Source organism: Dromaius novaehollandiae, chromosome 2 (assembly GCF_036370855.1).
Source record: "Dromaius novaehollandiae isolate bDroNov1 chromosome 2, bDroNov1.hap1, whole genome shotgun sequence".
In the NCBI taxonomy this organism is placed as follows: Eukaryota; Metazoa; Chordata; class Aves; order Casuariiformes; family Dromaiidae; genus Dromaius; species Dromaius novaehollandiae.
In genome coordinates, this window is record NC_088099.1 from 77,392,087 (window position 1) to 77,532,369 (window position 140,283).

General features: G+C 40.2%; 1 long non-coding RNA gene across 9 annotated transcripts; it reads right to left on the reverse strand.

The window, feature by feature from the left end:
- Positions 1–50,969: 50,969 nt before the first annotated feature.
- LOC112988245 (uncharacterized) lies at positions 50,970–102,582 on the reverse strand. Of its 9 annotated transcripts, none has more exons than XR_010387752.1 (9): positions 98,785–102,582; positions 98,139–98,349; positions 87,308–97,302; positions 81,472–81,654; positions 80,885–80,979; positions 79,004–79,117; positions 73,644–73,709; positions 68,364–68,579; positions 50,970–53,175 (listed from the first exon to the last, which is right to left on the reverse strand). It is a non-coding gene; the product is annotated as an uncharacterized LOC112988245 (long non-coding RNA). The 9 variants fall into 9 exon arrangements; XR_003260482.2 differs by having other exon boundaries at positions 80,885–81,654; positions 98,785–98,923; positions 102,096–102,581; XR_010387749.1 differs by having other exon boundaries at positions 80,885–81,654; positions 98,785–98,952; positions 102,096–102,581.
- Between the last annotated feature and the right edge of the window lie 37,701 nt (positions 102,583–140,283).

Consider the following 140,283-nt stretch of genomic DNA (forward strand, 5'->3'; position numbering starts at 1 on the left):
TTGATTTGAAGATCATGTCTGAATGGACTTGCTATTTTGTAGCATTGGTGAAGACAGGACTGGAAGATGTTATGAGCAGGTATTTATGAGAGTACATATGAAATCTCAGTCAAGGTGGAGGATCTGTTTCAAACAGCAACAAATAAAAAAAATCTAAAAGGCCTTTAAATAGGAAGTATTGTATAGAAAATCACCTTATTTTCTGGTGACATACCTGTGTCATTTCAACAAGAATGCTGCAGTGCAATTTGCGGTCTTCAGTTTCTGCTTAGTACATGGAGCAAAAAATGATACAACTGCATGAATTTACTGTCTGCAGGAATCCAGCTGTGGAATTCTGTGTCTCATTCTACTTTTGACCTCGAAGATCTTCAAGGAACATTAAAGGAGAAACGAAGGGAAAGCCTGGAGAAAGCCTAGCAGCCGTAAAACATTATGATTTTGCATATCAAAGTGATATTAAAGATCGGCTAGATTTTCATAACTGAATTTGCCAGTGAGGGAAAAGAAAGAAGAAAGACCGAGCTCCAGAGAGCTGGGCTGAGGCTGGATGCAAGCTCAGTTCACAGTAAAACTCTAGCCACAGGGAAAACTGGGTGCCAGTGTCTGAGGGGAATGCTAGCAACAGTGCTGTCTGTGACACACTATAATTACCGACCATCTGGGAGGTGGGGGGGAGCGCAAAGAGCTTCAGCAGAATGCTTGCAAATGAAAAGAAAGTGGTTGGCAGAGAACTTCCCCTCTCTCCCTTTGTCATCCATGGTGGTTTATGAACCTCTCTGCTGCTCTGTCTTGGTCTTTTAAGTGAAAAGAATCCAGTTAGCTTTTTCATAATGGCAGAAGTAATTAAAAGGTGATCAACTTCAGAGGAACATAAAACACACAAAAAAAATCTGTGTCTTTAATGATATCCCCTACATACTTTACTGGCAGGGATTCTGCTAATTTAATACCTGTTAATTTTCTTTCTAATTAAGGCTATAGCTCACCAGAGGCTGTTTTATATTCAATGTAGATATGGTTAAAGGGCCTAATCCTTGATCAGTGAAAGAATCTGGAGCTATGGACTGAGATTTTAGAAGAAGGGAGTGAAAGACTGTAGGCATGATAGAAAAGACACAGGAAGATCCATAGTTCTTTTGATCTTGGCTCAAAACCGCCATGAAATATGCATGGAACTTATACTACTTTGAATAGAAGGTGCTTTTATAGGGAGAAATCTCAACATAGCCATAAATGTATAAACATTCATCACAGCCATGTTTTTTCTCAATGTGGTATAAAAAATCCCAGGCCCTTTGAAAACTGTGACTCAGAAAATTAGGGCCACTATCGTATTAGCAGAATGGAATTATGAATACTTGACTTTCTCCTCTTCTGCCTGTATTGTCCCTCTAGCTCTAAAGTGAGGCAGAGAGAACACTGGGCTGCTGGGGAAAGACCACTTCTGTAAAGGAAATGTATATGTACATACTGCCTCTTTTGAGGTCAAATGTTAGTCTGAAATTTGTCAGTAAAATAGGCTTTGGTCAATTCAGTTTTTGTTGATCCTGAGCACTTTTTCCAAGTATTTTTCATTATTTTAAAAGGCAGGTGTTCTGTAGAATTCTGTCTGAGACGATGGCTGGATGGAGAAGCAGGTACTTCATATGTCTGCTGTTTCAGGGGAGATGCAAGAGGCACGCTGCCAAGCTCTGGGTTCCCAAACATTGGGACTGGGTTCCTCCAGTCTGAGGCTTCCCAAAGCTGTAAGTCTGAAAGACCTGGGAGGGAGAGGCTTTGAAAGCTACAAGTCTCACCATCACAGGATGGGATTTAGATTTAGATTTAAGAAATCCTGGAATAGGCTTCCAGGATCTGTGGCTGTAGCACGTTCTTTTTGATGAAGTTCACAGAACTGCGAATCATAGAAGCTACCAAGATCTTTTAGAAAGTGTCCTGCAAACATAGATTTTGTTTTGGAGCAAGATTAGCAAGTATTTGGTGGTGACTGTACCAATATATTTTTTTGAAAACTAGCCCATCTTTGGATGCACTGATATGATTTAATATGCATTATAATGAATTTTTGCTAACAGGAAATCTTCTATTGTTAGCTCCACTTTGTATAGCTGGTCAGAATTCTCATCTGCAGTTCTTTATGGGTAGTAACTTGCAGCTAGGTTGAACAATAATGTGAATAATCAGAATTTCAGGAATCATGGATATACTGTGGAATCTCATTCCATCTAGAACGTCCCCAACTTTTATTGAATTAAAATAGGTTGCTGTCCTGTCAAGAAGTAATCATTTTCCATAAATTTTCGGAGACTCACTGAAATATCATTTGTGAAAACCAATGAATGCATTCAGTCTTTATCCTCTTCTTTGCACAGATAGTTATTTGCTGCACAATATCTACAGTTGATCCAGTTGATATAGAGGGATAGTATATACGGATTTCACAATTGTTCTGCTGTTTAAGAGGTTGTGCTGGGCTGGCTTGCAAAGCATGAGGAACAAACTTCAGAGATTCACTTTTGCAAGAATATTTGCAAGAAAATTTGCAAGTATTTTCACACTGGGATGGAGGATTGGCTTCTGCAGGGAATTGGATGCAATGAATGGATGGCTGGAAAGTCTTGCAAATTTTAAAGGAACTCATGGACATCTACAATGCTTGCTGTATTGTAGGGTGCCAATCAAGAGGAAATGAGGAGTTATATTTTTGTTTTCTAAACTTCTAGTTATTCCTAGTAATAACCCTTTATACCAGTGTAATTGAGTTCTGACAGATTGCATCTCACAATCTCTCATAACAAATTTTACTCCTTCGGTTTTGTAATTTGCTGCCGTTTTTTTCAAATAAGTATGTCTTTATATACTGACAGAGCTTGCACAGGACTAAAACAAACCCAAAGCAATCATCTGGAGATGCCAAAATGTGTGTTTGGATGAATGGATGATGGCAAGGTCTCAGCTGGAGTGCTCCATATAGTTTTGGGCACCATACTTTAGAAAAGGTGTGGGCCAGTTGCAGGTACTCTGCAGAGATTAAGAAGAATAACTAAAGACCTTGAAACTCTGATCAATAAGGAAAAAAAAAAAAAAAAGAATTAGGTTTGTTTAGCCTAAAGAAGAGATAGAAGAGAACTCCGAATAAAGACAGGAGAAACATTCCTCAGGCATGCAAATGGTTGCTGCAGATAGGAACAGTCAGTTCTCAGAGCATTCAAAATGGACAGGACAATAAGTAATGGGCCTAAACTGCAGTAAAGGAGACTCAGGTCCCAAATCAAGAGAGAAAATGTTAAAGGGTACTCTAATATTGAACACTGAAGCCTGGGAAAGCTGCTAGATCTCCCTCATTAAAAGAAACATTTGTCATTGTTTTAGGCCAGTATCTCTGAGGAATGGCTGGATGTGGGTTAAAAGGAGGAACTATGTTGCTTTTTGAGACCATTTCTAGACATATTTTCTATAATATGCTTCACAAAAGGGCTGCAGGAGAGGACTATTACAGTTTTGAGATGAAACATGAAGAAATGCTCAATGATGATATATTCCATGATTCTTTTATTACTAGATACCATGTAAATTGTAAGAAAAGTCAGGCAATTACTTGTATCTTCCATAATCCATAAAGATTTCAAAAATTGCTGGCCACTCTTTTGTTTTGTGAAATGTGATGAAGCAATACCCCCATTCTTTTCTCTGTCTTTTCTCTGTTATTGACAGAGCAATAGAATAAAAATGTAATTATTTTCACTTTGTAATAGTTTTAGGCATTAAAGTTCAGGTATTCTCAACTCTACATTAGACTGACTGATTGATCTTTTACAAGTCGCTAAACCTTTATAATAATCCCTTTTATAAATGTTACTACTCTTCTACTTCACAGATGAGGCATGAGCTGTAAAGCAGCTTGATCTTTGTATTAAATGGAAATACAACATGATGGTATCTTATTTATTATTATTTATTTATTTATTTATTTTTCTTGCAGAGCTTTTACAACCTGCCTGTGAAAGTGAATCAAAGCGTGATTATCATGTGATTGACATTTTTTCCTTTTAGCTTGGATTCCTAAGGAATGAGATTCATGCAGTTCTGCTCTCTGTTTCTTTCCCTTTCTCTGTATGTGCATCTGTCTTTTGTACATGTTGGCCAGTTTCAGTGAGATCTGATAGAGGGCCAGAGATCTTGAACATATTGTGTTCCTAGATATTCCATGAAATTAGGCACAGAGTAGAAAAGAGTGATCCTCTTAATCCTCATGAAGGGAACATAGCTGCTTATTATCTGTCAGAGAAACCACATGGAAAAGAGCTGTTATGAAAGCCCAACCACAGGAAATGCTTCATTCAGAGCTTATGGCTGACTATGCAATGGAGATTCTACTGCTCAGCTGTTTTCTGTGTAGATTCTCTTTCTCTGGTCTTTAATAATGGGTTAAGAAGTTAAAAACTCAGTTACCACAAGCCCAAAAGCCATTCAAAATTAGGCAGCATTAGTTCCAGTGCTCACCCAGCTACTTGTTTTCTTGTAAAGAAATTCAATAAAAAAAAGTCATGATCAGAATCCTAAGGATGAATTTGGAAACAACAAAAGCTGAAAATTCAAAGGTAAGGGTCTGTGCTCTTGCATATAAACCATGTATTATGAAAAAACTGTATTAAGACAGTACTTTGCACTAAATTTTACAGTTTTTAAATCCAGCACAATCCAAAGTCTTTAATTTTCCTTTAAGTTCCCTTAAGAATTTCTTTGCTGCTGGCTTTTCTGGGTGTGAGGAAAGCAAATGTCATGTTGGCTGGCTGCCTCTTCTCTTGGGCATGGTCACTGCAGAGTGTCTCTAACCATTATTTGTTTGTTTTTTAAATGTTCTGGGGCAAAACTATGGGACGGGAAATGGCTGAGCCTGTCTGACACTCCTGTGGTATTAGCCCTGATGAAACATCTGGGGCTCATTAGTTCTTTGGGTATTCCTTGACTCAAGCCAAAGTTTCTTGGCACTTTTTCACCTCTTCTGACATATAACTCCAAGAAAAATTGTGTCAGGGTCCTAAGTGCACTAATAAGCCTTAATTGCCCTGACCAGCCTCACCTGGGACCTCCATTCACACCCACTGCCCATGGTCCCAGTGGGTCCATTTCAGCCCAATCTCTGCCCAAGCTATGTTGTAGTTGTGCTCATCTCCAGCTCCAGCTGTGTTGCAGTCATGCTGGCCCATGGACTCTGCTGAACAGGATCCTGACCTGCAGATTGAGTTCCTGGCTCAATGTTGGACCTACCTCATCACTATGGACCTGCCAAGTTATCCCTTGACTGTTTCTGACCCTGATTATCAGCATCAGACCTGACCGTGACTTGCTGGCTTGCTTTCCCAGCTTGATCTCAGACCTGCCTTGTCACCACAAACTTGTCTGGTGGTCTGGACTCTTGGCTGAACCTGGGTGACATCTCCTGCCCCTGCCTTGCCAGCCATGTTATCATGCTCAGCTGGCCTGCCCACCATCCAGTAAGAAGCAGCCAGCCCTTGCTGCTCCCTGACAAATTGGAGGTTACAGCCAAAGAGTAAAGACCAGATTGGACCACTGAGGACTTCTCTGTGTTTGAGCAAAGTATGGGGCAGGCTGCTTGGGATCCCCGGAGACCTCACACCTCAGAAGTGCAAGGCTGCAGATCCTCTTTAAAGGGTAGAGGACCTTCTACTACCTGGCCTTCCTCTGTATCTCTTAGAGAGGAAGATTAGCCCATGATAACTCCTGAAATAGTGGGAGCAAAGTATTGTAATTTCAACCAGCACATGTACATGAACTGAAATCTATCCTTCTCGCTAATTCTTGCGCACCCAGAAGGTTCTGGCTACAACCAGCCATTTACATGCATACATCAGTATTTGCATGTGTGGTATGAACACATTTATGCAAGGTGTGCCACTATGGCATGGCTTGCCCTTGCTAGTCCCTTCGCCAAGGAACGGAAATATCCTTCTGACAGGGGATAGTGGGACTGGCATTCCTTCACTTTTGGTTACAAGTGGAGGAAGGGAGACTGGGAAGGAGAGCTGGGTATTGTTGTTGTCTACTTTCCTGTGCCCTGCACACGTTTCTGCATGGATTTCCAGCAGCAGTCATTGGTGATTGCATCAACAGTAATGTCCCTTCATGCTTGCAGTCTCTCTTAAGGAGGCCAGGGACTGGAGTATTGTGTGGAAACAGAGCTGAAAGGGAGAGGCAATACCAGTGACAGGTGTGTACAGAGCAGAACTGTGTTCTGGGCAGAAGCAAAGTTCCTTCCAGCTCAGCATCTTGTCTCTTAGTGGTGCCAACAGGTGCCCATCTAAAGTGATTCCTCCCTTGTTACATCCTTCTTCCATATTTGTCAGCAGTCTCTGAGTTAGTGATCCCTGGTCAAGAATCTGAGCAGTTCTATTTAAAGATTACCAGTAGATATGACCTTCATCAATATGTTCATGGTCTTTCAGAAAAGTTTGTATGTTAGGCCTATCTAGCAGTGGGTGGCATTGAGACGCATAATTTAATTGTGCACTGTGCGAACTCCACCCTCTATTTTTCATATTGTGCAAGGCCTCCCTTCTAGAGAACCAGCTAGACTTGCAATTGCATAATCAGAAAAATATGGTTATGAGATCACGTCTCCAATGTAACTTACTCCTCCCACCACCTGAAGCTTCTTCATTTTTGTGAGGTTTTTGCTAGTAGAGTTTGGGTTGCCCATTTTGCTATGGTTTTGGTTATTCCATAGAAAGGTAGCATAGAACCTTTTCAGCTAAGTATGTATAATTTCTTTTGTGGGGTGGAAAAGAGGCAACAGATTACCTGGTGCCCTAGTTTATTTGTTTCTGTAACAAGGCTAGTAGTCTTCCATGGCAGATGGAGTATAAATCATTCGTTCCTCTGCATTGTCAGCTGCATCTCATATGTTTACACAGAGTACACAGAGGGCTGGCTTTCTTGCTGATACTTTGCTATGAATTTCCTAATCTAGGAATTCTAATTCCTTTGTTTTTTCCGGCCAAATACCACTGAAGATTGTCTTGCTGAAAGCTATTAGATGCATGGCTAGATGTATGGCATTAGTTTACTTACATGTAAGAATGAATTTATAATGATTTTTGAAGGTTTTTTATTTTTGAAGATTATTTTGAAGGTTTTCAACAACCATTATCTTGACCTTGCACCCTCCCTTTCTTTCAATAAAATCCTAGCAGACAGCAGTGGGGAGGGCAGGACTTTCCTGATGTTTATTTCCACTGCAGAAGCGGGCAAGAGTTTCCATTATCCTGTTTCTGTAAGAATTGCACTGACAAAGTCCTGAGAATTGCTGGCAACAGAATTAAGGCATTCATGGACTTGGATAGGCAGAACAACAGACCTCTGGAATTCCTGTGTTCAGAATGACATAACTAAACAAGTGATCTCATCATTCTCGGTGTGTGACTGAATAAATTTTAGAGCACATCCTTCCCGGTATCCACAGAGGTAGAGGATGAGGTTTTCTTTTTAACAGCTATTGGTGAACTTCTAGCTATCAATTTGGAGCCAATGCTATACTAATAGTTTTGTTTACCTGGAAGCTGAGATCTTGGAGACAAAACAAAAATTTGTCCATCCCCTGGGCTGGTATACAGGGGCTTAATGAAATGTTCTTTTATTGGCAGAGAGTTCAGGTCACTAAAGCACCACTGACTTTGCTTATCTGTGATCTACTGCCTGATTCTTCTCCTTTTAATTTCCCAGCTAATTGCTTAACTGGTGTATAATTTGGTTACAAACTTTTTTGGCAAAAAAAGAATCAATAAAGATCTCAGTTATTTCAGACAGTAAACATCTGCCTCAGCCATCATCTTAATTTTAAAGTCTTGAAAGTAAATATATAAAAAAGAGAGAAAGATGAGGAAAACAGTTAAGAAAAAGAACAGTTTTAATGCATTTCTTTCCCTTTGTACAGCAGTCTTCCTCAGCTTTGGAAGATGGTTGAACTGAGGATATTTCTTGTCAATCAAAAGATGTTTTTGAGTTGGATTTGATCAGCACTTAGAATTCCACCTTAAATTCTCAAAAGATGGCACTTGCTTAAGGTTCTGAGGATGGGAATATGATCTGCTAAAAATCAGACAAGTGAGCAGAAACAAACTATGACTTCTGCCCCAGGGGTAATGGAGATGGAGATGAATCCTGACAAGCACACACATGACAAGACCTAGGCAGAACAAGAACGGGTGACTCACAAATTGTAGTGGCACGTTCTCTCCAAGGGCCTTGGTGTGCAGTAATGCCTGAAAGATCTTAACCAGGATCACATGATGCATATAGTGCTTGGCTGACAGTTGAGCCATATAATAAAACCCCAACAAATTAAGTATAAAACAGCCTCTGGTGGGTTATAGCCTTAATTAGAAAGAAAATTAACAGGTATTAAATTAGCAGAATCCCTGCCAGTAAAGTATGTAGGGGATATCATTAAAGAGACAGGCTTTTTTGTGTGTTTTATGTTCCTCTGAAGTTGATCACCTTTTTAATTACTTCTGCCATTATGAAAAAGCTAACTGGATTCTTTTCACTTAAAAGACCAAGACAGAGCAGCAGAGAGGTCCATAAACCACCATGGATGACAAAGGGAGAGAGGGGAAGTTCTCTGCCAACCACTTTCTTTTCACTTGCAAGCATTCTGCTGAAGGTTTTTGCACTCCCCCCACCTCCCAGATGGTCGGTAATTATAGTGTGTCACAGACAGCACTGTTGCTAGCATTCCCCTCAGACACTGGCACCCAGTTTTCCCTGTGGCTAGAGTTTTACTGTGAACTGAGCTTGCATCCAGCCTCAGCCCAGCTCTCTGGAGCTCGGTCTTCTTTCTTTTCCCTCACTGGCAAATTCAGTTATGAAAATCTAGCCGATCTTTAATATCACTTTGATATGCAAAATCATAATGTTTTATGGCTGCCAGGCACCTGGGCTGCTTTTGCATGCCTTTCCTTCTTTTTTCAGGTTCTTACCTATTACTCCACTCTGATCCTTCTTTTCTCTTTCCAGTCACTTCCAGACACTTCCCGTCACTTTCCAGACACACTGATGTTGCATACAAATCTCTATTGAAGCACAGATCTTGGCAAATTCTCAGAGAAAAACAAAAGACAGTAGCAGTGGGGAAAATCATAATTTGCCTCATTTTTGAGTTCGTAAGTGACCTCCTTCTACCCCATCTTCCTTCGACTCTGAATTTGCGCAAGAGACCCAAGAACTGTATTTGGAAAGTCCACTACAGTGGATTCTGGAGCAGACCAGCTCTCATGATGTCTCCTACATCTATGAGCCTACTGCTAGTTTATATTCCTGTCAGCTGTCTTCGTTAAAATGAAGGAGAGCTAGTTGCAGATCTAAAAGTAGGTGGCTTCTTGTCTCCCACACACTTACTGCAATGCAGCTGTGCCTGCACAATACAGATGTCCTGTCCTAGATGCAGTGGGCTCACTGTACTTGCAGTGTAGAGTTTTTCTGTTCACATGCAGTAGCAATCTGATCGTGATTTATGATCAAATTACTATCAGGTCTTTGATTTTCAAAGTCTGTAATGCTTGCCCAGGTCCTTGCCTAGAACGAGGTCTGGATGGTGTTGTTCAGAAAAGGGGCAGCTTTCACTATGTGTTTATAAATGTCCTTTGAGAAACTCAGGTACAGATTTTAGTTAACTGTCTGAGCAGCCAGAAATAGTAGTTGGCTCCCAGGTGTCCAGGTAGGTGTAATATACAAAAGGGTTTTTAAAAGTGTTTTGCAATATGTAATTATCCATCCCAGTCTGAGTAGTTACATTATGCCAATAAAAAGTGCTCTCATTCAGGGGCTAAAAACATTCTTCACCTTCTCTTCTTAGGTGTGCTCTGTGCTGATGGCTGTTGTGTATTTCTTTCCTGCTAGATGTGACTACATTTCATGAATGATCAAGAGCATTCTGGCTGAAAAGAGGGAGAAAATTTGGCAAATCCAGTGTACTTTAAAAGCCACTACCCTACAAGGCGCACATGGTATGAGTTGGCGGACAGTATTCTGGCTGGATCTGTAGATAGCCATTGAAGTCAATTTTTGGCAAGGCTTTAGGTAGCTGAGTTGTTGCCACATTTATTTTATAGGTACTGTGGTTTACTTTGACATGGAAGGGGCCATGTGACACATTTGTTTTTCTTCAGATACAGTTTCTGAAATGAAGACTGCACTTTGACTGTGTCTCAGCCAGGAAATGCATTAGAGAATTCCTTGTTCTGCCTATGCTCCATATATGCTTCTATGAGAGCTCCAAGAAATATTCCTAGTCCAAAGCTAATGCCGCATTTGCCTTTCACTGAATTAAAATGCTAGATTGGGTCATAAATGTGAAAATGAGTTTAATTTTATCAGGTATGATAGTATCTGTCCATCTCTTTGTTCCCTTTTGCCCAGAGTGCACATGCATATGCATACACACACACACACACACACACACACACACACACACGCACACATGCATACTCTGTTTGTCACAATTCAGTACAGCTGGTAATTTTCAGTTCACCAGAAGCTCAGAATAGCAGAGAAATTGTTCAGTCAGGCTTGATGTGGAGAACAAGTGTTTGCACACACGCCTCGCTTTCTTTCGAGGGGGAAGCTAACAAAAGAGGTTTGAAAAAGGAATGTTAAAGAGAAGAAAGTCAACATATTTGCCTGTTCCTTTTAATAGTTATTGGTGATATACAGGTGCAGGTCTGCCATGGCTTGGCTGAGCTGTGAAGCAAGAGTGTAGGTGCCGTATTCCTTTAACTGGGAAGGAGCAGAGTAGGTAGCATTTCACTGTTGGGACTCTTCTGCTTAATGGGTAACACCAGCAGAAAGTGCTTGAGAGGTCTTTCCTGAGAAATAACTTCTTTCCCTCTTCTTTCCTGACCTAAAAGATTGGAAAACCAAACATCTCCCTTAGTACTCTAAACAGGCAGAGACTACACACACTACACACACACCCAGAAAAGTGTTTGTTAGCTTGAGAAACACAGCAAAACAAGATAAATACATACTGAGGATAAAATGATTCTCTTCCACCCGTCCAGCTAGCAGACTATGTATACCATAAGACAAAGTCTTTCGACCCTACCATTTCAGTCATCTGTCAAGTGCTACTTCTCTCTGTGTTGCGCCTCTCAGCCAAAGGTATTTTTGAAGCTACATATTCAGTGCCAGAAAAGCTAGCTTCTGCCAAGAATCACTGGTAGATTCATCTGTATTAAGAAAACAAGTTGGAGTTACACAGCTACTCAAATACAAATGCACCTATTTTCCTCCTTTCTTTCTCTCAGGGTCAAAACATTTCCTCAGAAATACATCTGAACTGAATAACCAGCTCTGAGGTATTCAGTTGCTAACAAAGCGTGACACTGAGTTCCTGGTGGTATTAGTATTAATGGTGAAGGAGGAGTAAATGAAATCTTGATGGGGCTAAAAGGGAGGGACACTCCCATGTGCCTCCCCCATGTTCACCTTATATGCTTCTCGGTGGTTTTGTTGCTTATGAATTACACCCTCTGGTGCCTCCAGTTACCAGAATATACAATTTTATGCTTCTTGTTCCTTACATTTCACTATAATAGACAGTGGAATGTCAAAATCCAAATAGTACCTTTCACACCTTGGGGGCAGGCAGACTGTCTGTGCAGAGTTTTAAGCTAGAATTTTTTCTTTCGTGCTTTAGACAATGCAAAAATGTACCATTCAAACTAGGCAGTATTTTGACTGCAGGAATGACTTTATGGCTATCTTGCTTTTACTGTGTGACTTGTGTACGTCCTCAGATCTCCAAAAACTTTTCTAGAGATTCCACCTTTGTTGCATTGTTTCTGTGTAGCATACACCTTGACCACTTCAAGCAGAAGGCAATTTTGCTTGAGCAAATTATTCACCATGAAATATATTCCATTAAGTAGTGTCATTCTGGCTGAATGCGGGTTGTTCTAAACTAACTTGGTCTGTACTAAAAATAGGGGGGGTTGGTTCAGTTATTCATTTGCATAAAACTCCCTCCTTTTTTATTCTTTGACAATCAATCATGAACACTCACCTACAACATATAAATGAATAATATTCATGTTGTGTTGCACTGTTTGCTACAGGTTGTTGTCTGAGTAGTTCATGGAGCTACTCATGAAACATTTGCTTTGCCTGTTGGAGAATCATTTATAGTCTGCCTTTCTATGTGACTGTTTTACAAATAATTTAAACCAGAATGAAGCTTTTAAATGAGGAAAATATTAAATAATGAATGAAAAAATTCAGAAAGTAAGAAATCATTCTGTTTCCTTTGTTCACACAAGAAATTAAGTGTGAACTGTGTGTGTCACTTCATCCTCAGAAAAAGAGGAATAGATGTGTGGTTCTATAAGAGATTTTTTGGACTACTGTAAATTTAGATTTTTTTTTTAGATTTTTTTTAGATGTTTTTGAGTGCAGTAACTGCTACCCAGCTGCTGCACAGATACACATGAATGCTGTTCTATCCTCATCCTAATACTCTTAATGGGTAATCAGCATCACTAAGGAACACTGAATGGTTCACACAGTGAACCATTGGGAACTGTCTCAAGTAGTTCCAGTGCATTCATCTGGACAAAATATGCGAGTGTGGTGTTAGTCTATTCTGCTGATACAGATTGGAAAATAATAGGAGCAGAGATTGACTAGTTATCTGGAACAATGTACAGCATTGCCAAGCTCTCTGTAAAGAGCAGTGCTTTCAAGTAACAATAGGAAGATGGTACTTGGAGGAATCTGCCACTAAAATCCTACCCAGTCTCTACACACCAAACAATTTGGCATTAGGAAAGAATTCAGAAAAGAGACACAAGTCTGTAAGTGTGAGGGATGCTATATGCTATTGAATCTTTATAAAAAGGAGCTTAAAAGATGACTCACTCATGGCATACAAGAGACATCTTGAACACTGAAGAAAATGGCAGAAATTAAATTCATAGAAAGTGAATGTAAACAAAGCCAGGCTAGAAATGATGTGCTTATTTTTTGGTGTGGTTGGTTAACCCCTGGAAACTATTTACCTAGACAAGAATCTGCCTTCTGTTACTTGAAATCTGTAAGTCACCAGTGGGTGTGTCACAAACACTGTATTACATCTCCACCAGGAATTATTCAGTTGCAAGCATTTTCAGCTTTTGGCCCAAATATGCTGGAAAGCAAGGAAGCTCAAAGACCCAGTTATAGGATAGAAAAGTATTTCAAATAACTGATTTGAAAAACACATAATTGAAAATATTAGTCATGGACCAGAGCAAGCAGATTTTCTAAGGTGAAGTTAGTTCCTTCTATAGTCTATTACCAACGCCCATCTCCTTTGATTGTTCCTTCCTTTACAATCATCCCTCCTTTCTTTCTCTTCCTCTCTTCCTCCCTCCCTTCCTTTCCTTCTTCCTTCCACTCAGGACTTTTGACATTAGCACAAATGAAAGCAAGATTGTAGTTATTTCTGTATTTTATATTCCTAAGAAAATTTATGTAACAGAAAGAAAAAGAGCTATTCTTTAGTTTAATTCGTAAAAAAGCCAGGAGAGAAAAGATGCACTGAAAGCATAGTCATATTCATTGTATTTTGGAAGTACAAATGACTGATACACAAATCATAAGGAAGCAGGCATGGGCTTGAGGTCTGCAAAGGTAAAAAAAGTATGCCCAAACCTAGATGGCCCAGGAAGCTAACATGATTATGGCATGACTGTGTCTATAGCTGATGGCACCCCAAGCTGACTCCTCCCTCTGCTTCAAATGGCCAGATACCCCTTCAGGACTGAATCAGTTGAAAGCAACTTTGGTGCAAGGCTAAGGAGAGCCTTGAATTCACACCTCTGGACCCCTGTAACTGCTCTGCTGCTTAACTTAGAATATGCATATAGAATCCATTGGTGTATGATAAATCCCTTTGCCCTTTCAGCTGATGGTTGGTACACTGACTGCCCGCCTTCCCACCAGTACGATGCTGCAGCACCCAATTTCCCTGCAGAAGCAGAAAATTAAGTCAGTTATCAGTAAGCAGGAACATAGCTTGTTTTCATAGCCTCTATACCACAAAAAGAACAAAGATCTGACCCATGGAGTTCAGAGAGACAATTTAACGTACCAGCATAAGTATGCATTTCCTCAGGCACTCAGATGTATTAATATACTTTTATGACATGTAAGCTATAAATGCAGTAGATAAACTTTTGGCAATGGGAGTTTCTATAGCTTCCGTCTGGACTTCTGACTCCATTGCTGCTGAAATAAAGCAATGTATAGTACAGTGATCCAGTAAAAAAGGACTTAAAAACTGTTGCATGTGTCTCATGCTTAAGGAATCACAGAATCACAGAATAATTGGGGTTGGAAGGGACCTCTGGAGATGGTTAACTCCCTGCTCAAGCAGGATCAGCTAGAGCAGGCTGCCCAGGACTGTGTCCGTCTCCAAGGATGGAGACTCCACAACCTCCCTGGGCAAACTGTCCCATTGCTCAGTCACCCTCACAGTGAAAAAGAGTTTTCTTATGTTAAGACAGAATAATTTGACAAACCCAAATAAAGACAGTTTCGGGACAGAATAGTGTATCAACCAGCTTACATCTATTGGAATGACAATAATATTTGATCATGCTTTTTCCAGCTTCTCACTGAAAAAATACAGTGCATTCACATAATTTCTCCTCATTACATTCTTACAGTTAATTTCTATCTTTCCTGTTTTACAGTACTTAGCATTGTTTGCTTGTTTTATTTAGTTCACACTAACAGAGACTTCAACGTTATTGAAGAGTAGTGTTTAGCAACAAGGGTTTTGGATATCATAAAAAAACTCCAAAAGCCCAAACGATTATTATATCTAGAAGTGAGATGAGGGAAGCACTGCTGCATTGTAAATTAAGTTAATTAATAATCTTCTACAGACTTCACTGTGAATATTGCAAGACTCTTCAGGACATAAACTCTTCCTTATGACTTTGCAGTTCTGCAGGGATTTTATTAAATTTTCCATGTTCAGATTTTTAAAGGTTAATTACATGTATGATCAGTTTCTGCAGGTAATTAGCTAATCCTCCATTTCTTTTAGAAAAAAGGAAAGAAAAGAAAAAATATAGCTAGTTTTACTCATTACTACTCTTGGTTACTACTGTAGTATTTCTGGTTTTATCCAATTAATGTTATATAACATGTGTTAACAAATGCTATAATATTTCCATTGTATTTTTTTGAAAGAAATGAAGACATTTAACATATCTAGTAACTATCATCATAATATTTTATCATTCCCTCATTTGGTTATAAAGCAAACACAGAAATGAAAAGATGTATCTCCATATTCTCATGCTGTACAAGCAACATCAATTAATTCAACATGACATGCTATATGAAGTATCTGGGTAAGTCAATCTAGTATCACTCTGTTTATGAAGCCCAAAATATAGACTGACAAAGCACAAATATGAAATGCATTTCAATCAGTTTAATCAGACAGAGTCAATGCAAAGAAAATGGGCATTGTCAAGATGTGTCAGTGAACATTTGACCTGCCTTGCAGGAATAATGTTTTGTGAAGAGATTTCTCTTAGGGGATACCCTCTCTGTTCTGCATTCAGTTCCAAAAAATGAAAGTTCTATTTTTGATCGGGTGAGAGTCAATCTGTAGTAGGAATAGACATAGGAAAGACATCACTTGAAAATCATTGTCCATACAGAAAATGAACATGTGAAATCAGATCCTTTAAGGAAATTAGACCTTTCAGCGTGACTTTTGTCTGCATTGCAGAAAATTTTGCTTTCTTTGAGTGAGATTTTGGCTGGTCCTTGCACGGATGCAGAAGATGGGGATTATAGGGGACCAGGGCAGATTTGCACTGTGGAGCTTAGTCTGCACTAAGTCTTCTCTAAGGCACAAGAAGACTTGGGCAGGAGAGAGGTGTGGCGGCAGAATGGGACTATAGCAGAACTGAGTGGCCACAGATCTGGGTGAACTCTGCGCCTTTTTAAGGACAGTGGAAGAGGTTGCCAAGGATTGCTACAAGGGTACTTCAAGAAGGATTCACCAGTAGGCACCATTCAGGATTTTTCCCAGGAGTTCCCAATGCTGCATTAATTGTCTGCTTCCCAGCTCTCCCCTATCACTGTCCAACAGTCTTGGTGACAAGCAAAGCAGGATTCAGGTCTCTGCTAATTTCTGAAAATCTCTCCCCAGACCTGTTTTTTTCCAGTGCTTGATCTAATCCTGTCATCCCTGATCCTGGCTGCACTCAGCAAGCAGAATAATGTTAATTACATGGTTGAATCATAATGCATAGTTCTGAGTTGCCTTTAAGACTACTCCTTTGCCAATGGATAATGTGAAAGTATTAAAGGCTTTAAACCTGTCTGTTACTCAGTCTGAAAACTACAAATTGACGAGGATTTAAATTCTGTGTGTGTGAATGCGTAGACACAAGCACAACACAAATTACAAACTTTTTAAACTTTTGTTTCTTAAGTGATAATAAGGCTATGGTGACCAGGATTTGGATTAAAGTTTTAAAAGCCTGGTTGTCATAGTGGTGTTTGTTTGAAGGTCATATTTCATTTTCTAGAATCTCAGCTTTTATTGTGTGAAAAAAGCCATCACTGTTTAACTGCTGTGGTCAATTAAACCTCAGAAATGTGAACCAAGCACATCCAGGTATGGGGAGATCTGTGAAAATCCTTAATCAATTCCTAAGTTAGCTGCTCCATCCACCTCCATAGTGTTGAATGTTACAGTCAGTGATGAAGACTGGATTGTCAGTGTTGCTTCCTGCCTTTCCTGAGAGACAAAAAGAGAAGGAAACCCACAGTTTTTTCTAGATTTTAGCCCCACTGATGGCTGGCACTTGAAAAAAATTATCATTTGCTCTACTCCCCACCACTTCCTGCTCCCTTCCCCTCCCCAAATCCTGATGGAGTCATATCTGGAGCCCAGCAGGTCCCATTGACACACTGCAAGCATGCCAGAGGATAGTCAAGTTCTGGAAACACTGTGAACCAAGTCATATTTTCAGTATGTGCACACTTGGATCTGAGCAGAGTCCATTTTAGCAATTCATCTGAAGGGCATGATTTTCAGGCCGTGCTCCAAAGACCACCACTACACATTTTCCCCAAATTGATCCCTGCTGGTGGGTGAACTACAAAAGGTTCACAAATCTGGAGAGCTCTCCATACAGTTCAGGGTTTTGCCCAGATCTCTGGGGACTGCAAAACTATGCTGAAGTATTGCAAGTTCTCGTATGTGATTTTGAACGCTCCATACTTCGAACTTTGCTGAAATGGGTTTAGAGCTACATGAAAAGAGTGTTTAGTTGCAGTTTAACAAATCGAAGAAGTTTGTGCCTGGTTCCAGCTCTGGAGAAGCATCTATATCAGTGCAGTATTATCTGAACTGGTTTACCCTTTTGTTTTACAACTAACAAACTAGGATAACCAGAATGGGCTGAAGTGTTTTATTTTGATATTTACAGCATTTCCACCCCAGTATTTTATTTAAACCTTCCTGTTTTTCATGAATATATGCTGTTTAGTCCTTGACTAAGACGTCTCACAACATGAGAGTTTTTTGTTGCTACAAACTTAGACCTTTAGAAGAGCCTAATCAAAACCAGACTTTTTTTCCTTTAATTGGAAAAGAAATGAGTGTTTTGCACTATACACTAGCTAGTTAGCGCTATCATAAGCAACTCCCTATTAATCACGTACCATTTTTTGCAGCTGTGTACAGTAACTGACCTGCCAGGATACACTATAACTGAAGCAATTAAGGATCTTTTGTATTTTTATGTAATTACCACTTCTGAGCCAGGTTGCTAAATACGTGGGACATTTGGGGGTATAATTTCAAGGTCATTATCTTTTTGTTCATCTCATTTCCTAGGAAACCTATTTGCAGACTTGCCTCAAGCATCCCAGATACTGTAGACTAAAGTATGGCAAATTAATTTTATCCTACCTCCTTCCACTCAGTAGGTGCATGTCCATTTTCCCAACGTATAATACCTAGTATATTTTTAAATTGTAAACTATTCCTGTTTTTAATGATGCAAACAATAGAGAGACCAAATAAGCTAAAGGAGCTAACACATTTATCTCCACATTCTGCCATCTGTTTGAAATCGCTGATGTAATTCCAGTTTTAAATTACATTAGATCCTGCCTTCTGGACCCCTTTCCCTATTTACTTACTTTTTATTTAAGGCTTTAGAGAAAACAGTGCCTTCAGGTTGTTGACTACTTAATAAGAAACTGTGTCTTTGACTGTTTTCAGTTTGGACTTAAATGTAAGTTTCCTGGACAAAGAGGTAGAATGGTAGTGATATTTTTATTTCCAGATGACAAAACTTATTCTCCATGTAGAATTTGATGAGATCTGTTTTCAGCAATAATGCTAGCAATGAGCAGATTTGTTTATACTGAAGAAATGACAGAGATTAAGGGTTGTGTTCTTGCATACTCTGTTGTCTAATGATGGAATTTCCAATTTTATCTCTCAGTTTATGCTTCAGGATTAATTTAATTTCTTTTATGTAACCTTTCCCTCTTATTTTATTAGTTGTTAACCTCTCCCCCTCATTTTATTAGTTGAATTAACAACCTTATATTTATTTTTCTCAGCACTTCCTTTGCCTTTTGAGTCTACATTGGTAATTCTCCATTCTCTTTCCTCCTGGTATCTCATGGCTGGAAACACTTCTTTGTCTGGATCTGATACTAATGTTGATCTTTTAAGGATTTGCTCAAAGGGATTGGTCAAGGGCTGTCTTCAGCAAATCTATCAAACTCATAGCCTGATTTTTGCACAGTCACATTAAAGTGCTGAAATCCTGATTCAGACTTCAAATACTTTGCCAATACTTGCTACCATTTGCAACACAGAAATTAAATGAATGTATTCTCTTTTACTTTTGTAATTATTTTTTTTTTTACTTTGGTTACATTCATTATGTGCCCATAGAATAATCAGAGATGTAAGAATTTTGGAGGAAAGAGCTCTGTACTGAAAACTTTGCAGACTAAGAGTAACTTGTCATTTGTATTGATTTTAAAAAGACAGAACACTTAATTAAAAGCAAAGAAATATGCACTTCATGCTACATTTTACACACCATGGTAAGAAGAAAAGAAAAAGAAGGATTTTTTCACTTGCATATTTTCAAAAGTCAGGATTAGAGATGATAATTTGGAATACAAAAGTACAGATTTAAGATGACACTATGAGTATTTCTGAATCATATCAGCCAAAAGTCTTAAAAAATTTGGAAGCAGAGTAGTTTGATTCTGATCTTTTATACCAAATTGAGATTTTTTCATGAAAAGTAGTTTCATTGCAGTATTTGCCTAAATTTAATATGGAAAATTCTTAGAACTTAAAATGAAAACCCACAGAACTAAATCTTTTCTGTTTGTTTTGGTAAAAATTTGCAAATTGGGTTCATTTTGGATTGAAACAGTTGATTTTCTCTTTCACTGTCTGAGCTATAATATAGAGCATTTAAGTAATTAATAAAATTTAATTAATGAAATATACAAATTATAATTCATACAAAACTCTAGTTCTCTTCCTGAGCAGAGAACTAGGAGTTATGTCTATTGTAGAAGACACATCTTAAATTCTGTAGCTGATTCATCTCCCATAATGGAAGCAGTTGATAGGTCAGTTGCTGATCCATGCTCGATCCTGGGGAAGAAACTTGATCAATGTTTCAAAGTTTGATCTTTCTAAATCAGTCCTACCAAAAACAAAATGCATAATAAGTCACTGTGGCTTTAACTATCATTATGTTTAATCACACCAGAAGTGGGGTGGTTAAAATGTGACAGACTTATTGCAAGCTTTCTGCATTTCTTCCCCAACCACTGAGATCAATGGTTAAATTAAGGTGGAGGCAGATTGCTGTGAATGTTGATGATTCTTTTCTGTTTGTTTGTTCATGTCCAGCATTTCCACTGCCAGTGACAAAATTCTGAAATAGGGAGGTGTAATATTCCCTATATACCTTATCCTTACCAACCCTAGCTGGATGGATATGGAAAAAGTCAGCAGCTTCTCATGATCAGTACTCTTGAAGACTAAGCTAAGTGGAACGATACACAACATTGACCTTCTGTATTTACAGGGGCTGGTAAACAACCATGTAAACCATGTATGGATTTTATTCCCTCCTTTCATGTAAGGCTATATTCTATGGTGATTCATCTTGCTATGAAAAGATATCTACAGAAGAGTTAAATTAGAGGTATCCAGGTAAGAAACAGTACATATTTTAAATAGGTCTGGAGCTAATGAACATGCCAAAATACTGACAGTTAAAACTTGTTATGAAACTTCATAGCAGCTTTTCATGGATGCAGCCAGTGGTGCAGAGCAAGGAGTTTTAATTTTCTGCTTACAAAAATATAGTTAACTTCTAGATTCTGAGAAATGTTTCACAAACAAAGAATTTACAGCTCCACCCCAGCCTATGAGGGAAAGATCATTAAAATCACATTATTCTTCAAATGCTCAGATTCCAAATGTTTGGTAACCAGCTTCCTGTGGTGGTAATACTCCTATTTCTGCACAGAATTTGTATTCTAGAGCTACATCAAATTAGTATATAGAATGAACTGAATGAATGATTTGTTAGAAGGACTTGTTGTCAAAATTCAATGAATATTTCATGATTCAAATTCAAAGCAACTATAAATTTAAAATACCAAGTTTTGCTGTGATACATAAAAACTATTCATCATAACTGTTAAATAAAAAGCATATTCACTCCTGGTAAGAACCATAAATATGACAAGAAGTCCCAGAAAGAAAGTTGTAGTTACGGTTAAGAAGTAGTATATGGAATGAATACAACAAAATTTCTTCTGAGTGTTTCAAATAATGCTATCTTCCCTGCATTTCGTTGGCATCAAGATTTGCAAATCAGTCAGGGATGCCAAAACTCAAACATTGTCATTGCATCCCTAGGCCAGTATAATATTAAACTATAATAAAAAAGTCATCAGAAAGCAAAGAATGTGTTGTACAAAGTCCTGTGCCAGTTTATCTGCAAGAATCTCCAAACATTTTCTCCAGCCACGGTGGAGAAATGCCTTTCAACACAGTTCCTGGTCTTAAAGAGACACTTGGTAGGACAGATCTCTTACTTTCCAAAGGAATCTTTGATAGATTGAAATACAAAACTAGTACCATGGACTATATTTCCACTGGAGTAAAGTATATGTTATTGTACTTGAGATCTATGCTGATGAGAATACTCTAGTGCTACCTAAGCACAGTGGTGGGTTAGTTCATATGATGGCAAGACTGATTTTTAAACTGATTGGATAAGTTCGATTTGATTAGTTTATTTAGTGATGCTGAGATCCTACATTTTCCTCTACTTCTTTTCTAACTATTGATTTATAGAACTGTATTTCTTGAAAGCATTCCTATCCAGTAGCTTTTGGTGCTTGTCTGAGGTCCTTTTAAGACACACATTTCAAGATAAACTCCATCCGAGTGAATTGGATCACTTGCATCAAAAAAGAATATGCATAAATTACTATGCATACATTACATTAAATTACATTAATAACTCAAGAAAAGTCACCATCCCTGATCTACTGCCATGCTGGAGCCCATCCCACCTCAAAGAGAAGCTTTGTAAGGAGGACAGGTGGCAGCATGCTATAGGCTGTATAGAACAGTGTCACACTCTGGGTTGTTTTTACAGAAGAGTATCTGACTGTTGCATTCTTCTCTTTTGAGAAGGGATGGTGCTTGATCTGAGAAAACAAGAGGTGTAGAATTAGGGACAAAGGGAGGCAATACTGTTGCTGCCATAGTGGTTCAGGGATATAAAAGAAGTGAGGCATATAGAACAGTCCTTCACATAAGTGATACCCCCAACCTAAAACTCCACTTACAAACCTATTAAAAGAATCAGCAGAGATAATGAAGCATGCGTGTGATACATTTTTTTATTACTGAATAAACAAACTAATTCTCAAAATATATATGCCTTAACACAATTTGCAATGAGCTAGCTAATCAGCTTCTGATTCTGAACAACTTGACTTTATTTTCAAAAGATCAGACCCTTTGAGAACCACATTGTTCTTAGTTTTGTAAAGTTTTTGAATCTAGCTACTGGAAGATTGCAGAACACCACAGAACAGTTAGATTCATTTAATCCATAATAAAATGTCATTGTATGCCACATAGCAGTACTTCCTTCATCCCTCATTGCATGGTTGGCTTATTTCATTAGAATCTGTCCTGGCCCATCTCCAAAGATGCATAACTAATGCTATGTGGAATGACCAGATCCTGTTAAACACAGAGAATTTGACACATATAGTGTTAATGATAGAAGAATAGGAAAGCAAGATGCTAATGTATTGTTCATTGTTTAAAAAACTAGGACCCAGCCCTATCGTACTTATTTAGTTATAATATGACTCAGATCAGCAAAGTAAATAGCTCTGCAGCTATTCTCCCTGTGTAGTAAATGTAATGCATTGCTTGCTATTTTGCAAACGATGTACTCTTCACTGAGAAATCCTTTCCTGAGAAATAAGTAAAATGTAAACTCATTTCTAACAAGCAGAGATATTATATCATTGTATCGTTATCATAGTCCTACCTGTTGGAAAAAAGGATATTGATAGAAAAAAGAGAACATAGTCAAGTCTAACTGTCAGTAGAAATACCAGTGCATTTTAATTAGCCCTCAGCAATCATAAGTCATCATGGTGTGTATTGTACTGTGTTGATAAAGCTGTGAGGAGAAAAGCTGCAACTAATAACTTGCTCTAAATTCAGAATTACAGCATGTTCAGTAAAGCTTCCAGATGTTGACACTTTCCATCAACAAGGTGGGTCCATTGGCAGGAAGAAAGAGGTGAGTTTGGATGCCACTTAATCTTCAAAAAGGATTTAAGCATCCAAAGAAAAAGAACTGAAAACTTTCTGTTCTAGAGGATACAGGGCTGGTAGATAAAAATTGAAATATTTTGAGAAACTAAGAACTCCTACAGGGTATATTTTCATTACCTAGATACCCTCCCTCTTAATTGAACATTTGATACAATTCTTGATCAATACACTTTAAAAACTTTTTTTATTGCCAATCACATCATCATCACTAATTTTGATAGTGACAGCTAAGTTCAGAATTCTATTGAAGTCACCCAGTAATAAAAATACAACTGAAAAACAGCATATATATTCTTAATTTTTTTCCCATATCTGAAGTCCATCAGTCCAAATTAGTGAGTTATTCTTCCACTAACACATTAAAAGGAGCAGCAGATGCCAGTATCAAAACTGAACATTTTGATTACTTTTCTTCTCCTGTGGTTTGGACTTCACCTTGCTGTTTATCTACTAATAAAGAACATTTTAGTAGAAACTATCAAACATCCACCTCAGGAGAAAAAGGTCAGTGGAACATAGATATAGCCATAAAGAGCCATGAACTGGTGCCTACAATTGAGAAAAGGGTCCTCAGTCCTTCCATTTCCTTCTGTAGCAGATGTGAGTATCTGAAGTTCAGTTGCATGTTCTCCAAAATGCCTGGCATGGCAATGCTCATCATCGAGGCTCTGAGGGCACTATTAGGCCTTCCTGACCCTGGCCAGCCTCACCTAGGGCCTCCCCCACAACCTCTGCCCTGGGCCCAGGGCAGGGCCTTCACTCTTAGCCTGAGCTGCTTCCTGAGGGCTGGGGAGCTGAGTGCAGTAACATGGCTGGCAGAGCAGGGGCCTTGCCAGCCAGGGCCCTATCCCACTGCCCCCAGAGATGTCCAGGGTGGGCAGGGGTGTGAGGTGGAGGCTGCAGGTGAGGCTGGCCAGGGCCATTAAGGCCTACCAGTGCCCTCAGGGCCCTGACAGCAGCCTCCCCTCCCAGCAAGGTGTGTCCTCACACCTTGCAGAGGTCTGGGGTCAGCAGCGACTTGATGTGGAGTGATTTAATTGCTGTGGGATGTCAGTGGGCTACTGCAGGGGAAGCAGAGTCAGGGCAAGGACAGAAAACTGGAAAGGGACAGAGAGGCTGGACACTCTTGTGGGGGAATGGAAGGTCCCCAGCTGCCTCTCTGGACATGCTTGAGTGCGGCAAGGCTCCCAGCTGACCTGGTGGGTCCCAGAGCCTGGGAGAGTTTGAGGAGAGGAAGGGTCCCAGTTGCCTCTGGCTGGCCTTGGAGCCTGGGCAGCACTTGGGGGCCATGTGATGGACCAATAAACCCCTACAATGGAAGAAGACTCAGAGAAGATGGGCAAGGGTGAGGTGCCCATGAAGCTCAGGGACGAATGCAGGGAATGACAGACCACAGCTGTTGCGTGGAAAGCTGACTTTATCTCAGCACAAAGGGGACCCGAGGATGGCCTTTGTTTTAGATAAACAGCTATTTCAGTTGAGTGCATCAACTGGTGTAAATGTTTCTCCCTGAGCTCATCGAAAGAGTCTCCAAGTTAGCCAGACCAGCATGGGGGGGAAGTGTATACATGGCTCAGCCCAACATAAAGTATAAAACCTGAACAACTAACAGAAGAATTTTGAAGAGAGCAACAGGCTTCAACGGGCTTCAACCCACATATTCCTTCCCCGTGACTGGGGACACCTAGCATTGTGATGGTGAGTATATTATAGAGACCAGTAACAGGAATCACTTTGGTATTGTGATTGAACTGTATATTGCAATTGCTATATTTTGCTAAGTGTATACACTTGTATTGTGATTTCAATATATTGCTATATCACTCTGCTGAATCAAAAATCCTGTGTAACATTGAATATCTTCAAAGAAGTACATTTTGATATTAAACATTACACCTGCCATGTGTGAAATATCTAAAAGAACCTAGTCAGAATACTGGACTCTGACAGACCATTCGCTCAGGAGCCTCGGGTTGAGTAGGTGTAGGAAGTTGTGGGGCAGATCACAGCCCGAGGCCAGGCCAGTCACTCAGGAGGAGTGTAGGGACAAGATGCTGTACAGCTGCAGGCCAGGCTCCATGGTGCTTGGCTTTGGGATGGAGATAGCCTGAGCAAACTTAGTGAGGGCTGACTGTTACCTATGCGATGGGGGGCCAAGTGTAATAACACAGCAAGCATGGCAGTGGACTCACCAGCCAGGAGGAGTCTAGGGACAAGACGCTGTACAGCTGCAGGCCAGGCTCCATGGTGCTTGGCTTTGGGATGGAGATGGCCTGAGCAAACTTAGTGAGGGCTGACTGTTACCTATGCGATGGGGGGCCAAGTGTAATAACACAGCAAGCATGGCAGTGGACTCACCAGCCAGGGTCCAGTCATGCAGTAGCCAAGCAAGGCAAGCAGGGCAGGCCTGGGAATGGTGCCCAGGGTCTACAGAGAGTCCAGATCACCAGCAAGTTTGTGGGGACAAGGCAGGTCTGAGATCAAGCCGGGAATGCAAGTCGGCAAGTCAGGGTCAGGCCTGATGTTGGTAACCAGGGTCAGACACAGTTCAGTGATCACCAGATGAGTCCAGAGTGACAAAGCGGGTCCAAGGTCAAGCCAAGAAATCAGTCTGCATGTCAGGGTCAGAATCAACAGGGCCCTTGGTCAGACACAAGCATAGTTGTGGCAGAGCTGGAGACAGGTACATAGCTCAGGCATGGACTGAAGGCCTAGGCCTGAGCTTAAATGGAAGTGGGGACACAGTCTTGAACTTGGCTGAAACCTGCCCTATTCAAGGCAGAAAGTCAGAAAGCAGGCTTTGCTTTAAGCAAGAGGGCTGAAATCTGTGCTGGAAGTCCAGACAAGAACGGTGCTATGCTTCATGGGCCAAAGTAATTTTTTGACCTTTAGTGAAAACGGCGACACCAAACTGATGTTTTTGTGGGAATGGTAATTACAAATACAATTGGGTCCCAGAATAATGCTTTTGTCTCCTTTTACCTTTCTCCTCCTTGTGCCTCTCCAATAAAGCAAAAACATGGGACTGATAGAGTTGGGCTATCTTTTCAGCTGACTGCAGAAAATAATAGAAGATACAAAGCAGTTTAACACGAAGTCTCCACTGCTATAAGAATATTGACTCTTTCTTGAAAACTTGTATATTAAACCATTTATATCATTACTTAATACACACCTTAGCACTTAGGATACTTCCTTCCATGGTGGAAGAGCAAGAACTGCGATTTAGTTCCTGTGACTATTTAATGATAGGTTTTCCTAGAGCTTCTAAATGGTGATCAGACCTTTGCCACTCCAGTAGCGACTTCACATGAGACATGACTCAGGGTCTATGGGTGAAGATGCTTAGAGGAGAAAAAAATGCACAGACCTTGTATTTGTTAGCTCTTTGCATGGCTTCACCTATTAGTAGAGAAGAAATGTTTTATTAAGTTACCTAAATATGTGCAAATCTTTATATAGAGGGAATACGTCTGTCCAGAAAGGTTGCAGTTTGTGCTTAGAGGAGAAGAGATATGAAAATAAGATAATTTCTTTGGAGGTAGAACCTATGAAATAGGACAGTGCCATCTCTCTTCTACAGATGAGGAGCTGACAAAGGGCAAGAATAAATGATCAGATCAAGGTCAAGCCAGAAAGACCTGTAGCTCAGCTAGGAACTGACCTAAAGTTGATTATGTCTCAGTCTGGTGCCCTTTTCATCTTGCCACCTTTTGAACCGTTTCACTTTTAGGAGCTGTTAGTATCTGGCAAGGAATCAGTGATAAATTCATTTCTGTGGAGTCCTGGAGGTTGTGCCTTGTTAAAGTGCTGCTGAAATGAGAGAGCTGACAGTGGCTTTGTGGGGATGAAAAGCACTGGGACTGACATCCAGGTTTCAGTTTGAGCTACTTTTAAGGGGACATCTTTGGTTTATTGGTGTAGATGATTTTTTTCAGAGCAAGGTAAGCCTTCCCCATACCTATAAACTAGAAAGAAGAATCAGTAAAATTTTGTTGAGAAGCCTTGGGAGGGCCAAAATAGGATGGACAGCAATTTAGTGAGTAGGGGCATTGTATGGGAAAGTTAAAATTAAAGTTTTCTTGTAGATTTTCATAGAAATTGATACAATGTCACAGAGGAAGCTGAGAGCTCTCTGATCATAGCCCAACTTTGGGACTCAAATGAACTTCTGCTTTTTGTTGCATTACAACCACATAGATTCCTCTCATTCATGGTGTAGCATTAGACAATTGACATGAAAGACAACGAACGAAAGGGAGCATCCCAGATTTTTCTGGGCTGAGAGTGTTAATCAGACTCTATAAATGTAATACCAAACAAGAACTCTCCTGACATACGTTTTGACTTTTGGGGGCATGTGGGGGCATAAGTAATCCAAAACAGTAGTTGCCTTTTCCCCATTAGCTAGCTCATTAACACACAGATACAGGGTGATGGCAGTCTTGCAGTAGTTAACAGCTTTAGCTAGTAGAATGATTCAGGTACACTGTTAAAAAGGCCAAAGCATAAGGGAGGTAACCTGACTCCTTCCTCTTTAATTTTCTCAAAACTCTGAGAATTGGGAAGAACAAATTCTTTTTTAAAGAGAAGCCACTTGGTAAAATGTTAATATCCATTTTGAATACTGATCTGATTTAGTGTTCTTGGCCTTCCTGTGCACTTTTAGAATTGGACTATCTAGGTTTCTGATACAGGGATTGCTTGTTCTTTTGTTCTGAAGATGTGAGAATGCATAGAGGTTAGTTAGAAGTAGTTAGTTACCCAGTTGAGGGTAAATGCAGACAAGTGGATTTACATTCTCTTAACTTGGAATCTAGACTTTACCTGTGCTGCATTACACAGCCTGGACCATCAAAATTTACTTAAACTAAAGAGTTTACTACTACTTTTCAAACAAAAAAAATACTACCACACCCCTAAGTATTTTTTTATGTAAAACTAAATATCAGAAAATAAAAAATCAACCTAAGCTGGAAAAGTCCTATTACATTTTCTAACTATTGATTTCCAAACAATTCTTCCTGATGAATTACCATAAAGCAGCAGAGCCTGACAGAGGGTCAGACACACACTGGAAGGTGTCAGCTATGCTGGGTCTTGTAACAAGGGTGAACTATGGTGGTGTTTGCCATTTGCTAGGACCCCACAAGCTAACATGTTCTCAGGTAATGCTTGCTGGCCATTGAGTCTCCCTGAAATTGTGTGACTGGCCAAGTCAAAGGTAACTGTTGCGATGTTGTAGCAATAAACTCCAAATCTACGACTGAATAGCAGGGCTGGTTTGAGCAGACCACTTACAAAGTCTCATAGACAACTGGACCGTGCTGTGGAAACTACTGTATTTCTCTGCAGGCTCAACACATTTTCTGGTACACAGTTTTTCACATTTTTAACCTTATTAGAATGAGAAGTGCTATGGTCTTCCTTTCTAAAATGTTAAGACAGGTTTTCCTAATACCACACAAATAAGACACACTTGATTTTTCAGCCTTCAGATATATTGTTATCTATTTCTATGGTCCCAGAGATTAGTTGTTATTTAACAATATTTTATATCTTATTAGAAATACAGATTATTTGCATTTTAGGTCATTGCAATTATTTATACTTGAATTCATTCTATTCTTTCAGGGTTCTTCTAGTAAATTAGGATAGAATTTTTATAGATATTTAGATACTTCAAGATACATAGTATAGAACATTCAAATGCATCTATCTATTTGCATGCTAAAATACCTGAACACTTAAGTAAATCTGGCTTCTTGATTTCAGGAAATCATTCCTTCAGGATACACCCTTCTACAGCTTAATCATGTCAACCACTCAGGCCTCAGTACTCAGCTATGAATGCAGTCTTTCAGGATCAGTTGCTCTGCAGCTGCATATAGAAAGAGAAAGATTGCCCCCACATTTTTAGAGATAGTGGAAAGCTGTGCAGACATGAATTTGCCATACATGTTGGTGCAGATGATCTTAAAAGACAACATCAGAAAGACTACAAAATCATTCACTCTAAGCAAATTACAGTTTTTTCCCTTCTGCATATTGCAACTGTTATGACTATTTTCTTCCACGTTAGCTTTTAAGAAAAGTATTATTATTCTGTTTTTCCCCATTGCTCTGACTTGCTTTATCTATTTCTATCCTGACATATACTTTTACCATTTTCTAAATTAGGAAAAATTATTGAATGATCAAAATACTTCAGTGAAAATGTTACTCAGATTTGTGTTCGTGCTGCTTTGTTCTTACTGAGCAATTCGCTGATGAGGTATTCACAAATGTTACACAAACATGGAAGAATATTAATGGAAATACTTCACAGGAATTCAATAAGGCAATTGCACCCTGGACACATTAGTTAGTGACGTGTTAACCTAGGTATCACAGAGAAACATATCGTTTCCTTGCACCCGGAGCAGCTCAAATTTTTACTGTCAAGAATAGTGTATCCACAGTATGCATATCAACAAATATGTCCAGAAATCTATAGGAACCGGTCAGTGCCTTTGAAAAAATCTCAGCCTTGCTGAGGTATCTGTGATATAGACCACACTTCTTTATTATGGATACTTAACCACTTATGGACACCATTCTAAATTATACATGTTATGAATCTATGGTCTATCTCCTTTTCCAAGTTATTGATGCTTAAGAAAGATCTGATCTAAAATAGCTGAATTCCAAGCCTATAAATGCACTTTCTTGGAGTTTCTTAAAGGATTTTCATCTTGCATGACAGTGCTGCAGTTCCAGTTGTAGTTTTTCATATAAAGATTTCATAAAATGGTATCAATTGTGCTCCAGTAGCTGGAGCCCATAAACCCACTAAGTCTCTGTCTGGACTATGGCCCCAAAAGCAGTTCTTCAACAACATAGAAAATATTTTTCCATAAAAGCTATTTCATTCTTCTACTTTTGGCTTGCACCAAGAACATCAATCTTCTTTGTGCAATGCAGATCATCATCTGAAAGAGCATTTTACAGGTAGCCAGTTGAGAAAGTTTTTTGTCTGTGTATCCTACTCAAAATGCAAAACAGCTGGACATACAGACTGTATTAAGATCACTTGTTATGTTCTAACTTAGTAGCACCTCTATGTCAGCTTTACTAGGAGAAAACATTCAGGTCAGTTCTCACACCACTCAAACATAAATGAGCAAAAGCAGAATGCATCAGTGTAGAAAAAGCAGCAATGTTAGAACTCTGCATTTGACTTTCTGTAAAAACTTGTAGACATCTTATTATAAATTCTGTTCTTGATAAAGCTGGGACAGCTTGCATTTAAAGTAATTAGTGTTCTATCTACAAAATAAGTGAATCAAATAAGAGGAAGTAGATCATTAAATATGCAAAATTGTGCCAGAATAAAAATGGCACCTACATTTTAGAGGCTGAAGATTCTAAATACTTCACTTTATTTATTTCAACTCCACAACTAAAGCAGTCAGGCTGATGACCTCCATACATATTTGGGCAACCAAAGACACTGGACTTTCACAGAAGTATATAAAAATAAGTTTATGAAGAGTAGAGAGGCATGCTGAGTGAATGATACCAAGCATAAGGCATAAAGTCACTTATGATGGTGACATAAATATATGAAGCTTTGTATTGGATAGATGAATGAGAAAGAATATTTTAGAAACCAAAATAAAATATTAATGGGTACTAATAGACACTAATAGGTAACCAATTTATTAGGGAAATAAGTCCCACTTCATTTGCCCCAGTTAGAAAGAAAAGGCTCAAAGAAGGTTATGTAGAAGCTTATTCACACATGGAAAACTCAGAATGAACACACATTACACAGCAGAGAAACCATCTCAGAGAAGACATTTTCCTTATTATCCTTAATATAGAATTATAGCAATTACATTAAAGTATTTTAGATAATGCCTGTTATGCAATAGAAAGCACCAGTATTCCATGTAAAGCAACAGCAGTATCTACTGGGTTTGCAGTCAAGCTCATTTGCCAACTATTTTCCAGCTGCCTGTGAAAAGCCCCTCTTCTGCCTCTGAATCCCCTGGTATTTTTCCAGTCATCTTATAACTAAGGCTAAACTGAATACATGCTATTTACTATTTTAACTTGTACTTTGCTAAACTGCTAAACATACTATTACATTGTACTCTTGCAAATATCTTAGACCAGAGGATTTGAGATTAAATGATAGGTCTACAAGACTGAAAAAATTCCTGCAGATATTGAAAACACTTCTTTTCAACAGTCACCTAAGTATCAAGGCTACTTAATGATCAAATCAAGATCTGCAGACACCACAGCCTGCACACTCTTTCTTAGAAGATTTTAATCTTTGTCCTTGTCCTTCAGCGGAGTTTCTTTCCAGAGCATCTTAGCTTAATAAATGCCTTTCAAGCAGGCTTCAGTACAAGTGAGAGAGTGCTTGAGCAGCAATCTTGAGTTCTTATCAGCTGTGTAGTGATCAGGTGAAGGAATAATTGATTTCAATCAGCAACACCTGTTTTTATAATTGCTCAAGTGATTATAATCCAATAATAAAAAGCCAATTTAGCTATCTTTACTCAGATAATATTAACCTCTGATATGCAGCATAAGAGTGAAATTGCAATTGGTTAAATTATCTTAAGAAAACAATTGATATTATACACTTATCCTATTTTGATCTGATTTGTTTCTTATTTTCCCTTTTTTTCTTCAGAAAAATATCTTTACACATTCTCTTTTGAAAGACCTCCATTGCTATTAATTTTCTAGCACTGCATCAAATACACCCCTTCTCTCAACAAGCTCAATTCTTAGAATTTTTCCTCATAGTTATCTTTTCTTATGATTTGCCATTTTCATGACAGCATTACATTGTTGGTGCATAACTCAGCTTGTGATCACCTATAATACCTAGGTGCATTTCTGCAAAACTGCTGCCTAGTTATTCCCCCAATGTTTGCGCTCTTTTTCCCTCCTACCTAAGTATAAATATTTGCACTTGTTCTTATTGAACTGCATCCAGTCTTTTTTAGACCATTCCTCCATTTTAACAAGATCATTTGTATTCTAAGTGTGTCTTTCCACATGCTTGCAGTCATTCCCAGCTTTGTGTTGTACACTTGTTAAATTTGTAGACTCTCCATTCTATTTTCCAGGTCAATAATAGAAATACTGAATACTAATCGGTCCAAGAGATGTTACGGCAGATCTCTTCTCAGCCCATCTTGTTAATATCAACATATAAACATTATAACCACTAAGATACTACACTTTGCATCCCCTCTGTAGTTTCATATAGCACATGTTTGCCTATCTTTCATGTGAACATGCTAGCAATATGAGACACTGTCAAAAGACTTACTGGAGTCAAGATACAACATTTTGCTGCTTCTTCACAAGGCCTGGTCTGACACAACTTGTTTCTCACAAACTTATCTTCACTGTTACTTATTTCCTTTTCTTTTTTTCTATGTGATTTTTATTCTGCAAACAGAAGTAAAGCCAAATCTATGATTTCCCAGCTCTTCCTTCCTTCTGACTTATTTCTCCCTTCACCAATTAAAGCAAGAGTTTTTCTTTTTCCAATCTTCTGGCACCCCTTCTCTTCTGTGAATTTTAAAGATAAATACCAATCTTCCTGTGATAAATGTCTGGCCTAGAGTATCTCAGGATGAATCTTTTGGGGCACAGCTGACCTGAAAACAACAAAGTTATTCTGATATTCTGTAACCTGCTCTAGTAACCTTTTCTAGTCCCTCTGCCTCTTGTATGTTAGTCATTGGCTTGAAGTTGACCTTTTTAAGTAAAGAGGGAAGGAAAAAAAGAAGAAATTAAACACATTGGTGTTCTTGGTCACATCTGTCCATCCTTTAATTGTCCTTCAATAAGGACACCAAATCTTTTCTGATCATCACTTTAGCACTCATATAATTATTGAAAGTAAAACAAGACATCACTCATATCCCTCATTAGGTATCTTGCATAGGCTTTTCTAATTTTATCTGTATGCACTTAAACTATTTTTATGCTTGTTCGTACTAACATGACGTGGTTTCTACCTTATGTATGCTTTTTTCTCAACTAGATTTTGTATCTCTACCACTTTTTTTCTGAACAAGGTGGTGTATAACGTCATCCATCTTGGTCATCCAGTAGTAAAATTGGAAGGAAGTGACAGTATTTTTTCTTCCTTGTCTCTTCTTATGTGAGATATAGGTATTATAATTTACCCAACTAGCAGCCAGGATTAGCATTTTATGATGCTACTGGAAAAATAACAGATAACTCTGATTTTGCTTTGGAACCAATCACAAATAAGAGAAGTGCAGCCACCTGGGCAAATGCTGTCAATTTTGTCTCTGTAGTGCCACCTTCTGACAGGCGAAACAAAGCCACATCAGCGCACTGCACAGTGCTAAATCACAGCCAGCTCTAAGGGCAAAGTAGTTCTGCAATGAAGGAGTAGTTTATGCAGTGAGACTGGTCCTGTGAGAACACATTTGTCTTCAATTGTAAAAATGTGGGTGTGAGGAAAAAAAGGGAAACTTTAGAAGCATGATCTGGCATTATGGCTGCTATTGTGTCTTGTTATTTTCTATATTATATGCAGAGGTAAGTGGGGTTTCTCCTGTATAAGAGAACAGAAGAAAGTAGACCTGTGTTGAATATTATATGTTGACTCAAACCTTTCTTTCAGTACCTGAGTCCTATGATGGCAAATACCACAAATGCTTACTGACGCGGGTAGTGCAAATTAGGAGAATCTACTGATTTTCCTGATATGCTGAAGTGCCTCCTGCATGAACCTGGTTAAAGAGAACTCAGAAATAGGTTCTTTCTGTCTGTTAAAGTTCTGCTGATCTTATAGGAGTAAGAGGAGTTTAAAAATATATTTATGCAGAGAAAACAACAGATATATCTATAAGATGACACAGGGAAAAAAATCTGACAGAGAAGTTACCTTTTTTAGAAACCGTTCTTCTTCACAATACTTCCTCAACTCTTAATTCTTCTGAAATGATATGAAGGCCCCATGCAAAACTGAATGAATTCAAGAAAATTTCAGTCGCTGTAAGTTTTGAAAGATGATTTTCTTTTGTTTTTGCTGATGTGAAGGTTAGTTGCAAATGGCTTACTATAAGAAGTTGACATCTGATACTCAAAATATGTGTCAAATAATTGTGTATTGTTGCCCATTCTATGAGCATAATGTTTACAAGGCAGAAAGCCTGAAGACACCAGGGGGACTTGGACTCTATGTCAAAAAAAATAGCACTGCAAGGGGAGTAGCCTAGCAGTAAGCAGACTTGGCAAAATCTAGAAAATATTCAAGAGACTTTTTCTTTTGTTTGTTTGTTTAGTTTTAAAATTATATTCTCAGTGGAGATATCTGAAACACTGCCTATTGGCATTAAATCGAAGCAAAAGCTCTGTCATATTGTTTAAAAAGAGTTGAATCTGATTGAATAGAAAAGGTACTCCTTGGCACATGACTTCATCAAATATATTGCCTCTATGTAGCTATGATTATGCTCTGCCTTCTCCTCTTCAGAGAATCTGGCTGTCCAGAGGGGCAGCTGCCATTTTGGGAATTTATCAGCACAGTTTTACAGAGCATGTAAACAGCATATTCTCTCTCATGTGGAAGTCACTTTTATCTTCTCTTGGTAAGTTACTTTCCTTGCCCACTTGATCACTGTGCATGGGGTAACATTACAGTGCAAGCCTATTCACACAAGGTTTCTTCACTGTCTTGCAGACCAATCTGTGTTTGTAAAGAATGAGAAAATGGCTCATTATGAAGCTCTCTAGAGGTGACTTTTCAGATCCCCCAAATATACTCTTTTTGCCACAACTCCCTTTTTTTTTCCTTTGTGTGAAGGCTAAGGTCTTTGACCAAAGTACATTTATAGACTTCTCTGTTTAAAAAACAAATAAAGAAACAACCCAGAAATGTGGATGTATCTGTTTAGAAACTTGCTGAGTTTCCCAGGTCACAGAAGACCGTTTCCTGTCAGCACAAGAACAGAGTAAACCGCTGATTTGTTTATGGGTGAATGAAAATCTCGTGGCTTTAGAGTGCTTTGTGTGTGGGGAGGGGGAGAAAAGGGGAAGGCAAGTGGATATTGTTTTTTTTCTTTTCTTTAAAACAAAATCATGACGTTTATATCCTTATTTCACCAGTAAGGTGACAAATAACCAATGCACTTAATACCTCTTCAGGTTTTGGAATAAAATACTTCTTTAGCAAGTAACAATGCCTGGACTGAATATAAATGGAGGTCAGTTCCAGAAGCAAACATCTATGTATTCCATAACCAGGTCTACTCTTTACTTGCTGAGGCCTGAGCTGGCTCTTCTACTCCTCTAAGTAGAGAAAAGATAAAAAATTTGGATTTTGTTTTTCTGCCCATATAGATTAACGGCCTGTTGTCACCTTTGGGTTAAGTGGAGAGCTGGTGGGAAAGGCGTGGCTACAATTCTATGCCTCCAGTTTTAGGACATTTCCATCTCCTGCAGGAGGAAGATTGGGTGTACAATTGGGAGGATTGGGTGTATGGTACACCTGTGACACTGGAACCATTCAGTTTCCCATTATTTCATACAGCAGCTTTGTTTAGTTGTGTGTGAGTACTACATACTGGAGGAGCTAAACCTGCTTGATAATATCTTCCTATGAACACCCAAGTGAAATATATTGATCCTAAACAGGGCACAGGTATAGCAACTGTAGTCTGAAATGAGACATCAACCTGAGTGAGTTTTATGAGGTTTGTGTGCGTGTTTAAAAGAAAGAAAACTGCTGGGATACAGAAGTAATTAATGGAAGTTAATCCAGAAATGCTGCCATGAAGCGCTCCAAATAAAAGCAGAGGACTGATTCAGCATGCAGTTTGTATGCAAACTGATCTTCCACAGGAAGAGAAATTGTTTTTGATAACTTGACTCTAGAAATGCTGCAAGGCACCCAGAATGGCCCTACTTTCTATTTTCTCCAGTTCTTCATAATTCTTGAGGTGTTTATAATGAAACATTCCTGCCCCAGAGTAGCTCATGTCGACAGAGATAGCAAGCACACATGGTGGCTTTCATATTTCTCTTGGAAATCCTTTGACTTTTTCCAGTTGTGTGATACGACATTTACCTTCTGTCACCTATGTTGAGATTTCAGCAGCAGGATTACAAAAGATGTGCAGGTCACTTGAAGAACGTTCAGAAAATGCTCCTTGAATGATCTCTGAACTCCCTTTAAGCTTCAAATGAACTGCATCACTTTCTCCTTAACTTCAGTAATTGCTGCTTAAAAAAAAAAAAACAAAAAACCCCCAAATTTTTAAAAGAAATCATGCAATCTAGAAACATACTTTCCATCTGTGTATTGCGGCTGAAATCCAAAATAGGCCAGCTGGTCATAGTACAGCTCACATACCCACGGTATCTGTCCTCTGAATAAGTCATTTCACCATAAGCAATGGAAAGCAAAAAGCAGAGTCTTAGCTTCTCTATTTTTTTCCCCGTGTTTGACACTCAAAGGACAGGCAGGTAGTACCTCTCTGATTCCTCTCTTATTCATTCCTCTCTGATGTTAAGTTTAATATTGTCATTGCATTTTATTTACTGCCCAAATATGTCTTTTTAAAATTGGATGATCAGAATGTGAAGTGGAATGTTTGTTGTGGCAAATGCCTCTCTTCATTGGAGCAGTTTGGTCTGGCAGTGCTCCCAGTTTGCTGTAGATTTAGCAGGTAAGTCATCCACAATCCCTTGATCTGTGTTCTTGCTTTTTGTGGCACTCTTTCTATATCTTGAAAGTTCCTGGAATTTTACAATTGTTTCTTTCAGTATCTACATTTTGTATCTGATCAAAAGGGACTGGTCACAGCAGACTAGCATTTCCTCTTTAAGTGATGGGAAAACCCTCTTTTCCCCCCTCCATATTATTAATTTTTCTTTGTGGAGAGGACACTGTAAATAAAGATAGCAGCCTTCTCCACTCCCTCCCTGGATTGGATTGTTTTCAACTAGTGATTGTCACTCTGTCATTGCAATGCTGAATCCTCTTAAATAAAAGATAGTGGTAATGTGACAAGAGGACGATGGGGGTGAAAGATAAAACCATAGTAATATCACACAGAGCTCATGACTGATAAGGGAAAAGTTAGTCTTTGTAGTCTTTGTGGAGTGATCTAGAGCAGTTTTGATCAGTTACTTTGGATATGCAGGCAATGACCAAGCTCCTTCTGAAACATAACCTGTGAAGGAAATACAAACATGACTGAGGAAACTCCCGTAGTTATGAATGATACTCAGGCTATGACTAACTGCTTTAGTGTGGGGGCACCAGACTAATGAAACTGTAACAGGGTTCTAATACTGACAGTGCACTGACATCTCTACTTGTGAAGTATATTTTATGTATGTCGCAACAGTACCATTAGAAACATCTGTATACAACCCAGAAAATTGTTTTCAGGATATATGATTTGCTGCACACACAAATACTCAGTTTACAGAGGGTGAAACTGCTCTGGGACTTAGTACAGATTTCAATCAGCAGTAATAATATGCCAGCATTTTCTAGCTGAGAGAACTAGTTGAGAAGTGCATGGATCTACAAAATAATGCATTTGTTAAAATTATTGGTGCTTCAGTTAAAAGAGGGAAAAGGTGGCAGAAAGGTCCATACTTAACCTGTTGTCTAATGAGTATAAGCATCTGGGTAAACACCTGTGACAGATCTCCTAGATCTCTGATTATAATGTCATGTCTTCAACTGTCTTAGTAAGAACTGACTAGAGACAAAATATTGAACCAGCCTGTTTTGAAATTAAAACACACTTAAAAATAATAATGCTTGACAGTCTCTTTTTACATTTCTAAGATGTAAAAAAATGTTGTTGGCTCATGGTTAATCAATATAGAGAAGTCGCCTAGTCCAACCCCTACGCTGCTCAAGCAGGGTCACCTCGAGCAGGTTGCCCGGAACCCTGGCCAGACAGCTTTTCAGTATCTCCAAGGATGCACCTCTCTGGGCAACCTATTCTGGTGCTCTGTCACTCTCACAGGAGAAAAGTTTTTCCTCATGTTCAGAGGGACCTTCCTATGTTTCAGTTTGTGCCTGTTGCCTCTCATCCTATCACTAGGCACCACTGAAAGGAGACTGGTCCCACCCTCTTTACACCCTCCCTTCAGAGATTTATACACATTGATAAGATCCCCCATCAGTCTTCTCTTCTCCAGGCTGAAGAGTCCCAGCTCTCTCAGCCTTTCCTCATACGAGAGATGCTCCAGTCCCTTAATCATTTTAGTAGCCTCTGCTGGACCTGGTCCAGTAGCTCCATCCCTCTCTTGTATTGGGGAGCCCAGAACTGGACACAGTACTAAAGGTGTGGCCTCACCAGGGCTGAGCAGAGGGGGAGGATTACCTCCCTCGACCTGCTGGCAATGCTCTTTCTAACATAGCCCATGATACCATTGGCTGCCTTTGCCAGAAGGGCACACTGCTGGCCCATGGTCAACTTGTCCACCAGTGCTTAACAGGTCCTTCTCTACAGAGCTGCTTTCCAGCAAGTCAGCCCCCAGCCTCTATTGGTGTAGGGGGTTACTCCTCCCTAGGTGCAGGACTCTGCACTTGCCTTTGTTGAACTTCAGGAGGTTCCTCTCTGCCCATCTCTCCAGCCTGTCAAGGTCCCTCTGAATGGCAGCACAGCCCTCTGGGATATTGGTGTCACAGGACTGCAGACAAGAGTGGGCCTCATGGATAGCACAGCCCTTACTACAGCAGGATGCGCTGGTGCATCCCACCAGCCGGCAATCACCTTGGGCGTCTATGATCTGTGGCACCACGCTGAAGAACTATGTGCAAATATAGTGATAAGAAATGAGATGACACTGCAGAAACCCTCAACTCTGGCAGTACTACGAGGAAATATGCTGATAAGAAATAAAAACAAAAGAATCATACGGGAACAACAGAGCGTGGTTGGATAAAAAGACAATCTGGTTTGTTACTGGTTTAAACTGCTGCTTTTGGGTGGAACAACAGGAGGGACTATAAAAGATTAATGCCACCTACATAGTGTGGACTCTGCTCTGGACAGCTGGACTGACCTTAGGACCTCCCACCCAGCGAGAAGGGGATGCTCACACCATGATTCCTCCATGACTGATGGGGCATCAAATGATCAGAATTTGTAAGACAGCAACTTAGTTGTGAACCTGAAGCACATGTGAAATATTATTTAGTGCCTGGCTATAGCAAATTAGGCTGAAAGATTAATCTAATGATGAGTAATAAAAACTTATCACTTGTGGCCATGCTAAGCCTGGAGTCCTTGCTCTTTTTACTGTCTTCCTTATGTTAGTGAACATTCAGAAGAAACCTTGGTGCAATGCCACCTTGGTACAATGCCACAATCAGCCACTCCTCCCAGTTTTGGATCATCAGCAAACTTGCAGAGGGTGCACTCTGTCCCATCATCAAGGTCATTGATGCATAAGTTGAACAATACTGGACCCAGTATTGACCCCTGGGGGACACTGCTAGGTACGGGCCTCTAACTAGACTTGGCACCACTAATCACAACCTTCTGAGCTCTGCCATTCAGCCAGTTTTCAGTTCACCTCACTGTCTGCTCCTCTAGCTCATACTTCCTCAGCTTGTCTATGAGGATGTTATAGGAGGCAGTGTCAGAAGCCTTACTGAAGTCAAGGTAGGCTGCATCCACTGCAGCCTCCCCCCACCAACCAAACCAGTCATCACATCAGAGAAGGCTATCAGGTTGGATAAGCATGATTTCCCCTTGGTGAATCTGTGCTGACTACTCCTGATCACCTTCTTGTCCTTCATGTGCTTGGAAATGGTGTCCAGGATGAGCTGCTCCATCACCTTTCCAGGGATCAAGGTGAGGCTGACTGGCCTGCAGCTCTCTGGCCCCTCCTTCTTGCCCTTCTTGAAGACAGCAGGGGCATTTGCTTTCTTGCAGTTCTCAGGAACCTCTCCTGATCACAATGACCTTTCAAAGATGATTGAGAGTAACCTCACAATGACATCAGCAGCTCCCTCAACACTCATGGATGCCTCCCATCATGGCCCATGGACTTGTGTATGTCCAGTTTGCTTAAGTGATCCACAGCTCAATCCTCCTCCACCAAGGGAAAGTCTTCCTTTGTCTAGACTTTCTTCCTGATCTCCAGGGCCTGGGATTCCTGAGGGTTGGTCTTATCCATAAAAACTGAGGCAAAGAAGGCATTCAGTATCTCTGCCTTTTCTGTAGCCATTGCCATCAGAGCTCCACCATCTGTATGCTTCCTTCTTATACTGGGGATGATTAAAGTCTCCCATGAAGACTAGGGCCTGTGAATGTGAGGCTACTTCCAGTTGTCTGTAGAAGGCCTCATCTACTTCTTCTTCCTGATCAGATGGCCTGTAGCAAACACCCGCAACAGTGTCACCCATGTTAGTCTGTCCCTTAATCCTTTCCCGTGAGCTCTCAGTGAGCCCTAGGCAGAACTCCATGCCTTCCTGCTGCTCTCTCAAATAAAGGGCGACTGCCTCCTTGCCTTCCTGGCCTGTCCTTCCTAAAGAGCCTGTATCCATCTATTGCAGCATTCCAGTTATGCGAGCTATCCCGCCACATCTCCATAATCACAATGATCCCTGATACGAGATTTGAAATTTCAGTCCCTCTGGAATGCAACTGGAACAGAGGTGTCAGTGCCCCCTCCCAGATTTCCAGTCTGTCTGTGTGGTGTGGCCCACGCTGCGTGTTCACTCCTCTCTTCTCTTCATGGTGAGATACATGCTACATGCACCTGCTAGGTTAGTATAAGGATAAACAGCTCTGCACAAATGGTTTTCACTGCTTTTGAACTCCTGTTAAAATCAGGTGGAATATTCGAACATAGCTGTCAGTCTTTTCATATATATTTGGACAGAGATTTTTACAATTTTGGCTTCCTCTTCCAGAAGTTGTTTGTTCAGGTTTCGTTGTGTGTTAGTGATGCAGGCACAAACAAATGTTGCCATTCAAGCAGGATTAGGTGTAATTTATAATTTTTTAGATTTATTTATTTGTGGTGTGGTTACATTCTCAGAGATGCTTGAAGTTCTGTGCTTAATTCTTCACTTACTCATATGCTTAGCTTTACTCAGTTAAGTAATATTGCTAAAGTTTAGTGTGAGTCTTTGCTAAATTGAAGCCTGCCTCTGTATTAACTAACTACAATAAAAATGTAAAATAACCAGAACAAACCCCTATTCTAACTACATACACAATCATATATGCCCTCAAGTAATTGGATGTGTAGGACAGAAAGCAAAGAGTTGGAAATGGTACTGGTTTGCAATAATTCATAATCCTTTAAGCATATAAATCCACCAGACAGCTTAGAAGTGCAATTTCTGCCACCAGCTATGCTGAAAATTTACTTACATACTTAGTACTAAACTATGGCATCAAGCAACAAGCTATGCTCTAGGGATAGTGTAGAGCCCCTATCACTCCTGTGCCAGTTCTGGGAGATGTCACGTCTTAGGGAGGCACAGTGCTTCCAGAGCTACCCTTGCATCACTATTAATTAGGGTGCACTTTACACTCCTTTCTGCATCTTGTCAGCTTCACTGGCTGGTGTGCAGGGTGAGATAGTCTCATCCCCTTAGATGAGCCCTAGATGGCTCCTTGCCATAAGAACTGCTATAGTGGGTCAGACCAAAGGCCCAGTCAGCTCAACGCACATTCACTGACAGTGGCCTGCAGCAGATGTTTAGGGAAAGAGAAGTAGAACAAGGCAATTACAGAGAGAGACTTTTCTGTAGTTTGTCAGGGTAACTAGGAACGGGGAGGCTTCTTGAGCCAGATACCATCTTTACGCTTTAGCATATGATAGCTAGATAGGCTGCCAGTGAACTTGTTTTAATCCCACTTTGAATTATTTTTACTCTTCCTGCCTCCCCAATATCCAATGGCAATGCATTACATAATTCTGTGATGTGTGAAAAAGTGATTCCTTCTGCTAGCTTTAAAGCTGCTGCCTGCTAACTTCACTGGATCTCCTTCCTCTCCAGTCACCCTCCCATTCTTATACTGTGAGAAAAAAATACTCTAGCCTGGTGGCTAAAGACATCCTTAATTGCAAGCAGTCTCTTCCTGTCCATTGCTTGCACAAAGGGTACATGGCAGGAAAAGGATATTTTGTGCCCAGGTTTTGCGTGAATGCATGAGAAAGGAAAGGATACAATCTGGCAGTCACCCCCAAGAATCAGCTTGTATTTGTGAGTAGAGAAGTCTCCACTGTGTAGCCTTGTACCACAGATGACAGCAATGATCAGGGCAGAGTTCCCTCTCTGAAACCAAGAACAGCAAACATCTTTTAGTGAGAGCACAGCATGCCTTTGACAGACCATTTTTTAAAAGGGAGATGTTTCTCCTTTAAAAAATATCCATTCGAGTTAATTGACACATCTGTGTAAAATTCATTACATTGTTTTGGTTCAAAAAGGAAAGACAGTTCTATTTTCATTTGAATTATTTCTCCTTTTTTCTTTAGAGAAACATTTTGTTTCATTTCAAAATTAAGTTTACTGAAGGTTAATTTTAAAGAAAACAAAGAAAATGAAAACAAATGCGGTGAAGGCAAGAAAGCTTCTTCTCTTCCACTGTGAGCTGTTTCTGATAAGAAGTCTTCTGATCCCATTAAGAAGTCTCCTCTACCATCTCTAAAAGGAAAGATCAGGTCTGTTAGAAAAGTACTAAAGATTTCATCTCTAAAATGGAAAACCTTGGTCCTTGGCAGTGCTTTATTTGCAGGGCTAAGCAGCCCAGACCTGGTGACTGAGAATTATAGTCAAAGTTACATATTACTATATTTATCATTTTAATTTAGATTCTAAGTAGCTAATCTGCAACAGAACCTGATACCAGGGAAAGATCTTCACAAAACCACATCTCATTTTGCTTCTCTTATGTGTTTTATTTGGTTGGGGTTTTCCACAAAAGAATCAGAATTTTTAAATTGATTCTAACTTTAACTGTCATAAATTGAATGTCAGACAGAATTTATTAATTTTTGCACATTTTTAATATGTTATCTATAGAAAATCTCCCACTTGGCCTAGCTGACACTGAGATCAAAATAATTATGTATATTATTTTTAGAGGAGGCCAATACATCAGCTTAAACTGAAAATACAACTGAACACCAATCTCTATCTCTCCACAACCATCACAGTATGAAGAAAAAAGATATCATAAAAATTAATGTTTTCAAAGGCCTTGTGTGACATTTCTCCCCTTGCTTTATTTATTTGATCTCCTTCAAATGCTGGAATGCCTCTTCTAACATTCCCACTGGAATTGCAATATTTAGCTCACAGTTATTTTACAGCAATTAGATTGACCTGGTTAGCCAAGGGAAAGGTTTACTTACACCATTTTCCAGAAGCTTTTGTTAGAATATGTTTACATTCCTTTCTAAGGAGGTTACTTTAGGTATTCTCAAGTCCTTCTTGTTGCTCAAAATAGAGTGCTAGCTAGCTTATGCTCTTCACAGGGAGCAAGATTTCAGCTGTGTGATTGTGCATGGTGGCTCAGTGCCCCAAGACATGTTTTTTTCTAGACCCTTCGTCAGTAGGGCACCTCTGTGAATGAGAAACAGGCAGATTAGGGCCTATGCCTTCCTTGCAACCCTCATCCAAATTCACTTTATAAGAGCAGGGTAGACATAACCCATATCCCCTCCTTATTTAAGTGACTGACATGCAACTCACCAGATAGGCATAGTGAAGTAAAACAGATATTAATAATGCTAGCAGACTAATAAAGACTTTGTTGGTTCAGGAAATAGATTCTGGGAAGAAATAAGGCTGAACATTCTTGATAACGATCTTTCTAGTGATCAATCAATATTTATTTTAGGAAATGTCTAAAATATATGTAACATCAATAAACTGCAAGGAAATGTTCTCCTGAAAGTCAGTGTGATTGCCAAAAGAATACTGCTACGTAAATGAAAATCTGCTAATTGTTTAGTGTTGGCAAATGTTTATCTGGCCTCTGAAACTTGTCAACCTCAATGAAAATTAGTTACCAAATAGATAAAACAATAGAGATTATCTAGGAAACGTTATCTTGTTCTCTTAAACTGTACGCTGAGATGGAGTGCTACACTGTGCCTTTAAACACACGCTTGATGAGTCTTGTGAATGGTGAGGTGCCCAATATGCACAGGTCACTCTGTGAGGCGCAGAGAGCTGTGACAAGGGGTAAATTCATAGTGATATTTGTGTCCACTATAATGTCTTGGTCTTTAAAGGTATTGGTCTTCACCAGCAATTGAGGGAGGGTGAATCTGAACTCTGGTGCTTTGGTTAGTTGCCTGGAGTTAGATAGGATATTCTGGGTCAAAGAGGTGAGGCTGGGTCTGCATGTTGGCTCTCTGACCAGAGCTAATTCCACCTGGCCTTAGATGACTACAGGGAGATTCAATTTGGGCTCTCCCAGCATTCTAGCTCATAATATGTTTCATCCAAAAGAAACTGCATGCTAGCAATGACAATTTCTTTCCATTGGCTATAAAGAGAACCTAAATGACTAGTTCAGATGCAGGTGTCTACAGTGTAAAAATAATTACAAGTTAGGTGAGGTCAGGGACCCATTTATAATCTCTAAGTTTCCTGACCATTATGACCTTCCTTACACATACACACCCCATTCTGGTTGTGTGTCAACAATTTGGCATGACATTGCTCTAAGGGGAAAAGTATTCATACTTACTTTCTTTGAGCTGACTATGGAAGGCTCAGCGCAGGAAGCAAGCCTGACAGCAGCAAAAAGAAAGTTAGGCTTACAGCAATACTTGCACTTGGCTAGATTTGACCTTCCAGAGGTCAGCCTTTCCCTGTACTGCCAATACTACATTGTTTATAAAATTATTAAAACTGCAAGGTCCCTTCCATGGACACAGAATAGAAGCAGAGATGATGGCAAGTAGTGCTATTCTTTGTTGCTTGCCCAGGTTTTATGCCCAAAGGCCAGAAGAGAAAGGTGAGGCTTGAGGGCCTTGCTAGAATGCATCCCCTACATCATCCACTGTTGTGGTTCTATGCAATATTATCCTGTAATATGCTGAATAGCCACACACAAACTAGTGTTCTGATAAGTGACCACTGGAGTGACTACTTAATATGCAGTTTCCAACTTATTACTCAAATGTGTAGTTAAAATCTATTTATAAAATCCCTATACCACATACAAATGCATTCCAGTGTGCCCAGACCACCAGTAAAATCTTGATTACATGTCTGTAAATGTTTTCTCAGGCGAACCCCCTCCTTGACTTCAACACAGCTTTTTGCACAACTCTGTGCAGGATGAAATAATCTTCTCAAACTATTGACATACTTTTAAGAAGAAAAATGTACAATTGCTTTCCATGACAAAAATGTATATTACCATTTCTGAAGCATGAATGAAATCACCTTCTTACAATCATTTAGCTGCTCTCTAACTTTTCTAATCACTGATTTTAATGTAATTAAAAAGAGGTGCCATGCATCTAATAACACATTTGCATGGAACACACAGCACTGTTTCAATTGGACCTTACTGCTCATGGTAGAGCTGTTTGTTGATACTTAGCCGTGTTCAGCAGGGAGACATTTCCTGCTGGTCTCAAGCAGTGACTTCCTCAAGAACGCTGGAATTCCAAGTGGTTGATTTTAAATGCAATTTATCTGCTTACAGTGTATGTACAAAACCATCCCCAACGTCTTTCCAAATTTCCCTGTAGTTATGCCCTGAGGTATATTTCATGCACCATATGTAATTCAAATACATCCAGAAGGACTCAGAGACCAAGAAGTGAGTTCTGATTGAAAGAATTCCTCAAGGAATGTGTGTTGCTAAGAAGTAGCTGAATACCATGGAGATTAATAATCCCAGTACAAAATATTTTTCCATGCTCTTTAATTCCACTCACTTATTTAGAACATATGCTAGGAAGTATTAATGTTTAAAAAAGCCTCCACCCACATCCATGTAAAATGTACTAATAAGAAGGGCACAAGGTTACAGAAAATGAAGCCTTCCTACTGTGCAGTTAGGTACATTTACATCACTGCCCTTCTTCTCCAATGTGTCCTCTCTATGAAGAGTGTTAGTGCTTTCCCAGATGCCCTTAACAGAAGTAGGATGAAGCTCACATAACTTAAGTTTTTTTCCTGGACTCCCTTTATAGTCTGGGAAGAGGGAGAAAGGGGTTTCTGTGGTGTAATTTATCTAGATTCTTATACGCAGCTACATTAGGATGAGATGAAATGCCTCTTTCTCCTTAAAGTTTAGATGATTAGGACATGTATAGATGTCTGAAGCTAGAAAGGGTGAATCTGAACATGATGTTCACGTGGTTCATGATTGCTTATTTTTGAGGGTGGGAGTCTGCATGTGTACTAAGTTACTGTATTGTTTCTGAACAAATGCAAGATGATGGTACAGGATACTGGGACAGTATCCTGTATTCTGGGTGTCTCAGCTGACACCAGTACCAAAAGGCACTGTGTCTCAGGAACTGACCTGATGTAGAGACCAGCACAGAAGGCAAGTTCTACTTTTGGTGTCCCACTCCCTCTTTGAGCACTACTGTTTCTACACAGCTTCCCTGCCCCTCTGCTTGGCTCAGTGAAAGACAAAACAGCACTGTAGTTCTGCTTCCGCACTAAGAAAGAAAAACTACATTGCAGGCTATACCCAACCCATAACAAAATAAAGCAAGCTTTTCTGGCACACTGCTATTTCTGTCATTCCTCTGAGTTTACCTAACTACAGAGAGAGTAATTGTATAATTTGACCCTTTTTTGAAATGAAAGGAAGGAAAAAGTAAAACATGGGTTCACTAAACATGAAGATTCCAAATAAAATAAGACAGTCAGTACAAATGTGCAGAGAAAGCAGCTCTTAAAATGACAATGACAACCCCTAAGTCAGATCCAGTACTTGGGTGATTGTTTTAATTAGGACTGACATATTTTTCTTTCCAGACATTTCAGCAAGTAGGGAAGAAGGGAGATCTTGGCAGAAAGTGTATGTATCAGGAGGCACCTGATACTATGGAGCCTGAAGCAAACCTCCCCCAAACTCTTCAGGATCTCATTGAAATACACAGATGTAATTATTTGAAGTTCCTTAAGGAATTGATGTTGCAGTAATTAGACTATGCATTACATCAAGAAATAAGGAAACAAGACTGACAGAGATAAAAATGAACACACTGATAATTTAGCAATATGTGAACAAATAGGGTTATAAGAACTGGTGTTCTGAGAGGAGAAACACCAAGGAGAGAATCAGCAGACACAGCCTCTATTTTGTCAGTCCAAGTCATAGACAGGATAAAGAAAAAGAGGTCACAATAACAAATACTGTCTCTGTCTAAACTATCCTTTGTTTCAGCAACTTGCTCCCCAGGCCTCCATCCTCTCAAGCCTCTTGGCAAATCTTGTTCAGTGATACCTCATTCTATATGAAGAGTAACATGCGTGAGACTTATAGAACCAGATTTTGTCATGACCTCCCAGTGAAGTCAATAGCAGTATTTCCTATGACTTCAACTATCTTTGAACCAGGGCTTCAAAATCACTTATACTGATCCCCACCCTAAATGAGGATGATCATGGAACATCTTTATTCTAACATGAAGCTGATTCTCCCTCTGTTCCACTACTTCTTTGGGCTCCACATATTTTGCTTGCTGAAATAGAAAGTGTAAATCTCTGGTTTTCCATGGGTGCCAACATTGTTTTAAGGTGGTAGTAACATCCTGATTTATTTCTGTGAGGAAGGTGTTGCTGGGAGGTAGCTCACAAGATATAACAACATGGTAACTCAGCTGCTGTGTGGAACACCTTTTAGTGCACCATTCCAGACTTTCCCATCAAACATGACCCTGGTTAATAATCTAATATTCATTCTAATCTCTACTATAAGTCAATTATTAAACAAGTATTTTCCTCAGGGAAACCTCAGTAGTAATAATGTAAGAGAAAGAGAGGTATTGTTTACATGTCAGTAAATACTTTTGAGAGTTATGATGAAGCTAAGCTTTAAGACACAGTATTCCCATTATAGCAGGAAACTTTAAGCATGTACCCAGTGCATCTAGATAGGCCTTTTTCTAAGCTAGCTTTTTCTAGCTAGTCTTTTTCTAGCTTTACTATTGTCTTTACAGACTATGTGGTGCTGAATGAATGTTTTGAATAATAAAAATAGATTACCGGCATGTGCTACTTCTCTATGACTTCTTTGCTAATTAAGAGAAAAAATTGTCTCAGTGAAATAATTTTGGTGTTCCTTTCATGACTACATCTTTGGCTGCTTTCTTGAGCCTCCTACTAGCTGTGCAATTGGTTTTAATTATCTTTAAATTCATTCTTACAATCCAATCCTCAACTGCCCTTCTGAGTTTCCTACTGCATGGCGATACTCTTCATCTCTACCCTTTTTAATCATAGACCTTCACTTTTTCTGTCTTTGTGAAGAGGATTTTTATCAGTTTTGCAAGCAAAGTTACTTATCAGCTGCGCAGGGGGAAAGACTACTAACTGGGCCTAGATAACTCAGAGACTTACGGAGAGTTTTCACAAACAAGCACAAATTTGAAGCCAAACTTACTTGAGCAAAAGTGACCAGAAGTAACTTCTGAAAGCTCCTTGGCAGCCAGACATGAATAGAAACTAAAGCTAGCAAAGATTTTGTTTTTTAAAGAGCATCTCCTGTGAAAGTTTCCTTGGAAATTTTTCAACACTCCCTGCCTCCAGAAGTCCCTTAACTGGCGGGAGATATGGGAATGTCATACTAATTTTCTTCCTTTTTCTGCCCTTTGCTTTTCTCTGCATCAATCAGATTCCCCATTTCAGCAAAGAAATTGCAAAAAAGTAAGTACAGAAATGGAAAACTATTTGGGAAATAGAAAAGAATAAAGTAAAGTATTGACCAGCGGTTCTGAGTGATAGCTGAAGAATGGGTCATCTGAATGTGAAAAGAATCACAGGGTAGTAAAGATGAGATCCTCAGCCCAATTTCCTTTCTGGAAAAAGAAATGCTAATCATTAGCTAGTTATTCCATTATCATTCAGTAGCTGCAGTTTTTGAGTGGGATTTCAGGCTAAACTAGCCTCCAGAGTGTATACCTGAGCTCTCCCTCCGAGGTGTGTTGGTGAGAGAGTAGGAGCAAGTTTGCACAGCTGCTGCCTGGTCTGTGAAGGCCTCATCCAGGAGCCAGAAAATTGGTCAATTAGAGGCTTGTCGTTGACTCCAATGGGGTGCAAATGAGCTCCAGAGTGAATAAAGAGTTTCAGTTCCTTAAGTTGCTCATCTGGCACCTTTCACCAGAAACAGGCCAATTTTGCAGTTTTAAGTAAATAAAGTTTGAAGTAAACAAAGCTGTTTTTCACCAAAACTCTGGATTCCTTATACATGAAAAAGTGGAAGCTACTATTGCCTCAGAGAAAACAGACAGCTAAAAGGAGCAAAAGAAAAGACTTGTGAATGAAAAAAGCTGTCCAACACATTGCAGTTCCCCTAAATCATCCATGGCAGCCTCCTGCAGCAATACCTGAGTGAACTCCAAATGTGAGAAGCAGTACAGCCCTGTCAATGTGGCACTCTGCCTGAACTACACAGCCCATACTTAATGTAATTATGCAGCTTCTAGCGTGCAAGCCAGTGTCTGTGCAGTATTGTACTGTGCTGTCTTGACAAGCCAGACCATTCCAGTATTGCTGCTTAATGTCCTACATGTACCTAACACCATGTCTTAGTGCATGCTAGCACACATACCTGTCCCAATTTGACACCATACATTAAACCTTAAATCTGTGCAAAATCTCTATACAGGTACTAGATTGACTGGAGAATTTGGCAAGTTCAGACATTTGAGCAGCTAAATTAACTTTTACTGCTTTGTACTGAAGTGAGATGGTGCACTGATTTCACTAAATCAGCTTAAATTCACCTTTTGGCTAAGATTCACACTGAATGTACAGCCTAGTTTGACGAGCTACATTCCTGCATTTGTACTGTTCAGAGTAGAAAGACTGGTGTATGAATTTCTTTGTGACATTTCTTATGTTCCCTTTACTATTCCGTCATAAGAGAGATGCAAAATGGAGCTCATTTCATGCGATGGAAAGTCATTTGGAAGTTTGTGATGTAATCACTTGGAAATCTGTGATGTTTTTACAAGGAGATGACAATTTCCCCTTGTTCCCATTACAGCATGTTAAGTATCTAGTAAATAGTTTGGAAGGAAAGTCTTTTGAAGATAATCACCATTACTTAACACATACTGTTTTAAAAACTATTCCTAAACTGTTGTAATAGCACAAGCTAAACGTATTTCAGATATAGTAACTTTCTTTTTTTCCATTCCCTTCCCCTCACCCTCTTCATTCTCATTTTCTGGACAGAAAAACCCAAACCTCAGAATTCCTCCAAAAACAGAACTCCAGTAAAAATCAGAATGTAGAGTTTCTGACAAATGCCATCTGCTGATTTCTTTTTTTCTTGCCCAGAAGACAAGATTTTAGATATGGCTAGTAAGTACTTTAGCTTCTACGCTGTGATACCAAAATAATCACCATGGCAACGCTTTTAGGGCGGTCTGACAAACAGATTTATTGTGAATGCAAGAACTCAACAGCACTCTCTAGCAAAATACAAGACAGCATCTCTTGCAGGTTATTTTGTTACAATGCATGAATGATGACTTACAGGCATAGGCAGATCTGTTTGAACTTTTTCAGTTATCTTTATTAGTTTTACTGGTCACATTTACAGGTATTTGGGATTGCAAGGGGGAAAAACAGCAGCAATCAGTACTAAGCTTACGCATGTTGTAATTCCTTTCCTGAATACATTTTGTATATCCCCTGGTGGCTGCAAGACAGGAGTACTACAAAAACAGCACAAATACTACAACAATGATGCATTAGACTAGAAGAAGGTTGAATTTTTTTTGAGACAACTACTGAAGCTTTTGGCATATCGGTTTTCTCTTTTCCTTCCTTTCTTTTTCCTTCTTTCACAGCAAAACAATGAAAGTAAAGGAGATTGCCAAAACTATTCTATGCCATAATAGAAAGGTGGGGAGGAGGTCTCATTTGCACAGTTATGAGGAAGACAGACCACGACAAGTGCTAAATTATTAATCCTAAACAGTCATGCTAGTATTTTCCAGGTAGCTTCTTTTTGGCTCACGTATTAGTTGGAGTTAGCAGATATGATTTGTACATAAACCAGAATTTTGGAAACCAGCCAGCACTGCTGTGTTATGTAGTTGTGTAAGAGGTTATATATGGTTCTTGCTTTGCATTTGGCAAACTGTTCTCACTTAAATATTCATTTAGCATGATTACTTAAGTGAACCATATAAGGGTATTCCTTGGAGCAGTAAAATTAACTTGTTATAGTGAGATGCATTATGCCAAAAGCTAATTTAGGCTCTACTTGGGAATTTATAGCATTTGTTTACCATGCCACTTGCATAAAGCAACTTTGCTGACAACTCTTACCAGCCACAACTTTTAGATCATGCACTGTCACCCCATTGTTCTCAATCCAAAGTAAGAAGATAAGAAGCCAGTACAGAAAAAGAAGCCCACTGAATCCCGTGAACAGTGCCCTTTATCTGTGTGAAGTGGGGGAGGACTTGCAGCTTTGGGGAGCTATTTCTTGTCTTTAATTGAATTGCACATTGAAAGAAGTAAGAACTTTCCCACCCTTACACCTCGTTTGAAAAGACCAGAAACTCAAAACAGCCAATGTTTCTTGCCTTTTTGTCAATCCAACTAAAATTGAAGGCAAAAAAATTAAACGATGCACTGCCTGAAGAATCATGTGTGGAGATAATGTCTGGAGGATGTTACTTAATGTATATCTGGGTTCCACAGCAGGTCTCTTCCTTGCGTATAAATTATCTCACAGATTTTCTTTGTGGACATTCACAGTTAAAAATTGGTTATGAAGTGAAACACCACATACATTTTTTTCAGCAAAGTCAGTTCTACAGTCACTAGACACTTGTGAAATTTCCTTGAAAGTAAAGAATGAACAGTGCCAGGGGAAAACACTGACGTCGGTTTCTTTTCAGTCAGCCCAAAAGTTGGCTCGCTGGGTTATGTTCAGTCAAACAAGTGCATGCAAATCCAGGAGAGCTCCCTCCAGCCAGGTTACTGTACTCCTTATTCGTCTCAGTGAGACTAAGATCAAAATCTCTCTTGTCGTCTGCTTTTACGTCTCATTTTCTGTGCAACCATTCTTTGTGCAGAAAGCTCTCTGTGTTGCTTTTTGGTGCTAGTTTCATCTTGCTCCTCAATTCCTCTTTTTCTCTTTAGCACTGTTACAACAGGAAGACATCTGCATTTCAAAAGTGCTCTTCCCTTGTCCATTTTTTAAGCAACAAGAAAAATAACAGAGGAAAAAATTAATTTATGTCTCATTGTAGATACTAATTGCAGAGAGCGTTGTCTTTCTCTTCTCCCTTTTCTTCCCCTCTCTGACGCACATGCTCTATAATAAGCTCCGTTACTTGGAGCTTGTAAGCCTCTATAGTAAGCTGAAACTGCTACTATATTTACTCACTTTCCGCATTTAGACAAAGGCTATTTTTAACTGGAGTTCTATTTGCGGGGGCTGCCAACGTCACTTAATGTTCACATGCATCTTGGGCATCATATGCTTGTTATTTTTATTTACTGTGCCTGTGCCAGGTCTGCTTTTTTTATGGGAAGAAAGAATGAGAATGCTTCATCAGGCCAGTTCTTGAAAGCTCTTTTGTATAGCAGCAGATACACAGATTAGCAAAGAGAAAGCAACTCAGCAGTATATTTGGCAAACTTGTTTTTTAATGGTTGGCATCTTTTATCCCATGTGGTCTAGTCATAAAGCTGTGTTCTTAGTCCTGCCGAATTTGTTAAAGCTGAAGATGTTTTCGAGGTATGTCTGTTACTCTGATGTCTCCTGGATGAGCCATGAGTTCTTGCTGTGTGATGAGGGACACAGAGAGCCGGAAATCATTATGATTCCAGTACTGCCACCAGTTAGTTAAAATATATTATGTATAAATAACCAGTGTTTTTCTGATCCTTCTTGTTAGGAGGTGTGTGCTTTGGAGCTTGAATGTAACAGATGTTATTTTCAGATAATTAGCTTGGATTTTCAGTGTAAGAGTTCCTTGAAATGCTGAAAAAGAAAGTGTGGCATCCATAAATCAAGTTTGGAAGTTGGGGCCTCTACACACTCTTCCCTGCATGAGTTTCCCTGTGTTGCTCTAGTAACCTCAGCTTGACCTAAAGGAACTGCCCTTTGCAGAGGTTAGAAATATTTCATTCAGCACGCTGACTCAGGACACACGATTCTCTTGATATTGCCTCCATCATGTGCCTGGGAGTTTGGGACACTCATATGGTTTTGTAGGGTATAGGATAGTCTCTACACACATGGTAACATCTTTATTTACACAAAAGAATGAATTCCTAGAAAGGAGTAAAGTTAGGGAGCAATTATTTAATGCTTTGCTCTTAGCTTGCTTAACTGGAAAGTATTAATGGGAAGGCAAGTTAGGAAAAAGCTGAAATGGAACCTACTAGAAGTGGATTTTGTTTAAATTTGAAACGTTTTGGAATGCTTACAGGCTTTTTTATCTCTCTCTGTACTTCCCACTCCTAACACTAATTCCTTTTTCAGACTAATTTCAACATGAGAGAGACTGAATAAGCTTCACACAAGTCAAAATTCCTGTGTGCTTATCATAACAGAATCAAATCTTCTACATTTTCCTGTTACTAACTTTTCCACTGCTATTTCTTTCCCCACTACAGTGAATGCCTTCATTTTCTTAACAAACTTCTGTTTGTCTGAAAAGTAAGCTCTGGGCTTTAGTATCAAAACTGCTGTTTTCACATATATATTTTCAAAGTTGTGCAGTTAAATCTTCACTAAGTCACTGACAGGTGTTGGGCAGGTCACTGAGAACTGCACATGCTTAGCTGCTCTATAGATTAATCCATTTAAGTGACTAAATATGAATGAATTTACATATCTGGTATTTCAAATGATAATACTACCATATATGTGATTCTTTTCATATGAAATCATGTTTTTTTGCCATTAACTGATGCACATTTTTGTTGGTTCAGAAACTACAAAGTGAAACCAAAACCTAGTGAAAGGGAAGCATGTCCCAAACATAACTGTGTATCTCTGCTTATATACTTCTTCTTATACTTTCTTCTTAAAAGCTTAGCTTTCTCAGTCCCTCTCAGTTCCTGAAGTTTTTACTGGGACTTAGATTTACCATTAGAGAATAACATGCACTCAAGCCTGAAGGGTCAGCCCAGGCCAGCGTAATGTTTAGTGTCTGTGTGAATCTGTTTGGACATGATTCATGCTGGCAAGGTAGAGAAGCAAGGCTAACTAGTGTTACTTATTTAGCTGAGGAATCACAATCTAATTTTTTTTTATAGCTTTTGGTCCTTTGGCAGTAGTGTAACTGCAAACACTATGTCCCATGTGAAATGTCCCTGACATCCACTGTCATGTGATATCTAAAATTGTACAAGAAAGAATATACAGAAATGTCCGTTTGGAGGCAGAACCTGTCTTCCCTTTGTCATGCCACAAGCATGTGATACGCACATGGCTCACAAATGACACATAGCCAAGAACTGCACATATCTTGCATGAAGGTGAGCTCGTGTATATTTTCAAGGTATAACAGTCAGTTATCTTATCCTGATAAGAAACCAGTATATCAAAATCATGGCTAATTAACAAACAGCTCCATTTTTGTTTACTGACGCAAGTTACAAGGAGCAATGACTGTGCTTCAGACATCGTGGGCATACTTTTCAGCCCTTTCCCATGAAGGTTTTCTCTCCAACATTTTCACAGCTGTGTTCAGGCACATTTTTCCAGTGTATACAGTGACATGGTATGTGTATGCATGAATAACTGGTTCTTTTCCTGTGAGATCTCTGCCAGGGAGAGGGTGGGCGCAGTGAAATCTATAGGATTTGGGAAGCTTTGGTAACATCCTCACACTGTTCTGTCAGTGCTATCAGATATCATTTTTTAGCTCTCTCCACCAAAAGCAGCAAGCATTTGAATCTGTAGTTTGGTGGTCACAGGCAGCTTACTAGAAGATAAAACTGACCAGTAGCAGAGGTTATGCAACTGACTGCCAATATATCTGGTTTTCTACTGTATCAAATACTTGCACTTAGATGCTATGGCAGGAGGTGACTTATCAAAACAGGAGAGAGACTTCTTCATCTGAAGAGCTGCTGTGGAGCGGAGGTAAGGGGTTAAGTAATACAGAAGTTCAAGCTGACAGCCAGCCCTCATGCTCTAATGTTCTGTGGAGCTTTCCCTTTGATGGAAAGTATTTCAGCAACAGAAGACTAGCAGCTGAGGTAACACGCTTCTGCTGCAGAAACCTTGTGCTTGCCAATGAGTCAATGAGTGAGGTAATTCTAAGAACAACAGTGGCCAGCTTCTGTTCTTCATTTGTGAGGTTGTGCTGTGAAAAATGGTGGAGGGGGTTACGCTAGAAAATGCTCCAGATCAGGACAAGTTGGAATTAGTTACCTGTTACTAAAATTAAGATGATGTCCGTGGTATGTAGAGAAATCTCAGCCGTTGTTGTGTTATTCATGGTGGAGAACACCAGGACAATGCTTATGGATCACTGCAGTCAAACTTGAGCAGACCTTGTGCTGCTTCTCTCCTCTTCCTTCATATTGATTCTTGAATGTACTAAATCTATATATGAGTGTATTGTGGGTTAATGCATGAGTTGTCAGGAGACAATACTCAAAAACCGTAGCACAAGTTCCATTTCACGTGACCAATCGAACTTGTCACATTGTCAGCAATGTCCTGTGGTGTAAAAGGAGCTTTTCACATTAGCTATTAATATGAAATGAATTCTACAGTAGTTTTTACTATTCAGAATTTTCTTTATGGCTGGCCAGAGGACAGTGAAGCCCAGAGCCCCAAAACTGAGCCATAGATCTGAAAGCAGATAGATGTTACATACTTGCTGTAAATTCCAAGGTTGTGCCATTTGAGCAACCTAAGGAACATTGCTGGTATAGTACAGGAATGTACATATACACATTTCACCTTTGGTGCCCTGGTATGTCTGGATACAGAGAAGTTTTGGGGTGGTGTGTGGGAGTAGTGACACTTTTTTTTCTTCCAATAATCACTTATCAACCAAAAAGAAAACAACAAAGGAACTTCTTTTGATTTAAAAGGAGACAAAATTATTGGTAGATACACCAACTTACCTGGAATTATTGGTAGATGCACCAACATATACCAAAATTCATGGACTTTTCGAAAGTGGTAAATCTTTTTTTTTTCTTTTAAATTTCAGCCCTTGCTGGTTTTGAGGAGGAACTACAGTCAAGACTATGAAGCCATTTTACTCAGAGAGAATAGGCAGTGGTTTTCAGTTGTTGCTGCATCATACTACTTGTAGCAGCACTTACAGGAGACACAGCAGGGAAAAAAATGTTTTTTATAAGATATCCTTACATCATTCTGCATACTCTGTTTCAGAGGTCTTAGAGATAAGTTTGAAGCAGAGATAACCTTATTTAAACGGGATCTAGATTTCATGTATCACAGAAATCAAAGAGTTTTGGACCTGAGCTTAGCTTGTTCTAAAGAGAGAGACTATTTGTACTGTTTAGATTGGGACCTAGTTTGGAATATGCATGAATATTTGGATCTAGGCTTACAGGCAGGGTGAGGCAGCATCAGCTGCCTGTAATGAAGCTGTGAATCAGGCCCTTAATTTCCAGGCATTTCCAGGCATTGCTTTTCTTCAGAGAGAGAGAGAACGAGTTGGCATTCAGCCCTTAGTCTTCATTCAAACCAAATTCCTGTTGCAATATTGCCAACTCTAAGTGCTAAAAATCAGGAGATTAAAAAAAAAAATGTTGTGTATTTCTGTTTGCCGTCTGGTGTTTGAGACTTAATATGGGTTATGTTTTCAGGTTTTCCTTTGCAACCAGAAGAGATAGGAACTCAGTGGATAAAAGGTTAGGGGTAGAATGAGATTTTCACAAATTATTTGACTCCAAAAGTGGGACTTGAATTGAAATCACAAATGTTAGAAGAGTCACACTGTAAAATCCCATGAGTGGGAACACATTACTATATAAGCTTGTGAGAATTTTGTTCAACAAGAACTGTGTGAGGACTCCAGGAATAAATTTGTATTCCATGTTGCTGAATATGCTCTCAGTAAGAGTTAAAAATTCATTTTCAAGAGCCACAGAGAGCTTTTATTTCCTGAACTGGTTTTATAGAGACCTGTCAGCATAGCTACTAGATTTTCAGTGTCCTGATAGATGAGATTCTCTCAATGGCATGCATCTGACCTCTGGCGTAGGCAACAGCAGAGGAACAAGCAAGGGTAGAGGTATACATTTTTTATAGCCAGTGATTCCATCCAGCCAAAATCTCCCAATGAATAAACAGCACCAGATTCAAACATCTTGTCACATCTGTTTTGTAAACCAAACAGCTGGGTGCACAGATGCTTTGGTCTACTAGAGTACTTTAGACTGATTTAATTCTTCTGTCTGCTTAGTTATTTTTTTAATTGGTTTTGATGATTTGACTTTTATTGCTTCTGATGTTGCTGAAATACAGGCACTTCTGTGGCTGATTATGACAGTTACTACAAGAGCATGGAAGGTGGCTTCAGTAACATAAAACCTTCGGGTGAGAGATCACCATCAGCATGTGATCAGCAGGGCTTGAACTCAAGGGCATTGACTTCAGAAGCAGAAACTTTGCTCTCAGAGACAGTTCTTCATCTATAACGTGGCCCTGTCACCAGAAAGCAGTGGAAAATCAGTTACAAAAACACACATAGCTTCTGGGAAAAGAAGGGAAAGCTAAGCAGTTGAATAGCCAGTCTCTCTGTATAAATTATGTATACATCATGTGTACATTTATTTATTTATTTATTTATTTATTCATGGATGACAGATCATCTTGTTCATGTTCTCCCTACCCTTCCTCCCTAAACCCATTCTGTCAGTCTTGCTATCCTCTCATCAAAACATGTCAAAAATTACTTTAAGGCTCTTCAAATGCAAGATTTGGTCTCTCTCGTCCACACAGTTAAATAACTCTCATGCTTATGAGGACTTTAAATAATAAGTAATATTTTATCTGAAAGAAGATATGCCTAGCAGCTCTGTGATTCCCCATGCTACTCAATCTTTTCGTGACCCATTGTGGACTCACAAGGAAGAGCCTTCTGAGAAACAGCACCTCACTGAACACTTGGCATGTGTGTCAATGTCCACCAAGGAAGTATTGAACCAGTCCAAAGCTCCTCAGCTAACAAAAGCGGAAACAAACACAGGCTAAGATGGACTGGCTTCTGGCCAACCTTAATTAGTTAAGTTCTTCTAAGCATCATGTATTTACCTCAAAAAAAAAAAAAATCTGTTCATATTAAATCAAAATCTTGTGGGGTAATTAACTACCAAATCCAGGCCAGAACCCAATACCAGTTTCTCATATTGCACTACAACATCTTCTAACTGCCATTTCAACCTCAGACTGCTTCCATACTCTGCTGAGCTGTGAAGCCTGCATGGTCTGCACTGCCGTCACTTGTGGAGTGCTTCCCCCTAGTCTTCCCTGTGGGCAGTTGGCATGAAGACTGCTTGTTGCACACAGCTCAGGAGTCCAGAGTCTTGTCTGCCCCTGGCTGTTCCCTCAGTCCTATCTTTGCTCTCTCCATCCCTTTGTGAAGATTCATCCATGAGGAAATACCACACAAGCCCTCAGTGCCATGAGTGTATTATACAGATATGACTCATCCTGTGTAGATCCTTGTAAATTTTCTTGCAAGCTTCAGGAACACAAAACTACTTCTTTGTTCACCTGACTTGTTTTTCCTTTAAGTCTATAAAACAAAAAAGAAGGGAGTAGTGCCCGTAAGGGAGCATGGGATTTTCCTCTAACTGGGCGATCAGGGAAAGTGCTCTGTAGCTATTGCTAGTAAGCAGGCAGGAGGGAATCCTGTCCTCTATGTCACCAGCGGGACATTGGCTCACCTTTAGTCATTCTATATGCACCATGACATTTGCTAAGTCAGACTTCGCTCTCATGTCTCTGAGTTCATTCCAAGGGGCACTAAATTATTCACTCCGCTCTCCCAGGAAGACCTCTCTGTCACCCATTCTGGAGGGTGCAGTGAGGTACTGAGTCACGAGTCAGTTAAGATTAATTACAATTGCTCCACTTTCACTGAACCTTAGAGGATCACATATCACTCCCTCACCCTATGCCTTTCTGTGATAGGGAATTTACACTTTCTGAGTCCAGCACAACTATCTAATAATCTTTCAAGTTACCTGCAGTTCTTTATAAGCTTTTAGCACTTTGTAACACACAACTGAATTTTACTTTGAGAAATAATTTTATAAAACTCCTTTCCCTGTTCTAGGAGACATAGATCTGTTTCATTCAGTGTCAGAACTTGCACAAGTAAAATGAGCATGATGTTGTCCCTTGATGTCAACAGCTGAAAACTACTCTTACATTTTACCCTAACATTCAGCACTGTTTGTATAATCCTTTCTTAAACATGAAGCAGTGCAACCACTTAACTGTTGAGGCCCAGATGTTATAGTCAAGGAGCTTGTACTCTGAATTAGAAAGATTCTACATATTTTTGGCCCAGGTAAATATTCCATTAATGTATTTTTTTTTCTGCTCAAGGAATATCTCTGAAATGTTGCTGTTTCCTGAGGATAGTTGTACAAAAATTTAAAATGAACAGCATAGGCATGATTCTAAGCATTGCCAATAATCTTCTTCCAGGAAATGAATTAAAAAACTCAATCAATGTGTATTTGAGCCTGTGAGATCATAATTTGATTTCCTCCCATTGCTCAGGGTAGTTAACCTCATTCACCCAAATAATCATACAAATTAAACAGCAGTCTTGTAAGAAGACTCAGGACTGTAAAGTGTCTTAAGTCTGTTCAGACAATACAGGCTTTTCTTTATCCTTAGAAAGGCTGTATTTTGGGAGGCTGGGAATGTGTTAAATGGCACAATTTGTACTTCACCAAGATTTGAGTGCCAAATAAAGGTAATGCACAAGTATGTATGTTTGTTATCTCCCCCTAGAAAGAAAATGACTACATTCGCAGTACTGGTGCTTCAGATGGTAATGGCAGAGAACGTATGGTTGATATTGTATATTAGCATTTTTGTGTCAAGGATTTGGAATACCATTTTGTGGGTGATGGGGTGAGCAGGGGGGTGAAGATAGAGGAGTGTTAATAAACATCCTTACTGCTTCCTAGTACTCATAATTTGTTTGCTTTTTTAGAGAAGAAATCCTCTTTGTACCTTATGTCAATCATAGCTGAGAATATGTCCTCCTTTTCATGTGAATAAATGAATGTGAATATATGTGAATAAAGTAACATGCCATTTCTTTTCTCAAAATTATGCATACAGTTCATATGGTGAGAAACCATTTTCTCCTAAAGCCCACAGTGCTGTTTCAAATGCTGATGTTTTTGTAGAAATTGGGGGAAAAATTGCTAGTTGGAGTTGGCTTCAAGGAAAACAGTCAAGATTTGTAAGACTGTCATTTGAATTGAGTGAAGTCCTTTTTCCTTTTTCCTCTTTAGTTGTATTCAAACAGGATGTCAGTTTTTAGCCTTCTTTCAGAAGTAACAATCAACAGTCAGAGCTCTCCCATGCCCAGAGACCAGTAGCTCTGTGCCGTCTGTTGGCCGGGATGGAAACAAACCTGGGGCTTGTGTAAGTGTGAAAATTCTCAGTAGGGAAACAGCTGTGTTTTGATCCTCCAAGAGCATCTTGGAAAGTAGCAGGGGGAATGGTAATTATGAAGATGATTTTATAATCTCCACATTTAAATATATATATATTTCATAGATGTTCCCTTTTCAATATGCATTTGCTTAGGCACAAAAGCTCTACTAGCTGCATATATGTTGCCCTGTGCCACAGTTTGTACGTAAATCCCATGGATTGTACATGAACATAGATGTGAAGACACGAAAGTCCAAAATAAGGTTTGGGGAAGAGTTTTTTTCCCCATTCCTTCATAAGTACCACAGTCACATCAAAATTCAGTCAGTATCAAACTTTTCTGATGCTGGGTACTGGAGTGGCTTGGGGCTTACTACTACACATAGGATTGTTCTGAGCCTAACTGGAAAACCCAAGACATTTGCAGATGGTAAAAAACCCATCCGACACTGTGCAGAAAGGTTACACTGGGATAACTGGGCTATAACCAGGAAGGAAGAGGGAAATTCCACTGATCCCCAGCAGAGGAGAGGGGACATTTTGGAGCCACCATAGACTACTGAGTCAGACTTTAGATATCAACTTTATTTTATAAAATTTTAAGGCCCCATCCCACCTATTAATAAAGGCACTGGAGTTGATAGTTTCCTGTTGACATAAGTAAACTACCTGGTAAACTAACTAGTTTACATGGCTTTTTAGTGGAAATCTACATTCCGGAGTATGAAAGACACAAGAATGTGTGCATATGAGATGCAATTCATAAGCCTATATTGTTCATAAGTCTGTATTGTTATACATATTATGTGGACAGCATTTCAGCAGGCCACAAGTATGTTTGCTGAGGCATCTACCTTGGAGGGGATAGGGTAGAAGCATGAAAAAGGAGGGCCAAAGCAGTCAACAGCTGAAAGCTGAGAAATAGCTTCTAAATAAACATTTGATACCGTTTCAGTCAATGGATCTATGGCTACTTACAATAGTGGATCTGCCACAATACTTCTCTCAAAGTGATTTTCTCTTTCTTTTCTTTCTTTCTTTCTTTCTTTCTTTTTTTTAATTTTACAGTATGCTAGTTTTTGGTGCTTGAATTTTTGCACCTGTTGTTTGTACACAGAATATTAACACAATACTCCTAGATTTGTTTGACTTTAAAAGTTTGTGTTGCCATTATGCTATTTTCCTTTCTTTTTGTGAGAGACGGACAATTAAAAACATTCCCACTATTTGTAAATTCTCCTTGTGAGGAACACAGCAGATTGTCTGGATCTTCTGCTTGTTGTTCTGGCTTCGCTTTCAGAACTGAATGCACTCCTTCTGTGCCGTCTGTTTGAGTTTTGACAATGCAAAGGATAAAGCTGGAGGAAGTCCCATGTATAAGAGAGGTCTAAGCTTCTGCTTTATCTCATTTTTAATTGAATTTCGATTTCAAATTAGATTCCAGTTACTTTTATGTAATTCAGTGAAGGAGGATGCAGAGTTTTTGCCGTCCCCTTTCTCTAACTACAAGTCCTCTCTAGTCACAAAACAATAACGTATAATGGGCATTATATTTAAGGACAGCTCATGTTTTCAGCTGGTACTCTTTTCTTCCAAAATACATTATTTTGCATACATTGAATTGCTAAAACATATATAGGAGTAGCTAAAACATTCACTGTCGAATGCATTAACATTTTTCCTCTTAATTAACTGCACGTTAATTATTCATCAAGTGGAAGACAAACTAGTACATTTCCTTTAACTGATTATGCAGTGTGCTTTTGTAATACGCCTTTTATTGGACAAAGGGACAAATCTTCACTTGGAGGGATAGGTACAGGTGTTTGCCTTCATTGCAACATCTGCAGTGTCTTCACTGCAAATTAGTTGAATTTACTTCACAAACTTTTTATTTGATATTGTCTTCTCAGCCTGGTTTTGTCTTGTAGGTAAAAATCAGCATTTTCCAGGTCCATTTTACTTTGCAAAATTACCACACTGGTAAGGCTAGTGCTACTGTAAGTTCTTTTATTGTCAAAAATAATTCCTGTAACCAAGCCTGTCAATGTACACTTGCTAACTTGGACATGTGGTATCTTTGCAACATTTTATACAGACTAATTTACAAAACATGGGACAGTATGATGAGTCTCCTAGTTATTAATTAAATGTTGATAGCACGTGTTAAGTATTTTTTATAAAATATTCTGAAATGCATTACAGATGAAATGAAGAACACTTATTGTCACAACCTATCAGTCTGAATTACGAGTTTAAATTCACTTGTATAGCCCAGTTACAGATTTCTGTCTGTATTATGAAACCAGCAAACTTTTATTAGCAAACAACTTTAATTGCTAAGAGCTGGTTCAAAAAACATATGTCATTATACACCCTGTTTATAAACAAAAAAAGCAAATGTAGAAAATTTTGTAAGATCATCTTGCAGCTTCTTAACTTTGTAAATTAAGAGTTTACTATTGAATATTACAAAATAAATTAAAAATTTAATTAAAGGGTATCTTTATGACAGCCTTAGAAATGAAGCTTTGGTTCATTAGAAGAAAAATTCTACTACTCTAGTATGTTCTAATAGAGAGCATGTTAAGCCTGCTCTCTACACAGGGAATTTGGTTGGGCTGTATTCTGTTAGTTTGTATTTGAGGATAGTTGTCTGTCTGGGAAATTCAGAATGTTTGCTCTGCTGGAAACGCATATGCCTAAAATTCATGACATGTACAGTGTAAATTCATACCATATAATTAATTCATACCCTATATATGAAGTACCAATTAAAAACCCTGCAAAAATTCAGCTATTCATGTCACCTTATCAAATTGGAACTAAAAATGCTGATCTGGTCAAAAACTACCAGTGAGAGAAAACTAAGTTCACTATTGAAACTTGGATTCAAGGTAAAATAGGGGAAGGATCCATGTTCCTTCCCTAAGTTGATTAATGAAAAGTCAGATACCTGATCTGAACCAGAATAGAGTCAATGGGCAGTGAGGGGTATCTCTGGAAGGGTGACTTACACAGCACTCGAAGTGGGTTATGTGAGATAAATCACCCCACAGTGTTACTGTGCGCTGTCCTTGCAAGCTACAGAGGAGGCTTTGGTGAAATGCCTACCTTTTCCATTCAGGGAGATGAAGCAATTCCTGGACCTGAGACTGCCATGCTGATTGCCTCTTGTGGAGTTACAGTAGTTTTATTTGGTTGTAAATCTTTAATTTCAGGGTCTGGAAAGATTTAGGGATGATATAAATTGCCATTAAGGTTTATTATATGTTTGGGTACTGGTGTTTTAGTTTGTTATTGTTTGTGTTTCAGGTATGACAGTTTGTATGTACAACATCTACTGTCTAAGACAGTCATAGTTCTGGCCAGTTTTCTGCCTTCAGGCCCAGTTTGTGACCCTGCACCGGCTTCTGAACAGATGTATTATGCAACAAAAGTAGAAAGAGTGCCAAGCCCTTTAGCATAGTCTTGCAGACAAAATCCTCCTTTCCCAGCATCAAGAATGTCAGGGCTGGGTTACAATAGCCAATTCAGCTTCTATGCTGTACAAAGACACATAGTTTTACCTCCTGTGCAAGAAGGAATGCAGAGGACTGCTTATATGGCCCCAGATCCCAGCCTGCCGTGTATTTTAGGGTGGACAGATGGAAGCCGCATTGGATCTAGCTGTGGAGGGAGTACAGATTAATTGCTATCTGACTGTCACAGAATTATACCAATTTCATTTGCCCAGGATGTGGTACATATTCCAAGGCAAAGCAAGAATAACATTTGCCTGATGGTGTAACTTTACTTGTTCTCCTGACTGCAAGAGGAAGAAAGAGACATAATAGTGCATGGAACTCTGTTTCCCTACCGAGGAGAAATAAAAGCATTTTGTCCTGCAGGCACAGAATTTTGTTAGTTTGCTTTGCCAATACCTGGTTTTCAAATCACTTCAAATTAGACTCAGCTTAATTCAGAAAGCAGCTCTTTCTGTTTCACCTTCAGATAATACTTATTTAGTTTAGAAGATTATGGAAACACAGACACAATAAAAGTTCTCCACAGTAAATAAGAGGGTTTTTCCATCTTTGTAGCTCCTGGATAAAGAGGGCTAGGCCCCTGTGTTTTACCTCTAAGCAAACTCCCCGAACCAGTTCAGGGTACCTCTGCTGCCTCTCTCCTGTTCTGGGATTCCACGGGGTGGATGCAGTTATCAGCACATCACAAGATCCACTTAGTAGTGAAGGACATCTCTGAGCCATAGCTTGTAATGGTGGTGAAACTTGAGTGAACATTGAGAGAAAGAGTGGATGATGGGAGAAAAAAGATCTTTGATTCTCTCTGCCAAAATACTCATTGACTTCTGGTAACAATGGGCCTCAGCTGGACCATTCCAGGGGAAGTTACATTTCATACCTCCCATCTCTAAGGAATAGCCACTGATATAGCAGTGACCAGCTTCATGTGGCACATGAGGTCTTGGAGTGAGAGAGAAGGGGATCTGCTGTACAGAATAGATATGAGGCATACTGCTAACTGCAGAGCAGGGTGAGAAAAGCCCCAGTTGTGGGAACTTCCTGGTCTGCGAGACCTCTCAGGTTAGCATCTAGTGCTATATTACTTATCGTTGGCACCTAGGCTCCTTTACTGACTGTTTTGGACAGTTTTGTAAGAGATAATGCTTTGCAACAGCCAAATAATATTTGCACAGTGCATGATAAAATTTGGTAACTCTTAGTTTTTCAGAGTTCTTTTTCTATTTTTTTCTGAGAGCTTAAATAAAAGCTTGGGAACATCTGTCTGTTTAAATTGATGGATGTGTGCAATTACTCCGTTGAAACTTACACCAATATAAATAGAGTTACAATAACATAAAACCGATGTAAAATCAGAATCAGGTCCCAAATAATTGACTGACTCATGAAACTGTTACACATAGATATGGAACCTGCACTGGTTTGTTTTTACCATTAGCAAATCCAGTAAAGTATTTCTTTGAATTTTTCTCCTTGTAGAGGCATGTAATGTGCTTCAGTGAACTTAATCGTGTGCAGCCTCAGGTGACTGCTGCTTGTATTTCTATGTTATTTTCTAGCCTTCTTTTCATTCTCCCTTATTAATAGAGATGCTGAGGTTTCAGAGGAAGCTTAACTTTCTAGAAGCCGTTTCTCTTCAATTAGCTGTGACACATACCCGCCTGATGGATGGATGGTACTCACTTTCTCTGCAGAGGAGTATCTGATTTCTTTGGGAGTCCTCTCAGACTCTAACATTGCTGAGACAGCTGCTCTCTCTCTCCTTTTTTTTTTTTTTTTTTTTTTTTTTCCCCAGCCAGGAAGCACCATGTACTTGCTCTAATTACAAACCCTGTGATCTGGCCATTCTTCAGCTTTTGCAGCCTGTTCATAACTCTCCTTGTAGAGATTTTAAAGATGATCTGGACTCAGAACACCTGATCCCTCTAAAGACATTCCATATCATTTATTGCTTAGTTTCGCATTGATCTCACTTTGGTATGTTTACTGGGGGCAGAGGAGTACGGAAGAAAAAGGTTGTTTATTTCTATTTTAATATTCACGGAAGATGACTGGGAAAGCAAAATGTAGCACATACGCTGGACTATAACTGCCTTTTCAGACAGGCCATTCTGTGTATAAGTATGCAGTACTTGCTGTCTGCTACATAACATGCTGTGTCCTGTGTGGCTTGTCCTAGCAGCTTTACAGAACCTCCTCATTTTCGATGGCCAGAGGAATTCAGTGTTTGTGATTCACGAAGTCTGAGTTCAATACCTGCTGGTGGCTGTGGTGCACAATGACTGTTATCTGTAGCAGGTACCACTGGAAAGTCCATCCCAGCTGGATTTAGGTTATTAAAGTCATTATAAAGATTGGTCTAAGTCTGCAGGGAAACTCTTATGAGCCAGGGAGTGTGTACAACCAGTGGTGTCCCTTGCCGTTGGATTAGGTATACTAGCTTGCACAACTACACAGGGCACCTGTCTCCTTATCTCAACCTTTGTGTGACCCTGAACTGACCTTATAAAATACTTGATTTCCCCAGTTTCAAGGGGAATTGAGAATGCCAAGGTAATTCCTTTCTTGTACAGGGACAGGCTGTCACAGTGCTATCCCTTGGCTGTAGTTGGGGCCCCCTGGCCTTCTATGCCCTGTGTAGATGACAGAGATGAAGCATTTGAATACCTTCAGTGCAAGGAACCATTTTAACTCCCTCATACCAGATCTTTTCTTTGAGATATGGTGTAGCCCCCCCCCCCTTTTTTTTTTGACCCTATTTCTCCTGTATACTTATATACTAATTCTGTGGTAGGTGGCTAGCAAGGCTATGGATGGCTAGTGGCATCACCACAGTTTGTGCAGAGAATGCCTGTTAAATATCAGACTGGAGCACATAGTGTAAAATGGTGAATGCAAAAACTGAGAGACATTTGATGGGCCTTTCTATAAACTTTGATTATACCATTTAGTCTATGAGTGTTAGGCTGTCAATGGCTGTTCAAGCAAAGAGTAAAAGAAATGAATCTGAATTCTAGGACATTTTGAACATTTTGAAATCATATGAAAGGACTTCTTTCTAGAGGAAAAGAGAAACCTAACTGTAAAGCAAGAAGCAAATGGAGACTTTAAATGAAAAACTTCAGTACAGGCAATATTTTTAAAAAGTATTGTAATGGCATGATACTTCAAATCCTGCTTTAACTGATACTCATACAGATTGAGTGGAGGATATGACTGACATTTGCTGTTAACTTACACAGAAAATAACCGGGGGGTATACATATCAGTGTAGGTATATGCGTTAAAGGATCCTGTTGGCCATTGAATGCCCCAAAAGTTCTTAAACTCTGTGTTGTTTACTATAAAATGTTATTTTATTTTGCAGAATGAGATGGTCATAAAGTCTGTGAGCTGAAAAGGAAGAGCGCTAGGTGTAGAAATGGAATGAGAGAATGATAAGAATGAGTGCAAGAATGAACAGGGAAGGAGACAGAAGGAACTGAATTTCAAGAATGCGTTTGTGAGGTATCATGTTCTAATGAACATATTTACCTAAATAATGCTCACAGAGTTTGTGCAAATTTCCCATTGATTCTGATTAGTGTACATAAAAATATGCACATGTATTTTCTTCAAATATAAATTTTGTCCTGTTGCATGGAAAGGGATATTTCTATCTCTTTGCCTCCTGCCTCTGTCTCTCAATGACAGTGTAAGTAGGTCAGCCTGCAATGGCAGAGCATCCATCACTGGAAAAGGATGACCAGGGTTTTCCTGGGTTGGAAGCATGTGGAAGACATGAATGTGGAATGTAAGATATAAAATTATACCTGTAGTATATGAATTTTCCGTAATTCAGGGATTTCTCTCTAATTCGAGGAAAGTCTTGTCAAGTTAGTCTATGGAGGACAATATTTGGTGATACGGTTTTGTCTAATATGGTTTATTTTCACCTTACAGGTTAATGGCATTTTTACAGTACCTTTCAGACACATGGAAGCCCTTGATAAACAAGATCCTGCTAAATGGTCTTACCTTGTCTCCATTCCCTGAAATTTTCAGCCATTTCTTTGTTGAAATCAGTAGCTATTCACAGAGCATAGAGTATATTTTTTGGTTAGCCTTCTCCATAGAACTGTGTTTATTTACAACTCTACACAGCGAGAACCTGGAGGCATTTTGTGCTGGGCTGTCTTCTGAGCATTATTTCTGTAACGGTATATTATCCATGAGGTAACACTGACTGTCCACCTGAAGATGCAGAGAAAAATGCCATCCAAAGAAAAGATCAACTCAGTTAGCTTAGAACATCCATGTTTTTCTTTTTTAAATTGCACTGTTGCATTGTTTACTATAGAGCCTGTACTGATATATTTTTTTAAAACTTAGTAGTGTGGCTGAGCAGTTTGAAAGATGCATTAAAAAAGCACAGGCAAAAGAAACTTTTTTTTCATTTTTGGATGTCTTCCAGGCCACCTAGATCAGATTCAGGCCTTGACTGCTGCCATTTTACACTGTTTGTCCCCTGTCACTGTTCGGTCTTGGCACAATCCTATTCCTGTTTAACTGACATAAGCTTATAACATATACATTCTAATACTTACATATCTGGTAAAGGTATTGTTTGATCCAGAAGTTTCAAAGACTGTGCTGTTTGTCTAAGACATGGAAAACAGCTTTATGCAGATTCTTTACTGTTTCACCCCCCTCTGCCAAGCATGCATGACACCCAGAGACACACAATTGTAGTTACTCCTTTAAACAGTTTTATTTAAGAAGATCATGTAATCAATGAGCAAAAACTGGATGATTTTGAGTGAAATCCTGATCTCACTGAAGACTTTAGCAAAACTTCTTCTATAGCAAAACTTGCTTATTTATTACGGACCTGGGTTTGCCACTTTTGAGTTATAGGGGATCTTTTTGTATTGACATCACTATATCTAAGGCATGCACTATATCAACAAATGTGGTGTCTTTGAATGATGAGTGACATGATTACTATTTCTACCTCATTATGTGAAGTTCATTTTGAATTTGCAAAGGTCTAACACCATAAGGAAAATATCTATATACATATTTTGAATGTACCTATCCCTCCACCGTGAGCATGATTCATCCAGAAAACCAGAGAGAGATGTAGCATAGCACACGTGTGTATTCTTTAAGGCTAGGATAAATGAGGACTGTAAACCAGCATATATTAATTTCTGCCATTACTGGTTTTAATGTCTGTGTACCTGGACTTAGAAGCACTACCAAAATCAGGTAAGTTTTCATTTGCACCTTACTGCTTTCTGGTAGAGTAACAAGCAGCATAAAAGAGGAATATCTGAGCATTCTCCCAGATGTTCTGCTTGCTAACGCACTGCCCATGTGCCGGCCGTATTTGGTATTTTTAGATTTCTCTGAGATCCAAAACACTATCAAACCCCAGCAGCTTTTTCACTCTGAATCTTCTCCATGCTTCATGGCACTTGTTCTTATTTTATGATGCCAAAGCAAGGGCTAAATAATCAGATACCCTGGCACTTTGACACATTTCTGAAACTACAGAAAAATTTGGGGCTTAGGGAAGCATTCTTCAGCTTCTCTGGTAAAATTCTTATCCAGTAATACTCTCCCTAATTTATTCTGAGGTTAAAAAGAAGGGAAAATACTCCTCTTATCCACAATATTCTTCCTTGTAAGTCTCACAAAAATATTTCTGTTCCTTCTGCCCTGATACCCCCCACACTCATACACACATCTCATCTCCTCTTATGTAAGGTTTTTAAAAATTCCAGTGTTTCTCCTGGGGACCAAGAGGCTGAGTTAGAAAGCCTGTCTACATCATATTCAAAGTTGACACCTGATTCCTATTTAGATTAGGATCTGAATTTCACCAGCTAGTGCTATTATTCAAATCTGATTAATGCACTAATGTAAATTGTTCAAGACGCTGCATCTCCTTTCTTATTAATGCTTCTTATATTTTGATCCTGTTCCTTTCTCCCTTCCAGGACTTCACTATCTGTCTTTCTTTTCATCTGACTGTGACACAACATACAACCAATTCCTCCATGTCTGTTGTTTATCTCTAGTATTAAACAAATTACAATGCTTGTTTCTTACCTTGCTTATTGTGAGTATTAAAAGGCTGATTTGATCACCTTGTTATATTGCTAGTAAATATACAGTGGCTCTGGGAAAGCAGTTACAACTTCAGGGAGCTTGGAATAACCCAGTTGAAATGCAACCTGAAAACCTAGAGCATGCACAAAAAGAAGTCCCTTCCTGCAATGTAGACCCCACTGAACCAGTATGGAAGGTATTTTCTCAGCTATTTCCACCTTTGGTGTAAGGAGTCTCCGAAGTTATTTTTACAAGAGATTTTTTTTTTAACCTCTGTGCATCCCTCCTGTACACTCTGTGCCTGTTGTCCAAGAACCGCTAAGTGATTGACAGAAAGAGGTGGTGTGAGCCAGCATGCCATGTGACCCACATGGAGCTTCTGTCACCAAGCAAAGCATGTCTTGGCAGGCCTGTCTGATCACTGACCCGATATCATTTCAAACCACTTCTTGGTAAAAGGTTCCTTTCTGGGAAAGATTTCTTAAGATCCAGACTATCCGTGTGTTGTATTTTCATACCTTGTCAAGTTGCTGCTGTCAATACTGGAAGTGCTATTTGCAGGGCAGGTATTCATGCACTTTTCAATATCTTAGACAAATGCAGATGTATGGATCTTCTATACATGCTCCAAGACTGGGACTGTCTGGGCAATGCAGCACATATAGCATGTCTCATTATATCAGACTTTACAAGAGTTAAAATGGCTTTAATAGAAAATATATACTACAACAAGGAGCCTTATTCTCAGCAAGAGGAGAGCTACTAGTAACTGATATTTTTACTGGGTCATAAAATCATAGAAAAGATCAGATTAGAAGGAACATTTGCAGGTGTCTAGTCCAAACCCCTGCTCTGAACAGGGCTAGCTTCAGAGCTAGCACTGGTCGCTCAGGCCTTCATTGAGTTGAGTTCTGAAAACCTCCAAAGATGGAGATGACATAGTTTCTCTGGACACATTTTACTCAAAATCAGAGTGCAAATTATTTTTATATCTCAGGTTTTCAAGGAAGAGTAGAATATATTTTGCTCTTCTATTTGGAGAATCATTTATGCCCTGGCTGCAAGTGTTTAGGCCAGAATTTACTCATGTAACTACAGCAAATGCATATGGCAAAATTCCAAAGGGTTTTCCTGGAGCTTGCCCCACAAAGACGAGAGGATTATAAAACCACCAGTTATGAGTACAGTGTGAAAATATGCCCATGTGACGGAATCTGGCCAAGGTTCACCACTTGGATGCTCACCAGCCTGCTGTGTGAGGATCCAGCCATTGGATCCTTCCTTTCACTTGAATTTTTACGGGATTTGGGCAGAATCCAGGCAAGTGCCCCAGTTTGCTTCCTCTATCTACTCTCTAACAGCTGCTTCTGAGACCTCATTGTGTGACTGCTTAGCCCAGGTTTCAGATTATTCAGTCTTTTCTTATATCAGTATTTCCACTGAAAAGATTAACATTCAGTTTTCACCTATCTCTTCAACATTTAGGCCATCATTGCTATGGGTGGGTACATACAGCCTTTGTGTAAAGTTTCTGAACATAACATAGTCATTTACTTACCAGAAAAATACAAAAGAACTTACCAGTTTTTGTTGACTTACAAAACTCCAAAAACATTATGAATGCTGGCTCTCTTTGGGAATTGGGCATGGTGTCAATGGTGTCAAAGTATCAGAAAGACAGGACTCCCCATTGCCCCCATTAGGGTCCCGCACAGATCCTCCTGATCATGAAATGATGAACTAAACATTGAACAGGGAATTCCTGTTCTCTTCACTCTCTTGGGTGGCTATTCTTTAGTAAGCCCTCTAGCAGACTTTGTGGCCAAGGTACTCCATCTCTAGGAGCAATTCCTTCTTTATGGGATCCAGTTCATTGTTTAGGATGTCCGTATTTAGATAGAGGACAGTCTATTTTCAATTGCCTTCTGATCTTGATTTTGTGTGATGTGTCCTGGAATCTCAGCCCCACAGGGAGATAGCAAAGGGGAAGGAACTATACTTCTGGAATGGAGTTGGCAGCTTGGTGAATACACATGGAGAGAATTTGTGAATCTGACACATAATGCATAATGAACTCTCCACATTGTCACAATTAAAGGTCTGGCTTGCAAAATAATCAGTTTGAAGCAATGGTGGGAAAGCCTCATGACCTACTTTTAAGAAGACACGACATTAACGTAGCAAAGTAGCAAGTCTAGAAAGCATTTGGTAAAAAAGCACTGGGAGTGACACTCTAAAGATACAAATAAATTTTCAACAATGTTAGAGTGCAGCCGGTTCACTCACAGATTTAGAAGTGAGATGTCTGTGCATCTGTAGAATTATGAATGAATGAAAAAATGATCAGACATATCAACACCAGGGAGAGCAAAGCGGTGCTGGCCAATATCATGGTCTGAACAGTTAAGGCAGAGCTCATTTCCAAATGTATGTTGTTACTTTAGTAAAAAGAGGCCAGATGCACAGTGGCTAATCAATTTGCCAAGTGTAGTGTGTGGTAAGTATCAGGAAGACTGGTGGTATTTCTTAGCCTGTGGACCATTCCTCACGAGCAGAGATACACCATGAGGCATAAAGTCCATCTCTTGGCTTTGCTTTCTTTAAATGTAAGGTAAGATCTTTAAATGTAAGGTCAATCTTTTATATCCTGTGATCAGTCATTGGTATGCGGAAGAAGTTTCTTGTTTCCAAAGGAAGTAGGACTAATAACCAGGTGGATCTGTATTTTGCAGTCATTTTCTCTGCAGTTCGTAAGACAAAATAACTAAGGGTTGTACTTAGTGCATAACTTTTTCACTGTTGTTAAGTTTAATTTTTTATTGGAAAGGCAGAGGATAAAGACTTTAACCCTTCACTACTCACCGAATTTCTTAAATCAATAGCAGCATGGAATGTGTAGTCTAATTTTACAAGTGACCTGTGATATCTGCAAACAAAAACAACCTGAGCCAGTCCTCAGACTCCCTTTGAAACCAGCTGAGAACTAATCAGGAGAACCCATGGGCATGTTTCCTCTCATCGTAAGGTAAATATCTATGTTTAGCCAGATGAATCATGCTCTGCCCTCCAGTTTCTGCATTGACTCTATCTCCACTGACACTAAAGGAAGGACAGAGGAAGCCCACTTACCTAGACACCTACCTTGTAGACAACGTTAGGTAAGAGGATTCTCACCTCTAGTTGCAGAATATAAAAACTCACCTTGTCCCTGTGAGACTTCTTTTTCTGGGTACCACATTGCTCTTTACTTCTTACTTCTTGTCTTTCCTGCATATGAATGGAAAAAAAGTGGAATTTGGGTGCTGCTTTGAGTTCACTCCTGAGATTCTTTGTTTCTTCTTTATATATCTTAACTATGTATCAGGTTTCTCTTTTCTATACTGTTTCTGACTTTAAAAACCCTGCTCTTCCATTTTTCATGTTCTTTTTAAATGGAGGCTCTGCCTGCAAAGAGAAATCAGGTATTCTGTGTGAGACTGTAGAGTTTTTAGATATATCTTCTAAAAGGGCTGCTCTCCCCTCCATATCTTCTGGTTTAGCAGTGACATACCTGACAGTTTCCTCTGTGATCCATGTATGATACCTGACCCAATGCCTGGATACTCTGGCAAGTTCTAAAGTAATCTAGATTTTTACAAAGTCAGTGTCATCTAAGCATTGCCCCTCCAGCCTCCTGGCTTCCTGGACTTTAATCAACCGAGCAGCCTTTTTTTTCACTGTAGTGAGTGGTTCACAAGCTGAGAGTGTTATGTCACTTCTCCAGCTATTCGTAACACCGCACAGATTAAATTATGCCTGTTTTAAAAGAGCAATATTCTTCACTATACCATGCTTTACTCAGTTCTGCATGTTACAAGCAGATATGTCTCTCATGTAGGAACAACGTACTACATCATTGCTAATGTCTTCTTGCTTGGCAGACTTTTGGGAATATTTCACCTTCGCAGTAGTTTGTAGAGAAAGCAAGCAACACAGAAAGGTCAGTCTGAATGGTTGCAGTGGAAGCCTGAAATTTCCTTTAAAAGTCATCTAAGTCCTGAACTCCTTCTGTGCTAGATTTTCTTATCATATTTGCAGCCAATAACTCCACAAGTTCTTCTTGTTACCATAGATATAATTTTTCAGCTAATAGGCAAAAATAGTCTTAACACTTTATACAAACATCAAGCTGCTGAAATAATTAGAAAGCTTTTGATCTTACACAGAGTCAAACAAAACCCTTATTCAGCTGTTGTGTACTGAAGGGTTGAATTAACAAGACAGCATCAATGAGACCATCTAACCAAATTATAGACCAACCCTTTTCCTTGGGAAACCTTTCCATTCCACCTTTAGGTTACAGCTGATCACACAAAAAATACATTTCCTCAGCATTTTTGATTTTTTTTAATTTTTTTAAAGTTAAGTATATTTCAGTGCTCTGTATCCTGTGACAGATGTGACCAATATCATATGAATTAGGGTGGGGTCCATGGTGACAAATCGTTGAGGGGAGAACTGTAAAGAAAGCACATAAGGAGTATTTCCCCAGATATGCTCCAGGTAAGAGTAATCACTGGAGACAGAGAACACTCAGCCCCCCTGTGGGGCAGAGTTTTGTCCCTTTTAATGAAACAATAACAATAAAATACAAAGAGTTAGAAACACAGAAATTGCAGCAATATACTTTACATGAAATTTATATATGCAGAGATGCTTCTTTGTATTTGTTAGAAAAGATAATAGAAACAGCATCTTAGGAAGCTTTAAGAAAAGCACAAACAACTCTCAGTGTTTTTTTTTTCTTGGTAGGTGATCTATTTATATGTCAAAACAGACCAATTGAAAAATTCCTTAAAAGAAGTTAAACTGAACATATGCAAGAGGAACTTGTTCCCTCTATTATGTGTTTTTATTCTGGAATAATTATTTTAAAACACAGACTAAAATACAATGAGTTTGATTAAGATAGTTTCAATAAGGAGTACAGAAAATGTGCCTATATATAATAATAGCAACGAACCTCATATTTTACAGTTTAATTTGCTGGGTCAATGTTTAATGCTTTTCCCATTAGCATTGGTGTGATTTCATGTGGAAAATAATCCCATTTCCTAACAAACTTTAGGAGATAACAAATATTTAATGACACCCTATGTAGAAACAATAAATAAATTTGAGTCGCTCTTGGACTCCAGTGGAAAGAGGTTATGAAAATTTTATAAGTTGGGAATTAATAAATTATAACCTGGCTGTTAAAATGTGAATCACTAAAGACTCTTGCCACCCTTTTCCTTTCTCTAATTAGAATTTAAAAATAAATAAATGAACAAATAAACTTGTCATGTTTAGAGGCTAACTTCTTTCTCCCGCACAAGTTGTGAAAGTAAGAAAACTTGATCCTATATAGTTTACATATTTGCATATACAAATTAGAAGGTTTTGAAAAGACAGGACTGAGATAAGGTATCAGTGGGATAAAATATAGCCCATTTATCAAATCATATTGTAACATACAAATCAACCACCCACAAAAATTTCTGGAGTCTCCAGATTCTTCACAGTGCTCTATACATTAAACAGCCATAAGAACTGCCAATGCAATTTTCAATTAGCAAAATAAAGTTAGATCAAGGCAGTCCTGTATTTGCCTTTATTTATGCACATTTCTCATTCACATTCAGAATGAGCAGAAATAAACACCACAATGATGATACAGGGACATTTATCAAAACAGAGTATGTACTGTGGAACTCAGATATTTGTCTGGTCAGCATGGGAATTTATGTAAGTGTCTGTTCATACACTGGCTCTGGCACTTCCACTAGTTTCTTCATGACCCTTCCTCATTGTTGAATTCTTCCTGTGTGTATGTGGAAAGGCAAATTGATCTTTCCAGGGCCATGAGGATTCAGGGATGAACAAAGCAGAAAGGAGTCAAAGCAGCCTCTTTTTCTTCATAGCAGAATGGAGGTGCACTTAAAATGTAATTCATTCTGAATCTGTGTTCCTGTCTGGGATTCTCTATGCATGTTTTGGACAACCTGGCCTTCTCTTATCCAGCTTGGAGAGGCTAAGCGCAATGGATAGCAGGCAGAGCCAGAGTGTGGGGAGAGCACTGAATGGAGCAGAGAGGCTCACAGAAGTCCCAGTGCTCTCTACAGTTGTCTCCACCTGCTTGTTTCCATCCCTGAGATTTCCTGGTGTACAGAGCTTAGCTCTTTCATCTTCTCTCTTTCCACAGTACCTCAGCAAGAGGAGCTGAGAATTCCATCAAGGGCAGCTTACAGGTCCCATCTCCTAAATTCATCTCAAGCATGGGGATCTTTTGCTCACAAAGGAGTACTCACTCTTATCCACATGACAGTTTGCTAAAATGTTCCTGCTAAATAAAATTCTTAATCATGTCTGCTTGCTTCCACTTTCTCATTGTTCACTGTATAGGGTGACCTATGAAGAAACTTGCTAGTTGGTAATACTAAAGGATGATTGTGCAGACCATATAGCTTTCATTAAAAATTGTTATTTATTGCAGTCTGGCTAAGCTGATTATTTATTAGGATCTGGCTAATACTCATAGCCACTTTATAACCTTTTGTTCCTCTTTTCCTTAGTATTTATGACTCATGATGTCATGATGTGTAAAACTGGTCAAGATTAGGTATGCCTCTGCTGAGCTGGAATTAAGCTTGGTGTTTTGCTGACTGTATGAGAGGGAGATACTGCATATTTGACTGGACTAATAACTTCTAGCACTGGCTCTTGCTGAAATCTCTCTTTTATTCATCTCAGCAAGTACCTCCTTCTCCAGATTTTGACAATTCATCATACTTTAACTCCCATTTGAGATTTCTATGTTTACAAACCAATGTTCTAGTCTGTTTGATGATATTCATTCTCTAGCACTATTTGTTGGCAGATAGTACCAGATCAAGTCCGCTAAGACTAGCAATATCAGAATCACAGAGTGTCATTCTTTCACCTAATGAATTATTTTGGATTTTTCAGACTAATTTTCCAAACAGGTCTGGTAACAGTCTTAGAAGCTACATGAAAACCAATAGGTTTTAAAAAATAGGTGTTACTGCCTGCACTCTTTTTGGTAAGTATTGTGTAGATACTACAGCTAGAGTTTTACTGACCCTCTCATAGTGTTCACTGTCTTCTGAAATGATTCTCTGCTTGAAGAATGGCTAACTACTTCACTTCATTGCCATGTCTTTTTCCTTCTCAGTAACATAATACTGAGTGTTTGTATGGATGTTTGTGCAGAAGAGATCCCCAGGAACGACCCTTGAATGTCTGATGTTCCCAGGCCCTCACCCTTCTTGGGAACAGCAGGATCCAGAGTCAGGATTTCTTAGAGTGTCTCATTTATGAGGCAAAGCCCATACAGGAACCTGAATGGCAGCTGTGGACCATCCAGGGATTCCTTTCACTATCATGGTCTTCTGTGGTCAGCCACGTATGGATTGTTCTGTGCTAATGGAAACCTGCCTCACAGCCAAGCACAATCAGGCCTTTTAATTGCATCATCCTGTGTTGCTTTCCTTTTATGTTACAGTACTTGGAACAGCAGGTGCAAGACTTCTGGTACTGAGCTCCAGCCATTCTCCACAAATGTGGTATTATGGGCTTAACCCACACTTTAGGAGTAGAACCTGTTCTGATCTTCCCTGCTCTGGCTCTCCGTGTAGCAGTCCTTAGGTTGAGGAGACCATTTGGGGACATGACAGAAAAAGGGGCAATGTACAGAATTTGGATGAGAATAACTATACAAAATTCACCAAAGCACAAGGTGTTTGGATCTGATGTTTGATTTGGGCTCATGCTTTTTGGATACATACAATCTTTTTAGATTTTTTCATGAACGGGAGTAAAAGAGACAAAAATATTTTTTCCATAGATTTACTGGTTGCCTCTGATTTCAGTTATGAGTTTTACCTGATCATTTTTCAGGCTCAGACAAGAGAAGCACTGTTATATTTAACAGGAGCATGGAAGAAACTGGAGAAAGAAACTCTCAAAACATTTTCACATGAGAAGGTAAATGAAATAGATTCTTGCTTATTCTAACCAGACTTTCAATAGATTAGGAACTTTGAATCCATATTTCACAGAATCGCAGAATAGTCAAGGTTGGAAGGGACCTCCAGAGATCATCTAGTCCAACTGCCCTGCGCCCCCACCAAGCAGGGTCACCCAGAGCAGGTTGCCCAGAACTGGCCAGAAGGCTTTTGAGTATCTCCAAGGATGGAGACTCCACAAACTCGCTGGGCAGCCTCTTCCAGTGGTCTCTCACCCTCACAGTGAAAACATTTTTCCTTTTGCTCAGACAGAACTTCCCATGTTTCAGTTTGTGCCCACTGCCTCTCATCCTATCACTGGGCACCCTGGAAGGAGTCTGGCTCTTTACACCCTCTTCCTCTTTACACCCTCCCTTCAGATGTTTATACACATTGATAAGGTCTGCCCTCAGCCTTCTCTTCTCCAGGCTGAACAGTTCCAGCTCTCTCAGCCTTTCCTCATATAAGTGATGCTCCAGTTCCTTAATCATTTTAGTAGCCCTTCACTGGACTCACTTCAGTAGCTCTTTCTCTCTCTTATACTTGGAAGCCCAGAACTGGACACAGTCCTCCAGGTGTGTTTCACCAGGGCTGAGTAGAGGGAAAGTATCACAATATTTGCTTCCATTGCTAAATTAGAACAGAAAATACAGAAATTCAGAAAAAGAAATTTTAAATTAAATTAAAGAAATTAAATTAAATTAAAACCATAAAGAGTCCAATATGAATTAATTCAACATTTTGTGCTAAAAAATTAGGGTCATTCTTGATTAAGCTGAATTGAGTCACTTGCCCTCTTGTTAAAAATTAAATCATATGAATTTTTACACTTGACTACAAAAATTCTGTATTATTCTTCCCTAATGAAAATCTGTCTCACAGCTGGCCACCCATTCTTTAGAAAGGAACCAAGCCTACTTTTAGTGCCCAAGACATGACTATTGGAAGCCCGCTGGGCAGTGATGTTTTGTGGGCTCAGTTCTTGCTATTTTATCTGCCAGGAAAAGTTTGCATAAAATGGCCTTTTAAATTCCAGCAGCTAGCCACTTTATTGGGGATGGATACCATTAATCTGAAAAGCCATATACACAGGCAATCATTTTGACCCTACAGCATCTCGCATGGTAGGTATAAGATTGAATGAGTGAGTAGTCTCCAGCTCATAACTCATATCCAGCTTACCACTCTTGGACCCCATTACAGTCCTAGCATCCACTTTTATAGATATGTATCTTTTGAGGTCAGCAGGAAGATTAAAGCATACTATGGGTCATGGCAGCTTAATTGCTTAGTAAGCCAAGAGAAGATGAGGATACGGATCACGGAAGATAAGGTCCTTAGTGATCAGATCCCCCCCACACCCCTCTTTTGTCACCATATCTCTAGTTAGTGGGGTGAGAAACAGGGTTGATAGTGTGTAGAAGCTTTCATTCCTGATGCCTATGCCATTCTCTCTCATAGATAAGCAGATCTTCTCCTAGTGTGCTAGCAATCCTTTTCCCAAAACTCAATGATTAAGAAAAATAAGAGGAAAAAAACAGCTAGTATTTCCTAGGCTGATTCAGGAAATAACAGTGGTGACCAGAAAATAATTTTTAAAATATGTTTTAAGCCTTCCAGTGTATTTGAATTCAAGGATTAATTTTGTTTCTCACTAAAGTTTTGGTATCACCCCCTTTGCAAAGAGTAACTAAAGAAATTCATTATTGGGGATGGTAATCTCTTCTGCCATTTCAGTCAGTGTTCTAAGGCAATGTAGCCTGGAGCTTTGCACATCTTGGCACTTGTTATAAAAGAGATTATTTCTAATAAGATTCACATTTATTAAGACTCCACTGTGGCTGCCCTAATCCTGGTCCTCTTGAAGTTAAATGGAGAATTCTCACTGACTTGACATAGGACCTGACCCAAGCAGAAAGATATCTTAAAATAAAAAGCAGCCTTATAACATCCCTCATTTTACTGGACTGAGAAATAACTTCACATTACCCTTTCTCACCACATTTTGTTCTTAGCAGGATACACAATGCACATTCTCACTCACTTGCTCAAACACCTGGTATGGATATTTTACAATAAGTTACCTTCCTCCTTATAAGGCGCATATCATAACCTGACGTAGGGCAAGTATATTTCACTCATCAAATTACTGTTTTCATTACTGTTTCAGTTACTGTTTTACAGCTGGGCTAGGCTCTGTAGGTTTGGATTCCTGATATAAGAGTTTTTCCTATCAAGCATAACTGTTTAGATAGGACCAAAGTGAGTTACATTTATGCCTAGGTCATGATGTGCATTTGTTGCGTTCCATTCCCAAATCAAATAAAATTATCCCAGAGAAGGATCTGGTTCAGTGGAAGATTATAAGAGGAATCCTGTATGCCATGAGCCTCTTACCTCAATATGAAGAATGACATTCAGGAATCCATGTCCTCTTCTCAGATGAGTTGCTCTAAACTTACAGCCACCCAAGGTAAACCAGGATATTCCATCTAGTTAGAAATATATAGCTACTAGCAGATATTATGAAAAGTAACAGCCACTAAGGTGTCCTCTACCACAACCCGGCCCTTGATGCTGTCTTCAGGATCCGCATTATCTTCATTGACGCCTATTCCTATTTCTTTCATGGATCTTATGTTTTTCATGATATCAACTGATAACAAATTGAACGGTTCAATAGTGATTTGGGCTAAAAAGAATTTACTTTGAGATACTCTTTTTAAAGGATTTCGGTTTTTGGTCCAATAGTTTCTACACAAAGTTGCCCAGAATTCCTAAAACTAAAAGAATATGGATGCTGAATTTTCTTACCTATTTACATATTTAGAGAAAGCAGTAAATAAAGACAACAATGCACAGTTGGTACCAACTCAGAATATTTCTCCTGATAATGTAAGTTGAGTATTTTTGTGCGAAATGTCTCTTTCTTAGGGTACTGTCCTCTGAAAAGATGAAACATCTGGTGTGTCATTTTTACTTGCCTTTATCTCTTGGAGAAAAATGGTCAGGTAGTTTCAGGGGATTCCTATTGTTCTTACAAAGTGGAAGGTGGCAAGTAAAATGACCCAGTTCATCTGTTCTATCTTTTCCGAGCGGCTTGTGCCACCGATGAATGAATATCCAGCATGAGGGCATGTCATACGGCATATCACAATAGTTTTAACCTGCAATAAAGGAAAAAAGGAATCAGTAGCTTCAGTGCAGTTAAAACTCTGGTTTAAAAAGATACAGATGTATGTATATGTATATATGCATATATATGCATATGTGTGTGTGTGTGTGTGTGTGTGTGTAATAAAAATAATTGTTTTGAATATCACAAGTCCTTCTGTATGAAGGCCTATTTTTTTCACTTTTAGTAAAATAGCCAGACTGATAACTGCTCGTGAACCAAGTCACACACTTTTTCTATTGTGAACAAGAAAGAGCTTACAAACAAAGATTTAATTCTTTAGCTAGTAAATAGTTTCTTGGCAGCACTTATAAGGGGTGCAAAATGCCTTTTATACATTGATTATAATCATAATTCTCATTGAATCATCAACTCCTATAGCAAGGACTGGTATTTTGTAATAATAAAGATTTGAATTTTTAGCCTCGTACAGCCTGCCCTGAACTACAGAATTGTATCAAGGACACAGCTAATGTAAATGACACTTTCTCTGCATTGCCACTATTATTGCATAGTGTGGGGAGAGGAAATTTGTCAATAAATGAGAAAGCTGTTTATAGCAAATACATGTCAGTGTTAACTGCCAAATTCTGCTTCCAAATTATCTAGAAACCACCTGCAGGTTTTTGAAAAATTACCCTTTCTATGAAATCTGTTGCATCATACCCTGGATAACTTTGGTCATGTAAGCAGCTCATTGAGATCCAATTTATTAGACTTATAAATCACACATTATTAATTCTCTTTTCTGACTGGACGCAAATATCTCTTGAATTCAGGGCACTCTCTATTAGAAATTAACTTTTCACCTTCCTTTAAATATACTGTTCTCAATAACTGCTACCAATGACTGTCTCAAAAGAACATTGAAGGAAAATAAACATGAAAGGAGCAATGAGCCAGCAAACCATTCTGACCAAGTACTTGGTAACAATATTTCGAGGTATTTCCTCAGCTCTGTGTCAACCATCCTGTCACCTATTACACTCTTTGGAACTTAGTCACTGTTGTTCATCTGGGTAACCCAGTCATCTAATCACCTAACTGAATACAAATAAGATGTATCTGGCAGGTCTGATGTGCCAGATATCACACAGTGCTTTAGCACTGTGCACAGGTGCAGCTTTCAATGACCCAAACACTTAGGCAAACTCATGAGGAAATGGTCAAGATTGTAAGATTCCTGGCTATCATTTGGCAAATATTAATGGAAAGTGACATCCTTTGAAGGCAATGTTTCAAGCTCAGCAAGCTGGCATTTTTCATCACAGTTCTGTCAATTTACCTGGTAACTGTTGCACCTGAGATGCAGCAGTTTCATCACATGCTTACTGATGACTTCTAGCAAATGCTGACTTCTGAACCACTGTGAGAAGTATACAGGAAAGCTAGAGACACCAGGAAATGCATTAAATCTTCCTCTACTTAAGCAACCCTGGACTGAGATTAAAAAAACCCCACTCTCGTGGGAACTTGCTGTTAGACCGTGGCCTCAAGCCATGACCATCATTGGCTATAGAGCAAAGAAGTAGCAGCATGTGTAGACATGGGAGCTCTGTTATTAAAGGAATCTGATCAGCTGAGCCAATATGTCTCCTGGAGATTCAGAGCAGAACATACAAGAATGCTGTGTGCCAAACTGCTCATTACCTCACACCTATCCCATCTCACCAGACGTCTTTTAGGAAATAACAGCAACAGCAGTGCTAATACTCCAGCATGTTTATACATAGACACTGCGCAAAGGCATGAAAGTCCCTGTCCCAATGCCTGTTGGAGCTAATAGGGGTTTTGCAACAAGTCCCAGGGGACAGAATGACTCCTCATATCTCCTCTCCATCCCTCCCCTCTCATGCATACATAAATATGTAGGCACAGTCAGGCCTTTACTTAATGAAACTTGTATTTAAAGTACATTAGAAAAATGTGTTGTTTGTGCAGAAAGTGATAATACAGATTTAATTAGTTTGATCTTGCTTTCTGTGGTAAGACTGAGTATGCTTAAATGATTATTGTGGCATTTCTTCTCTATTTTCCTTGTATATATCATGAATAATAATACAGTAAGTTTTCAAATGACTTTTCTGGTGGCTACTAGGCTATGAAGCAAAACGGGAGTGCTCACTGGAAGATTAACAATAACTTTATTGTTACGGTACATTTAATTCCAAACAAATTTGAAATTTAGATGACTTCACAAATCTTAATCCTTTCACTTGTCATGGAAATGCTATCATTTTTGGTATATGGCTGATCTTTAACAGTTCAGAAAAGCACAAGATTACTGTTTGGGACAGAAATCCTTTTTACCTAATGTAGTTGGCTAAAGGTTAAGTGTGTAGTCTAGTCTAGTTGTCTCAGCTCTTCTTAGTGAAAAGCTGATTCAACTCACCATGCACCTCTGTTATTACCTGGGCTAATGCAAAGGAACACACAGGATCAGAGGAATGTGGGATGGCTCCTTTTTGCAATAATATGGCTTTTAAGCCAACTCAAAAAATCTCAGAATCTCAGCTGGCTGATATAATCAGCACGGCCCCTTGATTTTACCATTGTTTCATTCTCAGCTGTGTTTTTTATTTTCCCCCTTACAAATTCCTTACATTAACTCTGCAAATTAAGGCAAGAAAATATCAGGGATGTTGTCTGAGCAGCATATTATATTTATAAAAATAACATTTAATTCCCTACTTCTCAGCAGATATTAAGAAACAAAGATGTATTATTAGTGTTACATTGCTCAACATAAAAGAGAAGAAGTGGGCCAGCTGAGAAGATTTCAATACACCCAATAGAATCAAACAAAAAGCAGGAAAATTAAGAAAAAAGAAAAGATAAGATGTTCTGAAAAGCTGGGACATGACTTGAAATGAGCAGGGCTGAAATTAATTTCTTCCCTCCAAACTCAAGACCTTTCTGCTCTCAAAATTTGCTCCAACATGTTGCTGATACAGTGTGATAATGAGGGATCTCAGTGACCTGTGTTGCATCTAAAAGATAAAAATTCATGTGGACTTGTTAAAAGAAGACTCAGCAGCCTGGTTTCTTTGTATAGATAAAGCCAGTCCAGGTTAACCAGAGTGTTAGAGGGAAGGAAGAAAGGGTTCTTGGTAGGGATCCCACTCACACTGAATTTGTCATCCTCAGGGAAGAGGTTGTACTGTGAAACTAGACCAATTATCACAAACCACATGGAAATATATTTATTCTCATGCTAAAAAAATTCATTTTTGTCTCAAAATCAGCACTTAAATAGTTTGAAAGTTCCATTTGTTTGCCTAGGCACCAAATTCAGATGTTATTGACAAAGATTTTTCTAACTTGCCTCTAATACTGTTGTCAGTTCTCCCTTTATCTCTGTTCCTTTCCACTTCCCCGCCTGAATGTCTATTCTCCTTTGCTTCACTGAGTCTCTACTCTGTATCTTGTTCCTTTTTCCCAACTACTTAGCTTTGAAGCTACTTCACTGAGGACATGTATCAGATGTGCTTAACAAATCAGCTCTAGCACTATGTGCAACTCATGCCTTTGGGTTTCATCACAAACTCAGCTCATGACCAAAGGTTTTCTCAGATTCATTAAATTTTTACAGAAGCTTGGTCATAATAACCCAGACCACTGTTTAATTCCATTATCAAGGACCAAGGAACCCAGTGGCTTCATGACATTTTCAAAGAAAACAATTTGTACTAGTAGTTTCTAAATTTAAATAATCTATTAGACTTGTAGGAAATTCTGGGGGGATGTGTACATGCAAATCATATACAGAAAAACTTTCTGGCTACATATAATATTCTTACGTTTGTCTTGTTTTAGCCTTAAGTTTTGTATTATCTACAGTATTGTACAGTTTTTGACTTACCTTTAGTAATTTTGCTTAGAAGTTATCTCTCATAATATAAATGTCGCCACATGGTTTCATTTGGTCTGCTGTGTGCACACATTTTGCCATTTCTGGTGTATCTTTCACAATCAGCTACTCCAATAAGTACAGTATCGTTTATGTCTGACTCATTAACCATGCAGTCATTTCTGTTTCACTTGGTTTTGCTCTTAGTAACAAAATGTTTTATCAAAATGGTAAAGCTGAGCAAATAATTTACATCAAACACTTTATCTTCCTTCTCCTCATGGGGTATCTATGACCAGATTTCACTTATTCCTCTATTATTAATTATTTAGACTTCTTCAACATTGACTAATTCATTTCTTATTATATGGATTAATTTACAGCTATCCTAAACTGAAATTAATTTCCTTCACTCTATAATTAGTTGGCTAGGTCAAGTCACTTTGTTTCAGATCCCTGGTCTGTCATGTGTCACAAACATTCTTTGCTTAGAAATTCATTTTGTAAAAATTCTCTTCCTGAAAATATCAGTGTCAGTAAAGTGGACAGCTCTTGAATGTTTACAGAAAAACAAATCTTTGTCTTTCCAGGCAAATGGCTTGTGTTTTGGATAACATTTTCATTCATATTTATTTTGTTGGGTTGTGAGAACGCTAAAAGTGCAGCAGGCTGGGGAAGTGAGGCTGAGATTTGCATGTATGTGTACTAGGTTACGTTCAGGATCTGCAAGGAGTCACAAACTGAAGACCCAAAACCCAGCACCTCCGGAGCCTTATTCTCAGATGTCCACCCTGCCTCAAAGAAGTGCAATGACATCAAGGTAGAGCTATAGCTGCTTGCTCAGGAAACACCAGGCTCAGACCAGGACACATCGGCCTGTCTCTGCTGTCCTTGAAGAAGACCACCAGTGGCATGAATTCACCTCACCCTCCTCTATTGACCTTCCATGAGAACAGACAGTAGCAATGCCTATTCAGTGGTTCCTCTGAAGGCAGCATACCAGGGTCTGGAAAACTGCTCTGGTCTCCTTGTAAGTGACTCCAAAATGAGCTTGGAAGTTTGTAAGTGCTGTCAGATCTCCCTTCTGCCAACTGCACCAGAGACATTTGGGGGGGTATCTCTCTGAATGCACTATTCTGAAAATTCCTGTGATGGGGGACAATCTGCCAATCACAGATTAACTGCTACACTTTTGTCTGGTTCCTGTTTTCAGAAAGATCAAGTGAGTGATATCTTCTGAGGAGGAAAGGTTTCTGTGCATGTACTGAGCAAGGGAGGGGCAGGTGACTCTTAAGATAATTGTTTTAGGGGAAAAAAAGAATCTGGTCATAGCAAATACACCCACAAGGTGCTGAAGCTTGTCTTGTAAATTGCTGAATCTCTTAAACTCCTTCTGAAATCTGCAGGCAAAACAATGATTTTAAAGGTGTCTAACACCTGAGCTTCTCAGAACTGCACTTCTCTACCCACCCTCTAGGCCTGCTGTCCTCTTGACTGACTTTTCAGGCAGCAGTCCCCTCTCTTAGGAGTTAGGCTGATATTAGAGCTGTAGTTGGCATAGAAGCAACCTGAAGACTCCTGACAGTACACTGTTGTGCCTCCCAGAGTGGCTTTGCACTGCTCAGTTAATGAGCTAATAGCTTTTCAAAGCCTAAGGGGAAAATGAGGGTGGAGATAGAACTAAAGCCCTTGCCAACTGCAAATGCACAAACCAAAAGCAGTTCCTTATTTAAGACTGAGACTTCTTTCACTACTTGGGATTAGCCTTAAAAAATCATGGCTCATCAACACTCACCCGCAGTCTCCATGGCTTTAAGGCCTGGAGGTGGTCAGGCAGTGAGCAGGTTCATGCTGGGGTAGGTCTTCACTGGCAAAGGTCCTGTAAAACTTCATCCTTAATTCAAAGCTGCCGTCTCTGAGGAGACAAGCACATGATCCTGCCACCAACCTGTAAGTGGGGAATCACAGTCGTCATAACATAGAAATGATGCCCCCTTGTTGTCTGTGGTGGTGAATCTGAACTAAGATTTCTGTCAAGCTGCTGCATGGGCTTGGCCCATTCAGGTTGGCAAAACTGTGAGATAAATTAGTGCATCTGTGATCTGCATCTAGAATTGGCTTCTCCTTCAGGTACCAACCTAGCATACAGCAGGCCAGAGAAAATGATGTTATCTATTTGATAATTTATTCTGGGAAAATGTTTTGAGTGGAACAACCAGTGGGAGATTTATCTTCCTTATTCAGCCATTACATATTCTCTGTTCTCTGCAGAACATGGTATTACTGTGGGGTGATTTCCTCACTGTCAGCTCATAAAAATACCACGTTATTTTGTTGTAGTTGGAGTGGCTCTGCCGGGAACACGTCCAAAGTAGTCAAATACCTACATGGACTGACTTGGCTGCCGGGCCTACTACATGCACTCTAAATATGGCAGGGCTAGACGTATTAGAACATACCAACCTAGTCACCACCACCTTCCTGCTCTTGTACTCTCCATAGTAAAATCAATGCACATTGTGCTCTCAGGCTGGGGCTATTTTTAGGTGTTTTTTTTCCACTCAGTCTGCAGCTGTTTTCAGTCACAAGCTTCTTTAACTAAAACAAATACACAGTCCTTGGCAAAGAAGAGGCTGTAAAGAGGACAGAAGTGTGCACATGATTCTTGGGCCTGCCTCACTCAGTTTTATGTAGTAACGGTCAGAGGGGAGCAAAATGTAGCATAATCTCTTAGGAAGCTAGACACTAGCACTAATCATTGTGTTCAGCCTTACCTTCAGGCCTGAATGCTCCAGAATGATCCATGAAGGGCAAGCTTCTTAGAGTAGAAAAATGTGGGAGGAGGAGAGCTGGAAGGTTACCAGACTCAGCATTATCTGCAACACCTCTCTGAGACACGCACACAGTCAGAGTCATTGCTCAGCCTTTTACCTTTAGTATACGCCAGTTCCTTCTACAAGATATGTAATCCCTTTGGTCCTATGGGGTTGTTGTCACTTCCTCTTTCTCCCTCCACACTGGGGAATAGGGAGAATGGAAAGAATGGGAAAAGTTACCACATGGGATGCCTCAGAAACAGTGGGTCTGCAAGCAGGAACTCTGACTTCTGTGGCATTTCATAAGATCTGCAATGCTGAGGGTTCAAGGTTGAGCTTCCCTTAATTTGTAGAAAGGGAACTCTGCTTCATTCTTTCTTCCCCCACTCCTCCCACCAGATCGCAAAGCAGAAATGGAAGTCCATAAGGACAGAGCTGCAGTTCTCTCTCTTCCATGTGGGAATGGCTTGGTTTACTGCCTTGGTAATAAGAGCAAGAGAGAACAGGTGAATCCAACTATGATGGTCTTGTTCGGCATGCTGAGAAAGATGTCATACTAGGATACCTCTGAAGTCAAGAAGAGCTGTGATAGCTTTCCCTGGGGTGGCCAAAAGCACCTTCAGCCTTGCTGGATCCACACAGCTGGTCAGCACTAGCTATAGCTGCTTCACCCTAGAGTCATCCCCAGATAGACTTGAACACAGTGTGCTTGGCCATACAGTTGCTCTGAGGGCAGCCTGCAACCAAACTGTTTTATCCCACCTGACCCAGTACCTTCAATCCCCACTGCATGCACTGAGCACATGTCCTGTACAGTCTGGGGAATGCCTTCTGCCAGTGCTAGAGCCTAAGATTTTAAGTCCTGTCTGTGTGAACGATCAGCCTCAAGCTTTCTCACACAGACAGCATGGGCCTAGCTCCAAAAGATGAGCTTTGGAGCTAGTTCTCACTGTTCCCAGACAATCCTCACATTTGTTTCTGGAGGACATGTGTTTGTTGTCATTACATCACTGCAGTTCTCAAGAAGTTCCCTAAAGGTAGTCTTAAAGCCCTGATCCAAGGCCTGGACCCTCAGTACCTTACAACCAACTTCCATTGCCTTGCCCAGATGAGCTGCACTTGTTCCATGAGTCTCATCTCACTACATGTGTGATGCAGAGACTAGTCTCATGACTCAGGCAATGCAGAGTCCTGTGTGTCCTATGTTAATCTGAAAACTGAAAACAATTCCTTATTCATCAGTCCATACCCACTTCCACTCCCATGACCATGACCATAAAAAAGAAAAGAAAGAAAACCCCTCCACCTTTGCAGCTGAAGCCTTCTGCACACAAAACAGATGCAAAGCCTGACAGGGCTGCCTGACCTAGAAAATTTGGGACAGGGAGGAGTTTAAGTGTTCTCTGTTTTTTAGTACCTTGTGATCTCTTGGGTGTGATATAAGTCCATCCTGACATGTTAATTCATGGATCAATATTCCTTGAGCCCCAGTTCCCCATACTGCCTATCTTGTGTCTCTTGCCTGGATTGACACTGTGGGGCTTGGGAACATCCCACTACTTCATGTTGCCATTAGATCTGCTGCAGCTTAGCCCTCTTGCCTCCCCAGACATGCTCCAGAAAAAAAAAAATGCAGGCACACAGGCATGAAGGAAACTGTGGTATTCTCCTGCAGGCCTCATGGTCTGAAGGATTTGGAGACCAGGCCTGCAGTGCAAACCCCAAAACAACGTTCAAGCTCCAGTGTGGAAAAAACTACTGACTCCCCAGGCAAGGAGACTGAAGGATGACTCACCCCCCAGATGGACCATTAAAGGCAGGAGGGAGCCAGTTCAGTCCGGGAACCCTAAATACTAAGGCCTCTGTGGATGTAGCCCTGTGAGCTAGCCTGTGAATGGGGGAGGTGTAAGGGAACTGAAAAGTACCTTTTTTATAGTCATAATTCCTGGCACTTTCCAAAGCAGCAGTTGAGGGGATGCTTTGTCCTTTCTTTAGTGTGTGCCTTCAGCTTCAAGAAAGTTATCCTTGATGATCTCTTTGCTGTGGCTCAGCTAAGCTGCAACTTAACCCATTGACATTTCCATAGTAAGATTTTTCTCATCACCCTTTAGGGACTTGTTTTCTGTTTCCCTTGCTCATCCTGAGCATAAGTTACTTGGGCTTTGCCAGACTGCTGTCATGACAGAGCTGTTATCCCATCAAAGGCAGCAGGATCAGGTGGGAATCTTCATGTCTCCACCATGCCACTCCATTCATCTGAGGAACCTCACTGAAATAATGGGAATACTCCTGATGGATATTATGTGCTATGCTCGATAGCAAGTATTATGCTTGATAGCAAGTATTAGAGGGATTGGAAGCTTAGATTGTAAAATCCCAGTGGGCCTCCTTAATCAATCCAGCACTAGGCACACTTTTGACATGCAATAAGAACCAGACTGTCTTCCAGATATCACTCTATTTAAAGAGCTTTATTCTGTGATACAGGCCCTTTGCTGTGAGGCTCATACAACCAAGAGAAGTGTAATTTTAGCTTTCCCTGTTTTCACTGAGCAGTGTACTTACTGGTGCCACTACATAAAAGGTAAACTAACTCTTGTGGTAACTAAAAAATGCTGTACAATGAGAGTCTTTTATGCTCTTCTTCTGCCTTGCATTGCTGAAAAATCAGCTTTGGTGTTTTGCTGTTTTGTTGTTCAATATGGAAACTTTCTCATACTATTCTCACATTGACCATTGCGAGAAGTGCTGCCATCCTCCATACAGACTCTCTACATCACGTTGTCGAAACCAGATATGTCTTGTTGTGCTATACTATCAAGTTCCTCACTACCTTTTGCATGAAAAGCAAACAAAGGCACTTGTTTCAAGAAATCAGAAGTGTGCAGATTATATTTCACATGTGTGAGTTTCCTTGTTTTTATTAAAATTAAGTTTGCTCGTTTTCCGTGTTCAAGCTAGTTTGAAATGAGGATCACCTTGTATCCTAGGAAACACAGTGAGAATTTTATATGTGATCACATTTTTATCCATGTTATGAAAAAAGCAGCTGGTAATTAGGTGCATTATTCATAGGAAAGCTTGTTGAGTGCAGTGTCTGTGCGGTTCCAGCTTCGATTAGAATTTGTTTGGAAGAACTACTTCATACCTTTCAATTGCCCCTCGTTAACTGTAATCATTACTGTTCTGTAGCCCTAGCTTGCTTTAATTTGTGCAAAACAGCACAGACAAATGTTATTCAAAAAAAAGAAGAAACTAATTTCTGGGATCCCTTTCATTTTGCTTGACATAACTTTGCCCTTTCTGTCCACCAGAAATCATTATTATTTATTGAAGGGAAGAGTTTGTCTTGTAGGGACTTGCCGGCAGTGGGAAAGGTGCCAAGCTGTCCTGGTTCAGGGATAGCACCTGAGCTGTGGAACAGACCCAATTCTCACATGTAGGTAATGCAAAGGATGGTGCTGAAGTCCCAGTTGAAGCCTGGGCCAGTCTGCATAGGAGGGACAGATGTCACAACTCCTGTAGCTTCAACTCTCCCACCAAGGGTAGAGTGACAGAGCAGAAAATACACAGCTATGCCACTCCCTGAAAAAAGTGTAAGCAGCAAGGATTATATTAGCTCAGTGATGCCTACATATTTGCCTATTAAGACAAGTCCTAAATCATGCCCAGCAGAGTGACTGGAGGTTGTCAGATAGCTAGCTGGCTAGCCAGGAATTAGCTGCCTCACTCCAGGCACTGTTATCTCCTGCTGTGGAGATGAGAGTCAGGACAGCTTCTCTGGACCCAGAGAATCCAGGGCAATAAAATCCTTTTGCAGAGGAGGAGTGACATTCTTCATTTCTCAGTCTGGCTTTCTCACAGAGCTCGTTAGTACTAGGAAAAAACTTTTCTCCAAAGCTAGCAAAAAGGCAGGCACCAATGTCTGTGCCTGTTGCTAAGAGAAAGTCTCAGGGACTCTTTAAACAAAGTATTTGGTGTACACCTTATGGCAGGTTGCATTCTAGCCCACAGCCAAACAGCACATTGCTCAGTGGACAAAACTTGTCTGCCTTATAGTGTGCAATCTGCCACTCCCAAGAAACACAGCTGGAAAGCTAAAAATGGCTGCTCCTCCTTTGACCTTTGAAATTTTCTTGGTTTCTTCACAATTAGGCTTTCCAGTTGGATAGGATACATAGCCAGGTGGTGGCAGCTTCCCTTAAGCTCTGTGGGAAGGACAGTGGCCACAACTGAACTGCCAGATCTCTGCAGCATTCAGCGCAGTTGAGGTACTGCTGTCTCACAAAGTTGACAGGATTTTGAGATGAATGAGATTCTTGACATAATCCCAGGAGATCGTGCTAACGGATGTCCAGATCTCTGTTGGAAGTTCTACTAAAATCTCACTGTACTCCCCTCCTTGTCTTGATTTTGGCTTCCTGCATGCTACAAACTGTATCCATGTCCTTTTTGTCTCAACATCAAGAGTTCACTGCATCCTGATGATATTAATGATCCCACATTAATGAGCTGATGCACCATCAGCTAATAAAACACACCACATGAAATCTCTTTGATGTTGCAGACACTGCCCTGTCTCTTTCCAAGATTCAATTTTTGGTTTTTCAAAATTCTTCAGTAGGCTATCTACTCTCAAATAAATATCAGATGTTTCCACCTGTGTAGCTTTGCCACTCAGAAGACAGAAATGTATACAAGAAAATAAAGTGGAAAGAACAACAGTACTGAGATATAGTGGGGTGACTGGATGGGACATGCACTTTGCAGCCTAACTGCCATTTCAGAACATCCATCCTAAAGACTGCAGAGCATCTGCATAGCTACACATATTCAGATTGAAGTTCTATGTCTGCATTGCCAGCACAGAATTTCTGATGAGCCATATAGTCCTGACTGAGAACTATCAAAAACTGCATGACTGGGAAGTAGGCTCCTCTGCACACAAGTGTCCTTGTTTCTCACCGAAAAAATCTTGTCATCATAGCCCAGTCGTGCACTTGGGCTTCCTCCAGAGACTTCTCTGTAAAAGAAATCCAAGAAGTCCTCATAGATGGCACTCAGACTTGGAGATCTCCATGTGGAAAATATTTTTGGAAAGACAAATAACTGTAACTGGGTCAGACAAGATTTTTTTTGTCCTACTGCCCCTGAAAATAAAGATGGGTAAGGCCATTGTTTCTCTGCTTATGCGGCACAGAGACTTCTGAACCCTTCCAAAGCATGCTAAAATGGGCAAATAAGGATATCCAATGCATATTAATATTTTTATCATGTAAGGAAGTGCATTTAAGAGAGAGACAGAAAGAGAGAGAGGATATTTAATCATAACACAACTGTAAATAGCCACTCTGTTAATCTTTTGATTAGGATATTAGCAGTTTCTACTACAAGTCATCTGTATTTGCTTCTGAAGAAATTAATGTCAGTATTTTGCTTAAAATGGTGACAAAGTAATGTCTTTTCTCCTCTTAGCAGCAGACAATACGCTTACACACACACTGCCAATTGCATCCTGCAGAAATAGATTGCTTTGAAATAGCCATCAATAAACAGATGCTAGGGTCCAAATAAACCCCAGCAAAATATCCACTTGACTAAATGATGCGTCAACACATTTGAGGCTTTTTTTGTTTGAAAAAACATCTGAAATGTTTTGCAAAGTCCTGAACCAATACAGTAGATTAGATGATCCTTAATGATGCAACATAATCATCTTCAACACTGATCTCTCAGAAGCAAGGTGACATAAACCTACCATAAAATCAGTAGAAATATATCTTCTAAATTTTGTGCTTTTTCTGTTCTTCACTTAGAATTCTGTGTGCCTGGAACAGGCTACCATTTAGAGGCTCACCATGATTTCCAGGATAGACCTTTAACATTCATTTTCAGGCTTCTGCCCTCAGAAAAGTTACTCTCCTCTCTTAAAACTGGAAGGAGCTGACGGCTGGGGACCAGATTTTTTTGCCTCGCCTTCTTAATGAGATCGCTGTACTGCATCTACCTAGCAGACAGCTAAAAGCAGACATCTCTAAGCAAAATATATGTCAGTGTTATCAATCCCATTTCACATGTAAGACCCCAAATGAATCACGAAAGGGCTGAGTTCACTGTATTTGCTCTCCTGTGGATTCCACCCACACATTGGCTCTAGGCTCAGCAAAAGCTCAAGGGAAAAAATGGGTTTCCCTCCTCTCCTGACTCTCTTCAACCTCTTTGGGCAGTGGTTCTAACCAGTGCTACAGACTATCCCTTCACACTAAACAAAAAAAGCAAAACGCTACCCCAGACTAGCCTGCATTATTATGGATGTCACTGATGACCAAGTGCATTTCTGGGCTAAAATATTACATTCACCTTAATCAGGCATTAAAGCCTGTTTTAGGCATGTGTTTTCTCAAGCACCAGTCCACCTCTCCCCCAATTACAAAAAAATAGAGAGCAGACGTGGCCCTTATCTGTGAATATATCTTCTTTCACAGGCAGTGGCTCACTATTTCGATTGTCATTATGAGGAGCCTTGACAAGAGAAGGTCTGTGTGGAAGAAGGACCTGGATGGAGGTGAGAACAGCATGCTGTGATGAGGTCTCATGTGACACTCAAGGGTGGAGCCCCGTGTAGCTCCATGACAGAGGCCATGGGACTTGCTGCAGAAGCCCGTGGCACAAAAGCATTATGGCACAATTCTGTTTCTGAATCACATGTTCCCTTTTAGAAAAATTCAGTTTCTTGAAGTTGAGCCTTTCTGGCTGTGAAGAAAAAAAATAAACTACCACTCATTTTAGTCACAGTGATGCTGACTAAATTAGACGGGGCCTGAAGCAGTCAGTTTGGTGAGTGCATAGGCTGTCATTCATTTATCCTCATCCAAATCTAACTCCCTAACTTCAGGCCATTACTGGCCCTTTTAGCACCCTGTTTAATGTCCTTTTCCTGGGAACCAAACTGCTCTCCCTGACGATCAACCAATGCTTCACCTACCCAGCTAGCAAACCCTCTAGATCTCCTTAATTGCTTTCTCAGAACAGGCCTGTATCTCTGATATAAACTTCATCAGCTGAGTTAAAAATATAGTAAATACAATAAATTATTATTAAATTATAATACAGTAAAACAAATGGAATTCCATAACCAATTACATGCTAGAGATGGTACCGCAATGCATAGGCTACTCATTCTCAAACTGAAGCCAGTCATCTTGTTACATATGCTTGAAGCTGTGCCAGAATCTCCTATGTTCTCTTCTGAAGCCCCAAAGAATGAAGGGACCCTGCACACTGTGAATCATGTTGGGCTCCCACTGCAGAACTGAGTCAGGCCTTGCTCCAAAGAGCTCAAACCACTGGCTGCACTGTCCCTGATCTAAACACTTGATGTGTCCTGTCTGCAATGAGTCTGTGCTTCTGTTGGTATTGCTGAGCTGTCCTAGCCTGCTTTCCTGTGTGTGCGCCTGGTAATGCTCTTTTGCTTCACAGTTTACTGAAATAAAGACAGTAATTATTACAGAAGGCTCTTTAAACAGATAGAAGATGTTGGGTTCAAAGCAAATAAGCAGAATGGGTTTGTAAAAAATAAGACCATACCAAATATTGATGAGCAAATTCTATGAGAGAAAGGCATAATTAATGGAAGAGGGACTCCCTTCGTCCAGTTTTTGACTCCTTTTGCAGGTGAGCTTGTGGAAATCAATAGCTTATAGTACTCTTAAGTGAGAGGTGGGCCAGGCCCAAGTGAATTACAAGAGTAAGATCTGCACGTGTAGTGAGAATTAGGCTCAGAATATCAAGGGCCTGTTTTTTTCTTATAAAGATTCTGACACCTTTGTCTCACAAAATCTTACTTGCTAAATTAATTCAAATGGGCTGTGTAGATTTGTCACATGGAGAAAAATGCCATGAAGATGCAGGGAATGACCCTGTAAAAAGCAGTAGGGACCATCACTTCTGACATTGTCAGTGAACTGGAGGAGGGTCAAACAGACAGCTTGATCCTGCAGAGTGAACTTACAGTAGGTAGCACACTGCTTGAGGAGACCCACTGGTACTGCCAGCATGGGCTGCACAAATGGGAGTGTGAGCTCTCCCGCATCAGTTTCTATCTCACCCATACTGAATGGTGGGAGAAAATAAATCTATTATCTCAGCACAGGAATAAAGTTGGTAGGTGTCCTATTGAGAGATATATAAAGTAACTAATAGTACTGCAGATGTGTGGAAGAGTTGGAAAATGTCCTAGCAGGGTCTTTAGAGAAGAATATGTTTCCTGCTGAGGAGCTGTTCTTCAGCTCTATATCTGAAGCAAGTGTGTGGGATAGGTGAAGGAAAAGAGGAAAGGCATTGAAAGATGATTGGATTATGGAGGGATGGATCAACATCATTCCTTTCTGAGCTGCACAAGCCTCCTGTAAGGTGTGTATGTATGTATATATAAAAGAGATGGAGAGAAAAAAAAAACCACACTGCTTGTTTTAAAGGATTACAGAACTGAAAAGAGGCACAGAGGTAATGTGAGAGTGATTTTTCCAGTTACTACTGGTGCAGTAGTCCACTGAAAATATGCCAATTCCCTTTCTTACCCTCTTTGCTCAATATATGTATTTAGATGTGAGCAGAAACATTGTTAAGCTTAGATCCCAAATGCCACTTTGATAGCTGCCAAGATTTGGGGCGAGGGAGAAGGGGGTTCTGTAGCAGCAATAATACAATGCTATATTTTCTATCTTGGTAGACAATTGCATGAGAAGTTCTCCTGTCTCCAACATGTACAATATTTCAAACCTTCCTGCCAAAAAAAAAATGGAAAAAATCAAAAAAGCGTTGGGGCAACAATAACTTATTTGACATCAAGATACATGGGTTTTACATGTTTATTTCCTCAAATATTCAATTAAAAGCTTACTTACTGTGGCAGATGCCGTATCACACGCTGCATATGCTCCCTCTCCAATACAGAGCAGCTTTTTAGAAATGACTGCCAAAATGTTTTAAGAACTTTTATAATGTTTTCAGGACAAATCATAAAATGTAATAAGTCACATATTTTTGGGTGTATTTTATTGATCATTTGGTATTAGCTTTTTGTTTGTTTGTTTTTCTTGTTTGTTTGGGGAAGGAGAAATTGTTTCCATGCAAAGAGGGAGAGAAGGAAACTGTTGGTTTACTGGAAACTGGGCATATAAGATTTGTGGTGAAAGGATGGCTGGAATGCACTGAGTGAGACAAGTTTTTTGTTTGGACTTCTCTTTGTTCCTGCATGTGAAATGCAAAACGATAAAGTGCAACTACCACTGACAGAAACCTCAGTAAGTTCAGTTGCACTGAAAGCATATTACTTCTCTGAAAATGATCTCTGCAAATTCTGTTGTTGGCCATTTGGTTAGCTATAATGTGGGTACAAACAGTCTGTTTTCCAAAATCCATGTTTGATTTCCATTCATAAATTAGTGCATGTGTTAACCGAATTTAGATAGATTAAATATTAAATAAATGCAATACATCTTAATCAATCCAAACCTAGTATAGTGACCTATAATACCTCACAACATAAGGCAATCATTAGAGGCTTTTAAGAAGAAAGGTATTTTCTGGTTGACACAGCTCTCCATAAAGGAGATACTGCATGTTTCCTATACCATTTAAAACCAGGTGCTGGTTCAAGGTGCTAGACTATCTACCAAAGGGTGTAATCAGTTATGATGATTTCCATGTCTTTCTTTTGACTGTTACTAATAAATCATCTCCAAGAAAACTCCAAAGCATCAGAAGAGGAGAGAAGTGAAAAAGAAGACTGAAGGTAAAAGCACTCACATTTGTGCCTGCTGAAGCCTTGTGTAATCCCAAGAAAGAAGGTCCCTGGGAAGATAGTAGTCTTGTTCAGCAAAGGAGTATCAGCTCTAGCAAACAAGGTGGGTTTTTACAACGTGACCATAACTCATGCCAGCTGACATGTCACGAACAGGTCAAGAGTCAGAGAGTAATATGGATCTGTTTTAGCTATCGTCAGTGCCTGTTCCAGTCTCTGTAAACAAAAACACTGGATCAATATGCTTGAAATGACAGAGCTTTATGGATTTTGAGGGGCTTTTAAGGCAAAAAAATTCCAAAGTGTTTTCACTGCAGAGTGAATCCTGACTGTCACCTGAACATGGCACTTAGCTGTCTGTGTTGTCCACAGAGAGCCTTTAACCTTGGCTACATGGTGCTTTCAATCCAGGACAGGTCGTGTTTCAATTTAAGCTTCTGTTTCACTTCAGCATGAGCTTATGAACTACTTCCCTTGCTATAAGAAAATAAGCTAATGAAAGCCCATGGCTGTGAGGCCTCCAAAATATACCTCTCTTTTCTTTTGGGAATGATTCAGAACTGAAACACCATGCTTGACTCCTTTCTACTAAACTTCCACAATATTCAAGCAGAGATGCTATGTGAGAAAAAGAAGACTGGGCAAACTCACTTGTTTGAGATGAACAGGACAAACTCTGTGTTAGGGGTTGCACAATCCAGTAACCTGACAGAGGGGAGACCCACGCAGATCCGTGTTCCCAGGTCCAGCGAGTAGCAAGGTTGACCATGTATTCCCGGTAGGCACATATCTACACACAACATGCATATGTATACACGGCTGGTCACAGAGATCAACACAGACAGAAAACACACAAATACAATCAGCATGAGCAGCTTGATCCTGTTCTCTCTGGTGATATTTTCATATTTTCATATTTTCAAGATGAAAGTCTATTAGTTGAAAATATACACATATATACACATATATGCAGTATGATACAGAGTTCAATAGCTGGCCGCTAGATCTCCTGGTCTCCCAAGTTCCTGGCACCTGGACATACAGACTCCTAAGGTCTGCAGCCCCACTCCAGTTACTGGAGACTTCCTCACTCACAAATACACACACACATGGGTGCACACACACTATGGATACTCCACTAACTGGCCTTAGACACTCAGTTCATCCAATGGCTGGCCTTGGATCCCTTTATCTCCCAGGTATCTCACAAACGGAAACACACACACAAGCAAATGGGTTTATACAGTAGCTGATCCTCAGGCTTCCTGGTCTCTCTAGTAGCTGCCTTAGACACCTCAGGCCCTCCAGCTGCCAACTCTCAGACTCATGTCTCTCCAGTATTCAGCCCAGACTCATGGCTTTTCTGATACCTGACTCCTAAACCTCTTATCCTATTCAGCAACTAGTCTGGTTTGTTGTTCACTAGTAATTATACACACGCCCATATGCACTCACACACAATATGGATGCATTCCAGTCTCTCCAGTTGCTGGCTCTTAGACTTTCATACACTCACATGCATACGGAACAGAAAATCCCCCTACCCAGGAAAATAGAAATAGAGTTAAATAAGAAAACAGGCCAGACTACAGTCATCAGGCACAGGGCATGGCCAGAGAATTGTATTGATTGGCAACCTCTTTACACATTACTAGCCCTTTTTATCCTTTCCTATTTTCCCATGCTTGTTTCTCCCCAGTTTGTCTTAATCCTTTCCTTTCCTACCTTTGGTTCTTTCCTTAAATGTCCCATAACAAGTCTTGCACAATCCCTAAATGTTCTTCCTGACATCCCATAAGGAGTCCCATACCTCTGTATGCAGTAACCCCCTCTTAGACTTATCTGGTGGGTCTCACACCTGGACAATGGGCTGATCGCCCTCCTTTGACTGCCTTACAAGTAGCCAAATCAGGGCACCCCCTTTGCTCGGATTAGGTTATTGGGAGTTCTTCTGCCTGTCACTGCTCCTCTGCTCCTCCATATTTATGGAGATTAGCTTTTAATCACATAACCTAACAGTCTGGATTGCCTGAACTTGAACTGAGTAAACTACATGTACCTTCAATTCCACATACCCACATTTCCATCTACCCTCAGCCACATCACTGGAAAAAAAAAAACCCTCCCTACCAGACTACTAGTTGTCTAGACATTGATACTAGCTTTCTGGGGAAGCTGCAGTATAGTATCAGTCAGACTCTGAATATGGAGAAAAGTATCTAAAATTAATGCATTACTAAGAACCTGAGATATTCTACAGAGAATTCGTCTTAGCACATGAGATACCTCTGCCTCTGAAGACTCCTCACATTACTTAGTATCTAGTTTAAGACTAGCTTTTCACTATCAGTATTTTCACTGACTATTCTTTAGGGAGGACATTCCAAGACTCGATATGTATGTCATGCATGGCACTGTGTGCCATATGCAGGTGTTGCAATGAAAATTACCCTTTAAAGAAAGGAAATGCTTTGTAAAACACCCAGGGTAGATTTGTGCATCTTTTAGAGGAACTGGCTACATGAGGTTATGACAAAGGTGGAAAATGGTATGCTGTTATAGAACTTCAAATGGTGGTACAAATAGTAGAGCAGAACAGAAATCTACATCTTATTAGATACTGTAGTTTACAACTTGATTAATTCCGATAAGTTGGTAAAATTCCATTAGAGACTTAAATTAGATGAATAAGGACCCTTACAAGCACAGGGGGTGATGTTCCCTCTGTAGAACCTGATCTATAACAACACGTTTCTTATTCCATGTGTGATACAGCAGTGAAACAAAACAGGTGAAATATTTAAAGTTGAGTGCTGCTATGAGTAAAAGGAAACAGATCTGAATTAAAGCACAAGTACCAAATTTTACACATATATCAATCCCACTATTACTGATATTTTTTGATGCATTCCAAGTTTGCAACTACTATTCCTTGGAGAGAACTGGTCCTTTGTCCTTTTGATAGAGAAACATGCAAAAGGAACATGGGACGTCTTTTCCATCCATCCACTTTTCCTCATTATTATTGGACTGCTCCCTTCAGCAAGTTTCAAAATACTTTATCTGGTTCAGTTTCACACTAATACAGCATTTCTAGTTCCATTATTGATTCTAACAAGACCAAGTAACATGCCTGAGAGTTAGGAATTTCTTCCATGATACTGTGCTATTTTTTGTAACTTTCTTAGCCCCCTTCTACCACTACTGTAGGCATACTGGGCCTATTGCTGTAACTCACTGATATAGTCCATCAATGGCACCATAGTCCAGGAGAGTGGCTGATGATCAAAAGTTGTTCCTTACTGACCAGCACCTTTAATTAAAAAGCTGATGAGATCAATGCCAGCAATCCCACAAGAAATGCAGGATACTGACAGCAGCCACATTCACACAGAAACTTTTGGAATTGCTGTTCTGAACTACCCATGTCCCTGGAACGCTGGGCTTGACTTGCATTTCTACCAGACCTTGTGAGGGGTAAGAAGGCTACACAGAATATGACTAAGAAAACTAAAACTTCTGAAGGATGCTGCTCCACAGATGCGGTAACCTAGAATTACTATGAAATCAAATGTGCCAGCCATTAGTGTGGCAATAAGGTACAAAGAAACTCCCAGGATTTGAGTAATCCAAGTATTGTGCAATGAGACTGCTGATCTTAAGTATATGATGCTTATTTTAATTTCTTTAGCCAGTGCATTCCCATAAGCTAATCTTATTTTCTATTTCAACATGTAGATACATAGGTGCAGATGTACATACACACACACACACACACACACATATCACACACATATCAGTGATCTGTGTCATATATTGACAGTGAGTGAATAGCTGATAATTTATCTGATAAAACTAAGTACCTTAGACACACGTACAGTCACAAAGAAATTATTTGGGCCCCTCAGCTCCATTCAGCCAAACATTCATTTAGAGAAAGAATCCTCTGACTTAGCTGTTACCATCCAGAAAGAAACTGTTCTTCCTAAATTAGTTAAACAGGTTCTTCTGGGGTCCATGGTGAAAGAGGGGTACTCCCATGAGTTGTTTCTTTTCAGCGATGTTAGACAGTTATCTTCAAACAGGATGAATTGTCATCAGTTTCTCTCTGTCAATTAAACAGGAAGCCAAGATTACTAGGCTAAACTCCACATTCAGATGGTCATAGTTGGTTGAATTCTTCCCCTATCCCTTTTCTGATTTGGAAACCAAATATTCACTTTAGCTGCAAACTCTTCCAGGTATATATTGAAATTGTGATTTCCTTAATCACACTAACATATGAGACTGCACCTGGCCTATTTCACCGATGCGGAGTTAGAGTAGCTTTGTCACACGGTTGGTAATAGATTCTGCTTTCCCTTGCTGTCCACGACATAGACCTCTTGCATACAGCATTCAGCTGTCACTGAATATATGAGTTCCCACCATGCAGTGCAGGTCTCTATAGACTGTGAATATGTTCAAAATAGAATCAAGCATGGGCCCTACTGATGAGACAGTAATGCGTCACAAAGCTCCTTTCTTTTTTCTGACTTTTGGACCACACGGGTCAGTTTGGAAAAATATGTACTGGTTTTCATGCCAAATAATACCAATATTTATATTTGTATGAATATGTTCAGAATTAGCATTGTTTTGAGTCAAAGACAGTCTCCTTTTGGAAACATTTTTATTGTCTAAAAATTACAGCTGACATTATTACCACTCTGCTCCCAGTATAAAATGGCTTTTTTTGTAAATGTAAAGGCTAGAGACTTACAGGAAAAAGAAAGAAAAGCCCTTGGAAAAATGGCATGAGATCTTGGCTCCATTATTATCAATGGCAGAACTTCCCCTGACTTCAGCAGGGCCAGGATTTCATTGCACTGTGGATTAATTCATACACGCAGCTGATAATGCAACCATGAGCATCTCCAGTGTGATTTCTGAATGTGAGGGATAGACTTCTATAGGCTACTGGGTGCATATTCTCACTAAATCTAGTAGCTTCCCTTTTGTTCTCCTTTAAAATATTTTCCTCTTGGAGGAACTTGCCACAAACAAAAATTGTCTGGCTGCTGTTTTTTATAACAATGTATGTGAATTACATGTACTCAGTGGATGATCCACTCTGTAGGAAGCACAAGACAACAGGGAATATTTATTTGTCAGTTTAGGTTAACAATGTTAAGAACTAAAGAAAAAGTTGCCACAACAGGGAACTATGCACTGAATAAATAATCTGAGTATTGTGGTTTTCAGATTTATCTGTTCTGTAGTTGTGATTAAAGCTATCGTTAATTTATCGTGGGTCTTCACTTATCTTATTTGGGTTCTGCTCAGAACTAATGTATTTTGGAAAGTTTTAAAACTGCCTTTTTCAGATTCAGTGAAACGTGAAAAAAAAAACCAGTTAAAAAAACCAAACCATATGCTTGACAATGGAACATGACGATACATTGGGAAAACATGAAGTGAATAGTCAAGTATATGGCACAAATTAGAGGATTAAATTAACAAACAGTGAATACTCATAATTATTCTGAGAAAATAAAAAGTGATCAAGAGATTCACTCAAACTGATAAGAAAAAAATTACTCTGATTCAGTGTGCCTCTAAGAAAAACTGGCAAAAGCCCATCCTTCTTTTATAGAAGGAAGATGCTCCAGACTTCCTGCAGGCAGATGCTCCAGAAGTGATTAACAATACCATCAACTGCTCTTTGTGCAGTGTTTTAGAGACCAGAGTCTCCTCACTAAAGAGTGAAGTTAATAGATGCATCCAGATTACCATTTTCACCTGTTTCCTGTTTAAGCAACATGTAAAACATCATGCACAACAGCCATGGTTTGGAGGCATTGTTTCTACATTTCTTTTTTAGTTTTAGTGGCTATGTTTTTTCCTCTTAATCCCTATAATAATCCTGTTTTGAGACATGTTTAATTATTTAACTTTGCCATTCTTTCAGTGAAAATGTGGACCAAATTGCATGCATACTACTGATCATTTTGTTAGCTAATTTTTTTTTCATTTTTGTCACCATTTTCTATCATTTTTGTTACCATATGTACCATTTGTTACCCATTTTCTTATCTAATTTCCAATTTCACACCCACATCAAACAGGCAGTTATGATCCCACTTAATTGTACCAACAGACTCAATCCTATACTTTCGTTCCTTCAAGCAATGGTGAAGGCAGCATCCAGGAGTGAGGGCCTCTCAAAAATCCAGCCCTGCACATATTGATATATGATCATTTGAATCTCCCAATTTCACAGCCTTTCTCCCTCAATGCCATTTTCAGTGGAAACAGCTGGCTTCTCTTTTCTTTTTGAATTTTTTAAAAATTTGTTTACTACTGCTTGATTGCCATCAGATACACTCTGGCTTGGCATTTGCCTCTGAGCTTGGTTGTAATCATTCATGTCCCAGGTTTGTGCATCTCTTTAAATTCAGAATTTCTTCCACAGAGGGGAAAACACAAACTTAAACTCTCCTCTCAGCTGGTTTCATTTATTCAGAAATGAACAGCATACATGCATTTCAAAAGTTTTGAGTGTCCCTTTTCTTTATTCTTGGCTCTCACATTCATTTTGTATTGCAACTACTTCATTTTAAGCCTTGTACAGTATAATGTTGTTTTTACTGTAATGCTGTTTAGTGTAGCAACACAAACCTGGCAAGTGACCTGAATTTCACAGATCAAACTGCAACCACATGGGAGACATGAGGTCCTGCAACAAGAATGTTTGGTTCACTTTTGATGTTCTAATTCCTGCCCATGGTCCAACTGCTCCCCCATCTGACTTTCAATGCAATTTTCATTGCTTGTTCTTTGGAGGCTGTCTAAGATGTATGATGTGTCTGCAAAACTCTTCTGGTATAATGCATATGCAGCACTTGATTAGCTACCTGTCTCTGGATGTGAGACAGTCTAAATGAAGTCATATCAAATGAATTACATGATGTAAAAGGTGTCTTCAAGCATCTCATAATCACAGCGCATAAGCCAGACTCCCAAGGGGAAGCCCTACTTTCTGCTGAATATTTTGCATAGACCATCTGATCTCTCTTAATAGATAGGTGTCTTAATAGAGCTGCTTTTTTAAGGCAATGATAAGAAGCACTAACAAGACTCACTAGATAACCAGAGTGGCTGGAATACTGGTACAGACTTATAAAAGCAGAGGATGCTTTGAATATGTCATGCATCTTTCTAGTGACAGTCTTTTTTCTAGCACGTTTCTTCAGGAAACACCTTAAGTCACCCAAACAGAGACATGCAAAGAGCAAGGGTAAGTGTAGGGGATGCCACTGAAAAAGTTGGATCATATTTGTTTCTTCTGCCAGTACTTTTAGAATTCTACATGTGTTCATTGCATTCTGCATTCACCAGCTACTTTTTGTCAGGGCCAGAGCAGACTGCTACCCAAAGACTATTGTGCATTCTTGTTGAAACACTGTACATTTCTCCTTTCAGTTCCTGTGGTTTTCTTAACTAGAAGACTAGACCATTCTTGACTAGATCATTCATTTTCACTGAAAGTTCAAGATCACCCCATGTGTATGGATCGTGACAGCTCTATTTACTCATGTTGAATGCACAGTATATTCCCTGCATCCATATTCCTGCTCCCTCAGAAACAGCAACCTTACTTTCACAAAAAATCAGGCCTTACAAATCTATTTTCACATCTATGCATTACTGAACATATTGCGAGACCTGTCCTGGTCTGCTGCACGGTTAACTTCCAAGAATGAACAAAGAATTTAAATGTGGCATTATGGCTTTTCTTTTCTGTATTTCTATTTCATGAAAGCATTTTTTTTTATAAAAGGGGGGACACCAAGGCAGTGACATAAAACTATTCAAATTCAAGAATACCTAAGATATGTTTTCTTCTTTGAGTCTATTGCTTAACATGGCACAAAACAAACAACAGGTGTAATTGCCTAGCTTTTGTGTTGTGAACTTGTCTCCCTGGCCCTGAAACTTCTCAACAGCATTACCAAACAGGATTTTTTTCGTATTATTCTTCATTTGCATATAGTGTCACCATCTTCCCTCCACCTATTTTCTTTTCTATCCTCAGTCTCCTTGCCATGAAAGAATGAGTAATAAAACCACTAAACATTTACCCAAAGTTCTGTCTGCTTATTGCTGGTTTTCTCCTTCCAGCTTGCTTGGAATATTAGTTTTTTCTTAAGAAGGATGAGTATTGCCAGCAGTATTTCTGAAAAAGAGAAATCAGGTCTTCTCCAGGGACTTGTATATCTGGCAGCATGAACTGTGCTACAGTCTGTTCCTACCATAACAGAGAGCACACAAACAGATCTGCATACAAAATTCACAGGGATATCATCAGATGTTTAAGGTCAACCAGAAAGCTGTGCTTCCAGTGCCACACCTTGTCACAGGATTGTGCCCAGCCTATGTGGTCCAGGGCAACATCCATCATCTTCTTATGGTAGTACTGAATTTTGGGTTGACTGCTCCAATTAACGATCCTTTAGTATGTTCCAGCACCCCTTCCAGGTACAGGACAAGTGTCCCACATAAAGCTGACCCAGATCCCATTGACTAGGTGCAGTCATATGCATGGGGTTGTCTGCTTGTACATGATGCTCATATATCTTCCTCCTGAGATTTCTCTTCGATTCCTAAGAGCTACAGAATCCCCTTGTTGTCCCTCCCAAAGGACTCTCTTGCTCACCATAGGGCTGCATCATCTGAGAATGCTTTCTCTCAGCGGGCAAACAAGTGGCCAGGTAACATTCCTGCTGCGTGCAAGCTGAGTACCCATTGGCAGTAACTTTTGCTTACATACTGTTCCCAGCCTGACTCCACGAGCGAGTCTGGCCAGTCTCAGCCATGTTCAGCATATCTGGAACCTGTAGGTGCTTGCCAGTGACAGGGAGCAGTGAGGGACAGGGAGCCAGGAGCTGAGTGCAATAAGGCAGACAGAGGCAGTAGCCTCCCTGGCCAGGACTAAGTCCTGCAGTACTTGAGCAAGCAGGGCAGGCCCAGGGGATGACAGCCAGGGTCAGTCAACAGTCCAGATCAGCCAAGCCCATAGTGATGGTCCAAGGTCAAGCCAAGAAAGTGAGTCAACAAGTCAGGGTCAGGAGCAGGTCTGGTGACAGTAACCAGGATCAGACACAGTTCAGTGATAGCCAGGCAGGTCCAGAGTGATGATGCACATCTGAGGTCAGGCTGGGAAGTCAGTCTGTGGTCAGGGTCTGGCTCCACAGGGCCCATGGCCAGGCACAGGCAGGGCTGCAATGCAGCTGGAGCTGGAGCTTAGGCAGGGGTCAAGCCCTGAAACCTCAGCTTAAAAACAGCTCCCAGGGGAAGGGGAGCCATGCTGGCTGAGGCCTCCCCACAGAGCTGTCTGGGAGCACTCTCCAAAGTAGTCACAGGAAGAGGGGAGCCCTCAGATACACTGCCTCTAAGTTGGCCCTAAGCCCAGGCAGCCAAACCTCCAGGAGGGGGATGCTCTCAGAGCCCCTGTAGTCTGACCTTCAAGTTCTCAGGGACAGGATCCTCTTCCCTTCTAGAGTAACCCGACAAAACTCCCTGCAGGGAAGATCACTTCTTCTGTTAACTTCCCTATCTGTTGCTGCTGGCATGATATACCTAAAAGCCATCAAGCTGGTACTGTGCTTGATGGAACCCAGGTCAAGTGGCAAGGGGCCGTGAAGGACTTACAGATCCTCCAGGAAAAGGCTGGAGAGACCTAAATATACTAGATGCTAAGCTACTTTTTTTTTTTTTTTTTTTTTTTTTTTTTTTAATTTAGATGCTCTTATTCACTTCCACCAGCTGAATATTTGCAGTGGTTAGTTCCTACAATGGTTTTGCTTCCTCTGTCCTGACATGGACCACGGACTCAGCTTTGCATGTGCATCATCTCATTCAAACATGGGAAGATACACCAAGACAAACTGGACAGAAACCATGCTGACCTGAATGAGTTTTCTATCATAGTTCTATTGCTGACCACATCTATCTTAAAAGAGAAGGACACAAAGAACTAACTTGTCTCTGTCCTCAAAAATCTCCTCTTGCACAGGTGCCAAAAGACAGAGTGAGAGTAATCTTAAAATCACATCTCTCACTGTGGGACATGTCTTGAAGGGACATAAATGTACACTGATAGAATCCTGAGCTGGAGCATGCAACTCTTAGAAAGAGTTATTTTCAAATGCACCTCCTGGCAGTGGCAAATCCTATTTTTAGTAATGCTAACTTTAGAAGAACTAAACCAATGGAGCAACACATCTGGATTTGAAACAGAAAAACATCAGGACTAAGGAAGTGAAACTGTATTCTCAGGAACTAATTAGTTACTACATGTGCACAACCAGCAGAAAGAGGATGGCAGACTGAGGAAAAAACATGTAAACTCACCAAAAGAAATAAACACACAATAATATGATGTGAAAATTAGCTAAATTTCCTAGGCCAAATCTCCATTTTGGTGTCTGAAATCGACCTACAGTTGCATTTTGAGACTTTATCACCAGAAAAGACATAGCTATGCAGCCACTGGGGCAAGAGTTCAACAGTGCAAGGTCACCTGGGCTTTATTCTTATGGGTGGAAAACTCTCCTCCTCCCAATCTTCAAATGTCCTATAGGATTGTACAGAGAGAAGAGTAGTTAAGGAAAAATGGGGGCTGGCCTGTTTTGGAAGCAATGAAGATATTGCAAGGAACCATCCAGACGAAATGCCTGTACTTTTGAAGAAAAAGGAGTACTGCCTCGCTGAACCTAAATCATCCACTTGCTTCCTCTTTCTTTCCAATCTTGATAAACTCTCTGTTATCTGCTGTAACTCCTGCCAGAGCTGCTCCCCTTGCTCTCTTTCTCATTCACCCTCTGAGCAGGTCCCCTCTTCTTGATTTGTCATTCTCCCCTCTCCCAGGCACCTCCACTCCTCCTCAGACTTATTACATCTTTACAAGCTTGTTTCCTGTTCTTGAGAAACCTGTTCCCTCTCCTTGGTCCTTAACTCCTGACAAAACTATAGTTCCCCTGCATCCCCTAATCCTCTGCCCAGCCCCCATTTTTTGCATTTCCTCCAACACTATTGACAGCCTGTGCTGCCACCTCTCCCCACATTGCCCCAGACCCCTTTCCTCTTCTGCATGCTGCACAGTGGCTCTGGGGCTCCAGAAGGGCTTTGCCAACTCTGAACGAGTGCAGGATATGGGAGGAGACAGTGACCTACACAGGCAGCAGAGCTACACTGCTCACTGCAGGTACCACTGCACTTGGCATTCATTGTTTCTCTATCCAACTTCCCAAGTATGTGCAAGGATAAGATTCCTCTTTTGTGCATAGAGACCTGTGCACACGCATGCACACAAACACACATAGAGTACTGAAGACAGATCATGATGACACACATGCATTAGGCTTCTTGAAAGCTCTAAAGAACGGGGTAAACAGGCAGGATGCTAAAACTTTATGGGCCTAATTTGGTGAAGCAATTCAGGAATGCAAAATGTTTGCCCTTAAGGGGGTAAGGGAACAGTTACTGCACTGCTCACCAAAGATTCAGAATTTGGAAAAGAAAGAGAAAAGCTTTGAAATGCTGTCATGGGAGTGCTCACTTTGAAGTCGTACTAGGAAACCCATCCTGGAGTGTATATGCTCCTGGGAAAATTCAGGACAGATGTGACAGCAAAAACTGTGATGCTCATGCCATGGTTACAAGACCTTGCCATGAGGGAATACTACATGAGTGTAAATGAATGGAAGCAAAGTACATTTCAATCAATGAACCTATGCTGATATGCTTTGATTCAAACAAAGAAACTTGGGTCTCTACTGACGCCTCCAAGGATGGCCCTGGGGCAATGTTGTTCCGGGAGAACAGAGAGGCACTTGGCTTTCTGTAGCATCTGTTGCAAGACTGATGACTGAGCCTGAACAAAAACATGCCTGATTCTAAAAAATGTTTAGGCATGCCTATGGATGTATGAAATTTTGTAGGCATATGTAAACTTTGCATTTAAACAGAAACTGGTGTTCTAAATTACTTTTACTGATATACAGTATAATACCTACCTGAATCCTATCTTTGTAAGTCTAAACTAATGGTGAAACTACAAAGTTAGTTATTTGACTTTCAGACAATGCATGATAGGTACATAGTAAATGCAAAAGTATGTGGCAGATACAAAGGAATTCTCTTATTTTGACTTCATTACAGAAAAGTTGATGTGGATTTTCTAAACTAATATCATGCAAAAAAATTTCCATCAAAATTGGTTTTTTGACTAAACCAAGAAAGATATTATAATTTTCATATTAAATCTGATTTTTGATAGTTTGATAGTTAAATTTGGTAGGGTTTTTTTGTTCTTTTTCTGTGTTACCAAAATTAAGAAAAAAATGGGTTTGGTTTCCAGTTCTTGATGAACTGTCCAAATTTTCCTACAAGAAAGAAAGAGCTCATTCTCTGATCAGTCCTATTCATGATCATTTGTACCTGATGACAAAAGTATCATCTATAGCAATGCATCTGAAAGAAATGTCAGTATATTGGATTTTATCCTAATTAGATGTGCTAATGGGTGGTCCTGTATTTTACAAAAACCTCTCCCAGCCACTCCACACCTGCTACAGAAGCCTGCTCTTGCTCTCCCTATAAAATATTGCAATGGTAGCGAGAGTTGACCAAGGATATGAAGGAATGGAAAAACCCACTTTCTTTGCTGGTTCACTGAAGATTGTCAGCTGGCTTGAAGAGCATAGCATAAAGCAAATTTCAGTTAGGCACTGAAGAGACAGTCAGTGCAGTGGTTTCCATTTCCACAAATGGAGGCCACTGGGGTAACTAGAGGGAGCAGCTGCAAGACAAGCAGTGGGCAGGCTAGAGACATAAATGTCTTCAAATCAGACATTTTGCATAGTGAAGAATGAGAAACTTCTCTTTATAGAGTTCCTAGCACTTGGAGCTGATGGTCAAAAAGTTTGTATCGCACTGTTACAAATGGGACTTCCTGAATGGAGAGAATGATTATTTTCCTTTTACACTGTAAGTCTGCAGTTTAAAAGCAGATCTTTAGTCAAGAGGATTCTGGCAGTCATGAAGCATAGTGGCCCACAGAGAACTTCAGAAGTCCCAAAGCACCTGGCTACTTCAATTTTAATGCTACTTTAGAAAATATCTCTTTCTCAATAGCATCTTATGTTGCCATTTCTATCTTTACCTACAGTCACAAAAGTCTGTGATAAAGACCAGATTGCTGAAGAAACCATTTCAAGTCCTAACCACTGTGGCTGCCTTAGTTTTACACATCTAGTAGATATAAATTCTTGTCATCATGTTTTATGTGAATAGCAGGATTTATTAGATTAGACAGGTCATTAAGTCATTTTTTTCTTTAATAATGTCTTTAATTCAGTAAACTCAAATTTATGCTCTGTTATAGTGTGCTAACAGCTATTTTTTGGCTAGGAAGTCAGCAATAAATCTGAATTTAATAAACTGACAATAGATCTCAATATGAAAGAGATTCAAGGCACTATTTTTTTCCAGTTAAGAGCAGTGAATCCTTGCATAACTGTAAGACTAATTCCACAATAAAAGCATATTCTATCTAAAAATATCTCATTTATCACAACTTGCAATTCTGTTTAACCTGGAGATTACTTAAAAGGCTGTCTAGCAACTGCCCTAGTCACCAGTGGCAGCAAGCTCTTTTCACCTGCCAAACAGAAAACAGAATTTGGGGTCGTTCATTTGCAAACAGGACTCTGTTCATGAACCAGAAAACACTCACCTGTATGTGTATTCCCCGAGCAGCGTCCTGCTCCTGCCTCCTCCATTTGTTGTGTGTACACACACACACACACACACACGCATGCACACCTGTGCTGGAGAAGCATGGTAGAACAGGTTGCCCAGAGAACTTGAGGAATCTCCTTCCCTTGAGATTTTTTTTAAGAACTCAACGTGACAAGGCCATAAGCAATCTGATCTAGCTCTGAAGCCTGCCCTGCTTTGAGCAAGGAATGCGATTAGGGACTACCAGAGTTCCCATCCAGCCTAAATTATTCTATGATTCTGTGACTTTATTGGCCATCTGCTCTGTCCCTCGGTAATCCAGTTTTTCAGGAGCTCCATGCACACACCTACACCTTGTCTGCAGAGGGAAATTCACTGGCAAAGACACACAGGCATAGGCATAGTTTTGTTTATATATATTATAATTTTTATTTATTTATTTTATATATAATGTATATAGACATATATCTGTGTGTCTGTATGTATGTGTTTGTATATACAGGTGTTTACATATGTTTGTATGTATAAAAACACACTTTGCTAGCATACTGCCCCACTGCAATATCAACCTCCCCACCAAGGACAAACAAGTTCTCTTGCAAATAATATGGCTGGGAACTAGCCTAGAATGTATGTGTGTAGAAATGACTGGGCCTCTCAACATGCTCAAGCTAAATGAAGAATTCTTGAAGACACAGGGCAGAGCTTCACCATGGAAATGGTCATACACAGGTTATGCTATTTCAGGTTCTGGTCATCCCAGCTTATTGAGCAGTGAATTATTCATCCCATGCCACCTCATTTTTAAAGGACTTGATTTTATTTCTTGAAGGTATTATGTGATGGGTATGTGCACTGCATATGGGAAACAGGCGTGATTAGGTGTTTTAATGACTTTGTTCTCATCTCTGAAATTCCCTCTAGCTACATACTTATCATTAGTATTTGACTCTGCCTCCCAGTTCAGGTCTTAAGTAGACATAGATAAATTAGATACATAATGCACATCAAAGGATTGTATATAGCTCCAAAAAGTCTTGGTTGGTACAATGCCTTTGTAAGCTTCTTTTGTAACTCAGAGAAATGTAACTTTAAATTTTGCACTTACTATGATACTCTCTTCAGATGCTGGAGGAGAGATGCAGAATTGATTCAACAAAATCACCATGTTGAATGCGTATTTACCATTTGGAGCTATTATTAAAGCCTGACATTTCTTTCACCACCTTCCACAGTGTTGCATCTGCCATTTATATAGCTTTGAAGAGAGTGGGCATGTGTCGAGCTGTTCCACAGCACTGTAAAACAGATGCATCAGGAAAAAAAAAAAAAAAAACAAGACACTAGCCTTTTCCTATGAGTCTGACCTAGATTAGACTCCTGTGTGACGAGGGTCAAAGGAGGCAGAAGAACTGAGGTCATGAGGGAGTTGCCTCTTATCTATGATGGAGTAGAAGATGAGGTACTCATTGCTACGAATGGGACCTCCTCCAAGGCCTTCTGGAGACTGTCATAAGGATAAGAATATCACTCTTTCAGTATCTAAGTCTCATACTTGAATATTCTTTTCACACCACTCCACTTTCAAGAAGAACCCCAGTGAATCACACTGTCTGGCTATAAAAAGGGAAACTAAAAGAAATGTCAAATGTCACTGTGGCTTTTTTGCATTATCTTTCTGTTGTTCAGACAGGAAATATGAGTGCATCCTACTCAGTGTAGATAGGGGAGGCAGCTGCCTCCAGAGTCTCTTTATCAGGAGGGACTGCCCCTTTCAGAGAACCACAGGGCTGGTTTCTTTTCTTCTAAACACATAGTTTTGTTTTCTGGCCTCCATTCTGCAAATCTAACTCACTCTTTGGGTTTTTCAAAAGATTCCATACAGGAAAGGCAATGTTTTAAGGTGTCTTGCCTGTTAAAATTTGGTCTCATTTCCATTTTAATTCAGATTTTGAATCATATCCATCTAATCTCAAACTCTAGGAAATGTTTAAGATCAAAAATACTTCTTTTTTAGATTGAGAAGTCTGATTCTCATCTCACTGCAGTATGTTAGGAACAATATCACTGAAATACATACCACACTAGGTGAAAGAGCTCAGAATACATTGATGCTTAAGGTGAAAAAATAAAAGAGCCACCCTCAGGCTAAGCTAAGACTTCTTAGGTTAGGTCAGTTAAAACATCTCTCGCACACATTTTCACACCGCTCACAATGAGCCACAATTGCAGATCCTCCAAGAATATTTATTGTCTCAACTCAGCTATGAGTACACACTCTACACATCTCAAAGGGGAGATGGCCTGTCTGCTGATCTGCAACCAAATTCTTTGATTCTGTTCACAGACACATGCCTACTGTGTAAGGTTCAAAAGCTATATGTAGTCCAAAAGCTAATGTATCTGGCAGTTTTAGTGAATGTGTCATAGCCTATGTGTTAAGGGTTGCAAAGAGCTGGAGCAGTCCATGCAGATACTTGCAGGATCACTTTTGCACCTCTATGACTGACAGACAGAAAACTACCATGTACCCTCAGACAGGCAAAGTTAAGCTTGACAGTTGCTGCCCAGTTCAGATCATCCTCTTTCTGGAGAACATAATTAAAGCAGGAAGAGATTAGTCAGTCATTAGACTAATGATGTCCTGAACAGATTCCCTCTTCAGTTCTGGCCCTCCATTAAAGCTCAGGTTGAATTTCTCAGGACTGTAAGAAAGCTCCTGCAGATCTGAAAGTAGTGTTTGCTGCCCAAATAGCTTGTAATGGCTCTTCAAGCAGTTGTTGATGATAGCAATCTCAGCTTGAAGTCTTGGCATATAAGGGATACTTTTGATTGTAGCTGACAGTATCTCTCATTGGCTGAAGGCCTATTGAGAGCATAAGGGTCACTTAATGGTATCACAATTTAAGGGCTCTGACATAAGGCATCCCTCAGATATGTACCCTATTGCCCATGTGCTCAGTTGTGTTAGTGAGATCATGCTGAAGCTCAGGCTAGAGGATTATCAGCTTTCTGAAAGCACAGCATTATAAGAGTGCAGACGAAGCACTCTTATGTGGTTTGTGTTGTGCAAACTGAGACCAAGTGGTGGACATGTCAGTTTGGGAGTGTTTTGGATTCAAAAAGCAATGGAATGTCTTTTATATCTTTCGTAATGAAAGTCTGTTTGGACGAAAATGATCTCCATGTAAGCAAAAAAATTACCAGCCTTCCCATTTCAAAGCTGGCAGGGCTTTTACACAGGCCTTTATTCAAACAATGTAGGAGAAGAGGAATAGGGGATTTTTTTGTTTAATTCAAATGACGTGGTGTGTATTTCTAACATAAAAAGCAAGGCAGAAAATGAACCCAGTCTGAGGCAAAGATTTAGAAGAAAAAGGAAAGTATGAATGTAGGAAGCTGTCTGAACACAAAGGCAAGAAAAATGAACACTTTTAGTCATTGACAGAACACGCATTTTTATGAGTGTTAACAGAAATTTGCTATGATGATTCTTAAAACGACATCCAAGCCAGTACAGCTGGTCTGCAGGCAGAAAAGAAAGAAGCTGGATGATCTATCAGAAGTCTCTAAAATATCTTTTAAAAACAATTTCAGGGAATTTTGGGAAGATCTGAGATTGACAACCCAGTGAAGTTGAAAACCAGGGTGGAAAATAACAAGGAAATTCTAGCTGAAGAAATGTAAATCTGTATGTGATCTAAAAATAACTCTGAAGACAGATATCCTACCAAATGCAGAATCCAGGAAAACACTAAAAACCTAGGAGTGGTCTGTTCAGACCCTTTTCTCCAACAGCTGGCAGAACATGGTGCTGAAGAGGAGACTGCAGAAAAGGTCACTATAAACAATTTTGCAGCAGGATGAATGTAAGGAAAACATACAATCTAACATTAAATGATCAAATACAGGTCACTATCTAAGGCATAAAAGCTCATGTGTCCCTGCTAAGAAATCTCAGCTTCCCCCTTTCCTCTATGCTACTCCCTGGTCTTACCATGCTCTGTGGCTACACAAGGAAGTACCAGAATACCCTTCATAGCCCTTCCCTTTCCCCTCAGAGGACACTGATTTAGCTTTCTAGTTTTTCTACGCTCTTCAAAAGCTCTCCCCAGACCCTTCACTTGCCTCACAGAACTCACCTACCCCTCTGCTTAGGCTGTTTTCTTTGTTTTTTCTCAACCATCATTTTTTCTGACAACCTTTACTGCTCCATTTACACTTCTGTCTGCTGTTCTCCTCGCCTCTCACTTCACCCACTACCACAAATCCAAGCCCTACATTTGCCTTCTGTCGCACCTCTGATGACATTTGACCCAACATGGTGGCCTTTCTGTCTCCATACTCCTCTTTGCTCTCCTCACAGGCTTCTGCTATAATCTCTCATGATAATGTTCCCGACCTGAACGTTTCTCTCAGTTTTTCCCTCCTATCCCTTGCAATCTGTTGCATGACCATTTCTAAAGCCACTGCAGACAGCCAAGATCAATTATTTTCTCCATCATCTCCCAGCCCTTACAGAGACACATTTTTTCTGGTATCACTGCCTCTGAAGCCACCTTTTCATAAAGATGCCTTTTTTCTTTTCACACTCTCTTCCCTTTCTCTTCCTCCTCTTCCTGTTCCTTTCTGCTCTTTTGAATAATCCTGTATCCAAGCCCTTTCTCTGCTCCCGTATTGCTCTCAATCATGCCTCTCCCCAGCTTATGTCACCTGAGAAATTTGGCAGATTTTCTCACCTTCTTTTCACCCCCTCCCCCCAACCTCAGCATGGATGCTCCAACTTTGGGGCTGATGACAATCTGATCCTATAACTGTATCTTTCGTCATACATGTGTCTTCATTCTATCTGCAGCCATGATTCAACCTTTCCACCCAACTGAAAGGCCACTCACCACCCCCGCTCTCTCTCTTCGTTCTCTCTGCTCATAAATTCCCCCTCCTATCACAACCAAGTCCCCTTCAGCATTGTCCATTGCTCCTGGACCTCATCCAGCATTTAAGTGACTTCCAGTCCATCAGCATCTGCTCTCTACCTTCTGTCTTTTCCCCTACTAATAGCTTCGCTGAATCTCTGGATTCTCTTGATGCTTTCATTCTTTCTCCCCTTTTTCCCATTGCAAGTTTTGTACTGGCACTGGCTCAACTACAACAACTGTTCCTCTAAGAGCAGGCTGACAACTGCCACTATGAGTTTGTTCTCTCCTTTTTCCATTCACCCATTTCATGCAGCACTCAGCACAGTGGGCTTCTGGCCCATGCGTGAGGCATCTTAGGCACTGCACTGAATGCAAATATAATCACGTGGCTGTGGAAGTTGTTCCTGCCATTCATATGAATAGTTAAATGCTTTTGTTAATTAACTTTTTGCTGCCATAAACTTTTGTTGCAATCTTTATGCTGGTAAGACGAACCATCTCCTGCAGGAATGGCTGAATAATAGCACCAGCTGGATACATCATAATTATCACAGCCGCTGTCGAATCATATGACTTCTGGTGGGTGGAACCCATTACCTCTTTATTTTCCTGTGTGCCTGGGCTTATCACAGGATGTCATTCAAGGTTAAAAAGCTTAGCATCCCTGCTGATCATGCCTTTCCCCCTGGAAAAAACATGTGATGGATACGATCAAAAAGGGTTGTATTTCAGCTACGCAGTCTGTGCAGGCTTGCCCTTCTTTACCCATGGCGTCCCAAAAAAACATGTGACCCTGCACACATGAGGCATTGATAACTGGGATTCCATTTTAGTGACACTGAGAACACTCGATCATTGTTAAGGGCCACTTGTTCAGAAAGCTAGAACCGAGTGATCAGTAATGCAGCTATACTGCTTGCCTCACACCAGAGAGAGAGACTGACTTCGTTTTTGCCACTTTAATGATTAAGGCATTAAGCAACATTGACACTAGTTAGGTTTGAGAACTCCTTGCCCAGCAGGTGCCTGTGCCCCTTTCTCTTGCCTGTCAGTGATTTCATGATAGTATGTTGTGAAAAGAGGTGACTATATTTTTATTGTTCTAGATGCTAATGCATGGAATTTCCATCCCTGTTCATGTGTCTTTCTCCCTACTTATAGTAAGATGCCTCTAAGCATTTCTACTTAAATATTTTTTAAAACAAACATGACTGACCCTGTATTTATACCTCTATAACATCCTTTTCTATTCTATATTTGCATTTTGCTGTAACGTTGAGCCAAGATCAGATAGACAGGACATGATTTAGACTTAAAACACAGATCAGTAATAGCATTAATGTATAGAGTAAAGATAATGTATTGCAATTCCCATTCACCATCCTATACTGTGTATGTGCCTGGCAAGACTGTCTTGTCCTCAGTCTTGAGGATGTGTCTATGCCTCAGTTTACCTAGATTTGGGACTGGGGCCCCACATACTCCACAGCCGACTCCACTGTAATTGTATTGGCAGAATTCCTAGATTCTGCAACAATCTGGTAGCGGCAAAAGCCAATTCTGCCACTGCTTCTTTTCTACGTTAACAAAGGAAATGTTTAATTAAAATATAAAAACTAACAATGAGGAAAGTACAATTATATTTATGTTAATCCCTCAAATATCACCTTGCCTTTATCTAGGTTTTCAGTATATCACAGTTTTTTTACATCAGTACTAAGAACTTGCCCCCAGGCAAAATCTAGACAGGATGCTCAGAAGGAGCAAAAATCTAGAAGATGCAACAGAAAGGACGTTGCTGTTTAAAACTATGAGGAAGCACTTATAACAAAAACTGGTCTAATAATAAGTACTAATTCCTAGCTTTAATTACGAGGTCTCTACACTGCCTCTGTTCTTACTTGCTGATGATTTGCATATTATTGTCTCTACTAAGAGAGACCTATCTATGTATTCCTTATTTGTTTCTTCTTCCTTACCGTATGATCAGAGTGCTTCCCAAACACAAGAAAAAATAGCCACAATACTACAATTAGCATGAGGTAAAAAACGTAGATTTGTAAGCTTATTTCTGACATTCCACATGAAGTGCATAGACTTAGATTTGCTGATAGTTAAAAATGCAGATAATTTTTATGTAAATTCCTTGACCAAAGTAATTAAGTGGGCTGCAGTTTCCCTTTGTCTGGACTGACCTTATTACTACCATACTGCCAAAATTTTGCATATTTTCCTATGGACTATTCTCCAGACAATGAGATCCAAGCTGTCAAATTTTTCATTATTTGTTTTTCAGTTGAATGGTAGAAGAGCAAGAAGACTATAAGCCCAGATGTAGTTGTTTATTGCTGGCCCTTAACCTTCAGGTTCCACACTTATCTGGCAAATAACTTTTCCTCCATTATCTTGAAAATTGCAGGGTATCCAGCGTTTTTCTTTCCATTCCCTCTACACTTTTGCCCCTGTGCCTTCTCTTTCGTTACTGTTCTCTTAGCAGCTACATTAGGGCTCTTTAATCCGGTGACTGACACCCCCATTCCTTGGGACTGCACTTCTGTGGAATGAATGGATGACTAGGGAAAAAAGCTGAACTTCTGCCAACACAAACAAAATGTGTGTGAAAATGGTTCTGTGGTATGGGTCAATTCTTGAAAGACAGAAGAGCTTCTGTCAAAAGGGTAAGAAAAGGATGCCATTCTGAAGAATCTATTAGGAGAATAAAACTGCCAAAATTTCTCTCTCTTCTGCCTCCTGTAGGAGTCACTGCTATTGTCCATGTCCTTGAGGAAGAAGGAAGGAGAGGAGAGCTTTTAGGACATCAAAAAAAACGAACAAAAATCCCCCACAAAAACACAAAAAAAGAAGAAAACCATACATTTTCTAAGCCAAAAAAAAAGGCATAGATGGAAAGTAGAAACCTGTACCCCCTTCAATGAGGCACATATATAGCAAGGGGAATGTGTGTGGGGGGAGTCAGAGCAGCAAGAAGGCTCGGTGTTATTCTTTTGAAATGATTCCTGACCTCGGCATGGCCAGCTGTCACATTAAAATAGCAAAGCAAAATATGTGTACACTCTGCCGCCATCTAGCTAGCATTTAAGCAACTCTGAGGGATCTCTGCTTTGAAACCAAGTGCCACCTTTCCCAGCAAAGACAGCAGAGCTCTGTTAACTGCTGTGGTTAAGCTGTCTGTAACCCATCAGGTGTAAAGACAGACAGATACTGAAACATGCTGCTCTGTGTGAGCAGGAGCTGTGAAGCCTGGCTTCTTATGGATTTGTATCTCCTATTGGATTGACTTCGGCATCAAAGAAAGTGCTACCATTTCTCTACCGAGTGCATTCTCTAGTATCAAATAAGGTGTAAGCACAAATTACTAACTTTCCATTTACTGGGCTCAGCAAGGGAGTTTTCTATCCTCTACCCAGCTACCTATTTCCACAAAGTGTGTGGAAACGTAATCTCTTTGAAATTTCTGCCTCTTTGTACAGTTTGGTTAACACTGGCCAATGAATCCAAACTATGTGAAGGATCAGGTGACAGACACACAAGCGCCCACCATAGACATGATCACAGCCACCCTCCTTCCTCTAATGAGACATGTTTAATACTAAAGCCTCCTAGTGCAGCAATGACTATGATACTAAAATCACCACAATTTCTATGCATTTCACCATCTCTGTTGCATCACCAACCATCTCATAATTAAAATTCTCTGGTGCACTGTTTCCACTTTGCAGTCGGGGACGACTTGGAGGTGCTGGAACAAAATGATAAGGGTAAAGGCAGATCAGGGAGGTGCCATCACAGGAAGACCTGCATATTCTGATTTATGCTGTACACTTATATTTAGGCTTGGTAGTCAGTGCACTGCTAAGAGACGCAGACCCCACATGTCTTCTCCCTGAGCACAAATCAAGATGGATGAAAATTTGAGCTTTCCGTGTCCTTAAGCTGTCTCAATTTGCCTGGCCCAAGGCCGAGCACTGATCTTGACCAGCAAAACCAGTACCGCTGCCCACTGTCCCTTCCACCTTCTCTGCTGTCAAGTGGTTCCTCTTCTCCCCAGATGCTGCTCTTCTTCCAGGCTTTGCAGGACTTCCTTTTATCATACACTGCTTTTCCTTTCTGTGTGCATGCCTCTTGTCTTCCCCCCCCTACTGTGTGTAAGTTTTATGGAGGAAGGTTGAAGGAATATAAATCTCAGGAATCAAGTGGAGGACACGGAGAATGAGGGCAGGTGCTGAGAAGGTGGCAGTCTTGGGAAAGACTGCCTGAAAGGATGAATTTTCTTTATTTCCTTCAAGCTGTCCCATGTCACAGAAACCAATTGGAGTGACCACCACAGAATGAGCACTACAGCTCATGTAAGTCCTTTTTCTGGGCAAAATGTTATGTACTTGGTTAACAGCCCATAACATAAACATAAACCCCTAAGCCCAAGAATGTCATTTCAGCTAGGAGCATCTGTTTCAACATCACAGTGACTTTGCCTGGCTCCTGTTGGTGTGTCCTTGAGGTAAATATAAATGTTATTTTTAATTCATCTTCATGCGTTTGGACAAGCACTGTACCCGGCCCTCAAAAGCCACTGTAGTTCTGACTGTACTGCAGGGAAGGTATATGAGATCAAACCAGGTAAGCTTTGAGCTTGTAACAATTAATTTTTTAGCTTTATTCAACAGTAGAATAAGCAGCATTAAACCAGAAAAGCTAGTTATCATGTAATAATGCCTACAGAGCCTACAACTCTTGCATAATTTAGAGGAAACTTTGCCTGGAGTGCTACAAATTAAATTCAAAAAAAAGTACAAAGTAGTCAAATCAGTCAGTTCAGCCTGAAATACCTGGGTCCTGATCCAGGATTTATGCCTGTATTGTAATCGTATTACCCTCACTCCACATTGCCCTCTCCAAAGAGAACAGCACATCTGCCTCAATTCACAGAGTGAACTCCAATTTCACTAGTCTTCACTGTACATTCCAGTGTAGGACTCAGATTTCCTCCATGCTGTGCATGTGTCTCCCTCGTACACACCAGTCTTGTCCAAATAATACTGGAACGCTGACTGACCTTTCTATATTAATGACAACACACTCCAGAAAGGGCTAGGAGACAGGTTTTCCAAAGCTGCTGAAATACGTAGATAGGTATCTAGTGGGAATTTCAAGTGTGACTAAACAGGCCAATCGGCTGACTCCCACTGCTTTCATGAAATCAGTAAGAGTTGGGTACCTAACTTCTTTAGTCATGCTTGAAAATCTTGCCACAGGCAACTGAACAACTAAGAATTTTGAAGCATCTGGCCTTACTTGTAGATGAGGCTTTCTCAGGCACATAGTAAAAACAAAAAAATTCCTCCTAGAACTGGTTGGATCCTAGGGCCTGCTATTTGAAGGTGCTCACAATACATGGATTGCTCCACTGAAGAAAAAATGATTCAATTTTAGCTTTGATTCTGTACACTTTGCATCCCAGGATAAGGCCAAGCAGAAACCAGGGTAGCACTATCTTACTGAACCTGACCATACTTAAGACACCTAAGTACTACTGGCAATGACATTACGAAGCAGGAAAGCTGACTTGTGAATATCTGCAATTTGAATAGCTGCTTCACGTACTTCGTTTAGGAAAAAAAGAAAGGCTCTATACACTTTCCCAGATTGTTCCCTCCTTCCATGCTGGTAACCTGCAACGTTTCTGGCAAGTAGTGCCACATAGCCTGTAATGTGTGGAGCAGAGGCTAAAACAGAGGCCTGAAGCTAAGCCGCCAAATCCTCTGATGTATGAGTACTAACAGAAGCGTGGGCTGGGATCTGCTCACTGCCATTTTGCCTGTCACCCCACATGCAATGCAGGAAGCGACGCTTAATCAACACCCTTTGAGTAAAGGGTGCTCTGCCACAGCAAACAAACAAAGACTAGCAAGAAACATGACTTTCAGTAAAATCAGTTCTGGTTCATGCAGTAATTGTTTACATATGTATGGTATGGCTGTCTTCTTCAGGAGACTTTCATTTACTTTAATTCCTTGTGTATTTCTTAATTCATTTCAGCCTGCTGTAGAAATCACAATTCACTACTGAACTCATCACTGGCATGTGAAAAATATTTCAGGAGGTCACATCATTCAGGTCTTGCCTAGCACTCAGTTCATTGGAAAAAAAAATGTATAGAGCATATATTGTTCATGTTTGCACAGGACTGGGCTGAGCAAATTTGAACTTTGATTCATTTTTGCCAGATGGCCAAGAATGATCCATATCAATCTGTCCAAAAATGTCTGCCTTTCTGTTTCAAGCTCACGTCTGCATTCAGAATCAGATGCAAATGTGCATCAGCACTGGTATTCATCTTCTGATCACTCAGAGCCAAGCCCCCGCCTCTAGGAATATTTGCATTCAGGCTGGAAGAGGAGGCACCACTCCAGCAGGGAGCTTGATGTGAAGCTCTATATTTACAATCCTGTCATTAGACTAAATCAGATGGTATGTGGTCCATAACACTGTCAGAAAGGTAGGGTATGCTGTTCCGCATCTGATTAGGAGTGATATATTCAGTCAACCCACATAATTTTGTTGTTATAGGACTAAAATGAGAAACTATTGGCAAATGCAATCATTCTTTTTCAAAAGATGAAGAGGATGTGCAAACACATGCAGAGAGTATCAGCTCAGTGATCCTAAAGGCACAGGGATACCTGGATCAGAATTGGGATGCTTTACAGTCTCTGTGCTGTGTCTTTCGCCTCCTTTTGTTGTTTATGCTTAGGAATAGAGCTGTGGGGGACAGAATATTTAGGAACTGTCAGTGCAAGAATGACATATGGGTACTGCCTGGATCATGGCACCTTTACGATGGTGTGACTTCTAATCCAGACATATGCAGATTAGCAGCAGGTTTAGTCATGCCAAAAGCATCCATGACTCCCTTTTAAGCACCGATCCCTCTCTGAGTGGCAGTGATGTGACTGTCAGCTCCTGTTTCCTGATGTCTCCCTCACATGACTTGTGAGTGCCATGATACACCACGTTCAGAGAGCTATCCAGTTTCCATCAGTGTACAGCAGTAGCGGACAGTAGCTGGGGTTTCTGTTCCTGGCTGAGTTCCACAGTGTACTTGGAGACATTAGCTGCTTGCATGTGAGTTTTGGAATCCCCCTTTACAATCAGGAGGTCTTTGGAAAAAGAAATCCCTACCACAGCATGAATATAATACTGACTCTATGTGATGCCAAAAGCATTAATTTCATCAGCTTTGAGGCTGTGTGGCTGCAGTCTTCAAATGTCCAAGTTCACTCAGCACATTTCTCTCGACTTTATGCATAATTTTTTGATAACAGTAATGTCACGTGATAGCACACTGCACTATCTGTGAGTTATGAAACTGGGGCTTCATGTCTGTAGAAAAATCCAGGTAATTTTTTTAAATCACTCATAGGAGAATGGAGAAGCCATTACTGCAAATTACAAACCTGATGCAACAGTAGCTTCCAAATTTGGGATCAGTAGCCTTTATCTTAGTTAAATGATGCACCAATTTAAATAAAAATCTTTTAAATTATTTTTAATCAAAATACCACAGATTTCTACCTGTAACTCTCACTGGCAATAGAGCCAGCAGCCTCACTGATTTAATTCAAGCCAGGACTCCATTTAAAATGTTTATAATGGAGCAACAGGTGACTAAGTGCTATGCTGAGAGGCACATCAGAAATGCTTCTGACAGACACAAAAAATCATTTGATTTTTGTCTTTTGTCCCAAGTGCTGACTAGGCCTTGAATTTAAAGAGACGTTCAGAAAAATAAAGAAAAAGAAGTTGTTCTGCTGTGAGCCTTACTCCTGCTTGATTTTCAGTTTTTGACTCCTCATTCTTCCTCTCCAGGGACAGAGAGGATGTCCCATTGCGGGGGGGTTAGAGCTCCTGCAAAGCCTCGTCATCTCCCACTAGTAAACTACTGCTGGAAATTGTCCTTTCCTTGGCTTTACAAGGTAAATGATACAGGTATTAGGCTTGTGGTTTTACAAAATGTTTGTGTGTACAATACTTGTCAAGGTAGGTAGTTTGCTTGGTCCTGCTGCTGTCACTGTTCCCTCTCTAAAAAGCTGCTGGGGCTGCCATGAAAGATGGTTCAACACACTAGAGCAGTAAGCAAGGGGCAGCATTCAGCTAATGGGAATGACCAGTAAGGCAGAAGTCATGACCAGCAGTGAAGATGGCTAGTGCTGTTGCTAACAAGAATGAATATTTATGGCTTGGTTGAGGAACGAGTAAGGTTCCAGTTCCAGTGCAGTCTCCGCACAGCAGCAGTGACTGCTTAGGGCTTAAAATCAGACACTGCCTTCCAACATATCAGCCTGTCCACCAAACAATTCTGTGGCTGGGGAGATCCAGCACAAGATACTGCATTAAATATTCATACTTGTAGGAAAATGGGACTATTACCAATGTTCCTTCGAAGACAGGAAGGGAGGAAGGAAAAGAGAGAGGCTTTCCCAACTGTTGATACAGTTTTCTTCCCTCTGCCATTTCTACTGAACTGCTCTTTTGTTTAACCTCGTTCTATATCATTCACAGCATGTAATTGGGAAAGTGTCACTATCCATTGGCTGTCCATTGAGCATAATTTAGACACTCATTGCTGCAGAGAAGGGAATTTGAGCTGGTGCCATGTAAGTGTGTTAGAAAGGACAACTAGAAACTGAACCCACGTTCTGTTTTCTCCAATTAGGGTGTGGCAGAATGACTGCAATTGGTTGGCAGGTCCTGAACACCTACCAAATTTACCTGTATGAGACTTACAGAATAGGGATGTGATCAGTGGGATCGTATAGAGATTACTGAAAAATCTATAGAATTTATTTCAATACAGAAAGGTCTCCTTCCTGTAGAGCTTCCAAAATAACTCAAATAGTTCTATAGAAGAAGTAAATTCCATCACACCGTTTATAAATGCTGCAGGAGAATTATCATTTTCTGTTCTTTTCTATAAATGCAGTTCCTTTAGGGCTGCCCGAGAGGAACCTTCAGTTTTCTCACTTTCCTTGTTATTACTGAGAAGGGATCACATGTCAGGATCAGCTGAGCAAGGGTCACAAACAAGAACAGTGACAATGAGGTTCACCTCAGAGCTCCCTGCCTGCTATTCCAAAATCTGTTAGCAATAATCAATGAAGGCACAGAATCACAGAATAATTTAGGCTGAAAGGGACCTCTGGAGGTCATCTTGTCCAGCCTCCTGCTCAAGCAGAGCCAGGCTCAAAGTTAGATCATCATTAGTTAACAACGAAATGAAACACAACAGAAACACTGGAGATGTCCTTGTGTGTTGGATGTGCAGCATCAAACTAAGAATCCAGAAGAATTATATAAATAAGTTCTGAGATAACCACTATGTTAACTTAAAAGGTAAATATAATATGACACTGATTCACGATCAGCTTTCTCAGATAAACACAGTATACTCAGAAAACAGGAATGGTAAGCTGCTCACATTTAGCAACAAAACGGTCAAAGGAAACATAATGCTTTCGTCTAAACACAAACAGCAAGAAAAAATGCTGTTACAGTTGTCAAACATAGCATAATTTTGGCTTTTATTTTATTTCAGATTTTTTTTAAGAACTGTAATTTAGCGTTGTCAAGTGGAAGTTACTAGTTTTATGGGGCTCTCTCCACATCAAAGCAGAGAGGCACATTAGGAGAGAACTGAAAGCAAGTATGTGCTCTCACAGTCTGTGCCAGGCAGCTGAGGGTGATGAAATCTGTTCTTCATGTACTTTTGTACAGCTGGGTATCTCTAAAAGGATTCTGGTTGCTCCGTTTATATTTTCCTTTTACAGCAGAGGACCTTTTATAAGAAAGTTGGAAAAAATTTCATCTCTGTTAAACCATACTGTATGATAACCGTTGTTTCCTCTTTCCCTGTATCTGACATCATAGCCCTTTTGTTTGAGGAAGTTAGAATTACAGCGATTGTTTCTAAGCACTGTTCCCTTCTATTTTAGGTTGAGTGAGAATTATCCTATCCCTTTTCATGCTGCTTTTGGCTAAACACATTTATATCTGTAACCTGTACATACAGGAACAGTGTTTGAGAAAGCCAGAGTATAACAAGATATTTCTGCACAGAACAAAGAAGCAGAAAAGGAAAGTGTGGGTCTTTTTTTTTTTCAGTTTTGTATTGATTTTAAATGCTTTAACAACAACAGCATTTTGATTGATGTGAAATCACAATGAAGTCACAATAGACTTAGTGGTGCAATGAATGCTCCTTTGACCTTTAGAGACAGTTGGCCTCATTCCCCCACTGCTGTGCACCTAGGGTAGTAATTTACACCTGTGGCAAAGTGGTTACCAAACCAGCATGATAGCATTTTATAGTGATTTGTGTGAATCACAACACAAGGAACAAGGCAGGGGGAAAGCAGGCCCAGTGCCTTCTCCCACGAGGCATCAAAGCAAGGATCTTTTATAATTTACTACAATGCTGCCTAAGTACCAACCTAAAATGAGGCCCTGCCAGGCACCCTACAAAGACAGAATAGTGGATGGCCCCTTGCCATAGTCCAAGGACTTGTCTACATGGGGAAGTTACTGCTCATTAAATGAAGGTATGTGCATGAAAAGTGGTTCACAGTTTGCTCCACACACTGCATCTCCGGGAGGTTTCAGTGCATTGTGAATCCCCAGCTTAACCTACTGCACAGCATGGCTGCAGGTACTGTGTAAATTTACATGGCTACACAGTAGCTAAGTACGGGCTACAGTCCCATTAGTTCCCTTCCTAAATCTACTCAGCTTCCCAAATAGATTAGCCCTGTGCCAATAAACCTCTTTAACCCTCTGCAAGTTGCAAAGGCCTGAGAAATGGGCAGAATAATTACATGGGGGAAAAGATTTCCAGAGTAGTGCAGATGCAAAAGAAAAAAGAAAAGGCACTGGCCATGTCTACATTGCCCTGTTAGATGACCCCTAAGATCATGCCACTGAGGGTGCCCCAAAGTAGAGGAACCTATCTGTGTCCACACCGAAGGCCTGCAGGCCTCCCAGTCCTCCTCAGGTGGAGATCAGCTCTGTACTCTCTGGCATGATGCCAGTCACCAAGCCCCTCCAGGAGGAAAGGGATTCATCAGCCAGGCAAGAGCTCATCTCATCCTCAAATCATAGGCACCAAGGTCACCCCATAACCTTATCATGAAGCACTACAAAGGGACCCTGCCTGACTCAACACTACCTAAGACCCCTGAAAGCAAGAGGACGTATGTACTGAATGTAGATCTAGCTGATCCCACACTGGCACGCCATATTGGGGCAGGGGGGATTCACTCCATCCGCTCTGCTACTGAGGGACAAAATGCTCCTTTTCTGAAAGGAGCATGCAGGCTTGACCAGAAATAAGAGAGTTCTCATACAGCAGGTGTTTTGAGCACGTGAGCTCCTGGGCCCTCGCAGGGAGCTGGCTTTTCAGATAGTTCAACACACATTTGCAAAGTTCTCCCAGGAAAGGTGTCTGTACTAAATACAATGAACAATCTCCCCAGGCTGTAAGAACAGAACTGGTTCCAGGCAGAAGGAACACAATGCCCTGATTTCTTTCAGCTTCAAGGACACCTCCCAGGACCTTCTTATTCCCTCTTCTTGAGGCATGCACTTGAAGTCAGGCAAAACAAAGCACCTTCTGACTCCAAGACAGTAGCACAGGCAAGTGTACTAGGACATGGCAATTTGGGCAGAGAGTCATAGACTGTGACCACAGGATATGGCTTGTCTTCCTCTTTATGAAGAAAAGTACAGGAAGCAGAACAGCAAGGTTTGACCAAGGCTTACAGAATGGATACTCAGTGATGCAGCCCCTTTTCTGTTTTTTAAGTCCCGCAATCCCCATGTGTATACCTAACATACTAAATTTTAAAGTTCCTAAGAGGAACTGAGAACTGGCTCACAACATGAGCAGTGTTGTGACAGGCAAGCTTGTGGGAAACTTTCGGTGTACACTGGACCCTCCAGACACCAACAGTTCCAGGTCTGGATGGGCTATGTGTGAGTCAAAGGATGCCTGTGACTTCACACGTTCTCCCGCAAAAGCGTTAGAATGACAGATACACAACCATTTTACACCTATGCACCAAAAATATAGCAGATAGTAGATACCCCGAGGGAAACATTACCAAGAGTTCACCTGGCTTTGACTTGTGCAATAAAATGATCTTATGGAGTAGACAAAAAAAAGTATTCTCAGTCTGAGCCATGACTAATATGACCTCACTCCACTCCTCAGTTCAGCCAGATTCTAGCTCTTAAATCCACCAACAATCTCACAGAGCTCCCCAAGGCACAATATATGCAATTACCCCTCCGTCCCTTAAGTCTTGCCTACTTTGTGGCCAACCAAACCCCCTCTGGGTCTGAGTGCCACCCCTCCTCCCCCCCAAATGGCACTAAAGGTCTTGGTTAAAGGCAGAACTCAGTAACTGGAGGGGACAGCAGGCAGGATAGTAACCTCTGCTTCCATGAGCTCTCTGCACTTCCCAGGTGCCTTCTTGCCTTTATAAGCACCTGAGGGAGAAGTGCTGTTTATTCAGAGAAAACTCTAGTATTAGTTAACTTAAACCAAACACTGTTTTTGAGGCAGTTATTTGTTCATGACCTCTATTGCACGGTCAGATAAGATGAAGATTATAAGGCTGTTTGAGCACAGCAGTGCAGAGTTTGTCCTGTGTGGTCCTTCTTACAAGTGATAGCACATGAATCACCTGGCTAACCACTAGAAAGCAAAAACATTTTCCATGTAAGCTTTCAATTAGAAACAATAAGCTAACAAAGCCACAGTCACTTTTTAAAAGCTTCTTTTTTGAAGCAAGCATTTTCCCCTAAGGACTGTCTTTCAGGAATCCCAAGGTGAGAACGGATTCCATCTTCTTCTGAAAGAGGACGCAGAGAGCATGGCTGGCAGCAAGATGCAACTTAGATTACAAATGCAAAATGTCAGAAAGATTTAGGTTGGAAGGGATACCTGGAGGTCTCTACTCTGACTACCCATTCAAAGCAGATCCAGACTTCAAGGTAGATCAGGCAAGTTTTCAACATCTCTGCGGACAGAAATTCTGCAACCTCTTGGGGAAACCAGAAAGTTCCAGTTCCAGTGTTTGACTACCCTCCTGGTGAAGAACTTTTTCCTACTATTCAGTCAGAACTTCCTTTGTTGCATTTTGTGACCACTGCCTCTTGTGCTTTTGTTGAGCAACTCTGAGAAGAGTCTGGCTCTGTCTTCTCTATAATCTCCCTCTAGACAGTTGAGGACAGCAATTAGATCTCCCCTTAGCCTTTTCTTCTCCAGGCTAAACATACCATGTACCATGACTCCTCTGTCACCCATTCCAGCCCCCAACACTGCAGCATTTTACCTCAGATTAATATGAACATTATCCCATAACTGCAGAGGTCCAAACCAGAAGACCCACTGACCTCCAGAGGACCTGGATGTCACCTTGTGTATTTTTAATGATGAAGTGATGACATTTTAAAATCATTTGAGGGTTTTTTCCTCCTTGTACATTGGATAAATGTCACTATAAATAACTCAGTGAATGAAAAACAAACTGTCAGTGTTTTCCTTCTGCACTGTCTGAACAATCTACATGTAAAGTTCATTTAAAACTTACTATGATGCTTTAAAATATTGCTGAGAAAAGATCTTTTATTTATGTTGAGTTATATTTTCTTACAAGTTGTACAAAATACAGCAACACATTACAGCACAGCAGGTGACTGTCCCTCTCTGCTAGGTAGTAAGCCTGTAGCTTGGCCAGCTGAGTCACACTAAGCAGCAGATAAAACCTGACTAGACCCAACTGGCACCTGCAGAATTAACACCTGCAATTTTGCTCCACTAGCTAAATTGATTGAATTGAGCAGCACAAAACTATCAGTTTTCATTCCTTTTTTTTTCACACATTACTCTTGACGTCCTTTGCAAGGGGTTGTAAGAAACTGCATATTTGACTTAGTTTGAAATCTGATCATTTTTTGCAGGTGACCACAGCTCTTTAATGCAAACATGGAGATACCTCTTTACTTTCACTGCAATATGGACTAGTTTTGTTTTTTGTTCTCCTTTAGGGAACTGCCGCTGGATATTCAGTGATAGGCAGTTTGAATAGATAGATTTCATTTTTGTTACAGCCTTGGTTACAATAACAATCCTTACATCTCTTGTAATTATCATCCAGTATTCCACCCATAACTACATAACAGCCTCTCTTTCTGTATATTTAATCACCCACTCCTAACCTCCAACCCAACTAATGGAGCTGCTGGTTGATTAGCAAATGGTCACCTGAGTGCCAGATACAGACAGCTAGCTGCACACTGTGTGTGTCACTCACAATCCATCCACAGAACACAGCAAATGCCAGATGTTTGTCTTGGAGTACGCTTGGCAGGAAACCACTGGACACAGAAACTGGTGCATACATGCATGCACACATACCTGTATATATGTACAAAAAAAGAGTGGGAAAAACACAGAAAATGTTATGGAAATGAAACATTTTTATCTGCTACTTTCTCATGGCCAATTTGCTGCTTAGTGCTTTCTCAGTTTCATGACTAACATACCACCCGCTAAAAAGAAAAGTTTGGTGCAACCCCAGGTGGTCAAAAAATGAGCTGGTTGCTCAGACTAGCTATAGAATAAGAGAGGATTTTGTAAGTGGTCCTGATTAATGCAGTGTGTGTCTCTCATTAGTTTTATAGTTTTTAAACATTATAAAATGGCAAACGGTTACGACTAATACAATGTTTGGCAAAATACACCAACTAAACCCAAATTTTATATTTGATTCACAAAGTGACTGTGCAATTCAGCAAAAGGCGGGTTTGTAATAATTGTTGGCATTATTCACACAAATATATTAATATTTTGATATCATCTAAACCATTTTAAAAAGAAACCAGAGATTCAAAGCCATCATTTCTATACCAGAGTGCTTATGAAGTACATCTGAAAATTCTCATTTTAATGATGTCATATTTTATTTTAAAATATACAATTAGGTTTGTAGCAACTATTCAGTAAAGACACAAAGTTCACTCAAATCCACTGACTTCTCCAAGCTTTGGATCTGTCTTTATTGTTCGATTTTCTTAACAAAAACAGCATGAATATTTTAGTGGAACCTGTGATTATATTATAGCCCTATTAAGCTAAGCAGCGCAAAAATAAAACAAAAGAGAGCCCGCACTTTAAAGAACAAAGATTTCTCGGACATCCCTCCACTTGGAAAGAGATAGGTGATTAGGCTAGAGGTAATCCATCTATTTTAACTGACCTTGAGTGAAATTCAAACTTGTGCCCAGTGTAGGATGTACACTAACACCTTATTAACATCTTTAGCTCTTTTTAGCAATAAAAGCAGACACTAGCAAAGACCCAGTCAAACTGAGATTACAAGGCATTAACCTTTTTCCTTATATGGGTGTAACCCTGAATGTCAGACTGAATGTCGCAAGCAGACAAAATGAGCAGATGGGTGGGAGTAGCCATATAAGAGCAGAAGTGTTTTCCCCATCTTATTAGGCAATGCCTGTTTGATTACAGGGAAGGGAAGGGAAAAGGGAAGGGAAAAGGAAAGGGAAGGGTCCTCTGTCTTCATTACACTAATCTCTTCTGCCTTTGTAAGGCTTTACATTCTAATCTATTTGTTTAGATTATATTCTTCCTTCAGGGCAACACGTTGTCTTCTGTGTTTGCCAAAGAAGACACAAACTCCCTTAAAAATCTCCTCTTAGCTGGAATTGCCCACCAAACTATAGAATTCCCTAGGGGTAAGTCTATGTGAGGAAATACAAGAATCCTATGGAGACCTCACCTGAACATTTCCCTGATAGGCTAACACCATTCTGCCACCAGTAAGCTCTGCCTGTGCAAACAAAACTTGACAGCAAATAGAAGTGAACCTTCTGAAAGACCTGATCTTAGAAAATATACTAAGCTGCTTGATCCACATGATGAATAATTGCAATATCTATACTGCTGGATCAAAACTTTATGGCTTCTACATTTTTCCATCTATGCACTGGCATTTCATACACTTAACTTACATGGAATGAGCCATAATCACATTTGCCATAGGCTACACTGTAATGGTCCACTCTGACTCCCACTGAATTCACTGACTGTATGTATTCAGGATACTACTGTAAAAGCTTATTATTAAATGATAGTCTGGACATATTTTCCAGGTTTACTCCAATCAAGGTAGGTCTTGTCAGAAACTTGCAGGCTGTGCTTCTGATAGACTAGTCTGAAACCTGGAAGTTGAGCAGCTACTAGAACTAGAGGGTATTACTTGACATGAAAGAATGAACTAAAATACACTTGGCTGTGTGTATTAATGTGCAAGGGAAAGTTGTGAGAACAGCATCCTGCCCTCCTGCTCATCTGTGTACTGTTGCAGCATTGACTCCATGAGAATCTGAGTGTGTGTGTGCTCAGCGCAGGTGAGGGGAGGGAGAGGGTCTGTCCTGGCTGCATACCACAGTGCCCACCAGCACCTTCAGGAAGTGAGCTTCTGCTGCCTATAAACTGTTAGATCTCACAAAATGAACCCAACCCTTTCCTCCATAAAATAGCACTATATGGAAGTAGAGTCATCTTAAAGCTCCAGTAGAACAGTACAGATGGGGGGGAAATGCCAAATTATGTGTTTCACTATTTATGCTTAGAAAAGTGGTATAAGAAGTGGTTTAGACAATCCACCTCTTGTGAGTGAACCAGAGTGAACCCAGTGCCTGACTTCTGGCCTGAAGGTCCCAGGCTTCAGCATTCAGCCACCGGATCACATGATTATGTACTGGTCTTCCTATTTTCATCATCTATATCTGTGTGATGATTATATATTTCCTTCCAAATTGGTGATAAAAGTATTGAGCAGCACTGAAACAAAAATAGCCCCCTTTGCAACTATAGTTCTAAATTTATAGTACCCCTCTGACAAAGATTTCCAATCTGTAGCATATAAACCCACTGACAGTCTGTGTGCAACCTCACAGAAACAGTCAAACACAATAAAAAATCTACCCTGCTGTCAGGGCCCTTTCGGCACTATTAGGCCTTAATGGCTCTGACCAGCCTCACCTAGGGTCTCTACCCACCCCCATGGGCCCAGGAGCTCTATTTAAGCCCAGCCCTGAGCTTTCATTACCTGCCTGAGCTACATTGGAGGAGTGTCAGTCTCCAGTTCAGCTATAGTCCATCACTATGGACCTGCCTAGCAGCCACTAGACCTGATGCTAACCCTGACCTGAGGTTTCATTTTTCATTTTGATCTAGGGCCTGCCACATGACTGTAATATTGCCTTATGACCTGGACTATTGGTTGGACCTGGCCTCTATCTCTGGGCCAGCTCTGCTTGTCTTGATCAGGTAGTGTGGGCCTGGACTCTGGCTGGTGAGGCCCCTGCCCTGTCAGCAGTGTTATCCCTTGTGGTTCCCGGTTCCTTAGAGAGCAGTTGGCCCTTGCTGCTACCTGACACCTGCTGCTTTCTTTGGATCACACTGAAAGATTGCCTGAACAGCTAAGAGCTTCCTCTAATGCTTGAGCTCAGCCTCACACAGTGAGGAGTGCTACTACCGTGTAGCTGCTGTCTGGCAGCCTCTTCTCCTTCCACCATTTGCCTCTAGTTAGTGCAGAACATACATACATAAAGTAACTTAGAGGCCATCTCTTTTTCTCCTCTGAATACAACACCGCACTTGCTTTTGGTTTCAATTAAAACAAGGTCATACTATTGAGGAATAGTTAGGGAAAGTGGGAAAGTAGCATCAAAATAAAACCAAAATGTGCATCAGGAAAACCTGAATGTAATACTAAAATTGCAAATCATGAACAGAAATGAATTCACAAAAGCAATTGTCCAGCTAATACCTAATTGAGAGGAAGTGAAATGGGAGAGATACTTGAAAATAAAGTTCAAAGAGGACAGAGTCAACTGGCACCTCACAGAGGTCTACACATTCAAATATGGGGCTAGGAACTATAGTCTTTGTTCTTTTGTGTACAATATCTAGCCCAGTGAAGCTGCTAGGATTCCTAGTTGTGTGGCTACATAACAATGTCACTATAAAGACCTAGTTAAAGGTAACTCTAAAATATTTTTGAGAAATCGGTGTATCTCAAGAGCCTATTCTGAAATTAACAGCTGAAATGCCCAAATCTTTGGGTCCTTTGAAGGGGATATCCTGCTTTGCAGTTCCTTTGTTCTCTTCAGAGGGTGATGGTCAATTATTTGCTGAATGTATTTTGTTATTGCTTGAAAATGCAACTTAGTGAAATACATACTCTTTGGGAAAATAAGTCAGTGTCAACACGGAGAGCTCAAAGTTTTGATCAAAACTTGGAAGAAAGAAACCCCAGGATAGCTAATAACTTGGTTGTGAAGGAAATTCATGTGGCATGTGGGAGAACGAGATGCAAGTCCCAGCTCTGCCTGATTCACAACAAGAATATGAAGGAAGCGTAGTCAGTCATTCTGTGGTTCAGTGACTATTAATACAGCATGGAACAGACGCAACAGGAAAGCCTGAGAAAGTCCCACACATACTGCACTGGCAAAAGGTACTGTCTTGAGACTAAGGAGGTGACAACCCAGTTTCAGCAGAGCAGGCACTTGCAATAATATTGAATTGTCTCAGGTTTATGTCGAAATGTTGGAGGGAATATTTATAAAAATTCAAGGTGTTTGATGCTATTCTGCACCTACCTCCATGCTCCTCCTCTTCCACAGTCCTCATAAATGTACAAACATACTGTCTTAACTACATCCTGCTCTCCTCTGAGACTACAGTAAGCTCAGAGGAACAACATGTTGACTGAAGAAAGATGGGATTTTGGCTTAAAAAAACAGGGGCTCTCAAGGAAGACTGCCATTTTCAGTTGTTCTTTATCCTGTGTCACCTCACAAAATCCCCTGAGACCTCTGCAGGTGACGCAAAAGGCATCAGATGCCTTTTTTTTGCTACAGGGAAAGCAGCATACTACAGTCACTACTGACTTCTTTCATTGCTTTAGTCTGCATCTGGCTTGGCTCTCTGCTTTTCCTTTCATGGAATGTAGGCAACTGTGTACTCCCTGATGTGGAGGAAACTGAAGCAGAGTAAATGAGAAGACAACAAATCAAACTCTTGTAAAAGTTATGTTCATTACAGTTGTATGATCCAGGATAAAGGTCATTTAAAAACAACACCACCACCCAGTCAAACCCAATAGACACCCAAGAGTGAAAATCAAGAGAAAGTTTCAGGAGTCATTAGTCAGATACCAAATGATTTTACAAGCACATAACAAACAAAAGGTCAGCATGAGTGACTTCAAACTCCCCTGAAGAAGTATGAGAGAAACATACAGAAATAAATATGAGACATAGACTAATACTGGGAAACAAAATGAGGCCTTTGCTCAGTGGCCATCAAGAATAGGAAGAACAGCGTTCCAGGAAACATGTACTGGAAGCAGGAAACATGACCATTCTGTAGTCTGGACAGATGTAAAAGAAAAATGCAACATCATTAAAAATTCCCCAGAGATTTCTGCTCTTGCTCTGATCCAGAAGGCTTTCTCCCCTTGATCATGCTTGTTTGCATCTGTGTGAACACACAGGTATCTTCTATTATTTAGACACAATGTTTATCATAGATATGTTCCTTGAAAGGGACCTGTGGAGATCATCTAGTTCAGCCTCTTACTGGAAAGAATCACCCACACTAGACTGGGTGGGTGACAACTGTGGGTTTGTCTAGCGAACTCTTGAAAATTCCCCAGGATGGAGGTTCAACAGCCTCTCTAAGTAACATGTTCCAGGGCTACACTAGCCTCCTAGTGAGTTTTTCCTATTGTACAACCTAAACATCCCAGCTGCAGTTTGTGGCTGTTGCTCCTTGTCATGTAGTCTGCCACTAACAGAAAGAGTTTGTGGCTGTTGCTCCTTGTCATGTAGTCTGCCACTAACAGAAAGAGTTTAGCTCCATTGTCTTTGTTACTTCACCACAAGTAGCTGTAGGCTGTTACTAAGATAAGCCTTCGCCAGACTAAACTAGTCCAGCTCCCTCAACTTCTCCTTGCATTCTTGGCCCCTCACCATCTTGGCAACCCTCCACTGTACTCCCCCCCATTTCTTGATAGTCTTCTCTGAATTTGGGAGAGGAAAGAGGGTCAATATCGGATACAGAATTCCAGGTATGGTCTCACTGGTGCCTAGTAGAGGGGTATAAGGATAACAACTTTGCTTGATCTGCTGGCCATGCTCCTCCTAGCCCAGTGTGTCATTTGCCGTATGATGACAAAGCGTTTTTGGCTCAAACGTAACTGGTTCAACCAGTCCACCATAACACTGAGGCCCTTTCCAGCAAGGATCAGCCAGTTGTTTTCCACCTTGCACCCATGCTGGGGTTATTCTGCCCCAACTGCAGAACCTTGTCCTTCTTGTCTAAGCCCACAGAGTTTCTGTTGGCTCAATCTTCAGCTTCCTCAAGATTCCTGTGGACTGAAGCTCTGTCATTCTGTGTGTGTCTATCACTCCCCTCCCTCCTTGCCCAACTTAACATTGCCTGCAAATTTGAAATCATGCCATCTGCCTCCTCATCCAGGACACTACCTTCTTGTCCTTGCCAAGTTTGAAAAATAATTTCAGGAAGAACTGTTCTATGATCTTTTCCAAGGACTGTGGTGACACTAACTATGTACTCTTCCCTGAATCCTGCTTTTTCCCTTTATGAAAGATGAGCCTTTTAGTTTTCAGGTTTTTTTCAGTCTTCATGGACCTCCCAAGATCACCCTGATATCTCACTGATGATAGACAGCAGCCTCCCAGTCACATCAGATACCTCCTTCAACACCATAAGATGAACCTCATCAAGCCCTATATATCTAAACACCTCCAGTTCTGGTAGTCCCTAACTTGTTGCTCCTTAACTGTAGGCTATCCTTCTGCTTAACAAATTGTGCTGGTGTGGGGGGAACTGGGAGCAGGCTTGGCCTGTAAAAACTGGTGCAAAAAGACATCTGACAACTTCTGTTTTTGCAGTGTTCATCACTAGGTTCTTATTCGCTATTCATTACTGGGCCAACTCTCTCTCTGAACTTCCTTTTGTAACTGTATTATCTATTTTTGTTACATTTAATGTCCTTTCCTTGTCTTAGCTCCAGCTAGGCTTTAGTCTTCCTGATTTTTGTCAAAAAGTACCGAAACAATGTTTTTACACTTCTCCTTTCTTGCAAAACCTTCTGTCCAACTCCAGTACACTCTGTTGTATTGAGTTCATTATGCAGCTTCCTGCTTAGTCACCTGAGCCTTCTGCTAAAAGTCCTAGTCCTCCTGTAAAATGGGATGGGTTGTTCTTAATTAAGGTCTCAATAAGGTTCTTCTTTGTTTGTTTTGTTTGTGGTCAGTCCCCCTCTGCCCCTCCCCCCCTTTGGCAGCTTCCCCAAGAATTCTGCCTACAAATTACTGGCTGAATGGCAGAGCTCAGAGGGTTGTGATCAGTGATGCAAAGTCTAATTGGAGGCCTGTAGCTAGTGGTGTACCCCAGGTCCAGTCCTGTTCAACTTATTTATCAATGCCCTGGATGAAGGGACATGCTTAACCAACCTGATAGCCTTCTCTGATGGAAGAACTGGCTTGGCTGGTGAGGGGAGAGCAGTGGATGTAGCCTACCTTGACTTCAGTAAGGCTTCTGACACTGCCTCCTATAACATCCTCATAGGCAAGCTGAGGAGCAGACAGTGAGGTGAACTGAAAACTGGCTGAATGGCAGAGCTCAGAGGGTTGTGACCAGTGGCACAAAGTCTGGTTGGAGGCCTGTAGCTAGCAGTGTCTGCCAGGGGTCAATACTGGGTCCAGTGTTGTTCAACTTATTCATCAGTGCCCTGGATGAAGGGACAGCGTGCACCCTCTGCAAGTTTGCTGATGATCCAAAACTGGGAGGAGTGGCTGATACCCCAGAGGGCTGTGCTGCCATTCAGAGGGACCTCGACAGGCTGGAGAGATGGGGAGAGAGGAACCTCCCGAAGTTCAGCAAAGGGAAATGCAGAGCCAGGTGCCTGGGGAGAAATAACCCCATGCACCAGTACAGGCTGGGGGCTGACCTGCTAGAAAGCAGCTCTGCAGAGAAGGACCTGGGGGTCCTGGTGGACAACAAGTTGACCACGAACCAGCAATGTGCCAATGGTATCCTGGGCAGCATTAGGAAGGGCATTGCCAGCAGGTTGAGGGAGGTGATCCCTCCCCTCTACTCAGCACTGGTGAGGCCACATCTGGAGTGGTGGGTCCAGTTCTGGGCTCCCCAGTACGAGAGACATGGAGCTACTGCAATGAGTCCAGTGAAGGGCCACCAGGATGACTAAGGGACTTTTCCTCATATGAGGAAAGGCTGAGAGAGCTGTTCAGCCTGGAGAAGAGAAGACTGAGGGGGGAATCTTATCAATGTGTACAGGTATCTGAAGGGAGGGTGTAAAGAGGGTGGGGCCAGACTCTTTCCAGTGGTGCCCACGAGAGGTAATGGGCGCAAACTGAAACACAGGAAGTTCTGTCTGAACATAAGGAAAAACTTCTTTACTGGGAGGAGGGTGACTGAGCACTGGAGGAGGTTGCCCAGGGAGTTTGTGGAGTCTCCATCCTTGGAGATATCCAAAAGCCATCTGGACAGGGTTGCTGGCAATGTGCTCTAGGTGACCTAACTTGAGCAGGGAGTTTGGACTAGAAGATCTCCAGAAGTGCCTCCGAACCTCAACTGTTCTGTGACATTTCTGTGAAATTCCCTAAACAAGTCAAAGTCTGCTCTCCTGAGGTCCAGGTTCCTAATTCAGCTGTTTCTCTTCCCCGCAGTCTTCTGTATCTTGAACTCAATCATTTCATGGTCACTGTTGTCCAAGCTGCCATTTTGTGCTTTGCTTGCCACCAGTTCTTCCCTGCTTGTGTGCAGTGGGTCAGGTAGAGCCCCTCTAGCATTTGCAGTAAGAAATTATCACCAACATAGTCTAGGAACTTCTTAGATTGCTTGCACAGTGCAGGCCTAGCAATATCCTAACTCGACAACAGAAATCTCCCTTGAAGACAAAGGCTTGCAATCAGGAGTCTTCTGCAATTGTAGAAAGTCTCACACTCTACATCTTCTTGGTCAGGGGGTCTGTAACAGACCTCACCACCGTGTCACTCTGCGCTTTGATCTTGACTCTTCAGAGACATCCCTGGTTTCCTATCAGAGCTCTGCATGGTGTGGCGGACAGATGAGTGAACTTTTGCCTTAAACATTTCTTGGTACATAAGGTGCAAGAAAACCATAACCCCGAACAAGCCATCTGTCCCCGGCGGAAACAGGACTGAGCTGCTGCGACCCCCAAAATGGTCTCCCTGCAACCACCCAGGACACACCAAGCCTGCGCTG